At 34.1% G+C, this 112,147-nt stretch overlaps 9 protein-coding genes and 1 pseudogene across 13 annotated transcripts; 5 read left to right on the forward strand and 5 right to left on the reverse strand.

The window, feature by feature from the left end:
- Positions 1 to 547: 547 nt before the first annotated feature.
- On the reverse strand, positions 548 to 1,414 carry LOC133303620 (pentatricopeptide repeat-containing protein At2g01390-like). Its single transcript, XM_061503548.1, is given in 2 exon segments — positions 548 to 1,038; positions 1,041 to 1,414. Coding segments are annotated over 2 exon segments (672 nt in total). The 5' UTR covers positions 1,354 to 1,414; the 3' UTR covers positions 548 to 679.
- Positions 1,415 to 5,977: 4,563 nt separating this feature from the next.
- Positions 5,978 to 8,055, forward strand: LOC133303616 (WUSCHEL-related homeobox 1-like). Its single transcript, XM_061503546.1, has 4 exons — positions 5,978 to 6,161; positions 6,302 to 6,619; positions 6,875 to 6,948; positions 7,555 to 8,055. Exons 1-4 carry the CDS (start codon positions 5,978 to 5,980, stop codon positions 8,053 to 8,055), a joined length of 1,077 nt encoding a protein of 358 aa, XP_061359530.1.
- An 11,439-nt stretch (positions 8,056 to 19,494) lies between these two features.
- On the reverse strand, positions 19,495 to 22,206 carry LOC133303619 (rRNA-processing protein fcf2-like; annotated as a pseudogene).
- A 19,723-nt stretch (positions 22,207 to 41,929) lies between these two features.
- LOC133303607 (thaumatin-like protein) lies at positions 41,930 to 42,938 on the forward strand. Its single transcript, XM_061503533.1, has 2 exons — positions 41,930 to 41,999; positions 42,250 to 42,938. Exons 1-2 carry the CDS (start codon positions 41,930 to 41,932, stop codon positions 42,936 to 42,938), a joined length of 759 nt encoding a protein of 252 aa, XP_061359517.1.
- A 12,272-nt stretch (positions 42,939 to 55,210) lies between these two features.
- LOC133303611 (probable calcium-binding protein CML27) lies at positions 55,211 to 56,111 on the forward strand. Its single transcript, XM_061503538.1, has one exon. The coding sequence runs from the start codon at positions 55,335 to 55,337 to the stop codon at positions 55,872 to 55,874; it is 540 nt and encodes a 179-aa protein (XP_061359522.1). The 5' UTR covers positions 55,211 to 55,334; the 3' UTR covers positions 55,875 to 56,111.
- Positions 56,112 to 60,414: 4,303 nt separating this feature from the next.
- On the forward strand, positions 60,415 to 63,163 carry LOC133303615 (ras-related protein RABA6b-like). 2 transcript variants are annotated; one of them, XM_061503545.1, is made up of 3 exons: positions 60,415 to 60,477; positions 60,628 to 60,955; positions 62,560 to 63,163. In XM_061503545.1, exons 2-3 carry the CDS (start codon positions 60,738 to 60,740, stop codon positions 62,990 to 62,992), a joined length of 651 nt encoding a protein of 216 aa, XP_061359529.1. In that variant the 5' UTR covers positions 60,415 to 60,477; positions 60,628 to 60,737; the 3' UTR covers positions 62,993 to 63,163. The 2 variants fall into 2 exon arrangements, with proteins under 2 accessions (XP_061359529.1, XP_061359528.1); XM_061503544.1 differs by lacking the exon at positions 60,415 to 60,477 and having other exon boundaries at positions 60,513 to 60,955.
- An 11,720-nt stretch (positions 63,164 to 74,883) lies between these two features.
- On the forward strand, positions 74,884 to 80,927 carry LOC133303606 (golgin candidate 2). The gene is made up of 10 exons (XM_061503532.1): positions 74,884 to 75,105; positions 75,290 to 76,399; positions 76,725 to 76,835; positions 76,983 to 77,042; positions 77,579 to 77,636; positions 78,651 to 78,703; positions 78,913 to 79,002; positions 79,485 to 79,610; positions 79,911 to 79,958; positions 80,041 to 80,927. The coding sequence occupies exons 1-10, from the start codon at positions 75,052 to 75,054 to the stop codon at positions 80,413 to 80,415; spliced, it is 2,085 nt and encodes a 694-aa protein (XP_061359516.1). The 5' UTR covers positions 74,884 to 75,051; the 3' UTR covers positions 80,416 to 80,927.
- A 429-nt stretch (positions 80,928 to 81,356) lies between these two features.
- LOC133303608 (uncharacterized protein C594.04c) lies at positions 81,357 to 87,715 on the reverse strand. 3 transcript variants are annotated; one of them, XR_009750495.1, is made up of 11 exons: positions 87,558 to 87,715; positions 87,388 to 87,457; positions 87,171 to 87,238; positions 86,984 to 87,045; positions 84,051 to 84,132; positions 83,709 to 83,942; positions 82,796 to 82,924; positions 82,652 to 82,713; positions 82,458 to 82,574; positions 81,570 to 81,731; positions 81,357 to 81,453 (listed from the first exon to the last, which is right to left on the reverse strand). XR_009750495.1 is itself a non-coding variant. In XM_061503535.1 (10 exons), coding segments are annotated over exons 1-10 (876 nt in total). In that variant the 5' UTR covers positions 87,609 to 87,714; the 3' UTR covers positions 81,367 to 81,724. The 3 variants fall into 3 exon arrangements, 2 of the variants coding, with proteins under 2 accessions (XP_061359519.1, XP_061359518.1); XM_061503535.1 differs by having other exon boundaries at positions 81,367 to 81,725; positions 87,558 to 87,714; XM_061503534.1 differs by having other exon boundaries at positions 81,368 to 81,731; positions 87,558 to 87,714.
- Positions 87,716 to 89,781: 2,066 nt separating this feature from the next.
- On the reverse strand, positions 89,782 to 91,102 carry LOC133303610 (peptidyl-prolyl cis-trans isomerase FKBP17-2, chloroplastic). Its single transcript, XM_061503537.1, has 3 exons — positions 90,678 to 91,102; positions 90,358 to 90,402; positions 89,782 to 90,269 (listed from the first exon to the last, which is right to left on the reverse strand). Exons 1-3 carry the CDS (start codon positions 91,058 to 91,060, stop codon positions 89,915 to 89,917), a joined length of 783 nt encoding a protein of 260 aa, XP_061359521.1. The 5' UTR covers positions 91,061 to 91,102; the 3' UTR covers positions 89,782 to 89,914.
- Positions 91,103 to 92,086: 984 nt separating this feature from the next.
- LOC133303593 (probable serine/threonine-protein kinase SIS8) lies at positions 92,087 to 103,639 on the reverse strand. 2 transcript variants are annotated; one of them, XM_061503517.1, is made up of 13 exons: positions 102,251 to 103,639; positions 100,803 to 101,240; positions 100,453 to 100,556; positions 98,832 to 100,042; positions 98,641 to 98,681; positions 98,182 to 98,250; positions 96,725 to 96,825; positions 96,011 to 96,089; positions 95,807 to 95,905; positions 95,646 to 95,714; positions 95,206 to 95,255; positions 92,762 to 92,938; positions 92,087 to 92,556 (listed from the first exon to the last, which is right to left on the reverse strand). In XM_061503517.1, exons 1-13 carry the CDS (start codon positions 102,695 to 102,697, stop codon positions 92,424 to 92,426), a joined length of 3,018 nt encoding a protein of 1,005 aa, XP_061359501.1. In that variant the 5' UTR covers positions 102,698 to 103,639; the 3' UTR covers positions 92,087 to 92,423. The 2 variants fall into 2 exon arrangements, with proteins under 2 accessions (XP_061359501.1, XP_061359499.1); XM_061503515.1 differs by having other exon boundaries at positions 98,814 to 100,042.
- Between the last annotated feature and the right edge of the window lie 8,508 nt (positions 103,640 to 112,147).

Genomic DNA, 112,147 nt, shown 5'->3' on the forward strand with positions numbered 1-112,147 from the left:
TCATTAGGCTAGTTAAGCTTGAGCTTTCCGCAAGTAAACTTATCCTTCGGTCAAAGTGTCAAACTCAAAAGCAAAGAATCATGACAAGTTCAGCTGGAGTTTTAAGTTCATTTAGTTATAAAATAGTAGCATCACCAAAGGATAAAAGAACCAATAATAAATTATACGTTTATGCCATTGTTAAGAACCACCAACTTGAATATATATTTTTCCGGAACAGTGATCAAAGTGCCACGGTTGGAAAAAAAAAAAATACCAAAATGCTACGCTAACAGTAAATTTTGTCAAAATGCCACGTGGCATATTTCGCTACACAGTGTAGCGAAATATGCTATGTCAAAACAAAAAATGCCACGTGTCAAACAGGAAGAATTTCACTACACAGTGTAGCGAAATTCTCCCTGTCTGACATGTGCCATTTTTGGTTCTGTGCATTCTGACATGGCATATTTCGCTACACTGTGTAGCGAATTATGTGCACATATTTCGCTACACAGTGTAACGAAATATGACACATGGCATTTTGACAAAATTTACTGTTGGCGTGACATTTTGATATTTTTTTTTTCCAACAGTGGCACTTTGGCCACTGTTCCTATTTTCCCCATATATCATTTAACTGGCAAAGACAAGGACTGAATGCCCTCATAGACCACATAACAAACAGGTTGAAGGCACACTAACCAGACCCAATAAGATAGTCCATTAATATCGTGTAAGTGTAACAATTTGGTACAGAGCCAGAGTGAAGCATCTCCTTGTAAACATCAGTAGCCTCCTTCGCTCTGTGATTGTCAAACAGAATCTTCATATAAGCAGTGTAAGAAACAACAGTTGGGGAACATCCTTTGGATTTCATTTGTTCCCACATCTCCACTGCTTCATTCACGTTCCCCGAACTCGATAGCCAATGCATCATGGAAGTGTAAGTAACAGAATCAATCTTAATCCCCTTCTCCTGCATCTGCTGGAAAACGTGTTTCATGGATGAAACCCTCCCAGCTTCTCCGAAAATATCCAGCATCGTTGTGTAACTCTGATCCCAGAAGCCCAATTGAAGAACAACCACGCTTTCTCCATTGGAGGGTGTGACTTGAGAACCTGGTTCACCGTGTAAGAGTCCCATTTCACGGGGAGATTCTCAAGCTCTTGCTGAGCAGAATCCCAAGTTGAAAACTTTAACGTTCTGTAAATTTTCCCAATTAGGTTCCTCGTATACTCTCTCGTATCATTCTTCTTCTTCTTCTTCTTGTTCTTCTTCAATTTCATGGGTTTCTTCATGTTGTTGTTGCTGCGAAATGGAGCACTGGGTTTGTTTTTTTGTTTGGGTTGATGTTGATGAAGGGAATGCATGGCTTTGGTAGAAGGAGAAGGAATAAGGTTTCTGAGAAATCCATGGAGCTTAGATATTCTGTTCCTGAACATCGATGACTATGCGAAACTTCGGTGCCATAGCCACCATAAACAATTCGAAGTTCCAAACGGGCCCTTAATTATGTAGACTGGCCCAATGATTACAAACATAATTATAAAAAAAATAATCACAAATTACAAGAAATTTTGCACTAAAATAAAACTAAATTTACTTTAAGCCAAAGTTAAAATAAATTAAGAAAAAGGGACTAAGAGAAGCAGTATCTGCAAAATGGAAATATTAGAGATACCATCACCGTTTGTTGGGTGATTGTTATTTGTTATCAACAGTTTGTTGAGTATGAATCACGCACACACATATTTACAAGAGTTAAAAAAAAATGTATTGTGATTACTAAGTTCTTTTTTAAGAGTTTAAATTTGATGTATCATTATATCTTTCTGAATAGTTATTATAATAATCAAACTTTTTGTTTTTGTTTTTTTATGATAAAACATTAATACTTAAGGTGCTAATTAAATTGTCTTATATCAGTCGTATATAATATAGTTTAAAAAAAAAGTCAATAAAATGATTCAAAGACGGGAGCCCCATATATCTCATATCCTGGGAAGCTGGTTAAATTGGATCCTCTTCACCAACCTAATTATAACTTTGGGTTCAGCTACTCCTCCGCAAGTACCATTGTTCTGGCAACTTCTGTTAACAACCTCTCTAAAAACATAATAAACATAAAAACTACATAATTAATATCCAATATGAACTTCATTGTTTTGAATAAATTACACTCTATTATCAGCAATAACTACTTGTTTACAACATGGATGTTGAAGATATTCCACACCAAAATGTTTCCACAATTCCACAAAATAAGTAAAAAGTGATTCTCTGAACGTTCTTGATCGAATATTTGGAAAGGATCTAATTCATTATGGGTTTTATAAGAGTTATGTTGTAGGAAAAGTAATTGTGTAATGTTATAGAGATTCGTTTTGCGTGCCGTAATTTTTTTTCTTCTTTTTTCTTCAAAAAGTGTGGCCCCACAAAATGTTGTGTGTGTAAGAAACTTTGTTGTGTCATGTTAAATGACAAATGCAAATCCCATTAATTATATAAGACAACTTAGCAATCTCATTTCTCAAATTGCGCTAAAAAACATCATCACCTGTCTTAGTACCATATAGCTTTTTTTTTTTTTTTTGGAATTTAATATTTGGTCTTATAATTAGTACCATATAGCTAATTTGCCGATCATGCAATATGATCATCTAAAGTTTTGGGGAAAGTGGTTTTTGTCACGGGCAATGACATAAATTTTGTAAAGTACCAAAATATTGAGATATGCAAGCCTTCTATATTTCGTGTGATTCATGTGGGAGTCACGTGCAACCCTTAGTGTATAACACTCGTCTAACAGATTTTATGTTAACCAATGTTCAGTGCAATAATTTGAAAATAATAATAATGAAATGTACAAACCCTTTATATTTGGTGCGATTCACTTGCAATCCTACCATTTGAATCTAACACACTCATTCGATGAATTTAACGTAACCAATATTCAAGAGTAATTTAATAAAAAAATGAACTTAGAATGTCTTATTTTCAGTTTTTCTTCTTCTAAACATAAACAGTTTGTTTAATGAATTATTACGATATTTGTTACTGGGAATGTAATATAAGTGAGAATATATGTAATAAATGCATGTTTTAAAACGATTAATTTTAGAGAAATAAATATAATTTTTTATATATAAAAAAATCTTAGAAATTAGATGGAATATTTGGAGTGCACAGTAAAAGAAAAACAGCCTAAATCATATTTTGTAAATAATATATTTACAATCCTTTTTGCCCTTTATGGGGAAAAAGCTCTAGCTGTCCCCTCTGAACTCTTGTCCCTTCGAGTGTAATTGCTTTCATCGTGTTTTGTCGTTGCAAGATTGGAAGTCTTACTATACTCTTGGGAAATAGGGAAATTCTTGAATAAGACTAAGACCAGTGTCACTTGAATTTTTATGAAAACAATGCATGCCAATGCGGGTAAATGTGGACTCATGTATGCAACAACGTTTTACAAATTGAATTTAGCTTAACTTTTAAAATGATTCTCTTGTCTAATTATCAAAGAATTAAAAGTTATTTTGCTAATTAATTCCTCATATTTTCGTGCTTCCAAGTTTATGCTAAAAGTAAACATGTTTGCTCACCAAAATAAAAAAAAAAAAAAAAAACATGTTTTGTCTTTCACCTTTCTTCACTTAAACCTTCCTACTCTTTTCCCAACACATGTACCAAAACATTTAATGTTATTTTTTATTTTTTCTGGATCAAATTTAATCGTTATTTGTTTTGATTCTTTAACACTGCACATTTTGTAGACTTGGGGAAAAAATAGAGGCCTATAAAACTGAAGAAAAATTAATCCCTGCAATGCACAGCACACTTTTGAAGCTTGGAATAACTCCATGACCAAAAAAGGTACCCAGCTATATACGTGAATCAGGATTCACGGGTAACATTATATTATGTAGATTGAGTATCCCAAAAAAGAAAAAGAAAAATAATATATCAAATAGGACTTGACTACTTAGCTAGATTCATGATATGTTAGTTATGAGCTATGTTTTATTATTATTTAAACGTAGTAAAAGACAAGAGATCCTTGAAGAAGAAAACATTCCCATGCACATGCCTCCTAAATTACGCCATTGACTAATTGCAGCTGAAGCCTAAAAAGGATCAGAAAGAACCTTACATTACAGTTTAGGGGGCCACCCTTGTGATATTTTGACTAGGGTGGTTTTGGTTTGGTTTGCGTAGCCAGAAATGACAAGTGATTAGGGCTTTTATTGGCAGTGCAGTAATAGGGAAATGCACAATATATATATATATATATATTACAGACTCACAGTAGATAGTGGATGCATTGTTCTGTAGTTTGCATGGTACTTTCATTACATATTTTTGCATGCACATCTCATAAATAACAGACATGCAAATAGTAGGTATTCAGAATTTGCAGGACGTAGGCCCTCCCCCCAACAAAAAGCTAGAAATAATTAATCAATTATAGCTTTCAAATTCGTATATCAGCCATGACAGAGTTCCACCCTAAGGTACTCGAGAATTGAGTCATTCCATCATAATGACCAAGGGGCTATACCTAAGAGGCAAACACACACACACAGAGAGAGAGAGAGAGAGAGAGGGGGATGCAAACCAAGCCACACAGAGACACACACAAAGAGAGAGAGGACATGGGACAAGATTTTGCTTATCACTGGACAAACCCCCCATATGATCAATTTAATCCAATAAATGGGTCTGGACCATAGAAGGAAGATTCCAAATGGGTAACAGTAAAATTTCTATTTTGCTAGCTCCAGCTCATAGTTGTAAATCTATCATTTCAATGATGCTAGCTACTATATATATGTGGGTACTATACTGCTCAAAATTACATAAAACAACTCAAAGCCTAGCTAAAAGATCAATCTCACATATATATATACACCCCATTATTAATTAACCATAGCTTATATTGGTTATTTACATAACAATTGATATATATAAAAAAACATATATAATTAATGTGGTGAAAGTGAAAATTTAAGATTTGAGAAAGAACAAATAAATATGTCCGTAGAGAGTAGAATATATAGACAAAGAAAAGGTTAAGGGTGAAGGAGGAGGAGGAGAGAGGGAGAGAGGGGCAGTTCGGATTGAGAATTAGTGTGAAAGGCACGAGACATGAAGAGAATAATAAATGTGAGGAGGGAAAAGAGAAGGGGTGATGAGGCTCATGATAACACTCATCATCGTCACGTCGTTTTTCATTCCCTACTCCCAAAAATCTCCCAGAATTCCACGCTTCCTCCTTTTCCTTCCTCACTGACTCTCCCTCTTTGCTTTTCTTTTTTGCCTTTGTCTCTTCATCCTCTCTCTCTCTCTCTTCACCCTCTCTCTCCAAAATAGCCTAGTCAACCTCATGTCCGCCTCATTTTGTCCCATATTAAACCAACACCATTCTCTCTCTCTCTCTATATCTCTCTCTATATATCTCTCTATATGACTATATCTCTCCTTCTCATATGCTAGCTAGAGTAGAGAGAGAGTGATCAATCCCCATCTCTGAATATGTCTCAGACACAAATACTTCACAGTTTCAGCTCAACTAACTCACTTTCAACAATGGCCTTCTTTGTTAGCATTAACCTATACCATATATAAGCCTTGTCTACTTTTCATTTCAACTAGCTAGGCATTTCCATTTTTTCATGCACATCCCAACCTTGCATGCTCAACAACACTAGACACTCATTCCATTTTTTCCCCTTTTATTTTCTCAACTTCTGCTCCATTTCTGGCACTCCACCACCATTTCACTTTTGCTTTCCATTCCCCTTTATTATTATTATTATTATTATTATTATATATGTTTCATTTCATTTTCATTACATACTATATATAGCAAGTAGCTTCATTCTTCCATTTATAAGCTTTTCCATCTATCATCAGCCCATCACTGCTACACTCAGAGTGACAAATTAAAAACCTAGCTTTTGCTTTTTGATAATTATAAGACTATAGCAGCCAGCTATGTGGATGGTGGGTTACAATGAAGGCGGTGAGTTCAACATGGCTGATTATGCATTCAATGGAAGGAAACTCAGGCCTCTCATGCCTAGGCCAATGACTTCACCTATCAACACTTCAACTACAAACACTCCTTGCTTAAGCCTCATTCATGACAATGATTTCTTTTCACAATATCACAATCTGGGTATGTTGTTTTTCCCTCTCCCTCTCTCTCTCTCTCTCTCTGTGTGTGTGTGTGTGGTTGAGTATATATCCAGTGTTTTGTCTTTATATATTCATGTGAGATGGTATATGCAAATTAATGTAAAAGGTTTCTTGTTTTAGCATCAGCGGCAGAGCAGAGCAAGAGAGAGTTCAATAATACTCCACCAGTTGTGGTGAGTTCAAGGTGGAACCCTACCCCAGAGCAGCTAAGAGCATTGGAAGAGTTGTATAGAAAAGGGACAAGAACACCATCTGCTGAGCAAATCCAGCAAATAACTGCACAACTTAGAAGATTTGGAAAAATTGAAGGGAAGAATGTTTTCTATTGGTTTCAGAATCACAAAGCAAGAGAAAGGCAGAAGCGCCGCCGTCAAATGGAATCAGCTGCTGAGGGTCACCCCCGTGACTTTGATACTACTCTTGAAAAGAAAGACTTAGGTATATAAAAAACCATATTAACATAATTATCTTCATTATTGTTTCTTTATATACATAAATATAAAAGCTGATAATGAAGATATAAACTAGAGGTTCTGATCATACCTTGATTTGTTATGTGTGTTTTTTTTTTTTGAGTTTTGTTTGTTAGAGATCCGTCTTATATGTGTAGTTGCTTTTCTTTTTAATTTATCATTCGGATTGTTGCTTGAGATGTAAAGTTATATTCTTTTTTGTTTTTCTTTTTGTCTACAGGCGCAGGTAGGACAGTGTTTGAAGTTGAACAGACCAAGAACTGGGCACCTACAAACTGCAGTACTCTTGCAGAGGTCTATTCTAAATCCCGCTTTGTCTTTGTCCTTGTTCATGGACTAACCCTTTTTTCTTTCTCAACTTGGGATTCACTTAATCGCCAAAAGTCTATTAGAAATAACAGTATCCATTAAGCACTGATTATTAGCATATGATTACTAGAGATGAAGCTGATGTTGGAGATAAAGAATATATATATATATAAGCACACTAGTTAGCTAGGGAAAGGACCCTAAGAAAAGCTTTGTTTGTTGGGAAATGAAAAGGGCCTAAAAGCTGCATTCCTTCCTTTCTGTCGGGTCTGCTGTTATGAAACTTAGCTGGGCTTTTGGGGCTTGTGCTTATTCATGTCATTTAGGTCAGTACTCAGTAAGCTTTTGGGCACTCCATAATATTCTACGGAATTGAGCACCCATACTCTTGTGATGGAAAAGACAAACCTCACCCTCCTTTAATTTGACTTCTCATAGACCGACCATGCACCTTTATTTAAAAAATACAAACTTGGAGTTGGAGTGCCCATTTGAAATATGTACCTTTTTTTTTTCACCTTTGGTTTTAAGTTTTGTACCTTACATGTTGAGGTTTTCATGATTTTGCATGCCTTTAATTAAAACCCTCAGGAATCTGTTTCAATACAACGGGCAGCAAAAGCAGTGGTAGCAGAGAGTAGAACAGATGGATGGTTCCAATTCGATGAAGGAGAATTACAACAGAGAAAGAACTTTATGGAAAGGAATGCCACGTGGCATATGATGCAGTTATCTTGTCCTCCATCTCCTACAGTTACCCCTCACCTCATACAACACACCCCTCCTATTAACTCTACAACTAGTATGGCCAATTCAACCACAGTAGCAGCAAGATTGATGGACCCAAAGCTTGTCAAGACCCATGATCTCAGCTTCTTCATTTCACCTCACAGAGAAAACGGTGTTATCCACTTAAGCAGTATCAGCACTGAGGATAATAATTGTGTGGAATCTCAAACCCTTCAACTTTTCCCTGTAAGGAATGGGCATGGCAGCAGTGATAACATTAACCAACAGAAAGAGACAGAGATATCAGTTTCAGCAATGAATGCGCCCAGCCAGTTTTTTGAGTTCCTTCCATTGAAGAACTGATTCGAAAAACTTGCTATGTTTGTAAAATGATGGGACTGTATTAAGATATTGTAATTTTGTTGGAAAATAGCACTGCTTTTATTGTTATTGATGTTATGTTTCAAGAATTTGGTGCTGTAATAGGAGACTTGAGTTTGAATGAGGTATTTTGCCTTAAAATGCATTTGGACTATGTTGGTTAAATCATAAGGAGTATTTAGATCTTAGGGGTTAGTGTTTATAGGCCTTATTTAAGTAACTTGATATATATATATATATATATATATATGTATGCATGTTGATTCTAATTATATGAAGGGAGAAACGGGAAAGAGAGTGGAGTAAGGGTAAGGGGACTTAAATGAAGAATGTATAAGGAATTTGATGTGAGGGTTTGATTTGAGACATAGTATCTGAAATGGGAATAAGATGTGACAGACTTGTGACGTTGAAGTAACTATGAACATGGGTTGGAGAAATCTTTTGTTCTTTCGTTGCATACATGGAGAAAAAAAAAAAAAATTGCTGTTGTATAATGCTGTTCATCACAATCAATGTTCTGGTGGAGTAAACTATGCTGGTCAATTTTGACAATTAAGAAATCACATCAATACACCAGAAGGGAGCGAGAGCAGTTTCAATACAAAGGGAGTAATACGACAGGTGCAACACTAGATTTTACGTTATTTATTTTCCTGGAAGTAAAAAGTGTTTTTTATTTTAAATGACAATAAAATTGTGTGTCATTTTAAGAGAAAGATAGACACAAAATAATTTTTTATTTAAAATCTAAATTACAAAAAAATCACTCACTTACTCTCTTCCATGATTTTTATTTTTTGTGTTTGTCTCTTTTCTAAAATAACATAACTTATAATATTTAAAATGACAAACATCAGACTCTTTCCGGAATACATAATCTAAAATACAAATTATTTTTTTCTCTCTCTATAGAACAATAAAAGCTGACATGACATACTCTCATTGATCTATTGTACCTACTACTGGAGTATTGTAATTTTTCGGACGGGAGCAGAGCGGGTGCATTTGAAGTAAAGTTCATGATTCAAACGAAAGATTAACTAAATTATACAGGCAAAGTTTTAATACATAGTGTTTATCATTATTTTTTTCCCAGCTAAAATAAACTTTTATAATCAGAATTGAATTTGAGTTTTACGAAGAGAAAATCCACGTATCTCCCTTCAAGTCTTCAACAACAACTATACAGTGAGTGCAAGAATTGTGACATGAAATATAAATAGTTTGTCCATGTATATCACTTTGTGAGGATATTATTTAATTTAGAACTAATATTTTTCTATATAAAAAATGCTCGTTATCCTAGCTGATTTGATTGAATTTAGTTTTCTATGTCCAAACCTTTACCTAGGCTAACCATCTAAGCTACACATAATATTTCTTGAACTTAATTATATGCACGATCAGAAGAAAAATTACCCTCTCCATGTTAGTTAGTGCCTTATTTGCTTACAGTCTGAAACATTAACATGAGAGACTACTATCACAGTAACACCACAAACCTTATAAGTCAAATAAAAATATGAAACAGCCAACATATATTCCCCGAACGTAATTTCATTACCAATTTGAATAGATAAAGCCTAAACGTGTCACCATTAAGAAGTTGTATCCTCATATAAGGTAGGGTATATTGCTTTAGGGAATGATCCACGTTTCATAGACCATACAAAGGGCTAAGATTAGGACGTGTCACTCAAGAGGCGTCAAGCATCACCAGGGTAAAAAGAAGGCCAAAATATTCCTGCTGCAGCCATTGAAGCCGTGAGTGGGGGACCATATATATTCATTTATTTAAATTTAAACCGAACATGCATCCACAACAAGTTTCATTATTTGGTTTGGACCATATATTTCCATGTTTTGTTTATATATATAGTGCATGATTAAACACTCAAGACTCAACCATATATATAATATTAAACGCTCATATATCAACCATAACACTCGGATCTTGCATTATATAATTAATTAAGTCAAATTAATGTGTTCAATCCTGTCAGCCAAAAATCAAATACTGATACGTAATCAGAATACTGAAACACGTACCGAAAGCATGTTAGCAAATGGCTACTTAAATGATAGAATAATGCTTTTCTATTGTTTGTTTCTAGCTGAACTTTTTAAAGTAAAAAAAAATCAACTTTTTAAGTGGAGGAAGATTACAATATATCCTCACTGGAATGCCAGGTAAGATTTGTTGCTAGTGACCAATCACTAAGTAATGGTGGCGTATGGATAGGTGAATACAGAAAGAAAGATAGAGGTAACACAGTCAGAAACTGTATGAATTGAAATATCTTCAGAAAGAGATCACAGATCATAGATCACGGGTGGTTTTTTGGGGTGCAAAGTGGGAGTGTCATAATTTGTTAAAAAAAAAAAAAATCACAATCCTATTCGGTACTCTCTTAGTCCCTACAGCTAGCATCCTAGTCCACAGGTACACAAACAAACTTCCAAGGCAGCCTGGGATCGATCCATCGCTTTAAGCAAACTGAACAAAACAATAGTGACTAGAGAGACTGCATTTTCTTTTGTTGCTTTGTAGATCTGTTTCATTTCTCTTGCATTAAATCAAGTTCAATTAATAGGCAACAAACTCAAGTGCATGCACTGCAATCCAATCCAATTAACTTTCATTTTCTTTTCCCGTGCACAAGTTACTCTTTTTTTTTTTAATCCGTTTCTATCAAAAAATTAAAATGATGTGAAGACTGTAGACACGTCGTAATCTTATTAAATAGAAAAAGATTTGATTACCAAAAAAAAAAAAAAAAAAAAGATTTTATGAGGAATATCAGAAATACGTATCTCCATGCAACTATCCAAGCTGTATATACTATACACTAAATTTAAACAGTGTTTAAGTTTAGGTATGCTTCCGGGTGGGGGGTGAATCGTGTCAAATAAGTGGATGGAAGAATAATTCTCTAATTTTCATTATTGAGACCTCTGCTAATTAAGGTCCATATTTATACAAGTATAAAACAACCAGAGTTTGTTGTTAACAGTATCACTAAAAATAATGAAACAGCCTATACATTCTATTTATATTTTCCTATACATTCGGAATCTAGAAAGCAACTTGTAAACAGAAATATGAATTTGAATCTTCGGTCCAACACTCCCCCTCAAGTTGATGTATGTGTGTTTACCATACCCAACTTGTTGATTGTAGTCTCAAACACTTTTCCAGATACTGCCTTTGTTAAAATATCTGCCAACTGGTCTTCAGATTTCACATATGGAACATGGATAATTTTCTGATCCAGTTTTTCTTTAATAAAATGCCTGTCAACTTCAACATGCTTCGTTCTATCGTGCTGAACCGAGTTGTGAGCAATTTCTATAGCCGCTTTATTGTCGCAATGTAAAATCATTGGTTGATCATAATTGATACCCAGGTCCTTTAATACATTCTTAACCCATAACAATTCACAAACACCATGTGTCATTCCTCGGAACTCAGTTTCTGCACTAGACTTGGCTACTACCTTTTGTTTCTTGCTTCTCCAAGTCACCAAATTTCCTTCAACAAATGTGAAGTACCCAGATGTCGACTGCCTGGTAGTTCTGTCTCCTGCCCAATCGGAGTCAGTGTACCCCTCAATTAATTGATTTTTTCCTTTTGAAAACAGCAATCCTCTTTCAGATGACCCTTTGAGATACCTTAGTATTCTGAACACAGCATTCATATGGTCTTCACTAGGAGCATGCATAAACCTACTCACCACACTTACTGCATAAGCTATGTCAGGCCTTGTATGTGAGAGATAAATAAGCTTACCTACCAATCTTTGATAGCGGTTAACATCTGTTCCTTCCTGATCTGGGTACACTCCCAAAGTGTGATTCATCTCTATTGGTGTATCTACTGGTTTACAAGCTAACATACCAGTTTCAGTTAGTAGATCCAGGATAAATTTTTTCTGTGATAAAAATATCCCTTGGTTTGATCTTGAAATCTCAATTCCAAGGAAATATTTAAGATTTCCTAGATCTTTCATTTCGAATTCCGTGGCCAGATATTACTCCAACAATTTTACTTCATCTGGATCATCCCCTGTTACAACTATATCATCAACATAAACTATTAAAATGGTTACTTTCCCTTCTTTGTTTTGGGTGAACATAGTGTGATCAGAGTTGCTTTGTGTGTACCCAAAATTCTTCATAGCCAAAGTAAATCTTCCAAACCACGCCCTTGGTGATTGTTTAAGTCCATATAGTGCCTTTTTAAACTTGCAAACCTTGGTTTCTTCAGTCATACTTCTCTTGACTCCTAGTGGTATATCCATGTACACTTCTTCTTCCAAATCTCCATTTAAAAACGCATTTTTTACATCAAATTGCTTCAATGGCCAGTCACGGTTGCAATGGAGATTAAGATTCGAATTGTATTCAATTTTGCCACGGGGGCAAATGTCTCTTGGTAATCAACTCCATATCTTTGGGTATAACCCTTGGCAACCATACGAGCTTTATACCTATCAATGTGTCCATCTGCCTTCATTTTGACCGTAAACACCCATTTGCACCCAATAGTTTTCTTTCCATGTGGTATGTCTACTAGTTCCCATGTACTTTTGTAATGCCTCCATTTCAGCATTCATTGCTTCTTTCCATTTCTGATTTTTCAAGGCCTCCTGCACACAATTTGGAATAGAAATATTGGACAAGAGATCAGTGGTCAATGCATATGGTTCGAGTGGTTTATGACTGGACACATAGTTGTTTATGGGATACTTGACTTTGGACTTAGGATCTGGTTCATAGGATACTTTGGGTATGCCTTTTGTGCTTCTTTGTGACTGCCTTATAGGTGGATTAGAAGAATCAGATGTAGAGGTATTATTTAAAATGGTAGAGTTAGGATTAAGACTTACTCTGAGATTTGATCTTGTTGCTGTACATAGTATAGAAGTCCCACATTGAGTGTGTCTCTTTGTATTCTTCAATTGGTTTGCTATATAATAGCACCAATGTTGTGTAGTTTAATATAACAAGGATTACAATGAATACCTCTTGTCTCTTGGTGATTAACATGGTATCTAGAGCCTAACAAGAGGAATCCTAATCCGCGGTTTTTTTCCGGTGGACCACTGTCTGCTGAGTAAAATATTTTTTTCTTCCTCGGAAACAGTCATATCTGTCAATTTCCGGCTTCCATATATCGTCTACGGACCTGTCTGATCACTGCCGCCATTAGGCACCACTATCCACCGCCGTCCACCGCTGTTGACTGCCGTCTCCGGTGAAACCCATATCGATCTGATCGCCACGAGAAGGCGCTCGTTTCTGTCCAGGACCCATCCTCAGATCCTTCTACACGCGCTCTCACGCGCGTCAAACAGCGGCTGCAACCCGTTTTGTTGCAGCGGCGCGTGCCACTCTGGTTGGCCGTCGGACCACCACGGTTCCCTTCGTCTTCTCCTTGCGCACTTGGATCTGTCCTCACTTTGTTGTTTCGACTTCCTACGGTGTCTTTTCCCTTGCTGGTCACTATTCACAGGCGGTTCTTTGCTTTTCGTTGCTGGTTCCATCGCTGGACTCTGTTTGGTCTACGTTGCTTCGCATTCCACCTAAGACTTCTATGGAGCCTGCAGTATCTGTTCCCTCTTCAATTGACCCATCTGCCCTTGTCTCTAAGGGTTTTGCACGTGGAAGCAAACCCTCTACGAGACGCTTTCTCTACACTCATTGCAAAAAGTCAGGCCATACTATTAATCGTTGCTGGGATCTTCACGGTCGCCCTCCTCGCTCCGCTCATTTTGCTCAGACTACTGTTCCTGCCTCGGACTCTGCCTTGATTGCTGGATCACAACCACCTCCTGGTACCACTGCCTCAAGTGCACACATTGGTAATTCATTTGCTGGTGTTTCCCACTCGCCCTCTCTTGGTCCATGGATTCTCGATTTTGGTGCATCTGACCATATTTCTGGTAATTAGTCTTTATTTACCTCTCTCTGTACGTCTGGTCCCCTGCCCAGTATCACTATGGCTAATGGGTCACTGGTTTAGTCCCAAGGGATTGGCACTGTTCTCCTTTTTCCTTCTATTCCCATTGAGAATGTGCTTTATGTTCCTCATTCTCCTTTCAACCTTATTTCCATTAGTCGCTTGACTCAATCCCTTGACTGTATTATTTCTTTCACTAAAGAGTCTGTCATTTTGCAGGATCGGAGCTCGAGGAGGACACTTGGCGTCGGATCTGAGTCCAGTGGCCTTTATCAGCTTTCAACTTCTGTTCCAGTGTGCTCTGTTGTGGATTATCCGCTTACTATCCACGCTCAGTTGGGTCATCTAAATCTTGCTAAGTTCCAGAAGATGGTCCCACGTTTCTCAAATTTATCTAGTTTGTCTTGTGAGTCGTGTCAGTTAGGGAAGCACACTCGTAGTTCGTTTCCCGATCGTGTCAGTCGTCGGTCTTCGTCTCCTTTTGCTTTAGTTCATTCAGATATTTGGTGTCCTAGTCGTACCGTTCCCACTATGGGGTACAAATATTTTGTCATTTTCATCGATGATTATTCTCAATGTACTTGGTTATTTTTAATGAAAAATCGGTCTGAATTGTTTTCTATTTTTAACAAGTTCTTTAATGAAATCCTTACTCAATTTGGTGTTTCGATTCGCATTTTTCGAAATGACAATGCTCGTGAATATTTGTCTCATCAGTTTCAAACCTTCTTTGCATCTCACGGCATCCTTCACCAGACATCATGTTCACACACCCCTCAACATAATGGGGTTGCTGAACGCAAGAACCGTCACCTAATTGAGACTACTCGGACACTTTTGTTACATGGTCATATCCCATTCCAGTATTGGGGCGATGCTGTCCTCACAGCTTGTTATCTCATTAATCGGATGCCTTCCTCCGTACTTCATAATCGTTGTTATTCTCCTAGTCTTCGTCGTTACTTTGTCTCGGCAGATGTTACATTCTTTGAGTCTATTCCATTCTTTGACTCCTCCTCCCATCCCAGTGATTCTGTTGCTACTCAGCTACCTTTACCACCTGTTTCAGTTCACTATATACCTTCACCATCTCCTTCTTTCGATGTCCCCGTCCTTGTTCCCGCCCATGTTCCCCCCTCCAGGTCTATCATCGTCGGCAACGTCCCCCTGTTCCCCAGGACCCTGCCCCCACCGAGTCTGCCCCTATTGTTACTGAGGCTCCTGTGGACTCACTTCCGTCATCATCTCCTCCGGCAGCTCCGATCCTTCCGTCTGACATTGATGTGCCTATTGCACTCCGGAAAGGTACTCGTGATTCTTATCCCCCTCCCAGGTATTTAATAAATTTGAGTTATCATCGTCTTTCACCATCCCATTTTGCTTGCCTCTCTTATCTTTCTTCTGTATCTGTTCCTAAGACTACAGGTGAGGCGTTATCACATTCTGGTTGACGACAGGCCATGATTGATGAGATGAGTGCACTTCAGAGTAGTGGTACCTGGGATCTGGTTCCCCTTCCCTCTGGGAAGTCTGTTGTTGGCTGTCGATGGATATACACGGTTAAAGTTGGTCCGGATGGTCAGGTGAACCGTCTTAAGGCCCGCTTGGTGGCTAAAGGTTATACTCAGATATTTGGCCTTGACTATGGTGACACATTTTCTCCCGTGGCGAAAATGACTTATGTTCGCCTCTTTATTACTATGGCAGCCATTCATCACTGGCCTATGTATCAGCTGGACATAAAGAATGCTTTCCTCCATGGTGATCTGCGGGAAGAGGTTTATATGGAGCAACCTCCTGGGTTTGTTGCTCAGGGGGAGTCTAACCTAGTTTGTCGTCTCCGAAGATCCTTGTATGGTCTAAAGCAGTCTCCCCGGGCTTGGTTTGGAAGGTTTAGCACTGTTGTGCAGCAGTTTGGCATGACTCAAAGTGAGGATGATCACTCAGTCTTTTACAGACACTCTGATTCAGGTTCTATTTATTTGGTAGTATATGTTGATGATATCGTCATTACAGGTAATGATACTCATGGCATAACTCAGATAAAACAACATTTGTGCCATCATTTTCAAACAAAGGACCTTGGAAGACTCCGATATTTCTTAGGGATAGAAGTGGCCCAATCCAAAGATGGCATTGTACTATCACAGAGAAAATATGCTATGGATATTCTTGAGGAAACAACATTGTTAAATGCTAAGCCCGTTGATACTCCTATGGATCCAAATGTCAAGCTTTTACCAAATCAGGGGGAGATATTTTCTGATCCAGAAAGGTATAGAAGATTGGTTGGGAAACTGAACTATCTCACAGTTACTCGACCAGACATTTCCTTTGTAGTCAGTGTAGTAAGTAAGTTCTTGAATTCTCCCTGTGAAGATCAACTGAATGTAGTAATCTGTATCCTCAAGTACATCAAGACTTCTCCTGGCAAAGGTCTTCTCTATGAAAACAAAGGTCATACCAGAGTTGTAGGATACTCAGATGCTGATTGGGCAGGTTCTCCTATTGATAGAAGATCCACTTCTGGGTATTGTGTATTCGTTGGAGATAACTTGATTTCCTGGAGAAGTAAGAAGCAAAGTGTAGTTGCTAGATCAAGTGCTAAAGCAGAATATCGCTCCATGGCCACAGCTACCTGTGAACTCATCTGGTTAAAACAGCTACTGAAGAAACTCAAGTTTGGAGACACTGGCCCAACATCTCTCATTTGTGATAATCAAGCTGCTTTGCATATTGCTTCAAATCCAGTGTTTCATGAAAGAACTAAGCACATTGAGATAGATTGTCATTTCCTTAGGGAAAAGGTTCTCTCAGGAGATATAGTCACTCGTTTTGTCAACTCAAATGATCAATTAGCTGATGTATTTACTAAGTCTTTGAGAGGACCTAGGATAGACCAGATATGTAACAAGCTTGGTGCATACGATCTATGTGCTCCAGCTTGAGGGGGAGTGTAATTGTACATAGTATAGAAGTCCCACATTGAGTGTGCCTCTTTGTATTCTTCAATTGGTTTGCTATATAATAGCACCAATGTTGTGTAGTTTAATAGAATAAGGATTACAATGAATACCTCTTGTCTCTTGGTGATTAACAGATCTGTTTGTAAGTCAGAGGTATTCTCGAATGATGCTTCAACTATAGGTGTTAGTGTGGCAGTTGTGTCCAATTGTAGTGGAGATACTGCATCCAATTGCAATGGGGAATTCGAACTTGATACATGATCAAAATTGGTGTCTGGTGCTAGAAGTGTATCTTGTATGGTAGGTACAAGTGGAGTGTATTGGCAAGCAGGACCTCAGATGTCACTTTCGAAATTTACCGTGGGATGTTTAATTTTGTTTATTTTTATTATTATTATTCTCCCCGTGCTCTATTTTTTCTTCCAAAATTCGTTGGGATGAACTTGTTCTGGCTTTACAATCGGCTAGTGCTGTACCCATGGCCATGGTTTAACGTTAAAATCAGCTAAGATTAACTTGTTTTGTTTTTGTATGTCCTTTAAAAGCTACTCGTCCTAGGGAAAATATTAGAGGCAGGTATGTGCAACATTTTGATAATAAATGTATAAGATTAATGTTGGGATATTCAAATGTGATGTAGCCTCATATTATTTGATAATGGATTAAGTAAAGTTTATATAAATGTGGGAATCTATAAACTTAAAACCAATTTCATGTGACTAGTTTAGCTTAATTCATTTATGGTTGTCCAAATATTTAACTAGAGGCTAGTTGAGTACTTTAACCTTAACACACATTTTGCATAGGTTACCAAAAGTGTCAACTTAAAACCAACCCATTAATTCACATGTCAGTTACTTGGCGTTTATCATTTTTTAAGCATTTTAAATAAATTATTTAGATTTTCAGACATTATTTTAACCTTTGAAGTTATTTGAGCTCAAGAATTTTTTATTATTAAGAAAACAAGTTTTAAAAAATTAAAATAATATTTTTTTTATTAGTACGAATTAGTTTGGACAACTGATTCACTTTTTCATCGAATCTGACGCATACCAATTATTACGGTTTGATTGTTGGATTTTCAAATGAGACCTGAACCCCAAGGCCCCAACTGCCCAACTCGATGAAATGATTAACTTTTTTCTTTTTCTTTTTCATTTATGCGTTTTAGACTACAGGAATTAGGTCTCTCCTCCTTTTATATCTCCTCCACATTAATTTGAAATACTCACTTAGTGCTTAAACCATTATTAAGTGTTTATGGTTATGTTCACCATCTAATTTTTGCCATCATATTCTAAGTAAAAGAGATTAATGGGGGATGAAAAAGTGTTAATGTATAAAGTATAAACTATAAAGACTTAAGAAGGAGCGATGTACATGCAAGGACTTCAATCCTCAAATTAACAAGATTGTGAGTGAGTGGAGTCAATGATAGAGTCAGAAAATTTTATGAGAAAGGGTGAGAAATTCAAAATTCATACTAACTTAAGTGGGACAGCACAGTAATAGGTCAATACACACTCAAATTTGAAGAACTCTCCAAATTTTCTTTATACATGAGAAATAATAAAGATGAAGGGGAGCGAATTTATATTATATTATATTTCAAGTTTGAATATAGTTTAACATAAATGTTTAGTGAAATTGAGGGCGCACAATCCCTTTTAGCCTCTCCATGACTCCTCCACTGAATGGAGTGGAAGTGATTAGATATCATTATCGAGAGCTAGTATAGAAGTGATACTAGCCGAGAAGAGTTTCATTTGCAAGTGATAAGGTACACCATGTTCCTTTCCTCCAATTGCTTATTGTTGCAAATGATTATTTGTTTTATGTTCTAACATGACAATTTAATATTTTGTGTCTTGTTGATTTCTGCATATTGTACTTGAATTTCATTACTCAAATTATAAATACCCTTTATTCTGCATATTTAATTGTAGCCATTATCTGTTATCTCCAGTTATGCACGTGATAGGCTTCAAAAATGTTATTTATTTTCTTATCTAGAAAAAATTACAAAAAAAGTGAACTCCCGCTAAAAATATGAACAATGATTGTACGAAATGTGATTATTGCCTACATAAATATGATACAAATGTTTTCCTTCATGAGTTTGTTTTTTTGGTAATTTTCCCTTCCAGGTTTTGAATTTTCTTACTCCGAACTTTTTTACACCAAAACAAACATGTTCCATGAACATCCCTAATGTACTCAGCCACTAGTTTTTTTACTTCATTTTAAAGAAAGTGAATTTCCATACTACAAAAAATAATACTGAAAACAATGAGACTAAAATAAACACACAAAACATAGCAATTAGTAGGATTTATAGTTAATTAATTTAAGATAAGAGATTTTTAAATTACATCAAAATTCTAAACTGTTTCGTAGCATTGAACTAATTTGCTTGTTGACAACATTGAATGTGATTGTCCAAAACCAGAGAAAATGACATGGATGAGCTCGAAAAGGGTGGAAAATTTAGTAATTCCTCCTTTCCTTTGCACGCTTCCGAGAATTCCGACGTTTAATCTTCCACTTTTCATTCCCAGCTGGTCGATTCTGTTCTTCAATTTCTCGAACCTTCCGCTTCCTAGAAAAGTTGATAAACAAGGAGGGAACGTAAGTAACCTAAAAAGCACAGGAACAATGCTACTTTAGCTAATTGTACGAAGCTATTTTACCAAACAACATAACCTAACAAAGTAGTTGAGTAACTTAAAACGGCTTATCAGTTCCACCTTCAATATTCCAACTTCCAACCCACATGCGGGGGACTAAATACCGACATACCATACCGATATGTGCTTGTTTTCACATCATATATTTAGTAGCAGAATTTCAGAAAAAACAAAGACAATAAATACCACTTCCCCCTAAAATGTGTTTTGATTTGATTTGAATGTTATTTGGTTAAAGATTTAACCGTTTCTGACATTCATTCTCTAAGGTCATCACATCCTAGCTGACTAGGACATGCATATATAAAATGAATGAATAAAGTGCTAATTTAAACTTGACCAGGCACATATGCCTTCTACTGCCAATCTTACCTGTAAGCTGCAAGGTTTTGATCACAAAGCAACTCATCTGCAAGCGATGCTTTTCTCTCCTTCTTTGTTAATCTGCCTGAGAAGAAGTCCAAAGGAGAATCTACAATTGTTCCCACCTGAGCATTTTCAAATGATCCCCAAAAATTAGACCTGTTGAACAGAAATTGAATTTTGATGGAACACGTAACAACCCTGAACTTGCCTGAAAATACTTGGGAAGTGTCTATGATTTTGAATCACCCTTCTTGTAGTGACGCTTGGGATCAATGGCACCCCTCAACTGTAACCATCAATATATATACATATCAAAGTGTAAGGATCCTATTTCCTAGAAATGAAAGGATAAGAACTGGTGTATGAAACAAAATTAGATATCTTGACACAAGTTGATTGATACATTGAAATCTGTGTTGTTAGCAAATACTATATAAATGTCTAGAAAGATTTATTTATTTTTAATGCTATTGATATGAACTTTGGTCTCAACATTTCCCATTGCACTCTCAATGTACATATCCATGGCCTAAAGCTTTAACATGCCACTGTATAGAATAGTTTACAATTTACATCATTGTAGTTTATTTCACGACACCAGGAAAGTCTCCGAAAGTCTTCTAATGCTAACTAAAAAATATTCTAAACCAACATATAAATTCAGCTCATCAGATAAACAACAGTCATTACTCACTACAGATCAGAGCTAACAATTATTTATTTGTTGAAGCAAAAGCCCAAAGGGAGCAGCTATCTATCTACCAATCACTGAAAACCCTAATTCTATCAACAAGAAGCATGACACCTGGACTATGAGAAGGGGGCTTGCAAGGCAACAACAAACCCATAAGAATTATGAAAAGACTTAAATTGATAAGAGGCATTAATAAGAAATTTTCATTCTTCAAAAAAAATGCTATTCTCAATCCTTCTGTGACTATAATACCACATCTCTTGAAGAAATCAGCATCACATACTTGTCTTTCATTCTTTCTTATCATTTTGGATGCAAGTGTGTGCATGTCTAATGCTTGTTGTCAGCTCAATCTAAGCAAAATTCACAGGAGATCATATTGGGCAATGAAATGAGCATATTTCATACGGTCCGAAACATTAGAGGTCCTCAGCTGTTAAAAATATATACCAGAAAGATCATATCAACTTCACCAGAAGATAATGTTACATCACCTCCATCAGAAGATAATGTTAGTTAGCCAAGGGATTAGTTATTATAGCTGGGCACTTTTGAATTATTTGATTTCCGATAAGTTGATAGGATTATGATTGTTAGTTATATTATCTCTTTTTAGTTATCCTATCTTTTTTGCTGATAGACTTTTATTTTTAAATAGGAGGAGGCTAATATCCAGCAGGCAGACTGAAATTTGTTTTAAGTTTAGGCTGAGAGAAATCTAAGTGTGCTCCTTGAAGAGATTGATCTCTTGTTATTTCCCTTTTATTATCAATAAAACAACCCAGTTCTACTAATGCCCTGTCTCTTACTCTATTAAATTCTACAAACTACTGTCTCACTAACCAGAGTTGTATCACTATTTCAAATCATTGTGGAGAAGAAGAAGATGTCCAAACTAAAGTACCTTCAATAACTTTAGATCTTTCTGCAACTCAGGGGTGATTGTTTGAGCAGGCATGTTGAACCTGGCAAAGATTTAAATATAATTAGATAATTCCCATTCAAAAAACAAGAGAACAAACCATAGGAAATAATCAAAATGAACTAAATAAAATTCAGATGAATGACTTTATATATGATTAAAAAAAAGGGCAACTACCACTACACCCAGTTAAGTGGTGTAAAAGTGAAATAGAAAAACAACCAAACAAAAAAGTTTCAACCCGGGATGCATTCAGAGACAGAAACTTGTTTTAGATCATAATTTAGCGCATACCAATTCTTCCCAGCAGTGTCTTTAACTTGCTTTCTCAGTAACTTGTTTAATTTTCTGGGATCATTCGGAGGAACAAAAAGCCCATCAACCAGCTCTGAATTCAGTTTCCAAAGGGTCCTAGTTGATGCCTCGGGTTGAGATTTGGTATGAGATCCATCATTTACAACATTTGACGAAGATGCGAATGGCAACTGTGGTTGCCATGATAGGCCAACCACTGGCTTGCTCTCTGGCATTCCTGAATCACAATAGAGACCAAAGCCAACCCATTAGACCTAGTTTGGAAATCGCCCACAAATCCAATACATGAAAGATGGAATAAAAAAAATCCAAAAATTGCATTTAACCATACACAAAAAAACAATTGAGAAAAGCTAAATACTAGATGGAGTAAATTCAGGACTAAAGCTACAAAAGGTTGGGGTGTGTATCACCTGAGATTCTTTAGATGGAGGCGTCTATCAATCAATTTCAATTTTCAAAAATTAAGGACGACAACAAGGAGAGGGATACCTTAACCGTGAGAATTCAAATGTGTTTGGATTAGGTTGTGCTTATTTATTTTCCGTAACAGTTTTATACACACGCTGAGGAGAGAATTGTGGCTATTATCTTTCAAATGGGCTAGTCTGAGCCCATTATTTTAAATGGGCAGACATTTTACCAGGCTGACCCACTAAAGGGCACCTAATTGGTCTAAGGCTTGGCGATGGAGCGGGTATGTCCGGTCTTTTCCCACCCCGCACCCCTCAAATGAACTTCCAACTCACCCACTGGTAGAGCTGTCAAAACGGGCCACCCCGACCCGTTAGGCCCTCGCCCACACGGGCCAGGGCTAAAAAGTCCATAGGGCCAAAAAGCCCGTATATTGAACAACCCACACAAGCTAAAAAGTCACATAACCCAACGGGTTAGGGTCAACCCGCAGGCCAAAAATCTTATTCTTCAGATTTTTGAAAAATAAGAAATAATTGATTTTTTAAGGGCCATTTACATAACCAGTAATCATATTTTTTTAAGGGCCAAAAATCTTATTATTCCTTGGTGCACTTGTCCCTAACCAGTAATCATATGCACTTTTACCATACATAAATGAAAATGAGAAATAATTGGTTTTTTAAGGGCCATTTACATCAATTGCAAAACTTAAGTCTATAGTAATCAAAATTAAAACTGTGGGCATACAATCATATGGCACAGACTTTGCATTTTACAACTATGTGGGGCACAAAGAAACTGAGTAGCACCAGGACCCTTTACTATTGAACAAAAGATAACCCCTCCAATCTCGCCACATCATAGAGCATGTAAAATCCTCAATCTCTCCACTTTTTTTGTGTGGGTATATCACCATCTACATAGAAGCAACAGCTACTCTTTTGAGACTTGAAATAATGAAAGACAAAATATATGTTAAAAATAATGGTGCATAAAAAGCCTAGTCATGAAGAAATCAATATTGCAATCATCTAAGAGAGCTTCATATACAAATAGTAGTGGGCATACAATCACGGAGCATTAAAAAAATAAAATGAGTACAACAATCTTTAACATTTCTATGAGAGTACAGCAATCTTCCCTGCTTCCAAATTTGGAGACTTCATCCGTGATGTGAGAAAATTGAGAGACCTTATAAAACCAGAAAATTTTTGTGGGGTGGATAATGGGATTCTAATACGCTTCATCAAAGGATCAGATGCATATCTAGGACAATCTGAAGATTAGAGAAATTAGAGAAAACTGATGGGTGTGCTCTGGAGGGACTACGCATATGTACCGAAGATAGGCATTGTAGCCCACTAATGGGGTATCATTGTAGCCCACTAATGGGGTATCATTGCAGCCAAGGCCTTGTATATAAGGAAGCTAGAGTTTGTAGGTATTTACCAATATCTTCCATACCATCATCCATAGCATGATGTGCCTTTTATTTTGTAAATCCCGAAAACATTATTTCAATAAATCTAAAAAAAAAAAATGTGAAGCTTGGCCCATGGACGTTTATCACCAAGTTGTAGATCAACAATAATATAATCCTGGATATTTTTTAATTAATTTTAAAAATAAAAGAAGCCACATTATTGGTTTATGATACCTTATCAATTATCAATCCATGTGAAGATGAGTCTCTTCATAGAAACAGCAACTGGCAAACAAGTTAAAAATCCAAGGGAAAAGCATCAATAATTCATGCTTCACAAATTTTCTGCAACAAGTTGTATGGCAACTAATGATTGGTTATGAATGAAACTTTGTTCATAAGAATGAACCTTTGTTCATCATGTCCTCTTACAAATATTTATAAATCAGAAGATAAATTTAGTTTTTACAAAAGAGTGACACACAATACCATTGCATTTTCGGATCATGTCCTCTCTTCTTAAGATTTTCGGATCAGCAATCAAAGACAAGCCACAAGTTTAAGCAGAAGAGAAAGCAAACAAGGTTTTCATCATTCAAACTTACTAACATTGCATTTCACTAAAGTTAGGTTCGTCTGTTAAAAAGTTAATTCACTGTTAGCTTGACAAAGCCATGAATCATAGAATTGAGATGGATTGATACCTTTCTTACACAATGGAATTTACAGACATTTCAAAGCATAATTTGAAGGAAGAAAGAAATCAAAAAAAGAAAAAGGAAACCATTTCTCTACACCTAATCATTCACACCAAAGATCTAAATAACCCACCCAACCAAACAGTTTGAGTGCTATAGGAGGCAAAATGATAGTTCTTTTACTGTTAACAATTGCTCCCAAAATAAGAAAAGATGGGAAGAAATGATCACTATCTACATCATTTACCAAACAAAGTTACTTTGAAAAGCTCTCACGGTTAGACTTGGCCATAAAGGTAATAAAAAAAATAATCAAAACTAAAATAAAACCATATGGTATCGGAAAAGCTATGTATCTCCCTTATCATCTAGATCTAGCCATTTACACCCAGAATCAATTAAACTCGATACAGTGCGAAAAAAGAGCCAAACCAGAAATAGAAACCAATTTTCTAAAAGTAAAAGAGAACTAGCACAGGGAAAACAACTAAATCTAACTTCGTTAGAGTAGCAACACTGAATTCCTTAACTGGGAATGGGGTATAGCACCAAAGTAATATCCATTTAAATGTCTTGAAACACATAGAAGATGGTGAAGATGCAGAACTTCAGAAGAAGGTAGATGCATTGGAGAAGGATTTACAAGAAAAAGAACATACTAAATGGTAAGTATTGCATTTTTATGTTAATACATTATGTTCATGTAATGAAAATACTCATCACCCAGTACCATCGTTAAAAATTTTAGAACCAAGGCAACAAGAGCATATCAGTTTGAACAAAAAAAATACCAAATAGTTGATGAGAATACAAAAATCTCATTGGTCCTTCAAAACAACAAATACCTGTGCAAGATTCGATGATAGTGGCAGAAAACAACACCCTTGCAAAGCTGGTATATCAACCTCTGCAAACAAACCCACAAAATCAAAGAAAATTTCAAAAAAGAAGCCTTAAAGTTACTCGATAGCACAATTTAAATTGAAAAAAAAAAGACCCAGATGAAATTTCAAAGTTAAAGGGCAAACACCCCATGATACCATTTGAAGCAAGCAGAAAAATCCTAAGAAAAACATATGAAGCCATTGAGGAGAAAAAAAACTTGTGAACGGAAACCGTACCTTTGTAAAGAAGAAGAAGAACTAGTTGAAGCAAGAAGAAATCAGAGAAGAAGAACGAGTCGAACAACCTTTGTGAAGAAGAAGAACTAAGAGAAGAAGAAAAAAAAAATAGCTCGTGAAGAAGAACGATGACAAAGAGAAATTAGGTTTTGAACCCAAAAAGAACGAGGGCCAAAAAAAAATTGGGAGGCTGAAAATGAGGGGCCAAGGGGTGGCCCATGGGGTTAGGGACTTTTTGACAGCTCTATCCACTGGGTTTTGAGAGGGAACACTTGCAGCTCCCACACTAGTAAAAGTGCAAAACATAAGAACCACCATCTGCCTCGCACTCTCCTTTACATTTTTTTCCCTAAGCACTAATCAAAATAACTGCTATCAACATTGATCAAGTCAACTTGCTTTTCAATATCTTAAAGAGCTTGAATTTTATTTGGAGGAGCAATGAATCTAGAAAGGATTTGCCTAAGTTAATTAACCAAAATCAAGAAATGTAAATAATTTAAATCAGACTTACAATCAAGAGATATATAGAATTACAAATAATAATAAATTAGCCTCGAGCTAGAACTTCATACTTAAGACGCTCAATCTTTTATCTTCTCCATTCATTGAAAAGTTCAATGGATTTATTTTGGATCATTTTACATATGTATTTGCATCAGTTTCTAGCACTGATTAATTTTTCTTAATCCTCAAACACTATCAATGTAGTCACTATGTAAATAAATAAATAAAATTCTAAAAATATGAATAAACTCAAGAACTCATAATAATCTTGTTGAAACGACACAGAATAAGAGATAAACACACTAACAAAGTTGTTCGCCGAAGTTGTATTATGGTCAATAATATAATTTTAATATTATACAATCTCTTATTGTTCTCCACAATGAAAAGAAAAACTTTGGCAAAAAAAATAAAAAATATGTATCAAAAAATCATATAACTAACCTTGAAGGTTATTGCGACGCAGCATTGGCTTAGATGTTAGCTCCTCCTCCAGCAATCAGCAACGACTGGGTTGAGAACGGCAGTTGCAGCGAACGTGAAGATGGCAAAGCAAAAGCCCTCTCCGATACTGTGAATTCAACTTACTTCGGATTTTTGATTTCAATTTCACTCTTCGCAAGCTTAATGTGTTTATTTTAATTGATATACGAGTCTGTGTGAATACTTAGGACACCGATAAATTAATCATTACATTAATATTTATCAGCAATTTATAAAGGGAAAGGTTATAGTTATTATCTTTTTTTACTAATGTATTACCCGTGCGATGCACGGAGGAAAAAGATCAAAATTAAGAATAGTAATAAGTAGTAAAAAAAATAGTAATTATAACCTCTCTCATTTATAATTATTACATTTTATTAATTTCTATATTATCGTTATATTAATGGGGAAGATGTTGAGAGGTTCAATCTAAATATAATTTAATAATAAGTTAGTGATAAAAAAAATGGGTCACAATTATATATATGGAGATGGGTGGGTTATATTGTTTATTAATTTAATTTTTTTACCTTTACAATCTTTTTTCAACTGTTAAATTAGATTCAAATTAATAGTCCCAAATATCATAAAAATGAAGGGTTTTGCATTTGTAATGTTGCATGATAAATGTAACATTTCTTACACATATATCGATATTTGTATTACATTTTGTTTCCTTTTTATTTTAAACATGATGGACCCCACACTTATTATTTCTATAGTATGACAAAATGATTGTCCTACAATATGATACTTGTTTTTCCCAAAAATAAATTGCACCAGCGCGCAGCGGATTTGCAACTTTGAGTCTATTTGACTGTATTTTAATTTTTTTTTAAAAAATTATATTATAGAATAGTTAATAAAATATGTGTTTTTTATTTTTTAAATTAAAAGTCAAAAAATAAAATAAAAATAACTATATCTACTTCGATAGTACCTCTATCCATAGTTATTTAAATAGTACGATACACGATACGATTTCTATGATACAATACGATTTACAAGCGTATCATTATGCATTGTAGGGTTTATACATATTGTGTATTATATAATAAAAAAGTTAAATCCAAATTTATAATTTTTAATATAAATTAAATATATAAAAAATCTAAAAAATTATTATTAATAACAAAAAGAAAAAAATATTTGATTTGTGATTTGAATTCAAAAATTAATATTAAAAATTTGTATTAATAAAGAAAATAATTAAATAAATATTTTAATATATATTTTTAAATTATTTTTATGTTATATTTCTGCATCTTACAATTCGATACGATTTACGATACATAACATAAAAAACGAGTCAAATAATACACAGTAGATATAGTACTTCAACAACCTTACCTCCATCATTAGTGTATTACATTCCCAATTAACAACATCCTTGGCCTCAATGCTCACACACCTTTTCTCCTCGAAAAAAAATAAAAATATATAATATTACATTATTCTTTCATTTTTAAATACTTATTTTGATTTTTTTAAATTTTATATGAGATTGAAATAATCATTTATTTCATGTAATATTTTTTATAATCAAATTATAAAATAAGATTAATATTTCTCACGTTATAGAAAATACATTTTCTTTTCTACACACACATAAAAATGTGTGAAGCCCATATGAATTTATGTGAAGAAAAGAAAAAATTAAAAAAAAAAATATAAATTCCATACACTTATGTATTTAGTAAATCCGGGAGAAATAATAAACCCTTCTAAGATAGATATTGGTTCATCGACGGCTTGACCCTTGTGTCCCTTATTAATTAAAAAATAATCACTTTGCTCCATTCCAAAACTATACATCATTTTGTCCCTGCTTAATCGATTAAGTACTGATAAAATTAATGTAATCGATTAGAAACTTTTTTTAATCATTATAAACTTTTTTTAATCGATTAACTTTCGGTTGCATGTCCCCATTTATCTGTTTCGAGATCAGAAGGCGCAAGAAGCCATCACAAAGGGCAATGGCTTGACGAAGATTCTAATTCTGATGCAAAGCAATTGTTCCCCCATAGTGCTCCAAATGTCTTTCTTCCTATGACACCAAAACTACCCATATCATGCCCTTCTGAATTTGATCCTACTCGTGGCTTTGTAAATCAAAGAAAATTTTGTTAGTGAATAGAGCAAAGAAAAAAAACAAAATTAAAGATTAAATTCATTTCCAGTCTCTGTTTGCATTTTTACACAGTAAATCTGAGTCTCTGCAGATTTCGAATCACATTGGACAATTGAATGCATAGTGTTTTTCTTTTCGTTTCTTGAACTCACTGTCATTACACTCAGTTCTGTAGATTACTAGTTTAACTAAGTGACTGGTTAACTTGTTTAACAATAGAGCTGTTAGTTACAACACATATATTTGTGACTTAGTAATATTACATTACATGGTTGAATTGTTTAACACTTCACCGTCTCGATTAAGTCCTGGAAATTTTACTTTGTGGGTACCTTACATGAAGCTAAGCAAAAATTCGGCCACCCACCAACAAAGTTATTAAACTCTGACCGTATCTTGTCTTTTCTTTACAAAAGTTAGCATTACATGTCAAGCAAGGGAGTGGGCCTTCTTTTTTTGAATGTCTGAATTTTATTGGGAATGCGTTGGTAGACTTTTAAGAATGTCTGAATCATAGATAAAGGGATGTTAACTGAGGGAGAGAAGAGCGAAAGTAACTTGTTAATGGATTTTAATGCATACAACAACAAAAATTGTTGTATGGTTAATCGATTAAAATAAAGTTATAATCGATTACATTATCTTTTTTCAATATTTAATGGGTTCGTTTTTTCTGCAGTTACTGCAAATAGATTATATGCAGTAAGCCTAATACGACGTCGTTTTGGAGCGAAAATCATGGTGTTTTTGTAATTTTAATTTATTTCAGGGTTATAATAGTATTTATATTTATATATTTTAAGATTTCAATACCAAAACGACGTCGTTTTGGGAATAAATGCAGATAATTCATCTGCAGTAACTGCAGAAATATTTTTCCCATATTTAATTGATTAATTGTTTTGTAATCGATTAAACATGAACAAATTAGAGCTTTTTCACCCTTTTGCCCCTCATTAATTATTTAATAACCATTTTGCCCCTTATTGAAAACTATCTACCAATCAGCCCCTCTTTAATCGATTAAGCCAAAAATTTAATCGATTAAATGGTCAAAATAGGCAAAAATTGTTGACTTGAAGATTTAATCGATCAAATCTCCCTATTTAATCGATTAAACCTCCCATACATAAGGTTGTTCTTCTGATAAAGAGGAAGATTTAGTCGATTAAGTTGAAGATTTAATCGATTAAATCTTCATTTGACAATTTAATCGATTAAAGAGAAGCAGATTGGTAGATAGTTTTCAGTAAGGGGGAAAATGGTTATTAAATAATTAATGAGGGACAAAAGGGTGAAAAAGTCAACAAATTAGTGTATAATTTTAAAATGGGGGCAAATTAATATATAATTTTAGAGGGAAAAACATCTATCCTTTTAAAGGATATAAGTTTATATCCTTTTAGATCCTAACTGTTGATTTCCGTCCATCAACGGTTATAATCTATTGGGCCAAATTTATTATTAATTAATTAATAATTTTAATCCAATAAATTATAACCGTTGATGGACGGAAATCAACGGTTAGGTTCTAAAAGAATATAAGTTTATATCATTTAAAAAGATAGATGTTATTCCCAATTTTAGAACAAGGGCCAGAAGAGTTATTTTTTAATTATTAAGGAACAAAACGATCAAAAAACCTCGACTCTTACATAATAACCGATTGGTTTCCTCCCAACTGTTCTAATAACCTTCCGGAGAGGTAAGGCCAATGTTTTACGCTATCTTGCATTTTATCAGTTTAAGTATTCGGATACCAAATATCTATCCCAGTACTTAAATTCATGAATTCTTTTACTTTTGTTTTCTTTCTTTTTTCATATAAGCATTGTAACAACAGTGCATCTTCTTCGGCATTTCTTGAGTGATCCTTTGTGTGTATATTCTCTGTATCATTAAGTATAAACTACAATTACTTTCTTCAGCATCCTTCGCTGTCCTCTTATGCATGTCGATTGGTACTCATCACTCAATGACAAAAATTACCAAGGTACAAATGAAGGGAGATGTAAACATTCTGAAAGTATTATTTCTTAATATTGATTACAAAAGTAAGGACTCTTCTACATAGCTGGTCAAGAAGAGTCAACATCTTAGGGGAGTTTCGATTAAAGTTTAATCAATCAATTTTTTTATCTTAAGCTTGCTGCTTGCCCTCAGGACATTTGCATGCATCACATTTATTTTTTGGGGGGATGGGGTGGTATACTTTTATAACTTTGGGCTGTTAAGTTTTTTTTTTTTTTTTAAAAGCTCTCGGTTCTCAGTTTTGGCTGAAATTCAAATTAAATGATATTGTGCTTTGATTGTTGTTCAAATATAACTTGCTTAAGAGTCACGAGATTTGTTCGAGAAAACTTGTCTTTCCTTAACTTGAATCTTTTTGTGGTGAAAAATCTTTGCACAGTGACTGATTTTTTTGTGTCTATTTTGAGAATAGTTCTCAAGTCACACAATCATAAATCATTTTGAAGATTTAAAGCTTATTGATTGTTGACTGTCTTGCAATACACCACTTATATAATTCTGATACTGTAAACATCTTGAGTATTTTTGCAAGACTTGGATCTGTTTACACACTAAATTGACTATGGTTGCTCTGGTTTGAGACCTGCTGATTAAATCTTGTTTGCTAACAGTTATGCTATTGTCTAGTATCTACAAATTAGTTGCATCGTTTTAGTAAGCCAACTACAGTGATATAATCCTTGATTGTCTAATCTGTGATCAAGCTCCCATTCAACTTCTATTTCTGTTTGAATTCTGGTATTTTAAGGCTTGAATACCTGGGAAATTTTGTTGCTTGGTGTGCACAACAAAGAAGGTAGTGTTTGGTTCAGGATTTTGGTTTACTTTCCCATCTATCTGAGTTTGGTATTATAAGTTGTCTTTGTTTGGTTCAAGAGAAATGAAAATTTCCCCAGCCAATCATGTTCCCCAGCCTTCCAAGTTCACGTGCAAAAAAGTAAACAAAACACTGTTCAATTTGTCCATTTGCAACGTGGTATTTGTGTTTAGATGGGTAAGTGGCCAAAAGTTATTTTATTTTGTGACAAAGTTACCTTCCTCTGACTACGTCTTCTTTATCAAATATATAACCAAAATTTATATCCTTGCTTTCTTACAAGTTGTAAATGGAATGATTATTTTTGTCATTTCAACCCATTTTCCTATCATTATTTTATCTTCAACCAAACAAAGACTTATAAAATTTAACCCATTTGCCTGGTAAAAATTTGGGCAATCAAACAACTTTTTTTTAACTTTCGTACCAAACTCGCTTTCCTACCATATTCCTTACCTAATAAAAAAAATAACTCTTCAACCAAACACCCATTAGAAGTCCTTGTTCTAGCTCGGTTGGAGCTTAGATAATGCAAAAGGTGAAATCCTATTCTCATTCTAGTGTGAAATAAGAAGTAGGCAAGGTGACATCAAGGATTGAGTGAGGTGGGGGTACTCAAGACCAAAAGTGTTTTGGTGTTGATTCGGTTTGAAACAACTTGCTTGTTTGTTGTAGTTAATTTTTCACTTTTGAAAGTGACGTAACCGGATAGTGTAATTTCATTCTAATTAGTGGAAGAAAATTCAAGAGGTGTGAGCCATGATCATTAGTTTTTTAATAAAAAAATTTAAAATGATTAAATTGCATTTTATTATATTATAAGGTTTGTAAAAAAATGATCATAATGCTCAAACTTGATTACATTTAAGTGCTTCTTATTTTTAGTTTATCTTTTTCTTATAAGCAGAAATTTAATCAAACACAATTTTATACAAATCCTTATCACAAAATTTTATTTTATTTTTATAATGAAGGAAAAAAGAAGAAGCAAAAAGCCTTCAGTGGAACTTTTTTAAAAATATATCAGCTTTTTGAAATTTTTATTTATTTTCGAAATGTACCCTACGAATTTTAAAAGATCCGAAAAAGAATTTTTATTTCTTTATACTTGTAAGGAAATGTAAAATAAAAATAATTAAATGTATAGGGATGTGCTTCTCTTACTTGCTACTCGTGGGCTAAAGAGATGCGAGAAACGTTACAAGGAACACATTGTCAAATTTTGTGGACATTGTAAAACCAATGACACACAGTTATTTCCTATATTTCAATCTTTTTCATTTTATTAACATGTCTCAATTCATTCTAAAAACTCTATGGTATCACACATATGGCTCGATTAAATATATATTTATAGGATTAAATTTATAGAATTCAATTTTATTTCAACTAATGTATATTGATCTTTTAGGTGTAAATACACTCTTCAGTGGCGGACTTACTTTGGTTCCTCTGTCTGCAGGAGCAGACATGAACTTTCAAGTATTTTTTATTTTATTTTTACAAAAGGGATAATTAGGTAAGAGTAAAGCTTATTTTGAGTCGTTAACAAAAAATACAGTCCTCACATTCATCCCTTACAAAAAAAAAAAATAGTCTCAAGGTTCTTAAGAAATTCAAAGTAGACCCATTTAATTGAAGTGATCCCTCACAAATTCAAAAAAGACCCACATTAATCCCTCAAAATGACTAAAATGGATCCACTTTGAATTTTATAAGGACCGCGATACTAATTTTTTTATTAGGGACTAAAGTGGAGACGATATTTTTTGTTACGGATCCAAAATAGACTTTACTCATTAGGTAAAGGTGAAATAAAGATGAAAAAAAATCCTTCTCCAATTCTCGTACTTCTCCTCGCATCATCGACCGGCTATGTTTTTTGGGGTTTGCTTTCAGCTTCTGTGCCTTATTCTAGCTTAAAAAAAAAAGAATTGATGCCAAGTTTGACATTCTCAAATGAGTTAATCTCTAGAGATGAGGGTCTTCACTGTGATTTTGCTTGTCTTCCGTACAAGTAGTGTTGACTTTTTCATTCACCATTACAAATAAAACGATGATATATGGATGTACACGAGTATATTATCATATTTGTTTTGAATAATTGGTAAGATTTTTTTTTTGGGAGGGGGGTAAATGATTGGTCAAACAAATGCCCGCAACTTATTATCGAAGCAACTAAATTATAAGTAGTTTCATAACCTTATATTTAAAGGTTGATTTAAACTTTCTTTACAAAAAAAAAATTTTGGGAGCGCTGCCCTCGATTATCCAAGACTAAATGTGCAGACATAAACAGAACTTCCTAGGTCTGCCACTGACACTCTTGCTCACTTTTATATAAATTCAATTTACAAATTAAAAAAAATGTTTATACATGAAGGAATGATGTCCTTTTTATTCCATTTGTTGTCATAAAGCTACATTTTTAACGGTATAATAGGCTTAAATCGTGGCATTTTTAATTGGAAGAGTGATCAAAATATCACTGTTTAATGATTTTTTTATCCTAATATCATGCGAACAATGTTATTTTCTAATATGCCACGCATATAAATTCACTACAGTAGGTAGAAAATTTCATTTGCTGACGTGGCACGTTTCTGATGACCACATAGTTCGCTATTGATAGCAGCGAACTACGTGATCAAAATGTCAGTCTCTTTTCAAATAAATATAGAACACATGGCAATTTTTACCCAAATTTGCTATGCAATCTAGAAATCTTTGTACGATGAAAGTCTCTTTTCAAAATGTCACGCCCTTCGCTTCCATTCTTTATTGGTAACAGTGAAATTTTGTAATTTTAGTTGCTAAAAGTGGTTTGCTTCCTTTAAATTTTTCTCTCTTTCTTTTCATGTCCAGCTTTCACTATTTCAAAAAAACTAAAAGGTTCATCTTTTACTCATCAGTCATTTCTTGGTCTCTTCTATAACCTTCAAAACACTCACAATAATTCTTTTCTCCTTCCACAAAAAAATAAAAAAAATACTAACACACTAACACGTTAAAAAAAAAGTCCATCTTTTACTGTTGGAAGATATATGTAGTTTGCTGCATAGTGCACGAACTTGTTCAAGTCAACGGCTGACATTTTTTATCACATAGTCCGTTATTGTCAGTAACGAACTCGGTACAAAAAAGCTGCCACATCAGCAAATGAAGTTCGCTGGCCATTGTAACGAACTTGTTTACGTGGTATATTTAAAAATAACACTATTCACGTGGTATTTAAGTAAAAAATCAATGAACACTGATATTTTTGGTCACTGTTTCTTTTTAATTTGTGGGCTTGAAACTGAGACACAATTATTTGCCAGTATCTAATTATACATTTTAGGTTAAGGCAATTAGCATACGATGTGGGCCATTTTTCCCATGAGTTGTTTTTTTTTCTTGTGTCATGTAATATTTTTTTTGTCATAAACACAATAAATAATCAGACTTATCCCTTATTAAAAAAATTGAAAAAATGTTTGTCATTTTAAAGGATGTAAAATTGTGTCACTTTAAGAGAAAAAAAGAGATAAATAAAGGAGGAGAGAGAATTGACAAAAAAATAAAAGTGTGGATCTCTCCTCTTTGTGAGAGTGAAAGTATATAAGTTGTGTCATTTAAAAAGATAAACACTTTTCCCTAAAAAAAAATAGCACAAATTTCAATATCTCACAACATGAAAAAATAATTTCTCATATAAAATATGGAAAAAGGTTATACTTACAACTTATTTTTGTTTACAACCATATCTTAACCGTTGATTTCCGCCAATCAAGAGTTGTTATTTATTGCGAATTAATAATCAATTAATAAATTTAATTTGCAAAAATCTTAATCATTGATTGACAGAAATCAACGGTTAAGATATGGTTGTAAGAAGTTGTAAATGAAAATAGGTTGTTTGTATAACATTTCCTTAAAATATGATAACAAACTTTATCAGATTAACAATTTTTTTGTAATGAAAAAATTGAAGAAATACAATTAAGTAAAATCAGCACATTATATAATAATGACATAACGATAAATTTATCAAATATTTTTCGTACTTTAAAATGTTTATCTCGTCATACGTCCGAGACATAAGCCAACAAGTTTTTTTATTTTAAAAATGAAGTGATTTTTATCCATTAATAAAACCTTTTTATCTACTTGGCCAGAGGATATGATGACATCTCTGGCTAAAGGTTTTAAAGTTACTATACGTTAACTAACCGTTGATAAAAGTTCTTTAAACCGGATACCAACGAAAAAAGAAAAAAAAAAGTTCTTTAAACCGAAATGGCCTAACTCTGACAAACATGAATACGATTTTCAATTGGTTTTGGTTTTTTTTCCTCCCTTAATGTACTATTTCCATTTTTCTTTGACCTTAATGACTTTTTAGTTTGAAATTAAGTAAGATTATTATTATTATTACCACTGCTTTGATAGATACTACATGTTCTTTAATCCATTGTTTTAATTTTAGTTATTAAAAAATGAGTTTGTTTGTTCTAAAGTTACTTTAGATAACTTTATTTAATGTTTATTGAAACGATGTCGTTTTGGGACGAAAACTATAATATTTTTGTAATTTTAATTTATTTTAGGGTTATAATAGTCTTTATCATTTTAATTTTTTAACCCTAAAACGACGTCGTTTCGATGAACATTAGACAAAGTTATCTAAACTAACATTAGATATTTTTTTTTCTTAAAAAAATATAGGTATGATAAATAATTTATTAGAATCACAATATAAGAAGTTGAAGAGTTTTTAAAAATAATTATAACTTTAAAAGAAGAAGTATTTACTCAAAATTCAATGTTATTATTACATAAACAAAAAATTAATAGGCGAACAGAAATGTGTGATAATGTTCCGCGAAGATTGAGCATCAATTTAGGGCTCGCTATCAACAAGAAGTATAATTGGCTTATTTGACTTAATGGACCCAAGTAGCAGGAGAGATAGTTCAAGCGGGGAAAATGTGTTTGCAGGCTTTATCAGGTTGCCTTTTTGCCTTATTATGCACTTTAAAATCCCACCCACTATAGCATCAAAGATTCGAAGGTACTTCTTTCAATAAGGAAAGAGAAGTATAAAATTTATATATATATATATATATAGAGTTTTGTATCTATAATTTAACATGACCACAACAACTTTTCTATACACACAACATTTTATGGGACCCACAATTTTTGAAACCAAAAAAAAAAAAAACTCTGGCACGCAAGACGAATCTCTATAACATAACACAATCACTTTTCTTACAACATAACTCTTATTAAACCCATATATATATATATATATATATATATATATATATATATATATATATATATATTTATGTTCTTAACAAAAAATACTATCCATATTTTAGTCTTTTGTAAAAAAAATTAATCATTCGATCTCTATTAAATTCAAAGTGAACTTATTTTAGTCTCTTTGAGAGACTAATGTGAATTTTTTAAATTTATGAGGGACTATAATTTCAACTAAATAGATTTATTTTAAATTTTGAGTAAACACAATTTTTAGTCCCTGTCAATATCTACGAAGTCCTTTTTAGTCTCTGGCAATAAAAAAGGATCAAATTGGTCCCTGAAATTACAAAAAAAGGGCCATGTTAGTCCTTATGTCAACTCCCAAATATGTAGAGTGGCCCTTTTCTTGTACTTTTAGGGACCAATTTGATCATTTTTTATGTCAGGGACTGAAAAGAACTTCGTAGATATTGCCAAGGACTAAAAAGAGTGTTTACTCTTAAATTTTTTAAGGACTTCCACATTAATTTTTTTTATAGCAACTAGTGTGAGGATCGTAATGTTTGTTAGTACCAAAAAAAATATGGGTTTTATAAGAGTTATGTTGTAGGAAAAGTGATTGTGTTATGTTATAGAGATTCGTTTTGCGTGCCAGAGTTTTTTTTTTTTTTTTTTTGCTGCGGGCCCCACAAAATGTTGTGTGTGTAGGAAAATTTTTGTGGTCATGTTAAATGATAAATGATAAACCAAAAAATATTTACTAACAAAAAATCATTCATATGTTATTCGAGAATAACTCTCTTTTTTATACATCCCATATAGCACAATTTTTATTTTTAATTTTTTATTAATGAAAAGTCTCCACCCATAATTGTATGAGATTAATAAATTACTAAAACTAATTCCCATGTTTAGTAACTTAACCCATATGTTATTTGATAAAAGTGTGTATTTTAAAGGATGAAAAGTTATGTTATTTTAAAAAAGAATAAGAGAGAGATAAAGAGAGGGAGTTAACAAAAAAAAAAAAATAAAGATATGAGTTGAGAGACAAAACTTTTCCGATGTTATTTACGAAGGAAATGGATTCTATTATGTGTAATTTAATATGATCATGTCATGTGAGAATTTTAATCCTTAATAATTAAATCAACGATAATAATTGTGTAACTTTATATCCTTATATTTTTTTCTCTCCTCCCTTGTTACCATTAACTTACCCATATATGTTTATGATTGCTCGACAAGACATGATCATGTTAATTAGCACATAAAAGAATCTACTCCCATTTACGAATACATATACATTGACGCCTCATAGGTCTCTGTCCGTAGGCCTGCGTAATAAACGACAACAATTCCAGTACAATCTGTTTTAGTTTATACGTATTGAATCTCTGCGTCACAACTCACAACCCAAGATATGACACGACAAAACAATAAATGTATATCTGTTCACGTGCAGTTTCGGCCTCGTCTAGTAAAACACACTTACAGTACTCAAACCATCCTAGTCGTACACCTGCTGATATCTCCGACTGAACCCGATCGTGCGATGAACGCGTCTGCTTTAGCGCGTGCCATTCCTAGTTAATTGTACGAGACACGAGGTTCTGTACTGTACTCTACTGAATGCTATTTCATTGGTTGCTTTGATGCATATCAAGTTACAGAGTAAACTTTGGTATTACCGATTTACCTTAGGTACTCCCTTTTTTTTCATATTTAATTTTCTTTTATCATTTTTGAATTTTTTTTATCTCACCATATTAAAAAATTATCTAATTTTAGAAGAAAAAATACCTAATTAAATACGTTCGATGCTCACAATTTTTTTTCCAAGTTACAATAGAAGCAAATAATATGGTATAAAATTTTGAGTTGGAAAAATATTTGTTGTTGTTACTTACATGATAAAAAAGTTTGATTTAATGTTTCAATTTTTACTGTAAAAAAAACTTATATAAAAGTAATTGAATTTATTGATTTTTTTTTCTTTAAAATGTGATCCATTCACTTTATATAAGTTTGACGGATAAATTTTTTATAGTAATTATAAAATATTTTTTACTAAATATTTTTATGATACTGATAGATGAATCATACGATACAAGGGAATTTGAGATATGAAAGGATATATGTTGTGGGTAAAATTTTACAGCAAAATATAATGAGTAACAAAAAACTTAAAATTTATGTTGTATATTAAAGTATTCTTTTGTTCATTGTTTATACTACTTTAATGAGTAACAAAGTCTAATTTTTTTTCCTGTAATTATTTTTTGACTTTTTTTAAAAAAATCATAATAAATTTGACTTTATTTACTAAGAGATATAAAAAAAGGAAAATATTTTTTTCATTTCGTTGGAGATAGCTATCTCATGTTATACACTCATCGAATTTTGTGCCAACTTTTTCCATTTTTTCTCCTTTTGTTTTAAAGTGTGGACCCTACATATTTATCTCACACAAAAGAGAGAACTATTGTAAACAACATGAAATTAGTAACTCCCATAAAAAAATGTCAATAAATTATTAATTTTATTTATCAATTTAGTAAAAAAGACTCGTGATTAGGGGTGTTAACAGACCGAGTCGAGCCGAGCTTTGGTCATAAGAGGCTAAGTCTGTGTTTAAATGTGTCAGCTTGACTAAGCTTATTATCTATTATGAATATATTCATCGGCTTGTGGCCTGACTAATTTATAAAAAATAAAAGTCTGATTTAACATGTTAGCCTGTTTAAACCCAAAAAGGGGAAGGATATTGTGACAACCAAATTGTGTTACTACCAAGTGACTACCAATTAATCTCACCGTTAGATCGATTATGTTGTTCCAATGGTTATATTTATTTCCATCTTTGTATGGTAATGATTTCTTAAATTTAACACTTTATATTTATTTCCATCTTTGTATGGTTATGATTTCTTAAATTTAACACTTTATATTTATTTCCATATTTGTATGGTTATGATTTCTTATATTTAATGCTTTCACTTTAAATATGGGAAATTATAACCATACAAAGATTGGAAATAAATATAACCGTTAGATCAACATAATCGATCTAACGGTGAGATTAATTGGTAGTCACTTGGTAGTAACACAACTTGTTTGTTACAATATATTTTCCCTTAAAAAAATTAAGACAATAAAAATTTATCCAAACAAAATATACAATCAACAATACTAGCAATTTCATAAATATTTATAAGGTCAATGTATATCCAAACAACATAATATAAAACAAAATCATTCAATAATATGGGACACAATTGATTGGAGAGTGAGAGATTACAAGCTATATAAAAAAATAAAATAAAAATAAAAAATTAATATAATAGATCAGTCTAAGAAACTCTAAGACCGAGTTTTTCAATTGGAGGAGCCAAAGGCTCTTGAAAGGTCCCTGATTCCTTTAGCACCCCTACTCATGATACCCTTTTCTTCTTTTCATGTCAACATCATATTGCCACGTTCTCAAACAGTGAGACGATACAAATCCTGTTTCCACTTCCGGATACAGTGTTCAGTCGGAAAAGATTCTCAAGGGTTGTTGATTTTAACGTTGAAAAAAGATATTTGTAAAGTACGTACGCTAGAAATACATTATAGTTTTAATTTAACAAAATTTAAAATAGAAAAATAGTAATCTCACGTTGGAGACTATTATCTTATGTCATAGATACTTCGATAAGTGTGCTGATTTTTTTTTCTTTTTTTAGTGGTGAGTCTCATTATTGTGTCTTAGCATAAGATAGGCTCTCTCCTACAACATGAGAGTAGACAAACACTTTAAAATATGGGAAAAATGTTTGTCATTTTAAATGACAAAAAAATATGTCATTTTAATAGAGATATAGACACAGAAAATTTGAATTTTAAATTAAAAAAAACCACTCACTTTCTCTCTCCCATGATTTTCATTTTTCTGTGTCTATCTCTCTCCTAAAGTGACATAACTTATGTCATTTAAAATAACAAACACCAAATCCTTAAAATATATATGATAAAAGAGATCTATTAATTTCATGTTGCATGAGATAATTATCTCATGCAACATAGACAAGATAGTGGGACCTATCATTTGTAAAAAAAAAATAAAAATAAATAAATAATGTAAATCCCACTACTTTATTTTTATTGCGTGAGATAATTATTTTATATATCATGAGATAATTATTTTCCATGATAAAATATGTATTTATTTTGAATTTCGCTAAAACTTACTTTAATCTGATTTTTTTTTTTTTTCAAACTTTAGAATGTGGTGGGTGGGATTTGCATTTTGCAGGGCGCGGAGGCGTAAGGCAGCAACCAGCAACAATGTCGTGCGAGTGATTCTCGCAACATGTGTAATTGCAACAATGTCGTGCGAGTGATTCTCGCAACATGTGTAATGTGTATGGTACCCATTTATTTGTTGTTGTGAGGTGAGGACAATCCTCTCTGACACTCTCGTCATCGGGACCAGAGCACTGTCAATCACCTAACCAAAATGCATTTTTCCGTTTCTTGCAAATGACACCCATCAAACCACCATTATATTTGAATATGCCCAACAGCTCTCTGTCTCTTTATAATCTCCATGTGGGGTTAAAAAAAAAAAGAAGCCCATATTTTCAAACTTTATAAAAGCTGTCTCTCATTATACTTTTAACCTATGCACGGCCCGCATTCCAACCTATTCCATTCCCTCACTCACTGTTGATTTGCATCGTCGCTTTACCATTTGTAAATCCCGTATAATTCACGTTGTTTAATAAAAAATAATTAAATTATTGTACTTTTATAATTTCTTAAACTCTTTAAGAATAAAAGAATACAAGACTCAATATTATTTTCTTCTTTTTCTCTTAATTAAAAATATTTACCCAATAATAACAAGAATTTAACAACTAAGTAGAAGGAAATAAAAGTTGAAAGATATAACTCTATAAAGCCCCCCGTCTACTAAAGAAGAAAAGAGGGATAGAATATCGAACGTACAGGAAGTTCATTCTCCTCTACTCCCTTTGTTCAGTGTCCTACATTTCCAGTCAAACACATCCATGGCCTCCATGCTGAGACCCCTTCTCATCACCCTCTTAATCACCACTCTCCTCATCTCCTACATTCCAGGTACTCTCCTTTCACTTACTCTCACACTATCACTCACTCACTCACTCACTCACTCTGCACACACCCACATTTTTTCTTTCAGAAACTTAAAAAAAAAAAATTCTTTTTTTTTCTGTCCCCCTCACACACAACACACAAACACAATTTATATTTACGATCTACCACGAGAAGCATTTTATTTTACTTGAAAGTTGAAACCAAAGAGAACAATGTGACTAAACCAGAGTTGTTGTTTTGTTGATCTCAACAGCGGTGAAGGTGTCAGCAGCAGCATTAATACTATACAACAAGTGCACCCACCCAGTGTGGCCCGGCATCCAACCCGGCGCAGGAAAGCCCATTTTGGCCCGCGGAGGCTTCAAGCTCCCACCTAACAAAGCCTACTCCCTCCAACTCCCCGCCCTCTGGTCGGGCCGCTTCTGGGGCCGACACGGCTGCGCCTTCGACGCATCCGGTCGAGGCCGCTGCGCCACCGGGGACTGCGGTGGTTCTCTCTTCTGCAACGGCATCGGAGGAACCCCGCCTGCGACCTTAGCAGAGTTCACACTGGGTAATGACCAAGACTTCTACGATGTCAGCCTTGTTGATGGGTACAACCTACCCATCTCCATTACCCCTTTCAAGGGATCTGGGAAGTGCAGCTACGCTGGGTGTGTGAGTGACCTCAACATGATGTGCCCGGTGGGCCTGCAGGTTCGGTCACATGACAAGAAGCGCGTGGTGGCATGCAAGAGTGCTTGCTCTGCTTTCAACTCACCCGAGTACTGCTGCACTGGTTCCTATGGAAGCCCACAGGCCTGCAAGCCCACTGCTTATTCTAAAATCTTCAAGACCGCATGCCCCAAGGCCTATTCCTATGCCTATGATGACCCTACCAGCATTGCCACTTGCACCAAGGCTAGCTATTTGGTCACTTTCTGCGCTCACCACCGCAACTGAACTCTACTACTACTATTCGTCCAGCAATTTCTAGTTAATTTTATTACCTGGCTTATATTATATTATTAAACTCTTGCTCGTTTTTATTTCATAGCTCACTTTAGTATGGTACTTTTTAATGTTATGGTTACTAAGTCTCTTGTAATGTACTCCTATATAGCAATTCATTATATCTGGTAGTTGAGCTTTGGTTCTTAATTTATACATGGGTGGTTTAGTCTTTTAATTTTTGAGTTGCACCTAGGTTGCTCGATTTTTATGTTGGATGATGTGTTATATCATTAATCTTCTTTCCATCCCCACATTGCTGTAATTGAATCGCTAATGGGTTTTGCCATTTGTCTATTATCTTCGCCCAACAATAAAGCGAACCAAATTTTTTTTTTTTATGAATGTCTTATGTCATTCCCGCAAGAAGTAATCGTTATACGTTTGGACCTGGGACCCATTTGTCTATTATTGTAATTGAATCGCTAATGGGTTTTGCCATTTGTCTATTATCTTCCCCAATAATAAAGCGAACCAAATTTTTTTTTTATGAATGTCTTATGTCATGTTAAATATCATAGATACAAGAGGAAATAATAGTAATCCTTGTTGTATTAAACTACACAACATTGGTGTTATTATATAGCAAACCAATTAAAAAATACAAAGAGACACACTCAATGTGGGACTTCTACACTATTAACACTAACACTCTTAACACTCTCCTCAAGCTGTAGCATATAGATCATATGCTACAAGCTTGATACATGAAAGACCAAGTAACATAACATCAAAATAAATCTCCTAAATGAGAAACCAAAAATTAACAATGTGCTAAAAATGGCGTCGAAATAAACATCAGCATGGAAGATGCTAGAATGATCATCGGCAAAGACAATTGTGCTGGAATGACCATCAGCGACATGGACAGTGCTCCCCTCAAGAGGAACTTCTAAATTGTGCCTGAATTATCATCGGCAAAGACAATTGTGCTGGAATGACCATCATCAACATGGACAGTGCTCCCCCTCAAGAGGAACTTCTAAACAGTGCCTGAATTATCATCGGCAAAGACAATTGTGCTGGAATGACCATCAGCAACATAGACAGTGTGTTTCCCCTCAAGAGGAACTTCGGTGTTGGAATTAACATCAGCGGAGACAACATCAGCAACTTGGACAGTGCTCCCCCTCAAGATGGATGATGAATAGTATAAATACTCCATCTTGGGAAGAAAGAAGATTAAAGAAAAACAAAGCTTTGCAGAATCGGAAAAGTCGACGGAGACGGCGGTGGATCGTCGGAAAAGTCATCGGAGACAGTGGTGGATCGCCGAAAAAGTCGCCGGAAAGTCATCGAAAAAGTCGCCGGAGACGGCTGTCAACGGTGGATGACGCGGTCAACAGTGGTCGGTCAACGACAACGGTGGTCAACCCAACAACTTCCCAAGGATCATTCTTTTCTGATGTGACAGATCAGTCTAAGCTGCAGTCACAGAGCATACTAAGAAAAACCCGAAAAAGAAATAGCAACGGGAATCCCTCAAGGAGGGTGATATCTCTCTATAACCATATTGAAATTATTGAAAATAGAACTAAGTTAAACGGATTAAGATTCCTCTTGTTAGGCTCTAGATACCATGTTAAATATCATAGATACAAGAGGAAATAATAGTAATCCATGTTGTATTAAACTACACAATATTGGTGTTATTATATAGCAAACCAATTGAAGAATACAAAGAGACACACTCAATGTGGGAATTCTACACTATTAATCCTAACATTCTTAACATGTCATTCCCGCAAGAAGTAATCGTTATACGTTTGGACCTAGGACTCAATCTTGAAATAGGGGGCGTTTGGTTGAGGAGAAATTTTTTGAATACCAGGGAAATGTAATTGATAGAGAAATGGTTAAAAAGTGAGTTTGGTAGGAAAATGTAAAAAAAGTTATTTGGTTGGAAAAAAATTTATCATGCAAATTAGGTAAGATTTATAAAGTCTATGTTTGGTTTGAGGTAAAATATAGATGAGAAATAAGTGACAATTACGAAAATATTTTTGTTTTTAGAATTTTTGAAAAAAATAAAAAAATTATAAATAGAGAGAAACGCGAAAAATAATGAAGACTATGCTGACAGAGAGAAACCTGCGAGGTCATAAAGGTTTGGAACCTCACTATTCCTTCATTGTGTCTAACTATTTTAGTTCGCTTCATCTGCGAATGGAACCATTGCTACAAAAATCATCATCTTCTTCTAGAAAGACCATAACATTGGAAGAATGTAATGGTTCATCATCCACAAAGCTCTCAAAAACTTTCACCATCAAGGCTTCATCTTCCTCTGTCTCTATTCAAAGGTTCTTTCTTCCCTTTTTTCCATCATCATCACCCAATTTTCTCTTTCTTCCCAGTTTTCCATGCTAAAGCTTCATTAACATGAAATAGGAATGTGCACTTGCCTTATCATGAAAGTGTATTGTGTGCAAACTTACGGGTTTCGTTCTTCTTCTTCTTTGGAGTTAAGCTAGAAAACTTGCTTGTTTAACCTGTAACTTGCAACAGGTATTTCTTACAACAGAAAAATCATGTTATATTACAAGCATTTCTAGTTACAACTGTGTACACCGTGTCCTTCCACAGGAGCCGAAGACAAGACAACAAAGTTTGGGAACAATAGCACCCACCTTCATTGGTTTCATTGTTTCACTAATCTCCCCTACATGTCCTTGGTTGTCTTGAACCAGTAAACCAGATTGGCTTTGTTCTCAGAACCAGAATTTATCTTTTTTTTTGTTTTTTGTTTGAATGTAATCCATTGGAGTAGACTTTTTCACCTTGACAATTTAAGAGGTTCGGGTTTTGATTGTGAATTGCAGCAGGAATTTGATTTTTACGTTGAACTGTCCCAAAACATTCGCGCACTAACAGATGGGGTACGCTCGTCATTAGCTCTCTTGCCCAATGTCACCATTTACCTAGCTAACATACAATACCATATATCAAGAGGGATACTTTAGCCTGCTTTCTCATTCAGATAGACGTCCAAGTTGTTTCTGTGGCAATCTCATTTAGGTAGCAAAATATTCAGAATTCCTAAACCAAACAAAGGCACCCAATTATCCCACTTCTCACTTACCCATCTATCTCAACATTTTTCCCCGACCAAACACATCCTAGATTCTTAATGTGTGTCCTTCGTTATTCGTGAAAAATTATGAAAATTATCAAAAATATATAAATATTTGAATTATTCCAATAAAAGTTAAAAACTAAATAAAATATCAAATCATGGCTTTTTGACCACTATAGCCTTTTTTTAATAATTAATTACCAAATTGACCCTATTTATAAACTATTTCAAAAATTTAACCTCTCCAGAAAACATAACACCAATCTGCCCCTGTTTGACCGTTGACCATGAAGCCTACCCGGGTACACCCCTACCTACCCGGGTAAATTTTAAAAAATTTTACCTACCCGGGTACACCCCTCCCTACCCGGGTATATTTCTTGAATCTGGAAAATGTTTGAATTATTTACCCGGGTAGAGAGGGGTGTACCCGGGTAAATAATCATAACTCATGCTTTTCTCTTCTTGCTTTTCTTCTTTGTTTCTGGTTTCTTTTTCAAACCTTGCAGAGTCATTTTAAGAATGGCCAATTTCTGAGCATCTGAGACAACCCTCTCCAACATCTTCCTCTTGCCATCTTCAGTTGTCTCTTTTACAGTTTTCCACAACTCAAGCTTGTCAACGCCCAATTCCTTCACCTCTAATTCTGAACATTTTTTTGAATTGTCTGACTAGTGACATGTAATAGCATCCTTTGTTGGAGCAGAACCTTGATTATTTGCTTCACTAATCTCAGGCATATGATCCAGTGGAATATCTTTCATCAATAACCTGTTTTCAGATTTTGTTCTCCATGCGTTAGTCCTTCAATCTAGAGATTTTCATTTGCTGTTCACACAAAGAGGATGGGTGCACACAACCAGTTTATGATTATTTACCCGGGTACACCCCTCCCTACCCGGGTAAATAATTCAAACATTTTCCAGATTCAAGAAATATACCCGGGTAGGGAGGGGTGTTCCTGGGTAGGTAAAAAATTTTAAAATTTACCCGGGTAGGTAGGGGTGTACCCGGGTAGGCTTCATGGTCAACGGTCAAACAGGGGCAGATTGGTGTTATGTTTTCTGGAGAGGTTAAATTTTTGAAATAGTTTATAAATAGGGTCAATTTGGTAATTAATTATTAAAAAAAGGCTATAGTGGTCAAAAACCCATCAAATCATACTTAAAAATCATTCACTAGGTTAATTATTATTATTTTAAATAAATTTAATATTATTTTTTAAAATAATAATATTTATATTATTTAGGATCTTGAACATTATATAATAACTATTATTTAGAATATTATAATTAATAATTTAGGTGCAAAAAATAAAAAAAATTGAGACAACAGTCAAATAATAAATAAAATTAATATTATATCTCTAGACAAAATCTTAATATATTGCAATAAAGAATTTTTTTCATTTATATGCATTTTACTTCATTTATTATCAATCAATATGAAACTTTATTATAATATAATTAAGATAATGGTTCATGAAAACAATTCAAATATAAATGATATAATGAATCCTATTTAACTTTTTGTATGTGCATAAATTTTTTATTTTATACAACACTAAAAATGTATTTTTTTATGGGTTTTATTAGGGCTTTTTGACTCTAATAACTTTTTATTAATAATTAATTACCAAATTGACCTTCATTCTAAACTATTTCAAAAATTTAACTCCCTCAAAAAAATATAACACCAATCTGCCCCTGTTTGACTGTTGACTACCAAGCCTACCCGGGTACACCCCTCCCTACCCGGGTATTTTTGAAATTTTTTGCCTACCCAGGTAGGGAGGGGTGTACCCGAGTATTTTTCTTGGCATCTGAGAAATTAGTTGAATTATTTACCCGGATAAATAATTGAAATACCTGGACTGTTGTTGTTAAAGGAGTAGACATATCCAGTAAGCTTAGTATACAGAATTAAGGAATCCCATATAAGAGTATGAATTCTTGATCACTTATACCCACACAGGAAACTCATATTTAGTAAAACACCAATGATTGTTGATCTGAATGAACATTACCAATATATCATTTAAGAACGAAACTTTGATATACAAATCAACTATGAGAAAAATAATGGATCTTTCTGTCTATGTTCATTGAAGGTATTATTGACATTTAATAAGCCAAAGAGAAACTTATTTCAAAAGTTCGCCAACTTTTAATGTTTTGTCTAGGACAGGAAGACTTTCTGATGTCTATTTGAAGTAAAACCACGAGCCTATTATGCATCTTTTCCTTTTTTTTTTTTTATAACATCTTTTCCTTTTCTTTGCAAGGTAGAGGGGATATGTTTTTATGAGTGTATGAGATAAAACCACTTGTGGATCTCCACCTAAATACTTAAACAGTTAGGATGACTGGTTCCTTGACAAGGTAACAAAGCCTTGATCACTTTTTGATAAAGGGTTCAATGCTTGGTTCCTCCATTCTAATCATTAAGACTGAATTTCACTATTTAAGGTTTCAACACAAGTTATTGACAACTTCTATTTTATCCAGCCTTCAAGCCATTAGGGTTTTCATGTGAGGGGTGTGAGAGCTAAAGAATAAAAACCATTGTTGAACCTCAACTCAACAAGTTCAGCTTTTAGAATGACTGAAATAGTAAACATTATTAGGATAGAAAGTCATTCAAAATTCCTAAACGAAGAAGAACAACAGTCTCGTCCATGTATTTCAATTATTTATCGGGTAGGCAAAAAATTTCAAAAAATACCCGGGTAGGGAGAGGTGTACCCAGGTAGGCTTAGTGGTCAACGGTCAAACAGAGACAGATTGGTGTTATGTTTTTGGAGAGGGTTAAATTTTTGAAATAGTTTAGAATGAAAGTCAATTTGATAATTAATTATTAATAAAAGGTTATAAGGGTCAAAAAGCCGTTTTATTAGTCTTATTTCACATAAGATAGTAATCTTATGTTGTACAGAGAACATAAGTGGGTCCCACCTTTACAAGAAAAAGAAAAGAAAAGTGGAATGCGAAATCAAAGTGAGGCAGCATGAGATATGTTATCTTTTTTTTTTTTTTTTTTTTTGGAGTTACCCAACCCTAATTATCTCTTTGAGACGAGTTGGCTCCCTCCGGTATCTCCACGAGATATGTTATCTTATACAAAAGGAGAGTAATATATTTTTTTTATTCCAAGATTTCAACTTTTGTTCTTATTTGATGACAGGAATGTTGTGTCCAACAGCTTCTATGTAAGCAAAAATATAGTAACAATTTTGTCCCTGGGTAAATGTTTAACAGCATTAATTATTCTATCATGTTGCGTCCGCCTATACATCTTTGGTATACGGTTTTTTTTTTTTGGATTCAGAGAAAATTAAAGGTGGTAATTTAAGAAGATCATATTTGCTAAAGGATTTTAGAAAAAATTATGGGGAAAGTGATTTTTCAAGAAATTTTATTTTGTGTGTATTTTCTCAATCAAAATATTACCAGAAAATATCACCTATAATATGGTATTCTTAGATTCCCATGGACCGGAAAAATCACACATTTTGTTAACCAAAACACCCTCTCTTCTAAGAAAATCTTCTTACTTGATAGAGGCCCAGCTTCATGGGATTTTTCCAGCGCACGAATTGAATCAATATTCATAGAAAATTTTTAGTCTATCAAATAATTTTTTGGTAATAATTCCGACAAATTCGCTTTGTCACTATATTTCTAAAAATTATAATTTTCGAATAAAAAAATTTCTCCTCTTTTAAACTACCTCTTATTAAAAAAACATAAAGAAAAGAAGCAAATTTGTCTCTTGTTTATAGCGTGTTTGGGTAGGCATTTACGTAAAAAAAAATTGAGTTTACTCTTTTTTTATGGATTTTATAAGAGTTATGTTGTAGGAAAAATAATTGTGTAATGTTATAGAGATTCGTTTTGCATGTCGTAATTTTTTTTTTTTTTTTTCTTCAAAAAGTGTGAGCCCCACAAAATATTATGAGTGTAGGAAAGTTTGTTATGTCATGTTAAATGACAAATGCAAACCCCTTTTTTTTACGGCTAACATAACACGTTTGATAAATTCCTATGTGCAGCATTTAACTAATTTATTTTTTCCAAAACCAAAATTTTCACTAAAGCAACCGCTTCATATTCTGTCAAATACTTTTCAAATTAAGAAATATAAACATAATGGAAAATTTATTTATCATGTCACATTAGACAAAGTTATTTCATCCACACATAAAAAATAGGTGAGATTCACTTTTTTCTTTATCTCTTTTCTTTAGTGGGTCTCATCTATTTTTTTATATGTGGTATGAGACAAAATTATCCCATGCATTATAAGAAACATATTCTCCAAACATAAATTACTTTGCTTCAAACTCAATTTAATTTTGCAACATGAAGATCACTCAAAATTTAGTTTGCAAACAATTATCTAAACATACAGGGTTAAATAGATATAATATAAGATCATTAATATATTTTTCAGTATAAAAAGTTATATTTCTAGTTTGAAATAGTTTTTAACATGATATAAAGAATAACACATAAGTATGTTTAACCCTAGGGGTGGGCAACTTGGTAGTCAATTCTGCCCCCAAGAATTAGGCTTTGTGTTCGATTCTGGTAGTAGCTCTCCGGGACAGAGATATACCATTGCACTCAAAGCTTCGTCTGGGAGATTATTCACATCCCTTCTCGGATGACAAATGTACAAAGCACCCACTGTACAATCAGGAGCTAACCGTATGAATCGTACTCCGAAGACAAGATAGTTGGAGAGGGTTTAATGATGATACCTATTGTTAGAAGCACCAAAAATAAAATAAAATAAAATACACAGGTAAATTTATAATACCATGTGTTCAGGCCCGCCCATTTAATTGGCTCAAGAATGGAAGCCTATCGTTATAAGCCCAAATGACCTCTACCACATAGCAGCGCTTATAGCATTGTAATATCAGCTCCAGCGTACTAAGCATATCAAACCTCCCAACCATAGGCGGACCGATGTTATTGCATATGTCTGACACAAAAATTTGAGATTTTTTTTTTAAAGGAGTGGATGATTTAGATCAAGTAAAAAAAAAAATTAGAAAGATTGAAAAGAAAAAATTAAAAATAGGTTCAAGCTCAACCTAACCAACCCATATAATTAAAAGCTTAAAGTTTAAACCTTACACCATTTCTTTGTCTCTTTTTTTTTTTTTAACATAAACTTTATTAGCTCCAAACCTTAATAGACATCAATGATTCCTTAAATTCAATAATCTTCATCAAGTGAAGGAGAATCGCATGAAATTTTTCACATTTTTTTGTAAAAGAAAAGTGATCAACTTTAGATTAGTCTCCTACAATTAATACATTTAAAATTTTCTTTAAAAAAAATCTTTGGGGACACTGCTCCCGAACCCAAACCTTAAATATGCATACATAATTTTTTTTTCTGACACCACTCCCAACGTAAGACACACATGATCCTATGTTAAAATGTTCCATCGCACTTTTCCCTGCGCAGCAATCACTGCATGCTGACAGTGGCTGCAAAGATGATTTGGCAAAGTAAGGCCAAACTACAATGACTCTTCCCTGAACCCACACAATGTCCCTTATTTGATGAATTGTTATGCTGCGAATATTGAAAGCCACTATAGCCATATCACACATCCCCCGTTGATACTGCACCTGAGAAATTCTTAAAAGGACATCCCTAAAGTGATGTGCTTTGTCCTCCAAAGGAACATACTCGGTTCTCCAGCATCACTTCAGCTCACCATGCAACCTTTAGAAATCATTCTTAAACGTAAAACATCTTCCACGATCAAATTATGAAAGTTGAGAACCACAGCAAAATATTGAACTTGATGCCGAAAAAAGTGGAAAAGATAGTGCTTCAAAGTTAACCCACTCACGCAATTCTAAATATGTTTGGGATCCCAAACTATGGGTCATTATTCCAAAATGTAGTTTTCCCTATATAGACTTTTCTTTCTTATTTGTTAGTTTGGGGTGGGCTCAAAAGACGAAAATGATATTGGGCCTGACCAACATCCATAGTTTTATAGACCATTAGGGTATGGCCTCTTGACTTGTATAATTAAAAGCATTTATGTTCGGGCTCAATCCCAAGGAGAGGAAATCATGGATCCAAGAGTTTCACGCGTTAAAACCCTACAGTGCAGCCGCGGGAGTCACATCTCAACTCGCGTCATTTTCACCAAATGTCACTTTTGCGACAATTAAAAAAGTTTCTTTTTCACTTAATAAAAGTTAGAACCGCGTCCAACCCGTGTCCTTTCCCTCCGCGTCCAACGCGTGTCCTTGACCACCAAAAAAAAAAAAAACTAAAACGCACAATTCTACATTGAATTCTCAGTGAGCTTGGTGCTCCCCTATTCTAAAAAATTTTGGTAAAAAAAAGAAAAAAAAGAAAAGAAGAAACGCACATGCATACATCACCGGATCATAAAATACATCTAGATAGATAAGCACACGCCACATGCCTCCCTGTCGGCTAGCCATCGCACTAGATTCCAAGCTCCATTCATTGTAGAAGATTTCAGAAATTTTGAAGTACATATTTCATTTACTTAAATTAAAAAGTATAGGTTATTTTTTATTCTATTTTATCTATTATTTTCTAACATTGTTAGATCATAATTTAAAAAAAAAAAGAAATAATAAAGATTAATTGAAATTCTAATTTAATGGTATTGAAAAATGATAGATAAGGTCGGCATAAAAAAGATAGATAAAATAATCTATTCCAATTTACAAATATTTGACTCACTTAATTTTATTTAATTTTTTTGGTAAACAATTTTATTTAATTTTAATGTTATGTAAGTGCACGTTTTTAATTGAAATGGATAAAATATTCGGAAAAGATTATATTTCTGGAGAATTAACTCGATTATAAATGTATTTTGAAAAATATATAGTATAATTTCTAAAAAATTTATTTTTGAATATAATGAAGAATTAAACACATGACATATTACATAACCACCCACGTCCCTTACAGCTAGAATAACCCTAGTAACTTATAATTTATAAAAGTTTATAAATAAAATATGGGTTTTATAAAAGTTATGTTGTAGGAAAAGTAATTGTGTACTGTTATAGAAATTCGTTTTGCGTGCTGTAATTTTTTTTTGCTTCAAAAAGTGTGAGCCCACAAAATGTTGTGTGTGCAAAAAAATTTTTTTTATCATGTGAAATAATAAATACAAATCCCATTTGTAAATATACCCCATGCCAAAATATTCATAATAAAAATTATTGATCTTTATCGTAACCACTATACTCTCTGGTATTCTGGCTGATTTGAGCGTAAGAATCCGTAATAAGTATATTATCACCTTTTTCCGATAGCAACCATCAATACATGTGAAGAAATTTCAGGAGGACGTAACAATTGCAATATCTTCCTTTAATTTGGTATCTCAATCGAAACGCTAAGGTGATGGTGGTCAGAAGGGTTGGCATAACGGACCTATCTGACTCGATCCGGCTCAACTTGCATACAACTTAAAATAATGAGTCAAAAAATCCAACTCAACTCGATCCGAGTCGAGTTAGGGTTAGCTGGCAGGTTGACTTAAAAATATGTCTCGTAGGTTGGCTTAAAAAAAGAATTCGCGAGTTGGCTCAAAAATTAAGTCGACGGTTGGCTCAAAAATTACTAGTGGATTGACTCGTTTTCAACCTATTTAAATAAACATGTAGTGTTAATGCACCAGTTATGTGGCTTCCATCAGCTTAAACAAAGAGTTATAAAATGAGAAATAAAAGCAAAATGTTCTAGTTTCAAATTTTCTTTACAACAAATTTGCACTAACATCAATAAACAATCAGAATCATTTGCTACAAAGTAGATAAGATGTTTGAACCAAATAGAGCCAGCATAGCCTAATAATATAAAAATAGCAGCGATGTGAGAATATTAGGGACTTAGATTTATAGAAGGAAGAAAGACAATGACAACATGTGTGTGTTTTGTCCATTTTCGTATATTATATTTTGTATTTATTTATATTAAAAAAAATTGCAACTCGCGAATTAGCTTGTTTTTTCTCCAATTGAATCAGGTCGGGTTGACTCAGATTGACAAATCATTTTTGTTAATCCAACCCGACTCTTTTTTTAAAAATTATGAGCCAATCTGATGAATTGGCTTATTTTTGTCAACCTAATGATGAAGAATTAGATTACATTGGAAGTATATAGCGAATGATATAGTTGTTTAATAAGTTGGAGGTCTAACCGTTTGTTTTCAGTTTAGATAGGAATTGCATGACTTAGACTAATCCACATAATTTATCTATTTCTTTCTCTTAAAATGACTATTAAATGATACACACTTTATAGTTATTAAAAAAAAATTAAATTTTTAAATAAAAATTGTGATTTTTTATGAAAAAATATTTATCATTTTAAATGACACAAAATTATACCAATTTTAATGAAACTATATCATTTTATAATATTAGAAAAAAAAAGAAATTGAATGAGAGAGAATGTAAAAACAAATCAAAACAATATAATTTTATTAAAAATGATATAACTTTGTATTATTTAAAATGACAAACATCCATTCCTTTAAGGGGCGTTTGGTACAGGAGAAATTTTTATTTGTCCGAAAATCTCGATTTTCAAAAATATAATTTTTACATTCAGTTTACGATAATATCTGAAAATTTAAAATTTAAAAAAATATAATTTCTCAAAAATTCGGAAAAAATCCGTGTACCAAAAAGACCCCTTAATACTTTTAAGGAATATGTAAATTAGATAATAATATAAGCAACATAAAGCCATCAAAACTTATTACAAAAAAAAAAAAAAAAAGCCATCAAAACTAATCCAACTTTATTTGCCTTATGGGGTTGTCACTTGTCACACATATTATTATTAGGGGTTTATATATGTAATGTTACATGAAAAAACTCCAATTTCCTGCAGACACAATGTCTGTGGAGTCCGCTGTACTTTTAGAAAGAAAAAAAAAATAAAAGTTGGCGTTGATTTCTATGTATCAGTAGGAAAAAAGTTTTATGTTCTAGCAACATAACTCTTCAATTTCCCTTATTTATCATTTGATAAAATCATGCTTATTATTAGTTTAATTTCCCACAAAAAGTGTGGTCCACTCCCGAGTCCCGACGCGAATAATAGTCCAGACCAAACAAGTATAAAATGGGAAATGGCACCGTTTGATTCACCTCAGGCTTTTCGGTTTCCTTCTTTTGTCTTATTCCTCCTTTCAATTCGCGTTAAGAGCAAACCCCTCTCCGTAAAACGTTAACAATGGCGACGAATCCAGCCGCAGCGGGGAACACCGTCACCGAACCAAACCCTAACCCTAACTCGAGTACCAAATCCTCTGTGTACTTCCAAGACATGGATGAACTCCAGCGAGTTTTCAACCGCTTCGATTCCAACGGCGACGGCAAGATCTCCGTCAACGAGTTGGACAACGCCCTCCGCACGCTCGGATCTGGCGTCCCGCCGGAGGAGCTCCAGCGCGTCATGGACGACCTCGACACCGACCACGACGGCTTCATCAACCTTCACGAGTTCGCTGCCTTCTGTCGCTCCGACACCGCGGACGGTGGCGCGTCCGAACTCCGCGACGCCTTCGATCTATATGACCAGGACAAGAACGGACTCATCTCCGCCGTGGAGCTCCACCAGGTGTTGAACCGTCTCGGAATGAAATGCTCGGTGGAGGAATGTCACAACATGATCAAATCCGTGGATTCCGACGGCGACGGAAACGTTAACTTCGAGGAGTTCAAGCAGATGATGTCCAACAATCGTGTGAATGGCAATGGCTGCGCCTCTTAGAAGGACAATCGGCACTTTGGATTTGCAATTTGCTAGGCACCTTCCTCAATATCCAACTAACAGATCTGTAACTTCCCTGTTATTATTATTCTCCTAGTTTCCTCTTTATAAATAACTCTGTTCAATCGCTGCGCAGAATTAGAAACCAAATGAAAAATAAATCTTATGGTTGCCTTTTCGTTATTGGTGAATTCAAAATGTGCATGGTAATTTTGTGCTAAGTTTTCGATGATTTTGTTCTAATTCGTTCTTGGCGGCGATTAACGATTGAATTCATCTCGATTACCTGTTTGCGGTTGCGGAATTAGGTGGTGACCTTTTCTTCTTGTTATAATAAACCGGTTGCGGAATTAGGTGCTGACCTTTTCTTCTTGTTATAATCTACTTTGAAATTCTGACATGCTTTGGGAAAATAAAATTTATACGAAATTATCCAAAATTAATGGTACAAATATTCTTAGATCATGCGCTATTTTCTGCTCCTTGAATATTAGTTTATTGCTCTGAAAGGGAGATTCGCGGGAGAAGAACCATTTCTTTCAATTTTTGCTCTCTTTTTGTATGAATTTTGAATGTGGAAGATGGATTGTTTTTCATTCGGTATTGCTATACTCGCCGGTACAATAAAACACGGGAAAACCCTTATAAAATGGCAATGGAAACTGCTTTACACATCGTCATGGCTGGGGGAAGTTGAATTGGGGCATTTAGTATTTTCGGGGTTTCCTTTTGAAGCCGAGGAATAACTGAGGGCATGCGATACGTGAGTTATTTGAAGATAAAAATTAGAATAAATATCTTTTTTTATCCTCAGTAAATTTTAAATTTTAAAATTTGCGATTTTGCGATGCTCGTTTTAGTCTTTAGCAAATAAAAAGACTCGTCAGCATTTTGCACGTCTCTGGCAAAACAAAGGCCAAAGACCACCGAAGAATTACGCGCGAGGTTAAATCCGTGTTCATACTTCAAATGTACAATCCGTCGGTCAAAATAATTCTCGTATGAACTAGCGTCAATTAAAGTTAACAAAATCCATACGTGACATATTAAAAGTGTTTATGATAGATGTACACATGACAAATAAAGTTCAGAAAAGTATTCTTCTCCCTTTTTCATCACTGTCCCACCAACTTCCACGGTTTCGTTCCAAAGGAATACGAGTTATACCCATTCACACTGCTAACAATGATGGAATCATGATACTAATAACCCCATCAACACACTGAACCTCTTTCAAAACAACCAACCATCAAGCTCGGTTTTTATCGAGTAGATCGAAATTTAAAATACTTTGAATTACCTACGTCTTCAATTAGGAGATGCCAAAAGCTAACACTAGCAGCCCCACCAGCGGTTCTAGAAGTTTTGTTATTGTTGTCGTTTTTTCTCTCTCTCTCTCTGTTTTACCAATTCAAATAATTTCATAACATCTATTTATTTTTTTTGGTAATTACTTTTCTTTCTTTTTAACTTCTGTTGACATGTTAATCGGTTTATAGCAAATTCAATTAGTCCAATGTCCAGTTCTAATATGATCAGATTTATATCGGTGATATGTAAATGACAACTTTCCTAATATTATTTTCTTATTATCAAGCTGCTTGAACTCGACTCAGGACCGTTAGCATAAACAGACATTTTATCACTTAAATTAATGATTGTTAGTAATTTTTTTTTTTTTACTTTTGGTTAAACATATGTTACTTATAGAAATTAGGATTATATAAAATACAAAAAGTAGCTGTATGAAAATTATGTAGCATCTAGTTTTGTGAGAAGTTAAAATACTTTTAATGATAAGTTAGTACATCATTAAATAATGATGTAAAATATATTTATGTTATCATTATATCAAATTCCTACCCCGTCTATTTTCGTTTTCCTCTCACCAAATTTTGATCTCTGTTATAACAAAACAGAAAAAAAAAAAAAAACTACAGTAAGACTCAACCCAATTAACATGTTTTTGGGTTTGATTTCTGTAAACACAGTCCAAATATTCTACTCAAGTTTTTGCTTACGGCATAATTAGATTAATGCCCATCGAAATAAGCCCCACGTTAACGAGTTATTTCCAAGATGATGAGCCTCCCCACGTATCCTTTTACTCCAGCCCAGCTTTCAGGTTTGTATAAGAGCTTGGAATATTATTTTCAATGCTTTGTTAGCTTCTAATTTATTCATCTTATTCCCAACAGCGTGCATATATAGCTGTATGTAACTATGTATGGCAATTATTCTATTTGTTAGTCCCTGTTCTTTGGAAAATAATTTATTTTATTTTTATACTTAGGAAGAAATTTTTGGCAAAAAATTATATTTGATAAACACATTCTATTATAGATGTATTTAATAAATATATAGAGAATTTCCTTTGTCATAATTTTATAAATTCTGATAACATTTTTTTTAATAAATTATATATTTATAAAAAATAATTAAATAGTGTGCTTTGGAACAACGTTTTTTTTTTAACTTCATTTTATATTCTTGTGCTACCTGTTCATTCTCTGCCTTATAATTCTTAATGTTATCCATGGCTAATTTCCAGTTCCTAAAAATAATCCTAAAACTTTAAAAGATGAAATAAATTTTTTGAGTAAAATGTTAAAATTGATTAAAAGAACGTTCGAAATTTTATTTCTATCTTCTTAATATTTACTATCTAATGCTATTACATCAAAGAGAGGAAATATATCCTTAAAACCTCGTTGGTAGTTATTCTTCACAACTAAAAGAGTAAATTGTATGCTTATCCAAAAAAAAGAGAGAGAGTAAATTGTATTAAAATAAACTAAAATCTAACATATTACACATTTCTATCTTTAAAAACAAATATAAATAAAATATCTCACACATACACACACGTAGAGGTAACCCATCTTGAGTCTTGACATTTTATCAAACAGGATATAAGCAATTTTCACATTAAAGTACTTAAAGAACCAAACCAATACGTCAATTGACATTTGAGTTTGATTTAAGAAATCTAGATTTTTCTACTTAAGTTACAAATCTAGAATCCATAAACGACCCTACAGAACCCCAAAAGAATGAAGAAGGCTACGAAAGAATCCTTGATGTCAGCCTTAAGGCGTTGCTTCACTTCCGTTGCATAATTCATATAACAATTAGTAGTATTTATAAAGAGAAAAATATTTTTCATTCTAAATGACACAACTTATATCATTTTACTCTCACGAAGAAGTGAGATTAGTCTGTTCTCACCCACTTCTCTTAATTTTTTAGATGTATCTTATACTTAATTTTAAATGATAGACTCCACCTCTCTAGGGGTGTGCAAAATAATCAAAAAACTGAACCGAATCATGAACCGAACCGAACTGCTCCTTAAAATAATCAGTTTTTAAAAATCAGTTCATGAACCGAACCGGTTTTTAAAGAACCAGTTCATGAACCGAACTGGTTTTTAAAACCAATTTAAGAACCGAACCGATTTTTAGAACCAGTTTAAGAACCGAACCATTTTGAACCGAACCGAACGTTTCCGAACCGAACCGTTTTCAAACCGAACCAAATTGATTTTTATAACTTTATTTTTTAATTTTTTTTTTCTTTTCGAAAGAGGGTCGACCCGAACCGTTTCCAACCGAACCACTTCCGAACCGAATCATTTAAACAAATTCGATTCTATTTTTCAAACAAACCGGTTCGGTTCGATCCATGCACGTCACTACCCCCGGCTCTTTGTTGAAAATGTTGCTGCTCGTAATTTAAACTTTAATAAAGACTATATTAAAGTTCACGAAATAAATCTGAATAATTATAAAAAAGAATCATACACATAATACAAATTATAGAATAAATTGTAAGTGAGATACATTTTTAATGGCTAAAATATAATTTTTGTCTTGTTTTATATCAAACGAGGTTTGGATTTTGTTATCTTATCTCATGCATATTGGAAAGTGAGGTCTTGATTTTAAATTCTATTATCCTGTCCTTGTTTCTTTTGGAAAAGCACAAACAGAACCTCCCTAAAATCGACAAACAGAATAATCTGATAACCTGGTCAAACAAGAATGCAGCCATAGTTAAGCTTGAGTTTGTATCCTAAAGTTCGATACCCAAACCCAGAAAAGCATATTGTAAAATCAAGTCATCTTCAGTAATTGCCTGTTACGGAAAGCTTGAGCTTTATTGCCAAACTCATTGTTAATTTGATCATTACAATGGCAACTAACCACAAACATATATGATCACATGTAAAACTATATTTTACAAAGAGGAGATAATTTGGAATCATTACCTTTCTACAATTTTTTAATCACCTTTGAGATGGCTATGATGTAAACAATGTAATTTGATAACCAATCTGTTGAGTGATTTGCACAAAGTTGCGAAAAGCCAATCCTGGAAGGCCACATAAGCATGAAAATGCCAACTTTTGAAATTGAAAAAAATGGGAGGGGACAGGTGGAACAATATCATTGGACCTTCTTTGAAGATGGAGACGACCATGGCTGACTCTTCCACATAGTTAATGACATCCACAAGTGTGGACAACATGAAGGACTATTGATCATGTCTTTATCAATGGTTTCACATGTAAATACTTGATACCCTCCAAAAACAATACCAGGTAGTGTCCCTTTTATTTTATAATCTAATGTAATTTCTAATGTTGTATTATTATTATGATCATGACCTTGCATCCTATTGTTACTTTCTTCCACACCTGTATAGTTCATATTTCATAACTAACTATTTTTTATTTTTTTTTTGGGTTAAGTTTTTTCACCGCCTCACGAGCCTTGTTCCTGTTGAGTTTCTTGTGTTTGGGTATTAGGAAAAAGGCTTGAGAGGTGAAGGTAGAGAGATTAATAGAGAAGGTTTATAGTTATGGCTGATGCATTTGATGAAGAGTGTGATTACCTTTTCAAGGCTGTTCTGATTGGAGACTCTGGGGTTGGGAAATCAAATCTGCTCTCAAGGTTTGCAAAAGATGAATTCCGCTTGGATTCCAAACCCACCATAGGAGTGGAATTTGCTTACCGCAACATCAAGGTCAGAGATAAACTCATCAAAGCCCAGATATGGGACACTGCCGGCCAAGAAAGGTAACTCTTTATTCCTCTCTGTTTCTTTTTCATCACTTCCAATGAATGAATCTTTGTTGTGTCTTTAATCGTTTAGTTTATTGTTTCTTTGTTTTGTTAGTCTCTGATCGTTGTAGTTGTTGTTTTTTTATTTTTTCTTCTTTTTAAAAGTCTTGATCATACCAATTTTGTTTCAAAGGTGAACGAAATTGATGAGCTCAAAATAGTTTTGAGTTTGCAGATCAGAGTTCAGTTGCATGGTAGATGATACTTTAGGCCTTGTCTTCTTTCTTTGTTGATTGTGTGTTATATTTCTTATGAAAGGTCAAGGCTTTTCCAACTGGGTTTTCAATTTCAAAGTATGTGTGATGATGTGTCCTCAGCTCATCTTACTTGTCTATTTTTAGAGTTCTCAGTTCTGTTTCGCTTTTCTTACCTTGTATGCTCTTCACAAACATCTTGTCCCACTTCTATTTTAATCCCATAGTTTTGTTAGCTAAGCTAGCCAAATTCTGGTGTTTGCTCTTGTTTATTGACCTAATATAAAAAGAAAAACACATAGGGGAGGGATTAAAAATAGGAACTATATTTTAGGATTTTTACAACTGCACTGCTCATCCGTGATGATCTCTTAAATTTAATAATCTAGAAATTAGAAAAGTATAACTAGAATTCATTCGGTGGGACCTGAAGACAGAGAATTCATGAATTGAATTCCAAGCTTGGATTTGGATTTGTGGTTTGATACAGAAACTTAATCACGAGAGGCAATACTGCATTTATCAATTATCATTAGAAAAATCTAAGACGTATCTTCTCTTCCAAGGTAGATTCTTAATTGGAACGTCGCCGTAATTTCCTTCTTTTCTGTGGTGCTCCGTGTTAACTTTTGTTTTTTCCAACTTGAAGGGAAATTTCTATAGATTTCAATTACGACATTCACACTCATTACAATGGCTTTTTCTTTATCATCCCAGAAAAAGAATTTCACTATTTTGCCTTTGGGTTACATGCGCACAATTTCCTATCTCCTTTATACTTTATAGTTATTATAATTTTTTTGTTAACTTATATTTTCCTCATGAGATGGCAGATCTAGTTTCTAGCAATAATGATTATGCCGCTGTACTGTATTCCATTAATTGAATTTAATGATGTGAATGAAAAATGAGTTTAAAGAGTAGGGGTCACTCTTGGTTGAGTAAGTGTAGAAATCAAGTTTTCTTTTTTTCCTTAATGCAATCCAATCTTATATAGCGTAACTATTGGGGGAGGCGGGTCCAGGACATGAATTTGTTCAGCTTATGTTAGAGAAAGATAACATGAAAGTGATTGAGACAAAGAACCGAAAAGCAAATTGGCAATCATTGAGTCAGGTGAAGAAATGTGCGTGAGAAGTGGCGAAGGTTTAGGTGGCCAACCACACAATCGAAGAAATTATTCTTTCTAATCATATAAAAATTCTTAGCTAAATTGTGTATGTTGGTCAATATACATTTTTTATCCCATAATATTAATTAATGCCTTTCGTTTCTCATAGAAGGACATTTAATTTTATGTTGAATTTTACTTAGGATATATCTTATATTTATTTCTAAAAAAAGATATGGTTAATTTTGTGGCAGGTTTAGAGCAATCACAAGCTCATACTACCGAGGAGCCTTGGGGGCATTGCTAGTGTATGACATAACAAGGCGATCGAGTTATGAGAATATAAGAAAATGGTTAATGGAGCTGAGAGAGTTTGGAGGCGAAGACATGGTGGTTATTCTGGTTGGAAACAAGTGTGATTTGGCTCAATCAAGAGAAGTTGAGAAAGAAGAAGGAAAAGGGTTTGCAGAAACTGAAGGGTTGTGTTTCATGGAAACCTCTGCTTTGAAGAATCTGAATGTTGAGGAAGTATTCTTACAAATGATCACAAAGATTCATGATGTCACAAGCCAGAAAAATTTGGAAGCCAAAATGGACGAAAAACCGATTAAACTTTCGAGCGGGAAGGAGATCCATATAATTGATGAAGTGACTGCAACTAAACAAGCTACTTGCTGTTCAAGATGAGAGCTTTAGTGCGTAAATTGTGGGATTTTGCACGAATCTGTGTGTAACTGAGTGATTGATTCTTCCTATTTTCCCCACTTTTCAATATATTTTTTCCTTCTTATGGGCGGATTTTTTTATTTTTTTGAAAATCTTATTGGCGTTTCTTTAGTGCATGGTCACGATGGGTTTTCCCCCTGATATATAACACATAAGAGATGACTTGATGGTAGATTATAATAATGTGCATTTGATTTTAAATTTAGATTAGATTTGAAAATTCAGAATTTAAAATTATATCAATTTAATTATAACTTTGACCACAATCCAAGTGAATAAATATTGCCTAAAATATAATATATGAATCTTTTTCAAAATTAGGTTTAAATTTAATTCGTATATGTAAATTTTTTCATAGTTCATACTATCAAGAAGCAAATACCACATTATTGTATTATTTTTTTTTACATTATTAGTAAATCAAAATCACAACTTTTTAAAGATTAAGATATGTCTCACTTGTCAAAATTGATTTTGTAATGTTAAGGGTGTGCATGACAATCATTCTATTCCCTAGCACTGTTTCTTAAAAGAAGCAATTCTTTTCTATTTCTGTGCCATGGAACAGTTTCTGAGAAAAAAAATGTGTTTGATAACATGTTCTATTTTTATTCCGAGAATGAGAATTGTGTTTGATAACACAACAAATAATATAATAAAAAATAATTTCTATTAAATATAAAAAATTCTGGATCATCACTTTTCTTTTCACATTGTGTGGTTGTGGTGGGGGCGGCGACGACGGTACAGTAATGGTGGTGGCAGTGACGTGGTGAAGATAGTGGTGGTGGTTGTGACGGCAGTGGATGCGACGATGACGGTGGTAATGGTGGCGGAGGCGATGATAGTGGTGGGGATGGTGGTGGTGGAGGTGACGGCAGTGGTTGCCACAATGATGGTGTGTATGGTGGTTGGTGGTGGCATGGTGGTTGTGGTTGTGAAGGCATCAGTGTGGTGGTGGTGGCTGTGGTTGCGGCGGTGGTGGTAGGTGATAGTGGTAGTGGTGGAAATGACGTGGTGATGGTAGTAGCGGGGGTGGTGTAATGGTGGCGATGGTGGTGGTGGTGACGGTAATGGCTGTGACGATGGTAGTGGTGGTTGATGGCGGCAGCAACGACGACGGTGGTGGTTACGGTAGTGGCTGCGGCAATAATATTGGTGGTTGGTGTCGTGGTGGTGATGGTAGTGGTGGCGTCGCGGTGGTGGTAGTGATGGCGATGAGGGTGGTGGCAGTGGCGTGTGATGGCGATGACGACAATAGTTGCGATGATGGTGGTGGTGGTTGATGGCGGTAGTGGTGGTGGTGGTGGCGGCGGCGGCGGCGGTAGTTGTGGTGGTGGCATCGTGGTGGTGAGGGGTGGTGACGACAACACTAGTGGTACGATGATGAAGAGTGATTAAGAGAGATAAGTATTTCTCATTTTGTGCCCGAGAACAAAGAAGTATAAATTTTTTGATTCTTTTTTCTGTTCCCCAGCAAAAAAATTAAACCGGTTCATCCCGAGAACAAAAAAAATAAACCGATTTTACCAAACGAGTTTTCTATCCATTTCTGTTCCCGGGAACAAAAATTAAAAAAGAATTGATTTTGGGAAGGTTGTCATGCACACCCTAATTGTATGTATTTTTCAGAAAAGAAAAATTAGAGTGCCTGGAATCAAATCCATCCGCAGAGAACATTAAATTGTCACTTGTTCTAAAATCAATTCAGCGAATTAAAAATTAGATTAAGACATCATACTATGTATTTTGCTTCTTTCTTGTCTTCCCATTTTATTATATCTTTTGAAGCAATATTTCTATGTAAAAGAAATTACAATTTTTTAACAAACCTCTTTCTCCAAAAAAAAAAAAAATCTTCCGCAAAATTTCATGTTGTCCAGAATGTATGAACTTTTTTTGGAAATATTCCATCGGTTCATCGCTTCGCGACTAGTCCGATTCGGGGCGGGTCCAGGATTAAGGCTTTAAACTCCTCCCAAATGTGATACTGGAGAGGTTTGAACACATACTCTCACCCCTACCTGCTCAGCTCCCATGCGTCAACTGAGCTACCACCATTTGGTTGGAATGTATGAACTTTAACTATATGTAAAGGATAAGGTTTCTTTAAAATAATTGAATGCATTCTATTTTTGTAGTAAACTAAAGGTAAAGAAAGCAATACATCAATATTTTTTTTTTAATTAGACAGGTTTACTATATTGTTTTTTAGGTCTTTAAATTATTTTCAAAATAATACGCATTTTTATAATGTCTGCTAGCCCATGATAAACTATGATACTAATTCAGAAGAAAAGGTGTTTTCAGAAAAATCAATAACACACCACTTAAGAATGGAGGAGAATATGGAAATCAAACTTGGCGTTATTGCTTTGCTGACCTTCAATTACACGGGTCTCTTCAATTGCAAATGGGCAATAATTGTACAAGGACAATGCGAACGAAAACTCTTCAATAATTGTAGAAGTGAATGAACCAATTCGTGAAAACGGATCGTCTGTAATTGCAAATACGATTGCACGACGTGCAATATAAATCCAAAAGTTGCAAATTTTTAAATTGACTTTATAATTCTTTTTGATAGAACAAAATTTATTTTAATGGAGGATATCCCTAGAATATTTTTGGTACATAAAATGTATCGTATGTAATAACTCTAATAATAATAACCCTAATAATTAAATTGCTTTAATTATAGAACTAATGTAGAATTAGAGGTTAAATTAGGTCGATAACATAATTATGAAATTAATCAATTTTCAGGGTAAAAGTGTAATTAATGATAATGTTAGACTAAATGCATAATCTATGCAAGTGGGTGAAATCCAGAATAAATTAAATAAAGGACATGTGTCTCAATGGACCAACCAAACCAATAACCCCAACTAGCGAAAAATCTAGAATACAACCGATGTAGGTGCGACTGGCCAATAATAGCGCACCACGTCAGCTATCTTTATACTGGAAAAAGAAAAAAATGACTTTTGTAATTTACACTATGTACTACTGGTAGTAGTACATAGTGTAAATTACAAAAGTCGCACCCAGTTCGATACGATCGTAGTACCAAAAGTGCGCTCTCCCAACTAGATGGTTGGAGTGGAATGAGGTAATACGAGAGAGAATTAAGGGGTAAACGGGTAAAAACCCACTCTAGATATTTTCTAAAAGCAAATATCAATTTCTCTCTCCTCAATTCACAATCTCATACTCTCTTTCTCTCTACCCACCATCGCATTCCCTCTCTTTCTCAACCATAATTGTTGTTTTCTTCCTCTTTGCTTGAAATCTCCACCAATATTTGACCCAACCTTAGAGATCGAAGCTTCTCCACCATTAAAAACTAGGAACCAAGAAATGGAGTAACTATTCCTTGTTCAAGAAATCCATTATCGTGCATCTTATGGGGAGAAAATGTGGAGGTGATTTTCTTGCAATTGGAGCTTTGGAATCATCGCTTTTTGGTGTTGCGAGGCTTATAAGGTGAGAAAGGCTTTGATTTTCATGGGTTTTGAGAGTTATCATGAATTGAGGGGTTAGGGTTTGAGTTGGGTTTTAGGGATTCCGAATTTCACGTATAGAAAAGATGAAATTGATGAATGAACTTTGTGATTTTGTTTGGGAGTGTTGGATCCCTTGGTGTTTGCATTTGAACCCAGCATTGGGCTCAATTTGGAGTAGAGTTCCATAGTGGTTTAATTATTGTGAGGATTGTGACAAGAGAAGCTAGAGGGTCAAGCCTTGGCAAGGAAAACTCTTGGACTTTGGATTTTTTCCCCCTTTGTTGTTCCTCCATACTCCATGAGGAGTAATGATTTGTATGAGATGATGTGCATTGGTATTAAGACTAGGTGTTATTGTTTGCATTATGGAAATGTGGATAAGCTATGTGCAACTATATGATTAGATTGATCCTTGGCCATGTGGATGTGAAATATGGACTTCCCTTAGTGCCAAAGTCATGTGGAACAACACTAAGTGGGTAAAACTTAAGAGATGTGAATCTCTTGTGTGTATTCTCTTGGAAGTGCCATATGAGAGATGTGAATCTCTTGTGTGTATTCTCTTGGAAGTGCCATATGAGAGATGTGAATCTCTTGTGTGCATTCTCTTGGAAGTGCCATATGAGAGATATGAATCTATTGTGTGTATTCTCTCTGAAGTGCCCAGTGAGAGATGTGAATCCCTTGTATGTATTCTTTCGATGTGTGAAATAATGCCGTGTTAATGCCTGTATATCATGGAAGTGAGCTCAAGGGTTGGAGAAAGTCTCCAAGGACCTTGAGTTTACTGAGATTGTATCTCACCTCGTGTGAGGATTACATTTCAGGTACACCGAGTGGTGCAGATGAGACCTTCCTCAAGAGGCTAGTTTAAGGATGGATCGCTTTTAGATGCTATGATTGGTATATTTTGATTACAAAGGCATGATAGAATGCTCAATTTATAACACGTATATTTAACCTTGTTCCATTTTGAAGTTGATGCTTTATTTTCAGAAATACGATTTGGAGCGAAGAACTTGTGAGTTGCGTAACTCGAGCTATACTTAACCGAATGATTAATGTTTACCTTTTCAGAAAGCCCGAGAAGTCTACTTCAATATAGTAAAATATTAGAGTTAATGGTGAAGTCATCTCATTTACATAATATAATTAGTGATGATAGTTTGGTACTTTGCATAAATAAAAAGCTTATCTTGAATATAAATCAATTAAAAGGACGCGTGAATTACACTGCAACATCAATTGAGCCTAATACCTTGATAAGTAAAGAAAAATATTATTCACGACTTTAGTTTGAATAACTGATAAATAATATTAGGGGTGTTCGCGGTCTGGATTGGATCGGTTTTGGAAGTAAAACTCATCCGATCCAATCCCTTCGGTTTGATCATGTAATCATCCATTCGGTTTAGATTTTTTTTCAAATCCGATCCGATCCAATCTAATTTTTTTCGGTTTGGATTGGATCGGTTTTCGGTTTTTTGAATATCCTAAAATTAGTTTCGTGATTATTGTGCAAATAACATCTTTTGTATATATTGACTTTGTAAAAAAAAAAATTTGAAATACAAAAATATCAGTAAACAGTACTATAGTTGATGAGAGATGACTAAGTTTTTTTTTGGGTTTAGTTGATGAGTTAATGGGTCTTGAGTTTAGAAATTTTTGGACTATGATTGGAGAAAAGACAAGTAAGTAGAGGATAATTAATATATTGGATCGGTTTGGATTGGATCGGTTTTCATCAACCCATCCGAAAACCGATCCAATCCAATTAAAATTTGCGGTTTTCTTTCGGTTTTCGATTTTTCGGTTTTCGGTTTTCGGTTATCGATTTTTCGGTTCGGTTTTCGCGGTCTGAATCGGTTTGGATCGGTTGATGAACACCCCTAAATAATATAGCTTCGTTTAATATCATAATTGATGATAATACACTAGGTGCACACGAGATGTTACACGATATATCTTTTTTTCAAATTTGGAAAAATTTGTAATGTGACGGGAAACAACAAATTCAAAGGTGGTGAAATAAAAGATCTTTTGATACCAGTGTTAAATTAAAAAATTTGACATCAAATTTTAACCATTGATTTTCGTTGATTTAATGATTATAATTTAGTGAGAATTAATAAATAATTAATAAAAGTGACTCAATAAATTACAACTATTAGATTAACGGAAATCAACAGTTAAAATTTAGTGTCAAATGATCCTTCTCATATTTTGAATAATTAATTCATTTTTACGTTATTTCATATTATATAGTACAATTTCCAATTTTGTATGATATTATTTTATTTTCTCATACGATAAATAATTGAATTATAAAATGGATTGTTACGGATGTTGTTGTAAATAGTAATTATGTAGTCATTTATTAGTAATTATGTAGTCATTTATTAGTAATTATGTAGTCATTTATTAATAATTATGTAGTCATTTATTTGTATTTATTTAGTCTGTTACTTGTATATTGGGCCAAGCCCATTAGGTCAAAATTAGGTCAAGAAGTCTCTATAAATAGAGACCCCTATGTACAGATTCAAATACGATTCAATAATATTTCAAATACCCTTTTATTTCAAGTTGGTATCAGAGCTCTCGATCCTGAGGGCTCTGCTTCCACGCCTATTGTCTTTAGAACAAGAACCTTTTATTCTTTTTGTCTCTCGCTGCCATCAGCCGCCACCAGATTTTTTTTTTTTCCGGGGACCTCTTGGACCGAGAAGATCTCTGTTATACTGGATCTCTGTTACTGTTCATCGTCTCCATTATTCTTCATCACAAGACAGCATCTGTTCATCACAATTGGACCCTTTCCCGGTGGTTTTTCAACTCCGAACAGACCCAGAAAGAATCGCGCTCACCGGACGACGTTGCTCCAGAAATTTCAGACCGGACGGCCACCGCACGCGCCCACACGCGCCGCCCCTTCAACCGCGAGTGAAGCCCACGCGCAGCCAATCTCACCGGCGCGTGAGATCATTTTTCCGGATCGGACCACCGCGATCTTGATCTTCCCTTCATCCTCTTTCTGGATCTGTGCTCCTCTCTTTGATCGGACATCGTTTGGTATTTATTTGTGATTTTTTGGCTTCTTGGAGCTTTTCTTTAACCATTTTCTGTGCAGTATGGCCTCTTCTCAAAGGAGTTCTTTTTCAAAATTTTATGATGGTACCTCTTCTAGACCTAAGAGAGATGATCGATGGTGTTCTTATTGTAAAAGAACAGGTCATATCAAGGATTTATGCTTTCGCCTTTATGGAAAGCAATCTGTCTTAGAAAAGATGGCAAAGTTGCGTGGTCAAGCGCATTTTACTTCCTCTGAAATAACTCATACACCTAATAAGACCCAACCTGCATTTCGTCCATATGAGTTGGAACGGCTCCGAACCATTCTTGATTCTATGAGTAAGCCATATGATACTAGTGCTTTGACTATGACTGGTATGAGCTCCAAAACTTATTCTTTCCTTTCTTCATGTAATGATTTTAAACATTCTTGGGTTGTTGATTCTGGTGCTACTGATCATATGGCTTGTTGTGCTGACTCATTTACCTCTTATCATCCTACCATTGGAACTCATACAATAGCCGTAGTTGATGGCTCTCATACATCAGTTGCGGGATCTGGTGACATAAACTTACAGCAGTCCTTACATCTTAAGGATGTTCTTCATGTTCCTAAACTCTCCACGAATCTTCTTTCTATTCATAAAATTACAAAAGATTTGAATTGTACTGTAACCTTCTATCCTACCCATTGTGTTTTTCAGGATCTCGCCACGAGGAAGATGATTGGTAGTGCTAAAGAGCAAGGTGGGCTGTACTATCTGGTGTCACAATCTCCTGCAAATAAAGTAACAAATCACATCTTGATGTCTCATGGTCAATCAACTGCTGATTCTTTGATTTGGCTTCATCATAAGCGCTTAGGTCATCCTCCATTTAGTTTACTCAAATTTTTATTTCCGTCATTGTTTTTGTCTAAATCTGTTGAGTCTTTTCATTGTGATGTTTGTGAATTTGCTAAGCATCATTGTGTGTCTTTTCCTTCTAGTATTACTAAGAGTGTTGAACCTTTTGATCTTATTCGTTCTGATGTTTGGGGTCCCTCTAAAGTCCCTCATGGTTCTGGAAATAGATGGTTTGTTTCTTTTATTGATGATTGCACTCGTGTAACTTGGGTGTACTTAATGCGTGAAAAGTCTGAGGTACCACAACTTTTCTTTCAATTTTATAAAATGATTGAGACCCTGTTTGGTAAAAAACTCAAGAGACTAAGAACAGATAATGGTACTGAATATGTTAATCATAGCTTTTTCCAATTTATAAGAAATAATGGTATGATTTATGAACTTACTTGTGTTGACACCCCCAACAGAATGGGGTTGCTGAAAGAAAAAATCGTCACCTTCTTGAAGTGGCTCATGCATTAATGTTTCAGACACATGTACCCAAATACTATTGGGGAGATGCTATTCTTACTGCAGCATTCTTGATCAACCGTTTACCCACTCGGGTACTTGACCATGTAAGTCTTATTCACTCTATGACTTCTTTTTTCCCTTCTATTCCAACTATGATGAGTCTTCCTCCACGAGTGTTTGGGTGTGTTGCTTTTGTTCATGTTCATAAACATCATCGCAGTAAGTTGGACCCTAGGGCTATTAAATGTGTTTTTCTTGGTTATGTTCCTGATAAGAAGGGCTACAAGTGCTATCACCCTAGTAGTAGGAAATTTTTTGTTTCTATGGATGTTACATTTCAGGAATCTGAGTCCTTTTTCCAAGGTCCTCATCTCCAGGGGGAGAATCCTTCACCAGAAATATCATCACCTCCCTTCTTTGAGTTTGAATCATCAGTGTCTACTCCTTTACCTATGTCAGTGTATCCTCCACCTGGTCCTGTTCCTCCTGTGTCTGTTTCTCCTTTGTCTGTTCCTCCTGTGTCTGATCCTCTTGTGAGTAATCCTCCTGTGACTGATTCTCCTGTGATTGATACATCAAGTACACCAGAGATACGAAAGATTATGCCACCTGAAAGAAGGAAACAACCCACATTGTCTCAGCAGCAACCTCAATTGTCTTAACCACTGGTAAGTCCTGAATCTCATATTTCTGATCATGATGTTAATACTTCTGATGACTTACCCATTACTACTGATTTTGATGATTTACCCATTGCTCTTAGAAAAGAAAAAAGAGCTTGTCCCAAGAAATCTTGTCCCTCATGTCCCTCTTGTACTCAATACCCTATCTCCCAGTTTGTTTCCTCTGCTAATCTTTCTGTGCAGCACAAAAGCTTTGTTTTAGCACTAGACTCTATTGCAATCCCAAAATCAGTACATGAGCCTTGAAAGATAGGAATTGGGCTCAAGCCATGCAAGAGGAGATGAATGCATTGGAGAAAAATAAAACATGAGAGGTTATTGATAGACCTACTGGAAAGAAAGCAGTAGGGTGCAGATGGGTTTATGCCCTAAAATATAATTCTGATGGAACTCTTGAGAGATACAAAACTCGATTAGTTGCCAAAGGTTACTCTCAAACCTATGGCATTGATTATGAAGAAACATTTGCTCCAGTTGCAAAGGTGAATACAGTGAGAGTTTTGTTATCCCTTGCCGCCCATTATAATTGGGATATAAACCAATTTGATGTGAAGAATGCTTTCCTCAATGGTGAGTTAGAAGAAGAAGTCTACATGGAAATTCCGCCTGGTTTTGATTCTGTGAAGGGAGAAAATAAAGTTTGTAAATTAAAAAAGGCCTTGTATGGATTGAAGCAGTCACCTCGTGCCTGGTTTGGAAAGTTTACTAAGGTTATGATGACCTTAGGATATAAACAAAGTCAAGGAGATCACACTCTTTTTTTCAAGCACTCCCAAAATGGGAAGCTTACTGTGCTCCTTGTATATGTTGATGATATTATTATCACAGGTGATGATTTTGTGGAGAGACAGATTCTGCAAACACGGCTTGCCTCTGAGTTTGAAGTCAAAGACCTTGGGAAACTGAGATATTTCCTAGGGATAGAAGTAGCTCATTCGAGCAAAGGAATCTTTATCAGCCAGAGGAAATATGTTCTTGATCTTCTCAAAGAAGCAGGAAAGCTCGGGTGTAAACCCTCTAATACTCCTATTGAGCAGAATCACAAGATGGGCTATGAAGAGGAGAGTCCTCCAGTTGATAAAGGACAATATCAACGGCTAGTTGGGAAATTGATATATTTGGCCCATACTAGACCAGACTTAGCTTATGCTGTTAGTGTTGTCAGTCAGTTTATGCACGATCCAAAGGAGAAACATATGCAGGCAGTAGAGAGAATTCTTCAGTATCTGAAAGGTACTCATGGTAAATGGTTGTTATTCCGACGTGATGGCAATCTATCTTTAGAAGTCTACACAGATGCTGATTATGCTGGATCCGTGACTGACCGTCGTTCTACCACTGGTTATTGCATGTTTCTTTGTGGTAACTTGGTGACATGGAGAAGTAAGAAACAAGATGTGGTCGCGAGATCAAGTGCAGAAGCTGAATTTCGAGCTATGGCTCAAGGCATTTGTGAGTTACTGTGGCTGAAAATTGTACTTGATGATCTAAAAATAAAATGTGAGGGACCTATGAAGCTGCTATGTGATAATAAGTCCGCTATTTGTATAGCTCATAATCCAGTTCAACATGATCAGACTAAACATATTGAGGTCGACCGCCATTTCATCAAAGAGAAACTTGATAGCGGGTTGATTACCACTCCATACATTCCCACTGGGTGTCAATTAGCTGATCTATTGACAAAGGGGCTTCCTTCGGATAGATTTCAAGAACTTGCTAGCAAGCTGGGAATGATAAATATCTATTCCTCAGCTTGAGGGGGAGTGTTGTAAATAGTAATTATGTAGTCATTTATTAGTAATTATGTAGTCATTTATTTGTATTTATTTAGTCCGTTACTTCTATATTGGGCCAAGCCTATTAGGTCAAAATTAGGTCAAGAAGTCTCTATAAATAGAGACCCCTATGTACAGATTCAAATACGATTCAATAATATTTCAAATACCCTTTTATTTCAAGTGATGTCTAGATGTCTCATAAATGGAAATTTTATTAATATGACCTAATAATAATATCTCATTGCGAATGATTTCAATTATTTAAAAAAATTACTTTTTTTTGGTAACCAAAAATAAATAAATTACTTACTATATATAAAGATAGTGCAATTTGATTAATATCAATATTAATACAATATTATTATTATTATTATTATTTATTTTCGGTCTTAGGAGAAAGGCACATTCTTTGATTTTTTTTTTAAAACTACTCTTTTACCATGACCATGATGACGTCATGAAGGTAAAGGCAGAGGAGAGTTCTGCTCCAGTTACTCTGTCTAGCATCTGTTGGAAAAAGAAAAAGAAGAAGCAGCAGCTTAAGAAGTCACTAAAAGAGAACAACCCTTCAATGGTCGAACATGCCAAGTTCAAACCTATTAAAGAATGGAAATGAAGAGCAAGAGGAAAAAGAGAGTCCGTAGAATTAAGATGGCCAATAAGTTCTTGAAAAACTCAGAAGCTTTTCTTTTTCTTTTATTTATCTTTGAAAATTTTCTTTGTAGTTTTGATATATTCACCGATTTAGTAATTATTCAACCAATTCCATACAAGTAACATCAGACCTATTATAAATGTGACTCTCCTAAAATCATTCTCTATTCTAAGATTCCAACTTGAGTCTGTTCATTATTCAATTTTTAACTTGCCGAGTTTTTAAAGTTTATTGTTACTTGGCTTAGATATATTAATGTGAGCTTATAGTAATAGTCAACCGGACTGATTCTGTTGATAAGAATGGCAAGTATTATGTATCCAAAAAAAATAAAAAATGGCAATATGAGTGCTATTTTCTTTTCGGGATAAAAGATATATAAGTACCTATTATGAGTGAAAAAGCTCAACATTCCGTAGAGCCATTAAAACCAAAATCATAACATTATAACATATTCCCATATAAGCATAATAAGATTCGATTAGACTTGAAATAGCCAAAATCATACATTTTTCGGTATTTGGTTCTTTAAAGAATGTACAAGAGAGACGCAAAATTGTCCAAATAAACAGTGAATGACACTAATTTTGTCATGGATGTAGTAACAAGTCCATGGGCTCATGTTTAAGCCCGTTAGTTGGTTGGGGATTGTCGAGACACAATCAACGTAACGCTCAGTGGGACCCAATTGAAGCAGTGTGATTCACTCAAAATTATTAGGCCCAAGAAAACATGTTTCATGACCCGTATGTCAGTCTACCTTTCACTCTCATTCATCTTCCTAACAGCTTTCATCTTCTTCTTCTTCTTCTTCTTCATCCATTAGTCTCTCAGAAAATTATCGTCTTCTTCTACCTCCTCTTCTGCACGAGCATAAACTCCTTAAAACGCTGCGTTTCGATAAACACGCGCCCATTGTGGCTCTGTGACTTCTTTTTCCTCACATCTCAATCGCTGAGACCATGGCGAATTGGATCTCCTCCAAACTCAAAGCCGCCGAGAACATTCTCCACCAGGCAAGTCCATATATAACAATGCTTCTTCGCATTTTCTTTTTCCACTGTTCAATTAATTATTGATTTTTCTTGATCCCTAATCATTAATTTTCTTCTTTAATTTTAACTTATAGCATCATTACAATGTTTTAATTCTCTTTATTTTTTTTATGGATGTCATATTATTGCGTAACGGTCGCTTCAGATCGATCAGCAAGCGGCTGAATCTCTTCGCAAGAACGAGAGGCTTCGATCCGAGGAACCGAGCATCGATGCTCCTGCCAAATCAGGGAGCGGTGTGTCTCTGAAGGATCAATTGAAGAAGAAACCTCCGGAGAACAATGACTATCATGGAAAATTACGCAGTGATTCCAATTTTAGCGTGCTTAAAACAACATCAACTGCACCCAAACTCTCTCCCAAATCTAGCCCTACCCTCACAGATGCTGATTGGACTGAACTCCTTAGTTCACCTAGTCCCTCTATAGCATCTAGTTCCGGGGGGAATCATAGTAACGGGTCACGTGCAGCTCGTGGTTTGAGCAATAATAATAGGAAGCAGAAGAGTTTGTCTTCAGGGTTATTGGTATCGGATGTTAAGAGGAATTCAAAAAGTGGTAACAGTGGTTCAAGGTCCTTGCAGAAGTTAGACTCTGTCAAAGAAGTTAAATTGAGTCGAAAAACTAGTGATGATGGGAAGGACTCTGCCTCTTCTGGCTCGACGGAGAGGCATTCAAATGTAGAATCGGAGACCGATGGTAAGTGGATGGGAGGACAGGAGTATGCTAGTAAGGACTGTTCTGAGAAGCTTGTGGTTGAGGCAAATGATAAGGCAAATGAAGAAAATGATGTCCGTTTAACTTATAATAGGGACTTTTCTCCACCAGAATCTTTGCAGGAAGACAACAAAAATTTGGCTGCAGAAACAATACCAGTAACGGGGGTCGATAAGGTGCACGAAGCTAAGATTGCAGTGGATGTTGTTCGTGGTCAATTGAGAAGTGCAATAAAAGGGAGGCATGGGCTTAATTCAGTCTCTGGAAATTCAACACCTGATGATTTGAAACGGGCTTCTTCAATGGAAAGTGATCGAAGCTCTGATTCAGATACAGATTCTGGTTCAACATCCGATTCTGAAAGTGAACATGAGAGGGAGGAAAGGAGAAAAATGAGGGAAAAGATTCTGGCTGAGGAAGCAGCGGCTAAAGCAAGAAATGCTATCAAGGAACGGGAGAATATGGTGGCCAAATTAGAGGGGGAGAAGCAAAGTCTAGAGAAAATACTTGAGGAGCGAGCTAAACAACAAGCACAAGAGGTAATGTTAGGACAGTACTTAAAACTGATCTTTATGTTTGCTACTTTGCTTTTTTAATGTGTTGTACTGGTTATGCTCAACATGATGTCTACTGTAGGATATGGATAATCTTGGACAAATTTCTTGAATGTTTTTTCCTGCTTGACGTTCTTGGTGATTTGGTGGGAGAAATTGGCTGTCTTTTCAAGTTTCCATAATATATGAAACTCTCCTAATGAGCTGAAATTGCTTCAAAGTTAATTGTTGTCTAGACAACTGTTTTGGTGGCACTTAATTTTTTCAATCTGTTGGTTATTTATCTAATCCTCTTTGTTCCTGCCTTCAGGCTTCAGAGCTTCAGAGCACTACGATGGAAACAATGGACGCTGTTGAGCTAGAAAAGCAGAAACATAATAATACTAGAATGGAAGTTCTTACACGTTTAGCTAAACTGGAGGTATGTTTATTTAACTTTCTTAAACCAAATAGTAGTGTTGTATGATGTATAACTTACTACCTCTTTCAGTAAATAATTTATCATGATGTTTAGGTTCCACAAATACCTAGATAAGCTTGTTTTGATGAATGTCTGGACTGGTTGCAGACTGCTAATGCTGATCTTGCAAGATCCCTCGCAGCTGTGCAGTGGAACCTTGAAGTAGAGGTATGTATAGGTTCTTAGATGACTTCCCTCCACTTCACATGCTCCGCATAATATAAGCTTTGTAGCCAGTATCTATTGACAAATTTCTTAAATTATTGAATAAAAAAACTTGCCAGTACTCAAGGTTTTGGACTTTAGTCCTAATTTGTTGAGGATTTATGATTTCCCAAAAGTTAATTAATAAGATGATTAATATGATCAAACTGACATTGTAATTAAAGCTGATAAGGGCCAAGTATCTTAAGACCTTACCTCTGTTACTGACTCTGACAGTGTCTAGAAAAAATACTAAAATACTCTTGCATCTGAAAATTAAAAAACTAAACTGAATTGATCAATCAACTCCCTAAATATGTTGTTTTGATTGTAAATGTAGCCTATTGAAGGATTAGAATGAGATCCTTGTACTGGAATTGAATTAACCAAACAGCTTGCTTTGCTCTATTTCCTATGCTTTATTGATCCTTGGGCCATCCACATATCTGGGTAACAATGCTAAATTATTGTGTCTTAACTATAATACGTTTTTGGACCAGGTTAAACAAGTAGCAGATCTCAGACAGCAGCTTGTATCAAAAGAATTGGTTCAAGAAGGTACTGCCCTTTTTCAAAGTCATTGACTCATTGTCAGATATTATTTCATTCCTAAAGATAACAGTGCCTTTTCATGGGACTCATTACCTACCTAGGTTTATACCTCCCTCGTTTTAGCTTGGACATATATTATAACATTAAAGATTAGTCTGAATTTTTAATAAAAATGGCAAAAGATTAGTATAGGCCTATAACTATGGATAATTTCTCAAGCTTAATGAACAAGATATACATAATGATTACTTTGGGTATATTCAATGATCTAATAGATTGGTGAATATTCATGAGTTTAAGGAATTCAATGTTTTGGACAGAGTAGATGGTTAGTATGTTGATCAAAAAAGACCCTTTAGGTTTGAAACAAAGTTATACTAGGCTGCTATATGGATTTAAGGAACGATATCAACTAGGATGCCCCCTTGTCTTGCCCAAGAATATCTTCAATCAAAAATATGTATTAGTACCGTCTTTCTTTCTGCTGATGCTGGCCAATGATAGCTATGCTTATCTTTCATCAGGAAAATTAGATTATGTATTGTTCATGGTAGTTAATTGCGCCGCAATAGCGCCGCGAGCTGCGCCGTATGGGTGTTGTTGTGTCTCACCGCAAGAAACCGCTCCCCACCGCATCGGAACGCAACAGCGGCCATTGCAATCGCAAATTGAGGCCATATTGCTGTCATAAGGCAAAATGTCAATTTTGTCCTAAATTTAAATGTGTAACAGAAATTTTTTAAGGGTTTTTTAGTCTATCTGTGTCTCTCTCTGTCACTTCTGCTATCTCTGCCTTTAAAAAATGTTTCTTTTTGTCATTATTTCTGTCATATATCTATTGCACTATTTTCGCAACCCGCTATAACGCTATAGCATTTTTCGGGGTTGACCGCGACATGCCACAATCCGCATTTGATAACTTTGGTATTGTTGCAAATTGGTTATTTAGGGTGCTGGAGTAGTCAGGATTATGTTGAAATATGTAGTCTGTTAATAAGTTGATCCTTTTACCTTTTGTAGAACTCAGAAGGAGCTTGAAGAATCCTCATCAAACGGGAGCTTCACAAAATCAAGTAAGTTATACTATTATTTGCTGAAACTGATCCGTAAATATTTTGGTTTCTTTTGTCTACTTTTTCTTGAGTGGGGGGAGCTTAAGAGGGAGTCTCTGTGGTATCTTCTTTTTGTTAGATCCTATATTTCCTTTTTAAACTTCTATTCTATGGTCACTGTCTTTTAGTAGGATATTCTTGACATCTGTTTATCTATGCTGATGTTGTAGCTAGCTTCAAAAGGAGTTGAGTTTGAACGAGAAATTCTTGAGGCAGAGCGTTCTTTAATTAATGATAAAGTTGCACAACTACAGGAAAAAGTAAGCTTTACGAATTAATAATACTTGTATATTCCAGTTTCTCCATTATGTTGTATTCCCTTGTAATTTTTGCATGTTGAGCATCCTTTTTCTTGCTTTTAAAATTTACCCAACTATTTTGTCCTGTTATCTATATACTATTTTCCCCATTTAGTGTCCAATATTTACTTTCTTAAAATCTGAAATGTTTCGCTTAACTACAATTGAAAGTGAGCAGAAATTTTCATATTTAAATCAATTACAAAGGAGACACTTGAATTCTAATTTTTAAATATATTGCAAAATTTTAAGTCAGTTTTCATTCAAATTTGGAATTTTAAAATGAAACGTCATGTTATTGTAATTAAATTAAATCAATATTTTTTTTTCTACCCGCTTTAGTACATATTTAACTCCACCCATTAAGTTTTGGCATTGAGCCTGTCTAGTTAATATGGCTTCCTTTTTTTTGTCAAATTATTTAATATACTGGTACATTATAGGCAAGGAATCTGGAAGCTGACATTGAAATGACAAGGAAGGAGATAGAAGAACCAACAGAAGTTGAAGTTGAGCTCAAGCGAAGGCTTCATCAAATGACTGACCATTTGATACAGAAACAAGCCAAGGTCTGTTTTTCATATATCCAGTTGGCGGTAATATTTTGGCAAATGCTCATCATGACTCACTGTTTTAAAATCAGACTGGACCAGCCAGTCTGATCAGTTCAACTGGTGACTGAAAACATTAGCAGTTTGTACTAAATTCCCTAACTTCTTGTGCAATCAAACCAGAATGACCACCAAAACTAAACGCATCTGATTTTGAAAATTCAAAAATGCAAACAAAATTTTTTAAGAGAATTCATTCAAATACAGAATTAGGAACGTACTAGTTGGCTTGTTTCAAACAATTTATTGTGTTAACAGGTTGAGTCGCTCTCCTCTGAGAAGGCAAGTCTTACATTCAGAATCGAGGTATGCTTTCTACTGAGGACATGATACTAATTCTTGAAATCATGATATACTTGATTTTCAATTTTCTTAATCAACTCGGCAGGCAGTGTCAAGGTTGTTGGATGAGAACACGTCAGCATCAGGTGCAACAGATATGAATCCTGCTTCTTCATCAAGTGACTTAGAATCAGGATTATGGGAGCTTTCTAATTCAAAGTTTAAGCCTATGTTAAAAGCCAGAATTCGTTCTGGCAAGAGGCAGCTGGGATCATTACTTCACCAATTAGATTATATTTTTGTGGCCGGTGCTGTTTTTTTGAAAAGGAACTCAACGGCAAAATTATGGGCTTTGATTTACCTTGTTTGCCTTCATTTATGGGTGATTTATATTCTAATATCACATTCTGGCCCATCAAATGAGGGTAGATCTGGTGCCGTGATCTCATTGGAGAACATTAATAACACTGGAGGAGTATGATTGTGTTGTGATGTCTCGTTACTTGTGTCATTTACCTCAGGTTTTAGGAGGTCTTCGTTACATTGACAAGTGGTAGGAATGTTGTACGGTACCACATCATGACCAGAAAAATATAATAATTATGAAGGAAAATATAGGACTGCATGCCTTTTATTTCGATGAATTACATCTATTTGGCAATGTGAAATTGCACCCGAGAATGAGTTATTCCATCAGAGAGGAGCAATGCCCTGCTATGTGTATAGAAAAATGGGTGATTTGGGTTTGAATTTTGAATGCTTGTCAAATGATGAGAAGTGTTCGTGAGGACCTGAGTTGAAGTATCAAAAGTATTTTGTATGGACGGTGTAGCAGCAGATGTAATAAAAAAAATGAGCCCTCTAGTCAGTGGCTTGGAGAGGCTTGGCTGTGAGTTCGCTGTTGTGACCCTAGCACTAATAATCAAAGATGTCGCATGCAGTTTCATGATTATTATTTATTGAACTTGTAAAGAAGAAAGAATCTATTTCTTTTGGTATATACAATTACTGATAAATATATTCATTCATTTGTGTAATGCAGTGGAATCTCTTATTTTATGACACTGCTTGATTATGACATTTAGGTCTAACTCGTCCTCTGAGGGTTTTCTCAAGATTTTAAGACAAACGCGCACATGGAGAAGTATTACTTGACAAGTAACTTTGCACGATTTGAAAGGAATAAAATTGAATTTTGAATGCGAGATAGAAATAAAACTAACAACAATGTCTCTCTAATCCTAAACAACCATCAAGAAATTCATTGTTAGCCAAAAGTAATCAGATGCCCAATGAAAGATGGTGGTTTTCTTAACACATGCATGATAGACAGAAGCATTCAGTTAATTTATAACTATATTGTATTCGAAGAGGGATTTCAAAAGAAAAAAAATACAAAACTAACATCTGCAAAACATTAGTTTTCAATATATGCTGATGCTGGCATGCTGCCTGTCTAAATTGATAATTGCAATAGAAGAAATAATATGAGAAACAGACATGGTGCTCCATCAGTTACCTGCACAAACCATAGTACTTACAACATATCGTATGTGTATATTAATAAGAGAACAACCAAATGGATAAAAAGTAAAAGAAAAGCTGCAACAGCATTACAAGGCACCCGGAACGAACCCCTAACAACATCGCTAACCATGGTACGCGACAATGGCAGCTGCAACTTCAGTGTGAAGTACCATTATAAATTATACTGAGAAAGGAATCAAACAAGTTCAAAGAATCAAGTGCTAGCCAATTTTCAGGGCATCACTGCTTTTCCCCCTGCTTGTTCTACACCTTGCACAGACAGAAAAGAATTTAATACCATTTATTGACACCTACAATTAATAGATGCAACAAGGAATTTTAAAGCATTTCCAGATCTTTCAGAGCCAATAAAATCTGACCGTCATAATCAATTCCATATTATAATAGTCAGACACTTGACAATATACACATGCAAGGCTCTGAATCTAGTTTATAATTTAAACGCAAGAAAACAAAAATAGGAAAGTACCAAGCACAAAGACTAGATGACCTTTTTAAGATTGTCTTTTCCTCTTTTATTCCTGTTGTGTTTGGCTCAGATAATCACGTTGGAGCAGAAGTAAGTGACATGATTGAAAGGCTCTCAACATAAAATTGTGGTAAATTAACTACCAGATTTTACAAAATATGCATGGTCAGCTTCCGTATCCAGGTTGCTGGTCCGAGACATTTGGATGCAATAACCAACAAGCTTAAAACATGGTTATCTTGTTCTTAATGAGTTGATCTATGCTTCCAATATAATCCAGGGCTTACGATATTCTAATCCATAGAACAGTCATGAATCAAATCCAAGGTGCGAATCTCAAAAGTTACTTTTCCTTCTTTACAATAAATGTTACTTGATAAGCCATTACCACAATGTTGAATATTAATTCAGAATCAGATAAATACAAAATACCCGTGTTCATGAAATCCAAAGTAAATTTCAAACCAAAAAAATGTTATGTAAGTGGAATTGAAATCGCTTCTCACCAGATTAGTTCTTCTTGAGGAAGATTACGACTGTAGAGCGGAAATTCAAAGAGAAAAGTTGTTTTGAACCACGAGGGTAAGATTCCATAGACTGATGGTGGCAAAGGGAACAGAGGGCTGAAACAATGATTTGGCTTAGTTGTTTCTCCTTAATGATACACTGAAAGCAAATAATAACATGGAGGTAAACTAACCTGGTTCTACGTTTGTATATCCTATATCCATCCACATTTCCAAACTTCTTATCTGCTGACTCCTGCGTCCATTATGCAATTCATCATCAGGAAAGCCAAAAAATTGCAGCAAAATTTTGAGCAAATCAGAGGTAAGAAGCAAACCTCAAGCAGTGGAATGCCACTAATGAAAAGAAGCAACAATGTCAGAAAGATTGGACCAATGATTACCAGCCATTCAGCACCCTTCAATACAGGCGTAGATGCCACAAAAATTCCCCACCAAAGCAATATCTGAGTTAAGCATTCATGAAGTTCCATTAATTGTTCATACTAGTTTTCAATAAAAGAAGAAATATTATTAGAACATTGAAACCCCTCTTAGAGGAAAAGAATCACTTTATCCTATAATAGAGGCAGCAATGTAAATAGATAGCTTATTCTGGCATTTCTCTGCAACCATCATATGCATAGTTCGACAGAAATTACTATAAATGTAGCAAGTGATTTTCCAAATAGTTTCTATGTATAACGGGTTTTGAAATACCTCAGAACTGCACAAGGGAATTCATTGAAATTCCCATTTTTATTTTTATTTTTTCGTTTCTGGTTAATTTTTAAAGGATTACTTCCAAGAGTTTTTTTCTCCCGAAAGAAAGGAGATTACTCAACTAGCCCGAGTGTCAACATTTATTCCTCTCACCTCTTATACTAAACAGTAAACCCTATTTATCTCTCTGATATTCCCCCCCCCCCAACATAATGATAGTATTAGCTTAAATGCAATTTTGGGGTAAGATTTTGTAAAGACAACCAAAGCAGCACTTGATCCCAAATCATATAAACCAACAACAACAACAAAAAATTGCAAATTAATATTTAAAATGAATCTTGGTTTAAGCAAGGACAAGAACACAATCAACTACAAAGCAAATTGAATCACAATAAGAACAAAATCAGCTAGAAGGCACAATATTAAACTTTTACATAAACAAAGGATAATCCTGGAATGAAGGATGTTTCGGCTGCTGCTGCACCAACCAAAATATCTTCACTTGAAAGCAATAACAGCACTAACCTCACCAAAATAGTTAGGATGACGAGAATATTTCCAGAGTCCAACATTGCACCACTTCCCTCTATTTTCGGAAGATTGTTTGAAACGTAGCTTTTGTTGATCTGCTGTACCTTCAATTATAAAACCCACAGACCACATAATCCACCCTATTACATCCACAGCCTGCAGAAAAGGATTTCTGTTGCTTGCATTAACGAGTGTAACAGGTAAACTCACGGTCCACACCCAGACAGCCTGCAAAAAAATTAAAGTAACTCTATAAGTCATCAAATGAGAACACTTCCAAAAAAACCAAGACCAGTATGCTAAATCTAAAAGCAAAATGAGAACATTCTAAGAAACCTGAAATATCCAAAATATGGCCAATCTACCCAAATTACTACGCATTTCATCAAAGCGTCGATCCTCTCCCCACTGCAAAATCCTGATGAGGATATTCGGAAATTAGATCAACAAGAAGACATTCACAAAGACAACACTCTGATAATTAGCAGTCTTGACATTAAATTGCATGTTAATGTTGAAGGAAATATATAATGAGCATGAAAAATTGGGAAGAACTGACATGTTCAACAGAAAAAAATTAAATAAATAATTTTCTTAACAGGCTATGGTGCCTTGTTATGATACTCTGATTGAACAAAAATTGGACAGGAAATGCAATATGTTAGAAAATGCTCAATAACAGTATCCAACATAAAAAGCATACTATTGAGAGGCAATATAAAAGAATAAACATCAACAATTCAATATGATAATCCTATTGAACTAGAGAGTGAGTAAGAGGAGAAGCTGTTTCCTTCAAAGGGTGAAATATGACAATATAATAGTGATTGGATGAGGCACTAATATGGCGTACTAGAGCTCGAATTGAAGATCAACTGCTTAAAATCTCAAGCAAGGTTGAGAATCAAGGGGATAGGTGCTAAGGGCACAGTTTGGCTATATCCAGTTGCAAAGTAGAAGAGTGACAGCATAAAAGTGAGTGTGGTTATGAAGATGCCTCTTCGATGGAGGAGTGAGGCATTTATAGTGGGAAGAAGATTCTCCCGGCATGGATAGGGTGTGCCAAAACCATTTTACCCGATGGACCCCGTTGTGATATGCAACAATGTGACCCCTCACGTGAGAAAGGCACGTATGCATGGGAAAATTGAGGGGAAATCAAGTATATAGAGGACATATGTCCTTTAGTAAAGGAGATAAATTGAGCCTTTTGTAAAGAACTTTGGGATACACCACCCCAAAAACTAGCTCAAAAGGTGGGAGTGCTCAAGGCCTTATAAACTCCACATTAGTTGGACATACAACCAATGTGAGACTATATATCTCAACACGCCCCCTTACACGAGAGCCCATTGGACTTGAAGAGTGGACAATGCAACAGGCCCAGCCTACCTGTGCTAAGAAACGCCACAAGAGAAAGTGGGGGGCGGCGAGGATTGAACCCGGTACACCGAGGCTCTGATACCATGTAAAGAACCTTGGGATACACCACCCCAAAAGCTAGCTCAAAGGGTGGGAGTGCCCAAGGCTTATAAACTCCACATTAGTTGGACATACAACCAATGTGAGACTATATATCTCAACACCTTTTGAGTGGCCCAATGTGCTAGACCAGAACACCTATCATGGTCTTTATTCTTTTCTTATTTCCCATAATAAAACTTGTACTACGGAAATATTTTTTGTATAGAATTAGAAATCTGATTAAAAAGAAAGAAGACATAAAGGAAAAGATTGCAAAGATAAACTAATATATTCGATACAAGAGGATGTGCAACTGAGTGTATCGGTGAGAAGCAACTCCACTAAAGTTGAAGACAGAAACATACATACAGGACCTACCGAGGCTTTATGACCTTTATAACCCTTTATTAATAATTAATTACCAAATTGACCTTCATTGTAAACTATTTCAAAAATTTAACCTCTTCAAAAAATATAACACCAATCTGCCCATGTTTGACCGTTGACCACCAAGCCTACCCGGATACACCCCTCCCTACCCTGGTATGTTTTGAAATTTTTTGCCTACCCGGGTAGAGAGGGGTGTACCTGGGTATTGTTCTTGGCACTGAAAAATTGCTTGATTATTTACCCGGGTAGGGAGGAGTGTACCCGGGTAAATCTCCACATCTTCATCTTCATTCTAAGTCATAAGTTTTTGCACACACACATGAAATAAGTTCCATGTCCAGTGATAACTAGGAGGACTACATGCTAAATTAAACGAGAAATCTTATTAATTTGTACATTCATTAATACACTTATTAGTTGTTGTCGTCGCGGTTCTTTGTATGAAGAAGTTGTCCACCTGTTTGACCAGATGAAGTTAGCGGGATTCGCTCCTGACAAGGTTACATATATTGCATTATTGGATGTTTTTGGCAAGTCCAGACGCCCCAAGGAGGCTATGCAGGTTCTTAAAGAGATGGAAAGTAATGGGCTTTACCCTACCAGTGTAACTTACAATTCATTGATATCAGCTTATGCTAGAGGTGGCTTGTTGGGGGAAGCATTGGAGCTTAAAACCCAAATGCTGGAGAAAGGGGTCCAGCCTGATGTTTTTACCTACACTACCCTTTTGTCAGGATTTGAGAAGGCCGGAAAGGATGAGTTTGCCATTAAAATTTCGAAGAAACGAGAGCAGCAGGGTGCAAACCTAATTTACCCAGATGTGCGTGTGCAAAAACTTATGACTTAGAATGAAGATGAAGATTTACCCGGGTACACCACTTCCTACCCGGGTAAATAATTCAAGCAATTTCCCAGTTCCAAGAACAATACCCGGGTACACTCCTCCCTATCCGGGTAGGCAAAAATTTTCAAAAAATACCCGGGTAGGGAGGGGTGTACCCGGGTAGGCTTGGTGGTCAACGGTCAAACAGGGGCAGATTGATGTTATGTTTTTTGAGGGGGTTAAATTTTTGAAATAGTTTATAATGAAGGTCAATTTAATAATTAATTATTAATGAAAGGTTATAAGGGTCAAAAAGTCACCTACCGAAGTAAAGTAAGGGTAATGAATAAAAAGAAAAAGGACTTGGAATGAGATCGGTTCGAATGGTATGTGATACATGGCTGGTACAAGGGGGGTTATCCCTTGGAGTTTGAATGAAATAAATGACATACTTTACAAGAAGTTATAACCTTATAAGCCCTACCGCCGCCACTTTATCAGACTCCAAAGTTTTCAGATTTTAATCATAAGAAAACCAAACAAGACACCATTCAGTTTTATACCGGCAGTGATATATCGATCATGTTCATACCTGAATAAGAGGAAAATCCCCAGGCGAAGACCCCATAATACAACAAAGAAAGTCAGGACTACCTGAAAAGAGTAATTTATCATTGATGAGGATTTTTTTATTTTATTTTTTAAAAAAGTTATATTTTACTCGGTAATGATCCCAAAATGAAAAAAAGACAATGAAAGAAAATGGAAAGTTTTGTTACCTGTCGAAAATGCCAGGCACCTTTGAGCAACAGGGTCAATATAGCAAGTATAACGAAGTTTGTACTTCCTTCAAAGAGGAAGAATTAATTAAATAATAATTTGAATACGCAATTGGTTGTTGCATAGTTATACGAACAAAACACCACATAGTTTGTCAACAGATTACTGCTAATAAAATTTTTCAAGTGAAGGAAAAAAAGGTTAAACTGAAGATACCAGCAAAATCAGTGACTTTGTCGAATTTGAGAAGTGCAGTGACGACGAAAAACAGAAACTGGTAGCCAATCTGCAAAACAAAATTAAATAAATAAGTGTATATATGATTGAGATGAGAAGAACATAATAAATATGTAAATGAGAAAAAGAGAAAGAATAGAAGGGATTACAGTGACAATGGCAGTGAGGGCTAGGAAGTGGGAATCAATGACAGTACCCATATTATATTATGTTGTCTTTGCTTTTCTATTTCATCAAATTGTTTTTGTGAATTATTTAAAGTGAAATTGAAGAGAAACTGAGAGAGAGAGAGAGAGAGAGAGAGAGAGAGAGAGAGGACAAAGATGAAGAAAGAAGATTCGAAGACGATATATATGAATATGACCAATCGTTTTATGGATAAATAAAAGTAAAGAATGGCGGTAATGTAATGTAATGTACGAATTCACTAACCACTTGATCATTGACTGTTCACCATTAGGTGCCAGGACGCCAACGGCTCCGAATAGTCTTACAAACTCCCCTTTCTTTTCTTTTTTTTCTTTTTTCTTCATACTTTAACCTAAATATTGAATCATGATAAATTGTAAAATTAAAATTTTGTTTTCACGTATCTCCTTACCAGCATTAACGAGGTGTAAGCATGTCACAACATTGATTTTTTTTTTATCTAAACGGCTGTAAGATGAGATGTCAAATTTTAAATTTGACACTGATGTCAAAAGATCCTACCTCTTAATTAAATAAGGTGGGTGAATATTGTTGAAAGGAGATAGACGTAAAAGGAAAATTTAATTATGGGGTATGTATTCCTTCATAAATGGTATAACCCTTAAAAATAGGAAAATTTTCATTTTTACCCGTATCATAATTTTAAACTTGTCATTTAGGTTCATTGTGCTTAAATAATTTATCGTTTAACCCAATGTGTTTTCAAATTTTCACTTACGCAAATTATGGTTATAAAAATATATCACTTAAATTCATTGTGGTTGTGTTCTTATATATACATAATTTTTTTATTTTTCTCAACTTTTATCTTATATTATATTATTATCATACTATAAATTAAAATTGTGTACCAAAAAATAAATCAGTTATTTAAATTTAAATTAATTTAAATTAATAATAATATTAATTATATTCTTATAATTATATACATATAAATTTTTTTTCTTTTTTATTTTATATCCTCACATTTAATGCAAATAAATTTTAAAAAATTTAAAATTTATTATTTAATTATTAATTTTATTTTATAATATCATACTTATATAAAATAAATTTTAGAAAAATTAAATATTTGTATACCATAAAAAGTCTAAGCGATATAATTCGGTAAATACAATGAATATAAGTAAAAATTTGAAACCATATGGGATTAAATAATAAATTATTTAAGCACAATAAATCTAAGTAACAAATTTATAATCATAAAAAATCAAGTAATAAATCATAAAATCACACTGGATATGAAAATTAAATTTTCCCTTTAAAATACAACCCTTAAAACGATATAGGTTATATAAATGATGAATGCGACAGAAAATTTGAGTAATTGACAAGTCAAATTTTCTTTTTCTTTTTTTCTTTTTTCTAGAGTATAATTCCTTTCGGAGAATGTATCCTCTCATGTGAAAAAAGTGGTCATGTGATCATGTTATTTGATCACAACCACTTATTTTAAAATTATACACATTTTTCTCTCTTATCTCATCACTAATGAGTGGATGTGATCAAATAATATGACCACTTTTCACATGAGAGAATTCACTCCGAAAATTAGAGAATTCACTCCCGAAACTTTGTAACCCCAACACTTGGCTCGGAGTTCGAAATTTCTTAATTAAAGATGATAGGTGCACAAAATTTTCATCAGCTGTTATGCTTTGGGAGCAGAGGTTAGTTTTTTCTTCTTTCTTTCTTGTTTTTTTTTTAACAAAACTGCCCTTGTTTTTGTCTCTCCCTCTCTTGGCAAAACTACTTTCGGTCTTTCTTTTTTTATTTTTCCACCGGTTCAACCTTGATCAGATTCATGTAAAGGACAACACTACTTGACTCATTTCTCTCTGTTTAAATAAATGTTTCTAAGTTTTCAAAATAAAATAAAATAAAATAAATGTTTCTATGATTTGAATGTAAACTAAAATCTTGCATGCATATGAGTAATTAGAAATTTCTAACCATTCTCGACATAACAAGATTTGATGAATTTGGAGAGTCTCAATCAAGTAACCAGAGAAATGAATGTACAAAGTTGAGGACTGCAAGTATTCTTGTACATACATAATTTGAAAATCATTGTAAAAAATAACCCATCATGGCCTCCAAAATTCAGTTAGGGAAAGCGCTATTTATACTTTAAATGTATATTACTTTTCAATCCCGTCGAAAAAATAGTAAAAGAAATGGATAATTTTATATGGTAAATACAGAGCAGCCTGCAATTTGGACCAAGGAATTATCAACAATGCTTATCACTTGAGGAAAAGTTGATTTGGTCAAATAATTTGTTGCATTTAATCCATCAAGCGGGTGCAATGGAAACTTTTTCAATCTCTACAATGTATTCAAGTGTTGCAAGTGGGGGAATTTCCACACCAGTGCCTAAATCAGCACCATTATCACCAAACCCCAAGTTGGGAGGGACAATTACCTTCCTCTTACCTCCTGCCTTCATAGTTTTAAGAACATATTCTATCCCTTCACACACTCCCTTACTATATGGCCTTGACCCCATTACTAGAGCCAATGGTTTCTTGTCTCCCTCAAATGTGTCCACAAACACTTCTCCACTGCTTTCAACTTTTCCCATAATATCAATCACAACCAAGTCACCTGGCCTTGGCGAAGCCCCACCACCAACTTTCAACTCATAGTACCTGTAATTCAAGGTATTTTGTGTATCACAAAAATGAGGCATATAATTTTCATATAGCTTTCAACAAAGTGTGAAAGATAATGAAGAACCTTATGCCATTAGGGAGCACCACCTCTTCCTTCTTCTCCACGTTCCTATGAAGACAAAAATGTCATCACTAAAAGAACTAACTAATGTATAACCTTTCGTATATAATTTTGATGAATGAAAGAGGGTGTGCCAATGATGGATTTTTGCCATATTTTGTTAGAGAATTTGTAACATTCATAAGTTTTGTACTCAAAGGAAAAAGTTCTTAATATATTTCAATGTCATAAATTTCTATAGGGGTTAATGAAGTTGGAGAAGCTTGCCAAAGCTGAAACAAATAAGAAAAACACATGTTTGTACAGTTACTTGGAAACCAAACCTTGTATTTGCCTCTTGCTGAGAAACCTCAAGGCGAGTCTTAATTTGTTCTGAGATGACACCGAATGCAAGAAAACCAAACCATGCAAGACCAGCTCCTAGCCCAAACCGTCTGGTCAAGGAGGTGGATATCCAATCTGTGGATTCAACCTTAGTTGATGAAGTGACAGGTTTGATGGGCTTCTGTTGCTGTGCTTTAGTAGATGCTTGCACTGACTCTTCATTCAAATTTGTTCTTAACTGTGGAGACGAAGCTGGGGGCTGAGGCTGTGGGGGAGGATTTGATGGAGGTGTTGGTGGCTGTGTTTGTGATAATGAAGAAATGTGATGTGTTTTAGTTAGGGGGAGGGAGAAAAACGGTGGGGAACCAAAGAAAGTAGCCATGTTCAGGATAAAAAAGAAAGTTTGGTTTAGATAAAATGGCGAAAAGAAATATCCCACTAGTTGCATTGCAATTAGGGGCTAGTCCCCACCTTATCCCTAAATGTGAGGGCATCCATGTTTCTGGTGCCATCTTGGCCTTTTGTTGCACCTGTCAATTGATATGACTCAAAAACCTTAGTTGTTTGTTACATATAAATTACTAGAGTTGATTCCTGCTTTTCTAGTAGAAATAGGACACGTTTCTTTCTGATTTTTCTATTTTTCTGTTGGTGCATCATTATTCTAACATTATTTTCTTCATTCCCTTATCTCAAACTTCCTTACAACTTCAATCTATACTTTAATGGTTCTTTTTCTTTCATTCTATTTTAACAGGTAAAAAAATGGAAAAGCTTCTAGCCATTGAGTAATACAAACAAAATATTTAAACCCAGAAAAACTAATTCGTAGCCAGCAGGTTGGAATCCCCCTTGAGCTGGTATATGGAAAGAGGATGGTTGGTAGAATTCTAAAGGATTGCTATGAATCTGAGAGTATTCAATGCAATTACTCAGGGAGAAGAATTCAAGAAACTATCTCCATTGATCAAAAGCAAATGAAATATGCATAAACAGAGAAAAGAAAGGAAAACTTGATATCATTCATGAATGTGTTGCCACCGTTACATTCTCCTGTATATAATGAAAAAAAAAAGGGGCAAATCTTAATTGTACAAAACTCTTCATCCCTACTTTCTAAACTCAAACCCGTAACCTTTCTGTTCTTGTCTCTCCCTTTATATAATAAATATACCATACAAAACAGAAAATACTAAAAATGAAACATTAAGCATAACAGGAATTGCCAACCCAGCAGAAGCTAGAAGGTTCCCCAAACAGCTGAAAATATAATAACATAGTCCCAACGGGAAATGTGTATTATTTTTCCTCTAACAGTGTGCAAATCTAGAGAAAACAAAAGCAACAGGCTCACAGAAAATTTTACACATTTAACCAATTTACATGGTCACTAATTACAGCAGCAATCAATTTTCACTCGTTGTTAATCCTTTCTTCTGTTCAAGTTACAGCGACAATTTTTTCATAACTATTTACGGACATCAAAATTTAGATGCTGATTACAACATTTTTCAATGAATTTTGTACAAACAAATGGTACAACCTGACAATGGCTGCACTGTATATTACAGAAGAGAATAGGAAACAAGCAAAAACAAGAAAAAAAAAAAAAAAAAAAAAAAGGAACAGGAGGAGTGAAAACCTTGACTGGTAAATACCTACAACTTGCCCTCCATTTTAAGCAGTAAAATGAAAAGAAAAAAAAAGAAAAAAAAAGAAAGATTCGTTAGCTGTATAACTGTTTCCTATCCTGCGGGGTCTTCAGCAACTCGTGATGACTGAGCACTTGGTCTATGCACTAGAGAACTAGTAATTGGCTTCTGCAAAGGCTTTAGAGCGGCCATTATTTCAGCAAATGTGGGTCTCAACTTTGGATCTCTATAATACAAAATGTAACATAGTTAGTCATGCATCTTAATGTAGAAAGAAATTGTTTCCAAAGCATATGTTTATTACATGTAATAACTAAACTCATATCCACAACCATAAAAGTATGTCTATGCCCTTTAAAATATCACATTCATAAGCTCTGCATCTATTTGTAACGAAACATTTGAATCATATCATATCATATCTCACTCACGTCTGCCAACATTGTCTGATAATATCTGCAACGGCTGGGTCGATATCATCTGGAATGTCAAGACGGCGATGTTGGAAACCCACAGCACCAACAACTTGCATTGGATTCATTCCTCCCCAGGGTTGCTGTAAAGTAGATAGCTCCCATAATATGACCCCATAGCTATAAACGTCACACCTACAAAGTAAATCACAACTTATTATCATCATAAAAGCATAAAGTGGCAAAGCCAATGAGAAGATAGATTTGAGATAAGGAAGCCACAGAACAATATTACACATGAAAAGAAAAATCCATGTTTTCCCTTAAACTCTAGACTTCAGAGGATTCAGCTAGTGAACAGGTTTTTTTCTTTCTTTCTTTTTTCTGTTTTGGTTGGTAAAAGAAGAAATTTTATTAAATAGAAAAGAAAGGGATTACAAAAATCCTCCTAGGAAAAGTGAGCCTAAGGAGTTTGAAGATTGCAATAAACAGAGCTGCCCAAGTTCTCTGCAATCTGTATATGACATATCAATCAAGAAGACTTCCCTAAAATAATCATGTTCAGAACACCAATGAATGATCATAAAAAAAAGCTCAACTCATAACATATCAAAGGACAAACAAACACGCTTGAAAACCCAAGCATTCTACTTGACCAAATACATGCAGAAAAGCAAAAAACCATGCAATGCCAGAAAATTTTAGGTTCTTTTCTCCTGGGAAGCCTTCTAAGCTGTCATGGGCCAACTACCCCACATAGCCCGTGTGGGCTAGGGTTAAAAAGTCCGCAAGACCAAAAAAACCCACAAAATAATAGCATACATGAGCCAAAAGCCTATGAAGCCCTATGGATTAGGCCCAACCCGTGGGCCTTCCAAAATTTCAATATCTTTTTATTTTTTAAAAAAAGAAAGAAAATAAAAGGAACCAGCCTGATATATAATAATCCTATTTAATATCTGCCAACACACCATTAGAAATTAATCCTATTAAATGCTGCCATCTAAGGAAAGAGACTTAACCTCAGTGGGGTTTTAGACTTCCAAATTGGATTATCAAAAAGTAGGCAAAATATAAATAAAAACCAACTAACTAATCTTGTGAAGCAATGCTAAATCAAATTAAAACTAATATTTATGGTTTGATGTTCAGGTTATTAAAAGAGTAGAATGTACTATAATATGTGCAAATGTATATCTTCCTTTCAGATGAACCCCACAAAGAATTTTATGTCAGATTTCATATGGGAAATTCTATTATCAGGTATTTTCAAGTGTCAAAGGGAACAAGATTTATTGCCAAATAACTTATACATCTTGAGAGTCCTAGTCCTAGTAGCTAAAGTCATAAGCCTTTTTAAAATAAGCATAAGGCTTTGAAAGTATAAAAATATATCTCCCTTGACTAATTCAGATTTAAGTTACTGTCAAGGATCAACTCTCACAAAAATTTTAAGTTGTTTGGTGCGAGGCCATGACTGTTTTTAATAATATAACTAACAGTGAGAGTTGGACTGCATTGGGGATTTGTGACCTACGTTTTCTTCCTTTTCTTTTTCTTAGTGGTTAGCAGTTGGAGGCCTGCTGGATCAACTCACGATTCTCTTTTTCCTCATCATTTCAGTTGTTAACTTAGCCTAATGCTAATAATCTTAGAATCTTTCATGCCTTCAAGACCCCAAACTTAGATTTAGTCTTTATCATTCGAAACTCAAGCCGTTCAATGTGAACAACCAATTTTTTCCCTGGTGTTTCTAGGTCCCACATCAGAGAAGAAATGGGTAAAAGTTGGCCCATTGTCATTGGAGTGTTTCTAAATCCCGCATTAGAGAAGTCATTGCTACTTCCTCCTCATTTCCTCCCATATAAAGAACTAATCCTTACGCGTTAGCGCATGAAAAATACACAAGACACTTGGGACTAAGTATAAAGCCTTTGTTGCTAAAAAAACAAAATAAAAATGCATAAATAAATAAAATTAAAAGAGCAAAAATTGATGGCGACTTCATGTTTTTATTTATTTTTTAAATAAATTTTAATTAGCCCACTGATCCCTCATGCAACATCCAAGACCATACCCTAATTCATTATCTCAACCTCAAATACATTCTTCTTCAATTTAAAGCCCTAAAACCCATAGCTTCTGAACTCTACATTATAGAACCTTCCACATAGCATTTGTAGTTAAATATCCAATTTTGTTGACATAAATTTATTAAATTGTCTATTGATCTTCAGAATATGTTAATTTGAACGAGTTTGTCTTACCTACCTATTATAAAAATGAAATCTACATAAAATATATTTTACCTGCAATTTCTATTTGCAAGCACAGTGTGCTAGTCATACATTCTATGGCAATGTTAAGTAAAGGAAGAGTGGCAAGAAGGGAAGGATCTTCAAAACACCTTCCTTTCCTCTCCCACAGGCAAAATAACAAATACCAAGAATAACAAAGCTTACTTTTCATCTGAAAGTTCATTTCTCAACACTTCTGGAGCCATCCACTCAGCCTGAAACACATTATACATAATTAAGTAACTAATATATCCAAGTTTGAAGCTGTCTTTCGTCAATGCCGACAACAGAATGATAATGCAAGAAAATGGATGTAATAAACAATGCCCACATTAGGAGCTCCAAAACCACAGTACCTAAAGGAACCAGGCAGAGTACTTTTAAAATTTATACGGAAGAAAATTATTGGCCTTCAAAATATAGTTATTTGTTAAAAGATATAGCAAATGTCTGGATTTGGGTGTGTACATATATATAGCATGACTTCATTTAAGATATGTAACAACATGAACAACCAAACAAGAGGATGAAGGAATCAAAAAATCCAAAGGGACAGATTTTACAGCAGCTGTTGGACAAAGGACCAAAAATTTATGATAGCTTACTGTTCCTGCAGTTGATCTGGAAGAAAGGAATGTGCTATGCTTCATGCGTGATAAGCCAAAATCGCATACCTATTCATTCAACATGAAAAAAGTCACACCACATCGACAAATAGCCCTCATCACACCATCAAGGAACATTAATCACAAGATTCAATTACTACCTTTACAACCCAGTTTTTGTCAACAAGAAGATTTGGGGACTTCAAATCACGATGGACTATCACTGGATTGCAGTTGTGCAAATAGTTCATTCCTCGAGCCTGAATAGTCAGAAGAGACAGGTTATATCATGAGATTCACCAGTTATTATAGCAATAATTTGCTGAATGAAGCTGCATTGCTTTTAAAGACAACAAAATCCCTACAGCATCCAAAGCCATCCTCAACCGCCTTCGTTCATCTAATTGACTGTTAGGTCGGTGAATTAACCTATACAAACTCCCTCTGCAAAAGATTATCTACATCTCAGTATTAGAAGAATAAAGAAATATTGTCCTCCACAAAGACATTAATCAAATGAAATAAATACCCTTGGAAATTTTGAGTTTCGAAATCAATTAACTACGGTACACAAAATTCAGTAATCTAACATTTCTGACATTTTTTTTATCAATCTAACGAGCATCAGAAACAGTTCATTCTAAATCTATAACATGTAACATTTGCAAATACATGCCTATAGTTATCTTCAACTTCGTAAGTTCACAGCAAGAAATTTCATATATTACAACATCGAATGGATTGCACACAATAACAAATTTTTTTCTCATAAAAATCATATGCTAGATGCATTTAAGAGAAGTACTATTTTACCAAAATATCTTATTGGATTTATAATTATTCCTGTCCAAGAAGCATTTTCTGCTTTTCACAGCATATGCCACATCGTTAGGCAAACTGATTCAGAAAGCATTTTAGGTAGAAATAGCATTATTCTTTTGCCTCATAGAACATAACAACTATTTGTCTATTTCTTTAATTACACTGGTAATGCTAGCAAATACCAACTTTCAAAAAATTGCAAATCTGCAATACAACAGACTCATATCAAGCTCAGGAAATGAAGAATTTCAAGTTACCTCGGAAGAAATTCGGTAACAATTGAAAGATTTGGAGGTCGCGTTACAGCTCCCATGAAAAGCACAACATTTGGATGCCTCAGTCTTTTCATTATTTGGACCTATTGCAATTTAGATCATAAATTAAATAAGCACTTCAATCATCTAAATATGTCACAGCATGAATTACTACTCAAAATTTTATTAGGGAACCATATAGATATATGTAAATGTAAAGAACCAATTCAACCCAAAAGCTTAAGGTATTGGGTGAGGCTACATTAATGGTTTTATATATCTCAACATTTTTGTGCTTTTTATTTTTTTTTTATTTTTTTTTTGTGATTTACTTATGTGGGTGGTGGTTTTGAACCATGTAAAGAACCTTAGAATACACCACTCCAAAAGCTAGCTCAAAGGGTGGGAGTTCCCAAGGCCTTATAAAGGCCAAATTAGTTGCCCATACAATCAATGTGAGACTATATATCTCAACAGTAAATGAGAAGGTGGGATAACAAAACAACCATATAGCTAGTAGTCATGCAAGCTAGTTTCAATATTTTCCAACTTTTCTTGATCACAAAAGATAATGGAAGATGGTTCAATTTGATAGTTTTTAAATTTAAATCCTGTCATGTTCAGATAAACATGATAATTTGATGAATTGAGGTGAGAGAAATCTCCAAATATTTAATACTTTAGTTTAGTATAGTTTACAAAAGACACTTTGGTAATTATCTGAAATCAACTAACGTTCCGAATATGACATGAGAAATAAAGGAAAAATACTTTAGGATAGCGCCCTAAAGATACTCCAATGGACCAAAACTTCGGAACTGGGATACATCTCTAGAATATCTTCAAGAAGAAAGCCATCTCAAAGTCATTTTGAGTTTATTGTGTCGTAACCAAAGTAGAATCCTTTGTAGGACCAAAACCACCACTCCCCATCAAACCCCGACAAGCGAGGATAGGATGAGGGCAATCCTTATACGCAATCTTACCCTTGCATAATTGCAAAGAAACTGTTTCTCGGATTCGAACCCGTGACCTTTCAGTCACAAAGGAACAGTTTTACCACTGCTCCAGGCTTGTCCCTTTAAACATGGGAAATAAAATTTTATACAACAATAACCATCAAGTCTTATCCTAGTAGGTGGGCTTGACTACATGGATCTATGTAAGCCATTGGGATCTATATAAAAAAAAAAAACAAATTCAATAAAAGTTAAAACCATTCAAAGTAATTTCTTTTTAATGGTTTCTCCTATAGTTTTCTTAGGTCTTCCTATACCCATTTAATTGGACTATCTTCTATTTGACCCACTTTTCTCACTAAAACCTCTATTGATCTTCTTATCCACTGACCAGACCTATCTGTAATCTTTGCTCTCAATGGAATCAATAATCAACTGGAAGCATAAAAGAGTAGAAATTGCAAAAGAAGAAAACTGTGGGGAAGTAGAGCTGACTTATACCTCGCTTTTAAATTCTTCAAGTGATTCACCGGAGATATCTTGATCTAGAAACCTCTTTACAGCAACTTCCTACAAATCAAAGAGCGGAAACATGCTAAAAATATATATAAAAAAATCTAAAACCTACAGCATAATAATAAACTACCCATAAAAATACTGACAACAATAAAGGAGAGGTAGTCAAGGTAACAGTAAACGTGGGTATAAGAATGATGAAAATTTGGTGCAGGCTAAAATGAATCTCAATCCCAAGAATAACTGGAACACATTCAATCAACAAAATTAGATTTTATAATCCGTCGCAGTTGCATATACACAGGTGCAATTGCAGCAGTGAAGCCTTAACAGATCACATTTCATTGTAAACAAAAAATAACATATAAATAAAAGAAAGATGCAAAACATATGCAGAATGATAGATAATACAGTTGATTAGGTTCATGAAGATAAGAAACTCACAGTTCCATGCCAATCACCTCGGTACACTTCCCCATATGATCCTGCAAACATATGCCACACAGTTGCAATTAAGTCTTCAAAACTAACACCAAATATAAAACAAGTACTCCAATACAATAGCACCATTTAACAGAAAATTGTACGAGTCTTGTAGAATAATGTATAGTTAATACCAAGTCCGATACGCTCACCCATCGTGATTTCCTCCCAAGGAATGTCATACTCGGCAACATCATCTAGCGCAGAATCAGACTTTGTGCTATCATTACTCACTGATCTATCAGATTTTCTCTCGCCTTCTGAGTTTGCTCCTAAAGCATTATGCTCTCCATCACCACTACCCTTGGTCTCATTACCAGCACTCTCTGTATCTCCATCACTTCGACTACCCTGCTCATACTGTTTACTGACAGCAGCAGTGGTTGCTACAACAGCTGCAGCAGTAGCAGCTGCTGCTACAGGTATCTCGAGATTCGTGTCGGTGCTTGACTTTGCCACAGCAACTACCATTTTAGATGCAACAACAGCAGCAGCAGCAGCAGCCGCAGCAACCGGGACATTCTTCCCATACTTTACCTGAGTTGTTGCTTCTACCTGAGATGGTATGTGCTGTCCAGCAGCTTCCCTTGAATCAAGAGGAAGGCTGATTCCTAAACCTTCAACAGGCTTAGAATGCTCTAGCTGACTGCTAGGTTTTGCTTTGGGATGAACTCTGTGGTGAGGCAAAGGAGGCAAAAATAGAGCAGGACCTTGATTATCATCAACCTTAGTTTCTAGCTGCACATTTCCCTGTTTAAATTCATCTTTTTCTTCAGTTGGAAAATAGGCCTCAGTTGGGGAACCTAACCGCTCATGATAAATTTCAGAAAATAAGTTTGGAGGAGCAACAACACCACTTTCAAGTAAAACATTGTGAAGTTTTTGAGCCAAGTTAGGGTTCTCCTTTGCAGCATCAATCATATATTGGGAAACATCTTTTACTTTCATTCTACGTACTGCAGGGGAACTGATCCCTTCAGTCCAAGAAGGAAATCTTCCATGTATATATGGATAATTAGGTCTGCTAGGAGATTCCTCCGTTATGATCTCTGCATTGGGGCTATTTTTGAATTCATTTAGTGGTTTCTTTAATTCTTCCTTGCCTGTAGCGGGCCTGCTTGCATCAGATTCTTTCCCTGCATAGGCAAAATGTTTTGATCTATTTCCTTTATCCACAGTCCCAAAGTCTGAAGTTTCTTCAGAACTTCCAACCCCGCTACTGAATGATGCTATATGAGATGAATCAAGATCCCTTGATGAAGGACTGGCTACAAAAGAAGATTCATCGTACTCGATATGTGATCCAGTTGCATCAGATGGAATAAGGATTCCAGGAGCTGCCATTAGGTCAACAATGTACTCCCTGAAATTTATATCAATCACAACTTACAGAAACATAATAACAAGGCTTTGCAACTCCAACTTAAGAAGGTTACAGGAAGAATTATGAGAGAACATTCAGCTACAAGCAATTTTAAACAATTAGTTGAAAAAAGAACAAAATGCTACAACAGGAAAGGCAAACCAAAACAAAAGACACTAGTACTAAAGTACATCTTCGAGTCTGGAACAATACAAGACGAAAGAAGCATTGAGTAACAACATTTCATGTTTATTCTACTCAAACTGAGTATTGATGAAAGAAATCATGTAAAGCTATTGTTATTTGCATAACAATTTTGTTTCAATATACATAAGGAGAGAACTATATATAAACAAAACAATTCTGCTCACTTGCCTATACCACCAACATACAAATTTAACAGTGGTTACCTTCCATCATCAATCTTGACAAAGTTCATTGCCACATCATCGGAACCTGTATATTGTAGTCCTTTAACCAACCGACATGGGATGCCCAAACTATCAGCTAAAACCTACATTTAATGCAGAGCAATATAATTTTGTTCTTACATGAATCATAGAAGTTTTTCAAATGAGTATAAGGAAATCGTATAGCATATAGGGGTCATGATTGCTCATTTTCTATTATTACATAAGAATTTTGTTTGGGTGTAAATATAACCATAATTAATGTTACTAGAGGCTTACATCAACCAATGTATGAGATCATTCTAAATTGAAATGCAAACCAGAAAAAAAAAAAATGTTGGAGCAAGAACCTTAAATAATAATGCACGATGCCGAGCCAATCCAATGGTCAGTGAACCAAGTGGCAAAACCATGCTACCAAGTGTTGCTTTCAGACTATAACTAAGACTCCTCCATGCTCTTAACATGCTTTCAGGATCTTCAACTGATCCACCCATATAGTCAGCCACTTGTATTGCAAGCTTGCGTACCAAATTAATATCTCCGACTACCTCAGAATCTTTTCTTGACTTGACTGCCAGCTCCAGGGCTTTTTGCTCAAGTTTCAACAAATTGGAATCAGCAGCCCTATTGACCAAGACTGCTTCCCATGTGACGCCATCTGACGTTGGTGTTCCTTGCAAATCTACAAGAGAAGGCATTCTTGCCGAGGTTGATTCAGTTAAGATCCCATACAGATCATAAAAACCATCTGAGATCTTGTCATCATAACCAAGAGCATTGTAATTCTGTGAAGCACAGATAAATCTACCATATAAGTTAGAAAGAAAAATAAAATAGGACAAAATAAATTAGTTAAGTAACCAAGTGACATATAGGAATAAGTAATTTAATGTCAGGACGGTTCAATAAATGGATTGTCTGAAACAATCCAAACAATATAGAGCGATGTAAGTGAACCCTAATCCTCCTGATGTGAAGAACCAAAAACTGCATTTGAAGCCAAACAGAGAAAATATCCAGAATTATTTCCATAAAGGGGTAAACCAAGATTACAAGCCTAAAATCTTATAACAAGGTTAAATACCATTTTAAATAATAATCCTAAAACTATAGATTTTGGGGAAACCAGCCCAGCATAGCATACAAGGCTAGACAGATCATAAGGGGGTAAGTATGCCTTCTGAGTTCAGACTAATTCAAATCTAAATAATTAAAATTTGTTTTCTGAAAAATATGATACTCCTTATTTTATCAAAGCAATCACAAAATCTTTAAAGGAAGGAAGGCTGCCCTTGACGTAAAACGACATTTAAGGCAATGCAGAAAGACCTAAAATGCAAGTACACAATGCATCACAGCTGCAAGTAACTTCAGCATCCCTTTTCAATGTATATGACTGAAATCCTAGTCATTATAAAACACCAAACAGTTTTATGAGCAAATGAAGCTGAGTGATATTGGAATTTCCAACCTAAATACATTGTTCAGAATGCTATTGATATATTTAACAATGGTAAAATTATACCAATGATCATGATTTGCTATCCATCCCAGATCATTTCCTCTCCTAATCCACACTTCTCTTGTTTTTTACACTTAATTACAACTCCAAGATTCAGATTATGCAAATGAAGCACCATCTCTGTATCAGAAGTTCCTTTCAAAAATCTGTAAGCCTTGTATATCTCTTTTTTGTAATAGTGACACAATAATTCTTTACCTCTGGCAGCACCATCACAAATAAAACAAGAATGTGACTTCAACCTTAAGTCAATGAACTAATAAAGTGACTTACCCAGTATCGGTAGGCCACAACTTCAGCTGGTGTATTATCAGGGTCACAAGATCCCAAACTGATCTGCTTAACAGCTTCAATCTGCACAGCCTCAGGATCCTCCTTTGCACTCAGCTCTAAAGCCAATTGTATCTGATATTCTTCTTCCACTTCAGGATCCCTCGAAGTGCTAGACCCTGAATCACGCCTCGCTGAATCAGAAACAACATCTAAACCACCACTGCTCGTTGAATCAGATGGCTCCATTCTTTCTCCTGTGGCCAGGTTAGGAGACGGAGGACTTGGACTCTGCCAATTAGAAACTGAATGCAACCAACTCGAAAGCTTCTTATGGGTAGGAGATGAAGAAGAACCATCATTGGACTTGTTGCTCTTTGATGAAGTAGACCCTTGTGCACCTTCTGATTGATTAGACATGATATGAAGCTTCTTAAGAATGTTCTTCATATCTTTTCACTGAGCTAAAATACTGAATGCTAAAGAAGTGGAAACCTCTCCATTGTGTTATTGGGCCAAGCATGAATCTCAGTCTCAGAGAACGGTATCAGTAGCTAGAAAATTAACCAAAGAACACCTTTTTGGCAAACAGCTCCTAAACCCAGAAACCAAAACAATCAAATCCAGAGAACACCATATAAACCGTTTCAAGGAACAACCTTTACGAATTTCCCAATCAAGGGGATCCGGATGCTTGAATTGAAATGGAGCAGTTTCCTATTCACCAGACAACAGTGAAACATCCAATAAAAACACAAACAGAAATCTCATAGCACACATCAACTTTAGGAAGCAGGAAAACCAAAATCACTGAGCAGCCATAAGGAGAAAAAATGGATCTTTCTTTCTATACAAGGAAGGAAGCAGAGCACAAAAATGGAAGAGACAAGAGAGTTTTTCAACAGAACATTAAAGGGCAGCTAAGCAGAGGCTAAGACAACAGAGAGAGACTAGCAGCAAGTGGGAGGGTAGGGTCCACAAAACATGACCCACTTAAGCAGAAGAGAGAGGGTCATAAGGATTTCACAGCCCCAGAAAAAATTAAAAGGAAAAAGGTGAACTTGGTGGTGGGAAAAACAACCAACTTGGGTTTCTCTTTCTTCTTCTTCTTCCTCTTTTCTCTCTTTGTCTCTATGTTTGTGTGTGTATTGAGGAGTCCCAAATTGAAGTGATGGTGGCATGAGTTGTGTGTATGTGGTGAACTGCTCAGAAATGGCATATAGAATGAACAAGTTGGAAAAAAAATAATGGTTCCTTTGAGGTCTCCCTTTTGCTATATGAAGCAAACAAGGTCTCTCTCTTCCTTTGTCCTTTGTGAATTTCAACTAGAAGACAAAGACAAATGGCTTTGAAGTGAAAGTGGCAAAAACTCACTTTCATGTGCAACCACCCTCATCTTGATCTCTCTCTACTTCGCAGTCTGCACCCACCTTTTAATGCTCTCTATTCAGTTCACTTCGATCATATTCGCGGATAACTGTGCCCAATAATACTTTCTTTCTTTTTTTTCTTTTACAAAAGATGTGTGCAAGTAAGTGCTCCACAAAATGATTGGTTAAAAAATTGCAAACAACACATTGTCAATATGGTGGAGATTCGACTAGACTTCGTACTAGTTCAACTTTAGCTATTACGCATTCTTTTCCTTTTATTTAATTAAATGTTTCCTGTTTGTAGTAGAATCATAAGCATGATGACTACACTTTAGGGTTTAGAATTGCATAATAATATTATTATTTTGGAAAAAATATTTTTGCAGATGATACAGAAATTTTTATCTAACACACATAATATACTTCCCAAAGTATATGAAAAGTTATATTTATAAAAAAAATTCGCTAATAACCTCTTACAACTTAATCTTATTTGTTAATTTTTGTCGATTTCATGATTATAATTTATTAGAATTTAATAATTATAACTTAATAAATTATAACGATTAGATTGACGAAAATCAACGGTTAAAATTGAGTTATAAGAGATTGTAAATGAAAAAAATTGTAAATATAATCTCCCTCGAGTATATAAACAAGTTGTTTTAAATGAGCTCTATTACATGGAACTTAACCCTTTTTTTTTGTGAGAGTGAGAGATAAATTTTTCTACAACAACTATAAAAAAATTAAACCCTGTTATTTTTTAGGGCTGTCACCATCTATTTGGGGATGAAACTAATTTATTTTATTTTTTTGGTAATCAAACTAATTTACTCTGCGGTGGAGAGCATGAATGTTTGTTTTAGTTTTTATATGCTTCTTTAATTATAAAAATGTGATTTTTTTTTTTTTGGTATGTAGAATGTGATTATTTTTACATGAATATAGGGTCTGTCTCGATGAGTTTGGGGGGGAAATTATAACAAAATATTTTTCATAATTTACTTTTTTTATTTATAAAAATACTAATTATTTTTCTTTTATTTTAAAATATGTTTAATTATATAATGACTCAAAATTTATTTTAAAAATTAATTAAAAAAGGAAGCTACTGCCTATTTTATTAAAATTAGAAAAAATTAAAAGCTCTTTTATTTTGTAAATTGATTTGAAAAACAATATCAAATTCCCGGAATTTTAATTACGATGAGGGAAGAGTGAAAACTTAATTGCACTTTTTTTTTAGCAAAGTATTGGTAATTTTAAAATAATATTTACTTTATTCCTTAAAAAATAAAAGTAATAATAAAATAAAACTAAAATCATGAGAAATTTACAAATAAATATGAGAATTCAATTATAGCTTGACTGTCGCACATAATACCTTTAAAAATTTCGAAGTTGCGGAAATTTGACTGTCGCCTAGAGTCCTTTTAAAAATTTGCAAGTTGTGAAAAGTCACTTAATTTTTTTTTTGAAAAAAATTTACTAAGGCTTAGTGTTTACTTTTTCTACTTTTCTTTGATGATCAAACACATAAGAATGAGTTTCTTATATAAGACAAAATCAGGATTAAGAAAAAAAAAATTCTCTGATCGGGACTTAAAAATGCTTTAAAGGGGTGCCCGAATCGAAAATTCAATACTTGAATAAGCAATTTTGGGAAAATATTTAACTTTCAACACATATGCATTTAAATTACAAAAGATATATATAGGCAATGATTCGTTTACAAATTTTTACAAGTTACACTATGTATTTTCGGAAGTACATAGTGTAATCTAGTGTATTTTTGAGATTACATAGTATAGTTTGTAAACAAAAAATTTGTAAATATAATCCTTCCACGTATATATATATATAGGGGAAGGATCCGTTTACAAATTTTTTTTGAAAATTTTTACAAATTACGCTATGTTCTTCCGGGAGAACATAGTGTAATGAGTGTTCTCCCGAGAGAAGATAGTGTAGTTTAAGAGTTTGTAAATAAAAAAATTTGTAAATATAACCTGCCCCATATATATATATATATATGGGTAAGGATCATTTTACACCAGTGTAAGTTACACTCTTAATCTTGTCCGTTGATTTCACTTATATCTAAGGACTCAAATTTTTTAGTAATATGAGCTACTAGATACAAGTGGATCAATGGTCAAGATTGAGTGTAAGACTTCTAACTCTTACACCGGTATAAGATGATCCTATATATATATATATATATATATATATATATATATATATATATATATATATATATATATATATATATATATATATATATATATATCAGGATCATTTTACACCAGTGTAAGTTACACTCTTAATCTTATCCGTTAATCTCACTTATATCTAAGGGATCAAAATTTTTAGTAACGTGAGTCATTAGATACAAGTGGATCAATGGATAAGATTGAATGTAAGACTTCTAATTCTTACACCGGTGTAAGAATATCCTGCCCCATATATATATAATATTTTAAAAGCTACGAGTCAATTTACAAAAAAAATTCCAGAGTGGGATTTTTGAAAGCTTTTTTTTCTTCTTATTTTTAATATTATTTGTTCTTTTCCTTTTTATTTTTGTTAGAGAATAATATAAATTATTAAAAATGTCATCACCTAATACCTTGAGGTTTTGAGTTGAATTAATTCTTTACAATAGTATCAGACTTTAGAGAATAATGTAAACCATTAAAAAATTAACACATTAACTTTTGCGTTGAATTAGTTATTTACAATTTTTATAATTTAAAAAATAAAAACAAACCCAGTCAAAATAAAATGTTAATAAATTACTTTAGAATTTATTTAAATATGTTTTTAATTAAAATACCTTTTAAAAAAATCTCAAACAAACAAGCCCCGAATAATGAATTACAAGTTTCCAACGCAAAAAGTTTTTGTTCCGAGTTCTGTTTTTCAAAATAATGAGATTTCTTTAACAGAAAAATATTTTTGTTGTTACTGCAGATAAGTTATCTATATTTACTCTCAAAACGATGTTATTTTGGGATTGAAATATTAAAAATTATAATTATAAAGACTATAATAATCCTGAAATAAATTAAAATTACAAAAACACTATGATTTTCGCCCCAAAACGACATCGTATCGGGCTTACTGCAGATAACTTATCTGCAGTAACTGCAGAAAAAGTAAACCCTTTCTTTAATTTCTTTGTTTTTCACTTCAATTATTGTGCTCTTAAGTCTGAACTGATTCATCTTTTTAAAAAATTTATTTTAATGGTTTTCTTTTTCAAAAGAAAAATCAGTTTTAAAAAATTTATTTTAATGGTTTTCGTTTTCAAAAGAAAAGAAAATAGTAATGTGACCTGATTCTTGCACCTAGAAAAATATTTCATACTCTGTTTAAACTGTTTGAAAAATTCTGAACAAATTAAAGTGTCATACTCTTCTAGACCAAAACAAATTATTTGTAACTATATGTTTTACTATTATTATTGTTTTAGTTCGATTGGTAAAGGGTTTCTCTGCTACTGTATTCACTTCATTGCAGTCTAATAATAAAGTTTTACTTTTTTTCAGATGAATAAATTTTTACTTTTAAAACGATAAGATAAGTGATTGCAAATATGGGTGTTTATGAGATAGAAAAGCATTTGATTCTTTGATCCAACAAACATGAGCGTTATATTTACAACCTAAAAGTTTTACAACTTCTTATAATTTATTTTTTTACCGTTGATTTCCGTTAATCTAACTGTTAGAATTTATCGGGTCACATTTATTTTTAATTTTTAATTTTTAATAAATCATAACCGTTGAATTAACAAAAATCAACGGTGAAAAAATAAGTTCAAAAAGATTATAAAATATTTAAGTTGTAAATATAACAATCCTCTCAAACAAATACGTAAATTTTATCAGCTGAACCAGAATTCCAACTTTGGATTTAATTGTATTTAGATAAATAGGATTTGATAAACAAGATTGCTGATACGTTACTAGAAACGGGGAAGCCTAGTACCCCAAAAAAATGGGGAAGCATAATTATGTTAGATTTGACCTTACTTATTCTTCATTCGATTGCCCTTCCAACAAAGAGAGAGAAGGGAAAGTTAGAGTAAGATTCAGAACAAACCCGCAGCAATTAAAGGGCAACGAAAAGTGCACCAACTTATGGTTGTGTTTTTCTTGCAAGATAAGGAGAAAGAAATATATTGATTAGGATAAAAGAAGAAAAAAGTCATGGAGGTAGGTGGAATGTAAGCTCTTATTTTGATATTCAACATTTATTTGTTGAATACTGGACACATCTTATTTGCATCTGAAGAAGGAGAAAACTTTGGGTACATCATATGTTGGTATATTTTTATCTAATGGATAAAGTTTTTAGAATTTAGTGGGAATAATAAAAAAAAAACAAGAGTATAAATAGAAAAATATTTTCCCTATTTGGAAAAAAGATATACCAAAGTAGATATACATCATGTTTTGAAAAAATTTCCCTGAAGAAGGTCAATGACTTATAATTGTTATCCTCCCTCGACCTCCTTTTTCTTTTTCATCATTATTATTATTATTGAATAAGGTTATTTTAAAATGAATTTCTTCATAAAATGCAATTATATTCGTTCACAATTTAATTTAAAATACATTGTGATTTTAAATCTTTAAAAACTAAATAGATTTTTATTTATACATTTAAAAAATAAGTTAACTTTAAAATAACATCATTATTATAAACTTTTCACGCGTGTCAATTTATTTTTTAAGAAAATATTTATCACAGTACTAAAAAATTTAAAAATATTTTTTAAATTGTTTAAAGAGCTATTTAAAATTATCCACATTGATTGATACTAATTTTTCTGTTTAAAAAAATATTTGAAAATAATAATACTATTTCACTTGTTCTTTCTTTTATCCCAAAACATGACTAAATTAAGGTAATCCCTATATAAAAAGTAGGGATGTGTAAAATGTCCAAAAGAACTAAACCGCTCCACATTTTAAAAATCGGTTTCATATGAAACTGCATTTTATTTTATAAACTAGTTATTTACCAAACCATAAAAATATTTGGTTATCCATGGTTATCCATAACCAAACTAGTTTACAATTAAAGAACAAATAAGTATTATCTTTTATCCTTAGCATTAAGATGTGAAAATTACATAAATATAAATCATTTTTATATGTGACATTATTAGAAAAGTCTCAAATACTAACAGAATTTATCAAAGAAAAATATTTCGTCGAAAATTTGACAAAAATCATATTACGTAAAAAAATAGAGACGAAATTTTTTTTCGTTGTAACTAGAGACGGAACAAGATTTTGTCATAATCACTGACATAAATTTTTTAGGGACAAAATATTTCAGTCAAAATTCTTGATATAATCTAAATTTCGTCGAAACTTTCGACAGAAACAATTCTGTCAAACTTTTCAACGAAAAATAATTCTGTAAAAAATTTTGACGAAACACATTTCCATAAAATAAATTGACAGAAAATAATTTCCTCAAATTTTTTTAGAAAAAATATTTCCGTCCAAATTTTCGACGAAAAATATTTCCAGCAAAATTTCAACAAAACGAATTTACAGCGAAAATTTTGACCAAAAATATTTACGTAAAAAATTTTGACGAACAACAAAACGCATTTACAGCAATAATTTTGACCAAAAATATTTACTTAAAAAATTTTGACGAAAAATATTTTCAGCAAAATTTTCAACAAAACACATTTACAGCGAAAATTTTAACCAAAAATATTTACGTAAAAAAATTTGATAAAAATATTTCAGAAAATTTTTTTGACGAAATTTTTTTTTGTCAAAGTTCTTTACGGAATCTAAATTCCCTTCAATCATTTCCCTCAAATTTTTTGACGAAAAATTTTTATAAAGCATTTTGACCAAAAACATTTTTGTCAAATTTTTTATTGAAATATTGTTCATCAACGAATATTTTTCATAGAAATGTGTTTCGTTAAAAAAATTTGATGGAAATGTTTTTTATCAAAAAACTTGACGGAAATATTTTTCGTCGAAAATTTTCGATGGAAATGTGTTTCTTAAAAATTTTGACGGAAATTTTTTTGTCAAAAAGTTTAACGAAATGTTTTCGTCGAAAACTTTTGACGAAATTTGAGTTCTATAAAGAATTTTGATGAAATTATTTTCCGTCAAAAGTTTTCGCAGGAAATGTGTTTCGTGAAAATTTTTGATAGAAATATTTTTCGTCAAAATTTTTGATGAATATGTTTTTTTGTGAGATATGTTAAGGGAAATTTTTTGACTAAATTTATATTCTGTAAAAAATTCGACAAAATTTTTTTTGATGGAAATGTTTTCCATACAAATAACGTGAAATAATTTCTATAAGAATCATTTCGTCCTTAGAGTTCCAAAATAATGAAGATTATTGCAAAAAATAGTTGGTCAACTACCTATAACCGGGAGAAACAAACGACTACTTATAAAAATAGCACAATCCATCAAAAATCGATTTTGAATTTGTTAAAAAACCGGTTTTGAACTTGATAACCGATTTATGGTTCATAACCGGTTTTGATTTAAAGCCGGTTTTGAATTAAAACCGGTTGAAAACCGGTTTAAATCAAAACCGGTTATGAACCATAAACCGGTTTTGAAACCGATTTCAAACCGGTTTGGATAATAAAAACCGGTAATTAAAAAAAACTGGTTCAGTTTGAAAACCAAATCATTTCAAATCGGTTCGGTTTGGATTTTGCCAAAACTGGTTATGAACCGCTCTATGCACATCCTAATAAAAAGTATGGAACAAAATGAAATAAACCGAACATGCAGCATTTCAAAGATTTGCTTGTTCTGGTTCACCAAAAATGATTAATCTTGATCTGAAATGGAGTAATGAAAAAAGAGTTAGCTCTGTAGTTTTTAAAAGATAGAGTATCTCGATATATGAGTCTTCAAGATGGTTGTGGTATAGACTAAAACTCCTCGAGAGTCTTCAAGAGGCCTAGTTATCTTTCCCATGCACTTCCAGCAATATTTCAAAATACTAGCCCAAAAAATTGCTTGTTCTAGTATTCTACAAATTAAAAAAAAAAATCTTTTTATTTTTATTACAAGGAGGTCAAGTCCTAACTAAACAATTATACTTTGTTCAGTTAATTAATAGGCACCACCCAACCGGAAGGGAGTTAATGGAGTTCACTAGTGAGTGTGAGACACGAAGATCGGTGTGGAGTTTAATGGAATTTAAAGATAAATCTAGAAGTAAAAGAATTATTTTGTATATATAAAATACTTTCTATCTTACCTTTGTTAATTACTGTATGAATATGATTGTTCAAATTTTTCATTTTTCTTTCTCCTTTTCCCATGACAAGTTGGAAGAATACAATTCTTTCATTCAGTTTGTCTTGTCTTTTATATATTCACGTAGTGGAGATTCCTGCTATTAATAGCCAATATATTAAGTTCGCCTCCATAAAATTTCTCCCCATTTTAAGGAAGAAATTACGTGATCTTCCATCCAAATATTGCGGATCAGAAAGAAGGCTCGCACGTCTTCAAAATTAAAATTAAAATTATATAAATATTTCGATAAAATTAATATATAAAAGAGATGTTATACTTACTACTAAAAATTTTACAACTCTTACTATTAAATTAATTATCATTGGTTTATGTTAATCTAACAGTTATATAAATTAATTTATATATATATATATGAGTCAGGATCATTTTACACCAGTGTAAGTTACACTCTTAATCTTGTCCATTACACTCTTAATCTTGTCCATTGATCCTATTTATATTTAAGGGCTCTAATTTTTTAGTAATGTGAGCCATTGGATATATATACATATATAAGGAATTAATTTTCTCATTTTACATGAGAAAATTTTCTCATGCTACACTCACAATACATGAGTGGGGTCCACAAAAAGGTGAGAAGACAAAAAAATCAAGATGGGACCCACTCATGTATTGTGAGTGTAGCATGAAAAAAATTTCTCATGTAAAATGAGAAAATTATTTCCCATATACATATATCAACGATTCTGATTTGTAAGCATGTGACACTATTGATCTTTTTTTATCTAACGGTTCTTAGATGAGGTGTCAAATTTCAAATTTGACACCGATGTCAAAGTATCTTACCTATATATATATATATATATATATATATATATATATGCGCGCTATGTTTTTCTATGAAATTAATATCATGACGTCTACCGTAAAATATTGAACCTCATACTATCCTTTTTGTGATAGTTGATGAGTTGATGTGATGAAACGACAGGAAAAACAAAAATGGTGAGAAAGAATCATGAATAATGAACTGATTGCCCTAAATCCATGATGTTAATTATTAGTCACTTTCGTTCTACCAGTTTCTATGAAAATATTTCATTTAGTTTCCTTTTGGTGGAAATCCTATTGCACGGGCTTGTCATGATGCACGTTCTTTTCAAGCCAACTGTGATTTACGTCGACAACGTTCTAGAGTTTTGAGCAATTTCTACAATTCTTTTCTTACATGGACATAGACATAG

The sequence above is a fragment of the Gastrolobium bilobum genome, unplaced genomic scaffold (assembly GCF_033153095.1).
Source record: "Gastrolobium bilobum isolate Gb01-03AN ecotype WA unplaced genomic scaffold, APGP_CSIRO_Gbil_v1 utg7684, whole genome shotgun sequence".
Lineage (NCBI taxonomy): Eukaryota > Viridiplantae > Streptophyta > Magnoliopsida > Fabales > Fabaceae > Gastrolobium > Gastrolobium bilobum.

Excerpts from the sequence above, each read along its gene's own strand:
- LOC133303616 (XM_061503546.1), top strand. The coding sequence starts at position 5,978 with ATGTGGATGGTGGGTTACAATGAAGGCGGTGAGTTCAACATGGCTGAT. Across the intron at positions 6,620-6,874 it reads TCTTGAAAAGAAAGACTTAG|GCGCAGGTAGGACAGTGTTT; the intron begins GTATATAAAAAA and ends TTTTGTCTACAG. Across the intron at positions 6,949-7,554 it reads ACTGCAGTACTCTTGCAGAG|GAATCTGTTTCAATACAACG; the intron begins GTCTATTCTAAA and ends TAAAACCCTCAG.
- LOC133303607 (XM_061503533.1), top strand. The coding sequence starts at position 41,930 with ATGGCCTCCATGCTGAGACCCCTTCTCATCACCCTCTTAATCACCACT. Across the intron at positions 42,000-42,249 it reads CCTCATCTCCTACATTCCAG|CGGTGAAGGTGTCAGCAGCA; the intron begins GTACTCTCCTTT and ends TGATCTCAACAG.
- LOC133303611 (XM_061503538.1), top strand. The coding sequence starts at position 55,335 with ATGGCGACGAATCCAGCCGCAGCGGGGAACACCGTCACCGAACCAAAC.
- LOC133303615 (XM_061503545.1), top strand. The coding sequence starts at position 60,738 with ATGGCTGATGCATTTGATGAAGAGTGTGATTACCTTTTCAAGGCTGTT. Across the intron at positions 60,956-62,559 it reads GACACTGCCGGCCAAGAAAG|GTTTAGAGCAATCACAAGCT; the intron begins GTAACTCTTTAT and ends ATTTTGTGGCAG.
- LOC133303606 (XM_061503532.1), top strand. The coding sequence starts at position 75,052 with ATGGCGAATTGGATCTCCTCCAAACTCAAAGCCGCCGAGAACATTCTC. Across the intron at positions 76,836-76,982 it reads CACGTTTAGCTAAACTGGAG|ACTGCTAATGCTGATCTTGC; the intron begins GTATGTTTATTT and ends GACTGGTTGCAG. Across the intron at positions 77,043-77,578 it reads AGTGGAACCTTGAAGTAGAG|GTTAAACAAGTAGCAGATCT; the intron begins GTATGTATAGGT and ends TTTTTGGACCAG.
- LOC133303608 (XM_061503534.1), bottom strand. The coding sequence starts at position 87,608 with ATGGGTACTGTCATTGATTCCCACTTCCTAGCCCTCACTGCCATTGTC. Across the intron at positions 87,046-87,170 it reads GTGCCTGGCATTTTCGACAG|GTAGTCCTGACTTTCTTTGT; the intron begins GTAACAAAACTT and ends TACTCTTTTCAG. Across the intron at positions 83,943-84,050 it reads CCATATTTTGGATATTTCAG|GCTGTCTGGGTGTGGACCGT; the intron begins GTTTCTTAGAAT and ends ATTTTTTTGCAG.
- LOC133303610 (XM_061503537.1), bottom strand. The coding sequence starts at position 91,060 with ATGGCTACTTTCTTTGGTTCCCCACCGTTTTTCTCCCTCCCCCTAACT. Across the intron at positions 90,403-90,677 it reads CAGCAAGAGGCAAATACAAG|GAACGTGGAGAAGAAGGAAG; the intron begins GTTTGGTTTCCA and ends TTGTCTTCATAG. Across the intron at positions 90,270-90,357 it reads GTGCTCCCTAATGGCATAAG|GTACTATGAGTTGAAAGTTG; the intron begins GTTCTTCATTAT and ends CTTGAATTACAG.
- LOC133303593 (XM_061503515.1), bottom strand. The coding sequence starts at position 102,697 with ATGAAGAACATTCTTAAGAAGCTTCATATCATGTCTAATCAATCAGAA. Across the intron at positions 101,241-102,250 it reads TTGTGGCCTACCGATACTGG|AATTACAATGCTCTTGGTTA; the intron begins GTAAGTCACTTT and ends TGTGCTTCACAG. Across the intron at positions 95,256-95,645 it reads CCAGATCAACTGCAGGAACA|GCTGAGTGGATGGCTCCAGA; the intron begins GTAAGCTATCAT and ends AATGTGTTTCAG.